Below are 144179 nucleotides of genomic sequence, written 5' to 3'. Positions count from 1 at the left end.
AAGGTGATAGGGAACAGCCAGCATGGATTTGTAAAGAACAAATCGTGTCAAACCAATCTGATAGCTTTCTTCGATAGGATAACGAGTCTTGTGGATAAGGGAGAAGCGGTGGATGTGGTATACCTAGACTTTAGTAAGGCATTTGATACGGTCTCGCATGATATTCTTATCGATAAACTAGGCAAATACAATTTAGATGGGGCTACTATAAGGTGGGTGCATAACTGGCTGGATAACCATACTCAGAGAGTTGTTATTAATGGTTCCCAATCCTGCTGGAAAGGCATAACGAGTGGGGTTCCGCAGGGGTCTGTTTTGGGACCGGCTCTGTTCAATATCTTCATTAACGACTTAGATATTGGCATAGAAAGTATGCTTATTAAGTTTGCGGATGATACCAAACTGGGAGGGATTGCAACTGCTTTGGAGGACAGGGTCATAATTCAAAATGATCTGGACAAATTGGAGAAATGGTCTGAGTTAAACAGGATGAAGTTTAACAATGACAAATGCAAAGTGCTCCACTTAGGAAGGAACAATCAGTTTCACACATACAGAATGGGAAGAGACTGTCTAGGAAGGAGTACGGCAGAAAGGGATCTTGGGGTTATAGTGGACCACAAGCTAAATATGAGTCAACAGTGTGATGCTGTTGCAAAAAAAGCAAACATGATTCTGGGATGTATTAACAGGTGTGTTGTGAGCAAGACACGAGAAGTCATTCTTTTGCTCTACTCTGCTCTGGTTAGGCCTCAGCTGGAGTATTGTGTCCAGTTCTGGGCACCGCATTTCAAGAAAGATGTGGAGAAATTGGAAAGGGTCCAGAGAAGAGCAACAAGAATGATTAAAGGTCTTGAGAACATGACCTATGAAGGAAGACTGAAGGAATTGGGTTTGTTTAGTTTGGAAAAGAGAAGACTGAGAGGGGACATGATAGCAGTTTTCAGGTATCTAAAAGGGTGTCATAAGGAGGAGGGAGAAAACTTGTTCACCTTAGCCTCTGAGGATAGAACAAGAAGCAATGGGCTTAAACTGCAGCAAGGGAGGTCTAGGTTGGACATTAGGAAAAAGTTCCTAACTGTCAGGGTGGTTAAACACTGGAATAAATTGCCTAGGGAGGTTGTGGAATCTCCATCTCTGGAGATATTTAAGAGTAGGTTAGATAAATGTCTATCAGGGATGGTCTAGACAGTATTTGGTCCTGCCATGCGGGCAGGGGACTGGACTCGATGACCTCTCGAGGTCCCTTCCAGTCCTAGAATCTATGAATCTATGAATAAGCCAGGGCAAGGTAGCTATTTAGGGTCACTTTTACTAGAAATGGGCTGATTTTGGGGCAGGGTAACAGCACACCTGGATTTCTCTCTGGGACTGGCAAGGAGAAGCTCTGAGCATTATGTGCTGTTCTGGTGCAAGAACAGAGAGAGAACAAAGAGGCAGGAGGAGTAGATAAGATCCAGGCCAAGATCCACAGCTTGTGTAAATGGGCATAGCTGCAACATTACCACAAACTGAGGATCTGGTCCCCAGGGGGTTAAAATCGTTATGCAGGGGCCTAGGTTTTGTAGGCCCCTATGTGAAGTAAGATGTACCAGGCTCATCCCAGTTCCTCCCAATCTGAGATACATTCTTCACCCTCCCCTCCACACTTCCTCCAAAGAAGCCACTGAGAACAGCTGGCACTTCATAGTGTATCTGCTCACAAACCAGCAACAGTTGAGAGAATTTTATAGTGGGATTATATTGAATTGTGTTGTCTCTAAGGACAGACTGTTGTAAGCAATTTTAGAATAGTTTGAGCCCCACAGGAGCCTATATCTGTAGTGCTTAGCAGGACCTTTCCAACCTGAAAGGAAGTGAAACATTTTCTTTTAATTGCACAAAAACTCCTCCTAGCCACTAGAAAGTGTTTTGCCAGATCAAGATATTTGTGCACTGACTGAGGCAGTAGGTGTTGGGATAGACAGGTCTGTAATTGACCAAGATCCACACCACCTCTTGGCTGAGGTGATAAACCTGTTACAAATCACTTTGTGAGGTTAGCAACAGTTTGTCCTTTCTGCTATGCTGTGCCTGTAGACAACACCAAATAACTTCAGGAGATTTACATTTTGCATTTTACTCCTTTTTTTCTTTTAAACTTAATATCCAAACATTTTCATTATTAATGAAACATGGGGAGAAGTCAGATCCGACCACTAGGCTTTATGTATCTGATCCAAATATTATACTTCACACTGTGCAGATTTGTTTTGGTTTAATGAATGAGAATCATATCCCAGAAAAATAATAGACATTTTCCTTTAGAAAATTCTGGTGGTTACATTAGCGCAAGTGCCATGGATTGCAATTCAGCTCATGTTACTTGCACAAAAGATTTTATGTGGATTACATGGACAATAAAAGATGCAGGACAGCACTTTTTAAAAAAAGAGATGATCTAATACTTACAATACATCCTCGCTTTCCTAACCCCTTTTAAACAATGATTTTGCTTTTCAAATTAATTTTGCACCTGCCTTGTTTATTTGGAAAAAACCCTCTAAAATACCTTGAATGTTACTTAATATTCTCCTTCCTCCACAGCTATGCCCGGTAATTAGAATTAGGATATTTATGTTTTGTAATTTGCAAAGTAACTTGCATGCTTTGTTCTCTGAATGCTTGGAGTTGCCTTTAGAGTTGCTTTAACAATCAGTTCTGAACCTAGAGGGCTGTGGGGTTGGAGGTTTTTCCCTCCCCCCCCCCTTTTTTTTCTTTTAAGTGTAAGATGATGGAGATGTTGGCCATCTCACTACAAGTAAACAGAGTGAAACAGAAATTCCAGCTGTCTGTGCACTCAGCTTCATTATTTAGCACTAAGGGCATATGTTTAAGTTAGTAGATAGCCCAAGATTGCGAGGAAGAATGACTAATGAAGACAATGCAGCCAGACAGTGATACTCATAAATCATGGATGAATCTGCACTAATACAATTTAATCACTCTCTCATGAGGAAACTGTTGCAGTAGGAGAGCCCATGGACCACAACAGAATGATAGGGTTGGTTATTGCGCCTGCTTATCCGAGCAGAGAATACCTACCTTGGAGAAATGCAGAGGCAGTACTCCCTCTGGAGAGGTGCTTTCCACCCACCCTTTCTGGGACCTCTCTGAGTGTCTCGCAGGATCATCCTCCCAAGGGCTCTGGGGCATGGAAGGAAGTAGGGAACCAGTTGTTTTCTGCAGCATAATCCCCTGCAAACCTGGCAGATTTCTAGATGGAACTCCCAGGGTTTATGTTTTAGCTCCTATGGGGGCTCCCCTCAGCAGTCTCTTAGGAGCACCCAGAGGGAGATTCACAGGATGAATTCTGAGCAGCATGCCATAGTGGGGCAGCTGTCCATGTTGGATGGTGATTGGGGCCTTCCCTTCACTGTAGATCTCGCAGCCCTCCAGGAAAGCCCTCTTGAGGGGATGCTTTCCAGGTCGCCCAACAAGGTTCACCATATGGTGGTTTGCCGGGTCTCTAAATTTGAACTTGAACCATGGACCTAGAGATGAAAGGCTCCTACATCCCATTACCGATCCCATCAGGCATCCACTTCCACTTTGTCCAGTCCAGTTTGAAATGACTCAAGCAATAGATTCATAGATTCCAAGGCCAGAAGGATCATCTAGTCTGACTTTCTGTATAACATAAGTCCTAGAACTTCCCCAAAATAATTCCTAGAGCAGAGCTTTTAGAAAACTTCCAAACTTGGTAGGAGTTGCAGCCCCTCCCTTGGGAGGTGGTTCCACAGTCTAATTGATGATGCTGTAATGACATTTTCTTCAATAGCCTAAACTTTCCTTTGCTCAGTATCATCTTGGCCTTTCAATGGATAACCAGAATGATTGATTACTTTTCTGAGTCATTTCAGTCTTCAGTGGCTGCAACTGCCTGCAACAAGAGCACCCTGCAGTGAACTTTTAGATCACATTTTAGTTTGTGAAATCCATTCTTCTAGGTGGCTGTATTTTCAGCAAGCTGTGTACTCCATGTGCTGTACCTCATCTGCTTTTCCAGGATTCTCATTTTTAAGCTATGCCTTGGGCTTTGCCCTCTGGTGGGGGCAAGTTGCATGCCCTTGCTTGTCTTTAAAACCTCTTGCAATTTTTATAATTGGGGTGTTGCTATTCAAAGAGGCCTGCAACATGTTAGCGATTGGTCAAATTCTTGATGATGGAATTTGGGTGAAGGTTTATTGAGTGAAGTGAACTGTTGTTTTTGTTTTTCCTGCTGTGCAACATGTTTGGATGTTTCTGTACTGGTATGTCAATAAAGGTAGGTGAAGCTATTCCAAAGTGTTCTAGAAGTAGAGGGAAAAATCCCCAACAAAAGTAGATAGGGTTTTTACAGGATAAATTTGATAAGCCAGGGACACATCTGGTCGCTCTGTTGCCAGGCCACAAACCTCTGACCGCAAAATATAGGGGTTTTTTTCCCCCACAGTAAAAACAATTTAGTCCTTGAAATAGCATGTCACGTTCCAGAACAGTAGGTTTTTTAAGTGAAAGATGATGGTTTCCCCCATCCACCTGCACCAGTGTAACTTTGGTGAAATCATTTTAGCTAGAAGTGGCTGTAACTTCAGAAATCACTTTTCCAGAAATGATTCTCCCACAGTTTGATGACACTTTTGTAACCATGAGTGAAGCATAACATGTGCTGTACATCTTCTACTCTTCCAGGATCCTCATTTGTAGGCTATCCCTTGGAATTTGCCGTCTACACAACAATTTTCCTTTTTATAATTAAGCTGTGGAAAGCAACAGAGAGTCCTGTGGCACCTTTAAGACTAACAGATGTATTGGAGCATAAGCTTTCGTGGGTGAATACCCACTTCGTCGGATGCATGCATCCGACGAAGTGGGTATTCACCCACGAAAGCTTATGCTCCAATACATCTGTTAGTCTTAAAGGTGCCACAGGACTCTCTGTTGCCTTTTACAGATCCAGACTAACCCAGCTACCCCTCTAATACTAAGCTGTGGAACTCTCTGCTGCAAGATTGGTTTGGATTGGATTAGACACGTAGACAGGTAACAGAACATCCAGAGTTAAAATAGAAAGTCTAAAACATGTATACAGGATGTGTAACCCTCATGCTCAGGCTAAAAGCCAACCACTAATTGACAAGTTTTAAAAATAAACTTTCATTATAGGCAGGTTATGCCATTCATGTCCCTTATGAAGATTGTTGCCGTTCCCCTTAGGATCTGGTACTGGCTGCTGAGATAGGATACTGGACTACATGGAGCTCTAGTCTGATGATTCCGGTTTCTAATTACAATTCTGTCATGGTACCAGATTAAAATCTGGTTGTTCTGTAATCTGACTACAAAACATGGTTCCGATTTGTAGTGTAGACTTGCCCTAAACCATGTTTCATAACCAGTCTGAAACCTTAATTTCTGGTTGGTCAGAATAATGCTTTAGCTTGTGTGTTAAATAAGTTTAAGGTCTACTTTGTACAGAGAATTGGAAGCACAGCTGTAACAGGTGAGGCGACAGCCTGGTTGTGATTAAGTTTCCTGATGTTGTAGTGTAGACAAAGCCCTATCACTTGTGGATCCCACTCCAGAGCTGCCTGCGTAGGATTATCTAAAATAACCCAAACCTGTTACTAGTTTGTAGATAACTGCGAGATTTTTAGCAGGGAAAGCCATTTCTATCAAGCGCTCTATAAAATGTATCTCTAGTGCCTTGTGTGTATATATTCTTTTAAACAATTTAAACAAATATAAATAAGACTATCCAGCTTAGACAAGTTATTTCATCTATAAGCCAAAAGCATTACTACCCTATGTGGTCCTGATCCTTTTCCCACTGAATCCAATGGGAATTTTGCTGTTGATTTCAGTGGGAGCAGTGTCAGGCCTTGAAATCTGTGCATCATCATAGAATATCAGAGTTAGAAGGGACCTCAGGAGGTCATCTAGTCCAACCCGCTGCTCAAAGGAGGACCAATCCCCAGATCCCTAAATGGCCCCCTCAAGGATTGAACTCACAACCCTGGGTTTAGTAGGCCAATGCTCAAACCACTGAGCTATCCTTCCCCCCAGAAAGTTCCCTTCTGTGAGTGAATGTCCTGGAGCACAAACATTGTAATGGCTGCTTTTCCTTATATCCAGGAGGTCTGGGTTACTACGTACTGGTGCTGTCTTGCCCATGCTGAAGGAATCAGCGGCAGAATGGAAGCGACTGAGGCAGGTGGGAAGGTATGATTCCTTTTTTAACCTCTGCTCTGAACACTGAGTCCCGTGAAAGGGCATGCATCCAGCCCCCACTGCTTTCCAGTGGTTCCTCTGAAGTGCTGGGGAGCATGGGGTATATGTAGAGGCCGCCACGACGAATAACTTTTAGAGGTTTTTTTAAGTGGTTTGAGGAAGAGAATAGTTGTGACTTCCTCTCGTTTTTTAATAAAGGAGACAAATGTGACTGGGACTTTCCAGGTACATTCAGTGATCACTTTATTGACTTCAGTGTATTGTACACTGCTGTCCTGGTTAGCTAAAGTTCTGTGGAAGCTGATCTGAAAAGTCTTATGTTCCTCTAATAAAATATAGGCCTCACAACCAGAGGATAGGGCTTTTTAATTTAGCTGGTGTTGGGCCAGTTGCCATATCTGTGCACATCAATTTGTTTGTTAAATGTTGATTTAACAAAGGGAGCTGCATTCCCCTTCCATTTGATTTCCAGCTGTAAACACAACATTATAAATGTCAGGAAAGTGGTTATTACAGTTTACTTTGATTTTGATGTAGAGATTGTGTAATATAGAGGAGCCACATAATGTGATTGTAATAGTGTTTAAACTTCAAATTAAAATTGAAAGGCTGATAATTTTATAGATCTCATTCCTAAACACACACATGCTCAGTTTTCCTTTTTAAATGTCACGCTATAATTACATCCCGGTTTAGTGGTACTCAATTGGCACTTTCTTTAAGCCTGACTGAAACTTTAGCAAAAAGTAAATATACCTAATGGGAGGGGCCTTGAGACACTAGCCCTTGTGGGTTTATAGCATGTTTTTACCTTTCCTTAAAACCTATTTGTAATCTCTATATTTCTCTGTAGACAGGAAGCTCATAGCTATCTTGTTCCAGGGTTTTTAGAATAGCCTTTGTTCTGATGAAGTAGTGCACTGTAGTTAGGTATCATTGGTCTACAGAAGTTTCTCTTGGCAAAGGCCCCCATGTGTCAGTTTTCTTTTGCGTTCTAGTGTCTACTGTGACCATATGGACACTCATTTGACAGGAGTCTGTGACCCTCAAAACAGCTCAGTGAGTCATGGAAAGAGTGAATTCACCCGTATAGAGTTTAATCTGTCCTTCTCTGATCCATTTAATTTCCACTTGACAGGTTCTACTCAGTTACATGGTATCTGACCTGGCCTTGGAAACCTAGCAACAGGCAGAACACTGCATTATGTAAAGAGTCATCCCTGCAGATAAAGGATGAACATTAATATGAATGAGGCTGTTACTCAGTTACGCTTGTGGCTATTAAAGCTGTTGTGTAACACACGGTTCGTCTCTCAGGAATAATTGCCTTTCCGTGGAAATGCAAACAGCAACATCCACTGTGCGCTTAGGAAAAGCTGCTCTTTCTAATACAACGTAATTTCCTTGGGGGAACAACATAGTTTTATGGGTCCAGGCTTCTATTTGTTAAGCATTTACTAATCTTACATTAGGAATCATTTTATAATCTGATGAACAAAATGATTATTTTAAGCAGAGATGCTCCAGTTCTGAAATTTCCTAGACTTGGGGTGGTGGTGGTGGTGCTGGGGGGTTAGATCTGTGGTTTTGGATCAGCACGTTATAACAGGAAAAGGACCAGCCTCAGATAAAATGTATTGCTGTTTAAAACAAATGACATGGAGCTATAAATGTACATGATACTTCTGCAAATATTAGCAGTGCTTGAATCCAGGATTTAGATGTGGACTCCCCTCTTATTTGAAGCATATCTAGTATTAAATAGAAATGTTAAGGTATGGGATGTAGAATATAGACCCTCCAAAAATTCATTCACCGATTTCTCATGAAGTGAATTAATATAGTTATATTACTATTAAGCATAGCTTCAGCAGAATAGGTTAAGATTAGCTCCTTAATCATGTGTGTTACATATATGACTTAATCTGCTGGTATCCCTCTAATTCAAGCTATTGCCATTGTTCCATGTTGCCCTTTGCAATCAGTGTGGAAAACATCCATAGTTCTGTGCTGTGATGTTTGTACTCAATTTCTGCCAAAGATCAGGTTTACACAAGTCCAGGATTTTGGTTTGGGGAATTCTCTAGTGAAGAAGGAACTGTTCTTATGCAGCTGTGCTGAGCTCTGATATACAGCTGTGACATCAGAGATCTGTGAAAGGACCAAGGAAAAATTAGAACACGGTTTTTATTCTCTCTCAGAAATATTGAGAGCTCTATTCCGTTCATTAGGTTTTTATACCAGTCCACACAATGTAATGGTATTTAGTTGATTCCACAAAAAGAGCAGAATCATTCCCTAGAAATGATCCTCAGCCCTCATCAGATGTGACCACCCGCTAAAGATGAAAGCAGTTAGGTCTCCATTTACATTCTTTGGTCCCTCCACTGTGATTGACAACAAAATGGCCACTCAGTGCCAATTTTTATATTGGTGATTTTTGTGACATCTACTCAAAGCTTGATTGAGCCTGTCAGCTCATTTCAGATGGGAGATGTGACAGCCAGTGCATTATCTCTGGTCACTATCATTAGTTGCTAAAGATTCAAACTAGCAGCCTAGAGATACAAGGCTCTGTATTTCCATTGCTAATCTGGAACCACCCAGTTCTTCACAGAACAACTTTCACAAACTGCAGCATGCAAATAAAAGAAGTGTTCTGAGGGGCTACAGTACCTCTGTGACTACACTCCTATCCATCCTCCCACTGTTCAGAATCAGCTTAAATCAAACTGTGAACTGAACCTTAAAATAAATGTCAGACAGGAAAAAAGAGAGTCATCTTGCATGGGATTTACAGAAAAACACTTTATTTTTTAAAATCTTGTGCTCACCTTTAACTATGTACAAATTGTTGTTAATCACAACACAGGAAAACTAGCTAAGGAACACACACCTCCAGGTTCTACAATCATACCTAGCCACTAGAGCTTCATTCTTGTAGATACCAGGATTCATCAAAATCTCTTGATGAGTGTCCAGCTCATATTTGTATGTTTTCTTCTAGCTAAGGCTTTGTCTACACTGGAAAGTGAACAACAAAACTTTTGTTGTTCAGAGGTGTTAAAAAAAAACCACACACACACGTGCCCCCAAAAGACACAAGTTTTGTCGAAGAAAAGTGCTGGTATGAACAGCACTTTGTTGGCAGGAGTGCTCTCCTGCCGACAAATCTACCACTGCTTGTTGAGGGTGGATGTTTTTTGTTGCTGGGAAGTAGGGTGACCAGATGTCCCGATTTTATAGGGACAGTCCCGATTTTGGAGTCTTTTTCTTATATAGGCTCCTATTACCCCCCACCCACTGTCCCGATTTTTCACACTTGCTGTCTGGTCACCCTACTGGGAAGAGCTCTCTCCTGCCGACAAACAGTGGCTACACTGCGTGCCTTTTAGCAGCATGGCTGTACGGGCACAGCCGGGTCGCTAAAAGCTGCGTAGTGTAGACATAGCCTAACATATGTACATCCCTTTCCTCACAGTCTTCAACAAAGGAAATCCTGCCAACCACTTTGGAATCTTTAACACAGAGATGGGGCTCAAAGAAGCCTTTGAATACTGAAGCAAAGCTTGTAAAGTGGCATCAATTCACACTTCCAATAGAATCAAAACATAGGTCCCCTAGGACAGTGCATTTCCTGCTGTTCTTTCCGTGGGACGGCCACACTCTGTATTTAACAACACAGTAAGTCCCGTACTATCTGCCATGCTATACATCCTAATCACCCAAAGGTTAGATTGTGTGCACTGTTTGGGGCGACATTTTCAAATGATGTAGAAATTGCAGGTAGTTCAGAATACAGTGACCTGCTTATGAGCTGGGCTTTCATGAAAAGAGCACAGACCAGTGCTTCATGATCTGCCCAGATGAAGTGTGTGGCGTTATTTATGACATTTAAAGCTCTTAAAGACTTCAGTCCCAGCCACTTGAGAGACTATCTCTTTCTCTTCGTATGTTGCCAGGACAGTTGTGGTCATCTGAGGTGCTGACTGGTCCCTCCTGGTATAAACCAAAGGCGGCGAGCGGCAGAGTGTCATTGGCTCTGGAGCTCTCTTTCTCCCTTGGTTCATGACATGCCCAAATTTGGAACCTTCAGGGCATGCTGCAAAACTTAAAGTAACCTTTTCTTTCGAGCTTTTCCAGGGGAATTGAGTGCTTTGGGAATGAGGTAGGGTGGAATGGGAGATGTTTATTGGAGCTGAGCAGCAGGAATACTAATATCCTGTATTCTATTCGAACGGGAGCAGTTTGCAGGGGAGGATGTTATAGTCTTATTTTGACTTGTTGAGTAGGTTTTTCATTGAATATTTTTACAGCAGGCACAGCACTGGATAGGCGCATTGTAACAATAAATAAGTAGGACAACTTAAAATAATGCCATTAAACCAGGAGATGACTGATTTGTAACTATATTCATTAATGAATGGCCGTGCAGGAATATCACAAATCAAGTGTTCTCTTGCCTGCTGCTGTGAGCAAACATTTTAATAAAGCTAGTGAGATAATGTTGCCTAGGTGTGATATGCTTTATATTTACAGTTCTCATACTAAAGATGCTGCTAATTAAATATATACAGGTTTCCCAAGAAAGCAATATAACCTATCCTGAAAAAAAAATGCACATTTGCCAATATGCTTGTTCTGTTCTGTTCTAGGCAAATCTATCTGTTGCTTTCAATAGCCCAAGTCCTGTCAGGATCTTCTTCTCTTCATCCAGAAAATCGACATAATTTATATTCATCTGCTCCTCCATTTGTTCTCTTGATTTCTGTCCACCAGCCACTTTCTGAGGAAAAAGTAACCAATAGTTCATTATTAGCTGCTGTTAGCTTTGAAACATTAATACGATTCCATTGCTTTGCAGTCAGTGATTGTCAATGCTGACTGCATCATTGAGAACCACATGCACAGATCTGCCATTTCATCAGCCAGGTAACATCATTTATTAGTCATGTCAACACAGAGCTATTGGATAGATTTAATTCTCCAAGCCCTTGCAATAGTACCTCCTACGGACAAGCCTCATTGTCTGTTCAAGGCTCACTTCCTTTCACATACCACACAGGACTCCAGGTATATAATGCTCTATATAAAGCTAATGTTAACATTATATAATACATAGGTGGAGAAAAGAGTGTCTGTACATCTGGGTATAGTGCTTAGATTATCCACAAATACCATGTTTGTTTTTAAAAGTCATATGATACATATAGTACATAATCAGCAATAACCCAAATTTAGGTGAATAAATTTAAGAATACTGTTTAGATATTAGCATCCAAGTATTCGGGTACATCACTCATGCAAAGCTGTACAGAGAGATGGTTGTGGAAAGCAAAATATATCAATGAGTGAAGATAGCCCCTCAGTAATTGAGGATTAGGGTAGGGTGTCCATCAGGGAACTATTTCAGTTACTTTCCTTAGTGCGCTTCTCATCATACTACACTTCCCTCTCTCTGCAAGGGGGAATTGTTGCATCTGGCATATCCCATAGTCCTCTACTACTGCCAATGGTAATAACAGTGTTGTATGTAACACACTCCCAACAAGATGATATGGAGGGCACACAAACGAGAAAAAACAAATCTGAGTAAAACATTAATTAAAATATCAAACTGGAAAAACATCTCTATCCGACTGTTATAATTTAATAGTTCTAGCTTTATGTATGTAGGACTCAGGCCTGCAACCCTCATTCATGCCAGTAATCATCACTTACATGAAGAGTCCTACTGAGTCCAATGACACTACGGCTGTATGTAACTAAGGGCTGAAGGTTTGGGGCCTCTGCCTGCTGACTTTAAAGAATAATACTTACAAAAATGGCACCTAAATTAAGATTTCAAGTGTACAGCTAGGGGAAAGGGGAAAGCAAATTAATAAGAGTTCTTAAACGGGGTCAAACTGATCTCCACTCTAACTCTATTGAAGTCAAAGGGAGTGCTGGCTGAGTAAGGACTGAAGGGTTAAGCATGACCTAGGACAGTATATTCTCTTCCCCAAATGATGGACTAGTCTATAAATTTGAAAGTGGTCAGTTGGATTTACTTAGAAAATGCTAAGCAAAAGCTATTTTTAATTTATAAAGCCTAACAGATGGAAATACCAGAGGAAATTTTACCTAGAGCAAAGAGAAAGGCATATTTTAAAAATCAAAATAATAAACTAGCTTTTCTACCTCCTAAACACAACTTACTGTCTTCTTCCTCTGTTTCTCCAGCTCCAATTCCTTTCTTTCTTTGGCTCGGAATTCTTGCCGCTGTTCAAAATAATCCAGATGTTTGACCTCTCTCTCAAAGTAATGAAGAACACTGGCACGCTATTAACACAAAGGCAATCATGGTTTGTGGTGATCACAGTGAATCTTAATTATTGCACTTTTCAGCACATAATCCATCTACAGTAATATTGCATTGCTTTAAAGCATCTTTTTTAAATTTGCAGAACTAAATAAGAAATTCTGTAATAATGTAATACATCGACCGTTTCCTGATGAACCTGATAATGCTGTTATCAGTTTTCCTATCCTAGTGTGGGTCTATGCACAGTCTTGCAGTAAAATAACAAAAGGCTTGGATTAAAACTGATTTTAGGTATTTTTGGTGCAAGTCTGTGCGCGGCCAAAGTCACTTTTATAGTCTCAATAACAAACTGACTTTATCCATTCACGTTGTGAAACAAGAGTGACACCTCACAGGTTTGCACCAAAATAACTAAATTGGTTTTACGATAATGATTTCAGTTAAATCAATCCAGGTCTGTGTGTAAACTGGCCCTGAGTTACCTTTTATGCACCAAGTCCCCCCACCCCACCTCTCCACTATCAGAGTTATTTGAGTCGTACTGTGCACCAATTTCCCTAACACGACTGTTCAAGATCCTAGAGTGTTTTAACAGAATGTAAAGATTTTACAGTAAGTAGATAAATATTCACAACTCTGTCCAGTAAAGCCCTCTACTCACAAAACAAATACAGTATGGGCAGAAGCAGCGCAAGTTTCCCCTCACTGGAAATGTGTCCGTAACCTGAACTGGAGAGGTTCTCTTTACTGAGCTCAGGGTGCCAGTTATCACCAGTATTCATAGTGTTTCATTTTGGTTACATACCATAACTTCATAGTAAGTTTACAATATACACGAGGACATAAATGGTAAGAGGAAGGTTTGGGATAGTGAGGAGGAGTGGTTTGGGGAAGGAAAGAGAATAGGGAGAACAGAATAAGCAGCAGAAAAAATTGTTAGAATGAGTTAGATGGGGCCCCTAACTTGTTTTCTGGTGGGGAGAAGGAGCTGGGAGAAACTGAATGAAAGCAGTAGAGAGAGAAGACATGCAAATTCAGCTCCTAATTTTGCAAATTATTATTGATGCAAATTATTTATTATTTGTAGTATTACAGCACCAGGCCCCCATTATGGTAGACATTGTACAAACACACAGAACAAGACAGTCTCTGCCCCAAAGAGCTTATAATTTAATCGTTTTTACTCAAATGAGCAGTCCCAATGAGTTTGTGAGGGCTAGTTATGTAAGAGTTTGCAGGAACATATCCTAAAAGATCTAAAGTCAGTTCCTCAGCTGGTGTAAATCATCATGGCTCAATTGAAGTCTCTGACATTCTTGGAGCTATGCAAAATGTATAGGAAAAAAATCAAGGCAAATGTATAGAATGTAGTTTATTAAACCTGGTGCCATTTTATGCACGTGGCAAAAAATGGTGTTTGTACAATTTAGACACTTTGTCTACATTTTTCCCATTGCCTGGTTATAATGATGGAGTTCTGCCAACTCTGCTTCTTGCAACAACTGGTTTTCCTCTGACGTCTCCCCTCTGAGGACTTACCAGGTCCAGCTTTGGTTTGTGAGATGTTATGAGATCGTGGCTGTGGATCATCTCGAACACAAGTTAATCACCTTTAATATGTAGAAATCCGATAACCTGAAAGGATGTGCCTGAAAAATAACTTCATGAAACCTCACAACATATGTAGTCACTTACAGGGTAAGTGGAAAATGTTACAAACCTCATTACTGGAAGGGTGACTTAATGTCCAAGAGATTTCTAAAACATGCAGTGTTCCAAAGTCGTCAGATATGGCTAAAAAGTGCTGCTTTGCTGTAAGATTATGAAAACAAAATAAACAATGATGCTATTACTAAGGATGCAGAAAGTAAATTAAAATGTTTGTGTGACCCCCACACTGCAGGACATAAGCCAGCCGCTAACTGATAGGCTAAGAAGAAAATTCCCTTATAAATTATTCTGTGATTGTTCACTGTGGGTATTTTTGCATCTTCCTCTGAAGCATGTGGTCCTGGTCATTGCCAGCTATTGGATTAGATGGGCCAGTGACCTGACCCAGTATGACAATTACTGTGTTGGCATCTTTTTAACCATAAATTCTAGTATTTACTGATTAACTTTTCAGCTAAGGCCTCTATTCATACAGAATTCCAAATATGGTTATTTAAGTCATTGGATATTAATTTTATTGTGGTTGTGCCCAGAGAACCTAATCACAGATTGGGACTCTACTGTGTTAGGCATTCTGCCCAAAGGAAAGATGGTTCCTGCCCCAAAGTGCTTACGATCTAGGAAGGGTCAAGGAGCTTGTCTGCAGTTTCCATGATTTCCCAGGGAATAGGCAAGTATAATTTGAAAACTCTTTTATGTAAAGTTTCAGGTGTTTCTCTGACTCTATTAAAAATAATGTGAAAGATATTTTATTTTATTTAAGATGCACAGTTTCAGCCATAAAATACTTAAACCGCATAAAGCTGTTGATAAAATGCTTAAGCAAGTGTGCACATCTATCTATCATTTTAAACAGAGAGAGTGAATAGCTCCCAAAGACTCATTTTTGTTACTTTTTTTAGGTTTTGGTTTTTGCAGCAAAAAATAGCTTTATTTTGTCTTGTTTTTCTAATAATTAAATGTCCCTTATTACATAGAAATATATTTTTACCTTTTCAAACTTGCTTAATAGAAACAATATTTTTGTAACAATATTAAAAAACAAAAGAAACTGTGCCTAGTTGCTTGTGTCATGATAAAAACATGAAGGCCCCAATGCTGAAAAGATTTATGCATGTGTTTTACTTTATTCACTGTGCATAGTTTCACTGACTTCAGTAGAACAATGCACAGTGTGTAAAGTTAAGGATATACATAAGCCTTTCCAGAATCATGGTATAATTTATTTTTAAGATACAGTGTAATGGAAAAGTGTAATCACGACAACATACAAGAGACAATCCAGGGTTTGATGCAGGTGATCATTGATATAGAGATGTTCTGGGTCTGGGATGGCTCATGTGTTTTCTCCAGTAGGTCCCAAATATCAATATTTCCATCTTCTCTACCAATGAAGAAAACTCCTGCTCTTGATAAGGACCAATGTCCTACAGTATATCTTTTTGATGAGCAGCATGATTGAAGGATTGGGCCGCTCTTAATTAAATAAAAAAAAAGTCAATGTAACAGAAACCAAAACAATCAAAACCAAAAAACCAACCCAGTCAGAACTCTTTCCAGACTCCTGCTTGTGTAATGTGAGAACCATTACCATTTCTGAGTGATCCCACTACACAAGTAATTATGGTGTCAAAACCAGCCTGTATATTGTTGACTGGTAAAGAGAAGTGTTGTAGGGAAGTGGAAAAGTTGATGCCCATTCCCTCAGTTGAGGGAGTCTACCAATTGACAAAAAAGACAAACAAAAAATCTGGGTTTTGCTAGATGCAACTAAAGTCCTGGATTCCCAGATGGCAGCAATAGTAAGAAACATATTTTTCAATATTTGGCTGGCCAAAAGACTGCACCCATTCCTCACTGGTATGGATGCTACCATAGCCATCCTTGCCTTTGCTATCTTTAGACTAGAATAGTGCATTTCCTTTTCCCTGTAACTAGCCACTTTGCCCTTTCTCCAAAGGGAAAAAAGAGATAATGAATTATTGTTTGCTGTCTCTTTTACTCTGTTGTTCAAATTACTTTTGTTTAATAGGGGTTCCTTAAGCCTGTAGTATTGTTTAGCACATCCTACCTCTACTCTCAGCTCCTCTGACTCACAACAGACTGCTTGAAATGTAAATAGCCTGGGCAGAAGCCACAACTGTCACAAAAGCTGGTATTAGAGAAAGTTGCTTCCTCCGTTGGAGCCAAGTTTACAACATTATTTTTAAAAGCTTCGCTCTGGCAGGAGAAAATAGCTTATGTTTTAACCCAATTTATTTTCAAACTGGCCAGCTCTGCCATCTACCATCATTTCCGTGAGTATTGTCCCTGAGGCTATATCCTGTAGTTACTCTATTCTTTTCTCCATCAACTATAGTTTGTCTGTTGCCAAAAGTAACTTACTGTAACACCTTCTTTCCATATGGCAAAATTCCAGCCTCCAACACTAAGAATGATGTCTTTGAAAAATGGAGATCTTTGTATAGTATGGACAATTCCATCATGGATGGTGTATTTGTTAGCTGGTTTCTGACCTAATGGAATGAAAAGGACAATTATTTACTTGTAGCTCTAGTTTTCTGAAGATAGTGAAATTGATCCTACAATCCTCAGCCTAGTAGGAGTTTTTCTGGAATAACTACTGCAGGATTGGATCCATTATCTTTATAGATTCCCTCTCCTGGGTTTTTGTGCCTCAGATCCATGTGCTCTGAAGCTGACTAGCACAGATAAAAGCGGCCTCAACCCAAATGTATGTCTGCAGTTTTGCCCAAGAAAATTGTGATATCAAACTTCCATAGTTGTGCCTGCCTGCCAATTGGTTAAAACACTTAAGTACCTGATTACAGGCCCTTGCATTTTGATTAGTTTAATACAATCTCTTCTCTTTAAGTCTCTGTTCTAATTTTCTAATAACTCTCAGGCATTCGTCCCCGAGGAAGGAGATCCTAGTGGGGCACTATAGAAGGCACTGTACTTGTCTTTAGAGAATTTTCATTAATTCAGATATTATTTGCTTTATTGTTCAGTGTACATTTCTGTGAGATACTGACCCATTTGAGAAGTTTTTAAAATATGCTTTTTATTTGTCTATAAATTGAATATCTTTAGTCATCATCCTATAAAACTGTTAGTTCAGCAAGCATTTCTTAGTTCATGATAGAAACAATAAGACATTAAAATGCAACTTAAAACTTCTAGCTTCTCACAACGTAACCCTCTTTATTGAATCTCTCAGTTACAAACACTGGAATATTTTTAGTATCCGTCAATTAAATGCAAAAGCTACACTAATGTAGTTAAAATTAAAAAGCCAGGAAATACAGAAGTTTGGATTCCTACAGCAACATTGTCAGCCAAGTTGCACGACATACATACTATGTATTTCCTTTGTTTTTATATTGTTAAATGAATGGTTTAATATTTAATATAGTATCATTTCAGTTTTTAATGTACTACTCAGAATGTACCATGTGGCTAAGCTAATGTCACTCGAAGGACCTATTGGATTTGCAGACATTTTCATTTTAACTGTGCAGCCAAATGATGTATTAATATAGGCTTTTCAATTAATTTTGTTGTGTTTTAGAAAAATGCAATTTCCTATTTTAAATAGTCACAATTAAGCTTTCAAGTGAAAAGACTTGGGAAGGAGGAGATTTCTACCACTGCTACGTTTGCTGCTATTCTGTGTCTGGAAATGGTCTTCTTCAAAACTGTTTACAGGGCATCAGCTTACATTTAAGCTCCATCTATACAAACAAATTGACCCATTGCTGGCAACAGTTGCAACAGGTCCCACTGAGCTGGTGTTAAAAACATTTTAATTACTAGTGTAAATGGGACAAAACTGTTTTCAGGATCACTGATCATGCATTCGGTAATGGTATTGAAAAGGGTTTTCTTCATTCCACAGTGGCAGTCAAATCATTTTCAACACCAGTTTGGAGGCTCTTTGCTGATGCCTGTTGTCAGCAATGAGTCAGATTCCTATTGGACAGGGCAAGAGTCCGTCCTACAAAGCTTACATCTCCGTGTAATAAAACAAGGCTTAAATCTATGTCTGTATCCTCTATATCCATCTGTCCGTCCATTAGCTTAAAAAGACAGTTTTAGTTGATGGTGGAAAAACTTGAACTTACTAATCAGCCTTCCTGAGTCGCTCTCTCTTTCCATCTTCCAGTCGGAATAAATAACTTCACCATCCTGTGATGCCAGAGAAATCAAATAAATGCAAATGGAGGCTGGGTGAAATATTGATAGCAAAAGCTTTAGTCAAAATGTGCCTATTTTTAGTTGGTAAAATTGGAGTCTCTTTACTAAATGTCAATTTTTAGATACATTTAATCTGAACATGTTTTAGCACGACTACAAAAATGGGGCAAATGTTCACATTACTTTATCAGTTGGGTTGTTTTAATTTTAAAAAAATTGCAGTCACCGATCAGCATTTATAGGGCATTCTTCATGTAGAGCTGGAATAGTTCACATTTATGGTATGGACCTTGCCCCACAATTTTAGGAAAAGGTGGCAGCAAGAGAGAAAAATGTTTTCAATGGGAACCCCAAAATGGAAGAAATGCAGGAAATTTTAAGAAGACACCCTTTTAAATTGTTCAATTTTGGCAGCTAGATCTAGTTTAAATGAGGTAGAAGCTGGAACATTAGGCTTATTTTTAATACAGGACTAAATTAGGGAAAAAATTGAAAATATGATAAAGCTTTCATGAGACCTTTAGGGGAAACCCTGCAATAAATATTACTGTCCTAATAGTTCTGGCAATGGGAATAAAGACATTTTCTGTGTTCCTGGGTTTAAGAATTAAGTTCAACACCTTTTGGCTGGGATTTCCAATGGAGCCTAAGGGAATTAGCCACCCCACTCCCACTGACTTTCAATCCCAGCCTTTAAGCATGAGTGTATGGCCCAGCAATCTTTTAAAGTAAAATATTTATATAAATGTGTCAAAATGGGGTACAAAGGCAAGGCAAATTCAGAGTGAAAAAACTACTGATTAACTCATAAAGAAAACATATGCATGCACCAGTCTGTGTAAATTGTCCAGCACACCCCCACTATTTTAAAAATTATCAGTCATAAATGATGATCAAAATGTTTAACTTACTTCAGTTCCAACAAAAAAGTTGGTGGCGATATTCTCCAGTATCTTAAGAGGTTTGGCTGAAGGGACCCTTAACTGCTTATAAGGATTTTCGTCTCCAAACATTTCTGGTTTGATTTGGTATTGCATCTTATCTTGAAAAGAGTATGAATATAATCATTTGGTGTTATAGGGAAATTTACTGGATCAGACATCTTATTTTCCTTACAGGTAATTCAAGGGTGAGGGATTAGAACTTTCAAGATGAGAAATAAAGAAGGGAAGAAAATTCCAGAGAAGAGTGAACCTAGTATGGCATGGAAGGAACGTTCCCTTAACTCTAGCTGGGGGAAAGAGGCTGAGCATATACAGATTGCTAGCAATAGAAGGCAGGCTAAGCAGTACTCTTGTGGTGCCTACACTTTAGATTTTTCATAAAATCTCCCACAGTTGCCCACCACTGATGCAGCTCCACTAGTGGCAGCCACAGCGGGAGCACTAGAGTAGGCCAGTTTACACAACGCAGTGATTAAAATGCCGATGACCAGTCTACACTAGTACTCCCAATGTTGCTACCCCGGCAGAGCTCTAACACTGTTGTAGCAATGGGAGAGGGTGATCACCCATCCTGAATTGGGTGGGACAATCCAAAATGCGGATTTCAAGACCCAGTCCCAGGCTGAATGACTCCGGGACGGCATTTGTCACAGATTCCCTGCAGCGCCCGCTCCGTGCCTTCCAAGGCTCAGGGGCAGCATCAGCCTGTTCCAGGGTGGGGAGGGCTGAGTTTCGCCTTATCCCCCCCCTTTGTCATGAGGCCTTGCCCCTTCTCCTCCTCTTACCCCGGAGTCCCTTCCCCCATGGCAAGGCCAGGAGCTGGAGCCAGGCCACGGTAAGAGCCGCCCGGAGCAGGTGGAGGACCCAGGGCTCCCCACAGCAGGCTGGCTCTTACCATGGCCTGGCTCTGGCTTTCGGCCTGGCCAGGGGACAGGGACTCAGGGATAAGAGGAGGAGCAGGGGTGGAGTCACAGAAGGGGCGGGGCTCCTGCATGTGTCCTGCTTTTGCCTTTTGAAAAGGTGGTGACCCTAAATGGGAGAGGCTAAGAAAAACTCACAAAACAGGATGTGCTTGTGGAGACAGCTCTGCTGCAGCCATGTAAATGGATAAGCAGGGTTGTGGGTCTGGGATGATAGACAGAAAAATCTGTCACTTGAGAATCCTAAGCACTGCTGGAAAAGATGTGATGGAAAACCCTGACTTCAGAGCATAACTGAGTCTGGGCCCAATTCTATGAACATTTATGCACCCAAGTGGTCTCATTGACTTCAGTGGGACTATACAAATGAGTAAAATTTCTCTGGTATAGATGTATTTGCTCTCTAGATGGAGCTTGTTGGCTGCTAACCGTGACTGTATATTGGAATTAAAAACTACAGCAATATTTCTCTTGGTCTTTCTTTCGTTTAGACCAAACTTGACTAGGCAATGTCCCTTTCAGCCTAAGGGGAAAAACATGATCACCAGTAATGAAATGTCTAATACTTGCTGGAGTCTGTGTTGTTCTAAAACGTGTTGTGTATCTTGAGAACTTGATAAAGACAATTGACAATGAATTCTGTTGTCCCAGAATTCTTACTGTCCTTCTTTGACGAGGGCTCAGTAGCAAGTTAGAACTAGACAGCTGAAAGATTAGTGTGTCTCTTGCATTCTCTCATTTTTGGGGGGCATTTTGGGGGAATTTGAAGTTTGCTATGTGAATATTTTAAGGTAGTGAGTTTGTAGAATTATTTATGAACTTTTTATTTACACCAACTGCAGTTAGTAGTGGGCAGTACATAAATCTGATCCAGCACATCTTAGTAACAGAGTTGTAGTGCTTCAGAGTCAGTGTGGTAATGATTTCCAAAAGTATTTTTAAGGACACATGCTGTCCCATTGATACTAATTTGCTCCAAACCTTATAAACCCACCTGATGATCTTTCACCCTTCCAAATCTGCCTCATCCCCCTTCTGTTGCCTTCCCCATTCTCCAAAGACTTTAATGATTTTTCAATATGTTCCTTTTGATTGTTACTTTACCAATGCAGGGAGGAAGGATGGTCCACACATTAGCATAGGACTCAGAAGAATTGGGTTCAATTACCTGATCAGTCAGTGACCTGTGTGACCTTGAGCAAATCACTTAGCCTTTCAGAGGGGTGCCTTAGTTTACCCCTCTGTAAAATGGGGGTAATAGCACTTCTCTACCTTTGATGGACATGTGAGGATAAATACATTAAAGATTGTGTGGCAGTAACACTCAAATACTATGGTAATGGGAGTTTACAAGTACCTAAGATAGCAAGATAGGTTTGCTCTCTGAATACTTTCTCTGAAAGTATTCTCGTACAGAGACTAATAATTTCTGCTGCAAAGTGAGCAAATAGAAGACTTGCCTAAGGAGTAGAAAATGAAGTAAGGAAAGGTTCATTTAAAATAAACCCCCAGATTAATACATTTCTAACAGTGGCTCTAAAGGAGGAAATCACATATAGTACTGACCAAGGCTCAATTCACTTTGATGGGAGTAAGTACTCCTGAGAAAAACAGCTTGCTAGTATAACTTCTAATGAGAGCTGATAACCTGTGACCCATTGGTAGAGATTCTGTTCTTCTCATATTGTATGTGCTCATTACCTTCAGTGCCATGATATACCAGTAAATTTAGGAAAACAGATCCATTCGTTACAGTATATTTATGTTGCTTATCTTTTATTCTATATACAGAGAAAAATCATCTTATGAAAATACTTATATCTCAAAAATATAAACTGAAAATATTACCTTGCATTTTGTAATGGAAATGCTCTTCCACTAGGCTAATTTTAGTAGGACTATAGTCTCCACTTGTTTCGCTCTTGGATAGGTTTGCCTGTTTAGTACAAAGGGAGTATTTGATAACTCATTTTGTCAAACACTCGAAGCATATGGCTAAATTGCTTTCTGTTGTAATGGTAAAGACCTGTCAGTCTGAAGTGCATTCTTCAGATTCCACAAACCCTGGCTTCCGCCCCCTTCTTTGCTAGCAGTAGTTAAGCTTTTCCCCCTAAAATTTCTCACTGTTGCCACTTCAATGTCAGCTCCACTGGTGGTAGCCCCAGTGGCCACTCGTGTTTTAACAAACATGTCTCTAGACCTGCTCTGACCAGAAGAGACAACCTGCTGGTAAAAATGCTCGTATACATTACTACTTCCACTGCAGCCTGCGTTTATTCAGAAATTCTTAGATCATTTTAAAGTTCTTGTAAGCTAAGTTTGGAAAGTATTTGTCCTATTCTGTTGATGTTATAGGGATAAAATATGGTCTTCCCCTACACGAATCACAACAAAATTAAAAGGAAAATCACAATACTGTGAACATTTACATGGTAAGTTTTGGGGTGAGGGGGTGGAGAGTGAGCCTGTATACAGTGGCTCCTATCCTGCAGGTCTGGACTTGGCTCCCCACTCCGGGCATTGTGACCTAGTGCACAGGGTCACAGTGCCACTCAGGTTTGACCAGTGGGATTAGGGTTGGGGTACTGGGGCAGAGGGTGCTTCTGTAGGTGGTTGGTGCCCTGTTGGCAGGGCAAAGAGGCAGCAGCAGTGAAGGGATTTAGGTATATTGTCTCTGAAGAGGTAGAACTGCATTTTCATACCTTTCCCCCTAAAACCATGACTATTTTTTTACTAAATTTAGCATGACTGCACTGTGATTTTTTTATTTAAAAATGCCATGACAACTCTGCAAGATTATACATTATATACAGTACCTTAATGAGAGGTCTCCAGGAGAGATCCAGATGTTTAAAAGTAGTCGGCACATCAGGGGGAGCCTCAATAGCCTTCTCATCTTTTGCCTTCTCAGTTGAATTCTGAATAGTAGTTTTGGGGGCTCGAAGATCCCAAAATAATAGGGAGCTCCACAAAACCAGAGATTGTAGATTATTGCTCTTCGTATGCTTAAAAATCATTTTAACTTTTCAATGAGCTTTTGTATAATATTTGTTTTTTATCTTCTATCTTCAAAATTAGTATAGGAATAGATGCAAGAGTTTGGGGAACAGAGAAATGGAGAACTAGTTTATAGCTACTTTTGTACACTAGGGCATATAGTTACTCCACATTTTGTCCTCACTCTGTTTTTAATCATATACTGTAGCTAAATAAGCATCATACAGTTTGTTTAAGAAAACTACATACTCAGTGGATGAAATGCACTCCCTTGCATAGAGCCTAATTACTTGGTCTGGGAATGGGTCTGCTGTGGAGGCCCACCACCCACAGCTGCTATTCCAACCTCTGGGTTGGAATTGCATCCACAGCCCTGCCAGCCAGTTGAGGAATATAAGAAATGTTATACTGGGTCAGACTCAAGATCCATTTAGTCCAGCATCCTGTCTCTGACAGTGGCCCGTAGTGGATGCTTCCTGAATGAAATGAGTTGTACTGGCAAAAGGACTATGTGCAGGTCTAACTGCATCTACACAAGGGCTTTTGCCAGTTTAGAAATGTCATTTAAAAACCCACACTAATTGACGTCACTATTTGAGCAAAAGTTTCCCGTGTAGACATGGCCTTAGGTTATTTAGCAGCCTTCTGTGCATAAATGCAGTTCTGTGGCCTTCCAGGACAAGCTACGTGGGGCCAGCCCAGACATTTTTTCTGTGGCACAGAGTGAGAATGAAAGCACCTCTGTAAGGCTGTCCAGCTAGTTGACCCCACACACTGCCCTTATGTGGGGCTTAAGTGATGTGGTGGTCTGTGTGCTGGCCCTCTGCAACAGGATGAATTTCATCTATTCCAGACAGCTTTGTAGGAATTCAGAACTTGGTCAGTTACACCATGGAATATATGCTGAAACATTTAGCAGACAGACGGAATAAGGTGTATTTAGAAGGATTTTCAAAGGAATTCGGGAGATGTTTTGTGACTGTTGGTGCCTATGAAAACATTTGTAGAATGCATTACCAATCAGGAGAGCAGGTTACAAGCTGCACACAAACTCCAGTTCTGTTTTCAAAAGCAATGCCCATTCTGTTAACCTAAAATAATAATAATAATTAATTAATAATACAGGGAGATGGGGATGACAAATGGCAACAAATTATTATCAACAAAGCTACTTCTTCACCGCCTCTACAACAGGCTTTAAGAAAGAGAGCCTCTCACTGTTGGCTGTACAAATACCCTGGTACAGCTGTGCAAGTCAGGGCTCACTAGCCCATTGATATGAAAATGAAATAAACATGTTTTACCAAAACAAACCTACTTCAAGCAAATCAGTAGTGCCTTGATATTCAGAAATGCCAAGCACATACAACTTGAAATGAGGTCAATGAGATCTTAAGTTGCTGGCACAACTGAAAATTTCATGTTATTGATTCCACTAATGTTTTCTGATCTTATTTTCAGACCTAATTCCCAATCTCAAAAAGATGAAAATGTACACACACAATGGAATCTTTGTCTAGAAAAAGAATTGACTACTTCCTGCTCATTGGCAAAACCTGCATTTATCAGCTACTCAGCAAAGTTGCACCCATCATTTATAAGCCAAATCCTACTAAATTTTCTCACACAAACATGGCCACTGAAGTCAAAGGGTTATTTGCATGAGTAAGGAAGGCTGGATTAGAATCCTAATGTAGCTTGTTTACTGTCTATCATGCAGTTTTGTAATACTGGATTTGCTGACCCTGTGCCACTGTAGCACTGATGCTGTAGACCAGGGGTGGCCAACCTGAGCCTGAGAAGGAGCCAGAATTTACCAGTGTGCATTGCCAGAGAGCCACAGTAACACATCAGCAGCCCCCCGTCAGCTCCCCCCTGCCTCTAGTGTCTCCCACCTAACAGCAGCACCACCGATCAGCACCTAACTCTCCATCCCTGCGCCTCCCGCCCGCTGCGATCAGCTGTTTTGTGGTGTGCAGGAGGCTCGGAGGTTGGGGGGCAGGAGGAGGAGCAAGGGCACGGCAGACTGAGGGGAAGGGGCAGGGTCCTTGGGGAAAGGGGTGGAGTGGGGCCGGGGCCTGGGGCAGAGCCAGAGGTTGAGCAGCGAGCACCCTGTAGCACATTAGAAAGTTGGCGCCTGTAGCTGCAGCCCCGGAGTTGGCGCCTATGCAAGGAGCTGCATATTAACCTCTGAAGAGCCGCATGTGGCTCCGGAGCCAAAGGTTGGCCACCCCTGCTGTAGACATACCCTGAGTTGAACCACTGGCAAATTTGTATGTACTCTTCTGGGGAGGCCTTGTCTTTATACATGTATGTACAGTACCAAGAGGGGGTTGTGGGTACTATCACAATATAATTATTAATGTGCAAATGTATCAATCTTCCTTCCAGTTATGTCTGTGCATTGTCTTCTCCACGGTCTTCACTTGACTGTTAATGCAGTAGCAACTGAGTCTTAAAAACTTAGTTACAAGAAATTCTCAAGATAACATCCACTTTGGGTTGTGGGTCTGATTTTTCAGCCTGGCCTCTTTTTTGCACACCTCACTAATCCTACCACTTAGACAGCAAATGATCACTTAGGGCTGACTCCTGGGAGCCCTCTTTGCCTCCCACACTAACTTGAAAGGGAGTTGAATGGGCCCTTAAGATACTATGGCTGGAGCACTATGAATAGGATAGAAAGAAAATGTAGGTGCAATTTTTGTGGGTGCAACTTCTATCTAGAAAAAGGAGATCTGTTAGTGAAGTCATTTCTGGCAACTAAGTTGTTTAGGTGACCTAAGAAGTTATTGCTTTAACTTCTCGGTGTCAGGCTAGGAATTCCCAAAGTAGAGTTAATATATTTTGAAATCCCATCTGTAGTTATCAAAACATCTTTAATGTAATTCTGAGTAAAGCTATAGAAATCTTATAATAAGGTCAGCTACATATCTGAGTCAGCTGTAATAAAAGGTGAAAGTGGAGTACCATCCTAAAGTACAGAGAGCATGAGAGGGACCGGATTGACATTGTTTGGCATTCTGGGATGCAGTCAGAAATACTGAGCCCAAGTACTACTGAGATTATTATAAATAATTTCATCTTGTAACACCTGATCTGCAGTTCACACACTGATTTTATTAGTGGTTTGTTAAAAATATAAAGAAAAAGTAATAAAATATCAATTGAAACTCACCTCAAAATAGTCTGGCAGCCAGTGTATATCTGTTATTACTGTTTTATGGCCAAATTCTATAGAAGAGACTGCACAATATCTCACAAAATGTGGTTCCTTACCACTTTGTTGTGCTTGTATAAACGTTGGCTAGAGAAGTTTTTAAAAGATACATTTTAAAAGGTATGTTTTGCAAAATACAACATTAGTTATCAAGAAAAAAAAAAAGGAAACTGCACATATTGTTAATGTCCCTTTACAGTATTTTAGTTCAATCTAGAAACGTTTCTAGGGGTCTGATCTAAAGCCCATCAAAGTCAATGGAAAGTCTCAGTCAGCTTTGAATCAGATCCTGGCATACCATACTGTAAAAATTATGTCCACAATTGCTCCAGCCACCTCCAATATAGCATTATTTCTTCCACTGTGCTCTCAGGCCTTCCTTCTAATTACCTACTTTGTATCCTTTTTCCATTCTCATCTTCATGCCTTCTTCCATACCACACACTCTGCCTGGAATTATCTCCCTTATTCCGTGAGCCAAACCACCTTCCCTCTATCCTTTAAATCTGTCCTTTAAAACACACTTCCATATACACGTTTAGCACTGGGGAAAATTTCTGTTCTGCTTTCAGTTTATACCATCATCCAATATATTATATTGATTTGATCTATTCGGTTGTGTAGCGGGGTGGTCATCTGCTCCTGCCTTAAAAGGCTTAAAACAACCCGGGGAGAGGGCTGTGACCGGGAAGGAAAAGCGGGGCTGAATGGGGAAAGCAGCCTCAGCTGGGGGGGCTACGCCCCAATCAGGCTGAGGCTGGCTTAATCAGGGCCCAGCTAGCCCTTATAAGAGGGCAATGGGCCAGGAGCACAGAGTCTCTCTCATGCGCTAGAGAGGGAAGGGCCTGGGGTTGCCTGGAACCTGAGAGGGTACCAAGACTGGAGCAGCAGGGCTGGGGGAAGGCCAGAGGAGCTGGGGAGCTCCGGCCTAGAAACCCCCCCAGGCTGCAGGCCTTGTTAAAGGCCAAAGAAGGTACTGGGGTTGCAGAGGGCAGCCCAAGGGCAGGCAGAGGCAGCAGGTCCAAAACGCCCCTTGCCTATGATGAGTGGCTTTTACACTGCAGTCCGCCCCAGTGAGCAGGGGCTAGATGGTGACTGGCAGTAGCCCAAGACTGAGGCGAGGTGGGGATAGAGGGTGGGGGTTCCCTGGGGAGGGGAGACCCAGATTTGTGGGGGTACTGCCAGGAGGCAGCACCCCGGCCTGAAAGGGGCACCGGGATCCAGGAGGGACTCGGGCCCAGCGGCAAACGGGACACCAGCCTGCAGAGGGTGCTCTGGAGGCTGGAAATGCTAATTCCCTGGACGACCAGCAGGAGGCGCCGCACCGGTGAGTCCCACCCCGTGACAGGTAGCTTCCTGGGGGTAGGGCTGAATACACTGTTGGTACTCAATAAATAACAATGCCCTATTGTATCTCTGGTCTGTGTCAATTACAGTAATATTATTTATCTGGGTTGGTGATGTAGATATGAGATTTTGATAAAGATTTATTTTGTTGCCTCGTGTATCGGAATACAAACAGTCTAGTTAGTACTTCATTGCCAGGCTGATATTTCCTTCATTTTAAGCCTGCATTCCCTTTCCCATATTTATTTCCTAACTTCCTCTCATTTTCCCTTTTTTTATTCACAGCAGGGCATACTCCAGCACTAAATACAGAACTCAAGTACTAACCATATTAACAGCAGTGTTCTTGCTTCCACCAGCACCAGTTTTAGCATTCTGCAGCTTTTCTTCATACTCAGAAATGTCCCACAGTACAACCTATGAGGAGAAATGAACGTCCTTACAAAGTATTTTTTCTGTTTAAACGATAGATTAAAACAGATTTCTGAACTGTAATATGAGCACTGTTTGAAAGTAGAAGGAGGAAGTCTACTTACGATGCCAGAACTGGAGGGTGGTGGGTTTTTTTAAGATATTGCCTCTGCAGACCCTCACTGTAGCAGTCTGGTGCAACAGACTGCAAATCCTAGAACCATCTGAGTCCGTTAACAATTAGCTGGTCTGTGCAGCCTGTCACACTGATCAAGCATTTCTAAGTGTCACCTTTAAAGTGATTGCTGAGGCTGTGGACTGAAAAACTGCTTCTATGCCATCACATCCTCAGGACTCAATAAAGGATTAGACATTTCTATGGATGATGAGAATGTTTACAGACAGGATAAAACATTTATATGGGATATAAACATTAATGTTTCATAAATCAACATTAACTAATGAAAGTTGGGAATAAAACTTCCCCTGTCCATAAAAATGTCTAATCCTCTTCTGAATTGTTTTAATTTCCTGGGGTCAGTAATATCTTGTGGCTCCACAAATTAATTATGTGTTGTGTAAAGAAGATATTTCTTTTATAACAGTTTAAATGCATTTCCTCTCAATTTCATCATCCTGCACTTAGGACGGAAGAATCCCATGCACTGCTACAGGCTGGACACCGACTGGCTAAGCAGCATTTCAGCAGAAAAGGACCTGGGGATTACAGTGGACGAGAAGCTGGATATGAGTCTACAGTGTGTCCTTGTTGCCAAGAAGGCTAACGGCATATTGGGCTGCATTAGTAGGAGCACTGCCAGCAGATCGAGGGAAGTGATTATTCACCTCTATTCGGCACTGGTGAGGCCACATCTGGAGTATTGTGTCCAGTTTTGGGGCCCCCACTACAGAAAGGATGTGGACCAGTTGGAGAGTCCAGCGGAGGGCAACAAAAATGATTAGGGGGATGGGGCACATGACTTATGAGAAAAGGCTGAGGGAACTGGGCTCATTTAGTCTGCAGAAAAGAAGACTGAGGGGGGATTTGATAGCAGCCTTCAACTACCTGAAGGGGGATTCCAAAGAGGATGGAGCTCGGCTGTTCTCAGTGGTGGCAGATGACAGAACAAGAAGCAATAGTCTCAAGTTGCAGTGGGGGAGGTCTAGATTGGATATTAGGAAAAACTATTTCACTAGATGGGTGATGAAGCACTGGAATGGGTTACCTAGGGAGGTGGTGAAATCTCCATCCTTAGAGGTTTTTAAGGCCCAGCTTGACAAAGCCCTGGCTGGGATGATTTAGTTGGGATTGGTCCTGATTTGAGCTGGGGGTTGGACTAGATGACCTCCTGAGGTCTCTTCCAACCCTAATCTTCTATGATTCTCCATCTCTTTGTTTTTGTATTATGGGAGAGGATAAATGGGGTGCCCAACTGTATCTTTTGTACCATTTATCATTTTATATATCCTCTATCATGTTCATATTTTATTGATTTCCCCTCTAGAACCAAAAAAGGAGGAGAACTCTAAAGATGGGAAGCGTTCGTATTCTAAAGCCACAATGAAGTACAAGCAGGGACGTGGATCTCGACATGGCCTGGTGCAACTGGTAACAGGCATTCAGGTACTCTTGGTCCAAGGAAAGGCCTACCGTTCTGCCATATTGGAGATGAAGGATAAAGGCAGCATAGCTCACCTAAAGACAAGCATCTACTGAAACCATGAAGCAGTTATGATCACAGACTCTCACAAGACCAAAACTTCTTTACATATTCTCCCTTCCTTTGATGTATCTGGTGCTGTCCCCTGGCAGACAGGATACTGCACTAGACAGACATCTGATCAAGCATGGTAATATCTATGTTTTTTTCTATGAACTGCTATCAATGGATGAAAATGCTCAGTTTCTGGAACCAAGAGGCCTGGATGGGTCTACAGCTTTCAGTTAGCTTAGCCACTTAGATACTAGAAGCTGAGGCAATTCTGTGGAGGAAAAACCTAAGATACTCATTCTGATAAATTACTTAACAAAACAGCAAAATGTATTAAAGAAAAAAAATGAGTCAATGAGGATCACTGTCTAAACAGTTGTCCACAGCATTATTCGGTGTGGAATACTCTCTTGTGCTGTCAGACCTCTCTCACAAGGGGGATTTAGATCCAGACATAGGTAGGGAGCCACTAGGAATGTGGTTCCTTAGGAAACTGAAAAGGAACAGGGGAGTAGGAAGTAAAGTGCAGGCAATGGGATTTCCTTGTATATACTTCATTATCCATGGGTTAAGAGACTTCATTGCCCATACCTGCACAATAAAGGTACAGACCCTGTTTCACTACCACAATGGGAGCTGAAACCCGGGAACTTATCCCACAAGTGGTATGATTTGGCCATGTGTATTTTGACTGTGCTTCACTAGTTTATACAAACTACCAAGTTTGCTGCCATACTGCATTTTCCATTTGTTCAAGAACACTGAATATTCACTATTTAGTGCAGATACACTAATGTAATAAATTAAAATTCAAAAATGAAGATTGACTAGAACAATCAATATAGAAAATAATAGAACTAAGAAGAAAGGAGCCAACACCTGTCCATTCATGCAGCCTCCAGCAATGATATTGGGATCAGATGGACAGAATTCAAAGCAGTAGATGTCTTCAGGGCACTCCAGCATTAACTAGAAAAAATAATAATCAATTGAGAAATACAGCCATGTTGGAAAGATTGTTCCTTTGTTGTCTGAATAATTTGAATATTTTAAAATCCTGTTTAAATACCTGAGGGTGAATAGGGTCAGAGAAACTCCAAAAAAGAATTGGTGACTTCTGCAACAACAGTTTACCAGATTGGGTAATGCGTTCTTCATAAGAAAGCCGCTCTGTTACTGACACTGCTATAATCCCTGATCGAGGGGAAAACAAACAACTTCATCGTCGATAAAGGGAAAATTTTAGCACTTCTACCAAAAAAAAAATGCCATGCCCACTTCAAGTGTTAATGGCTCTGTTAATTATTGCTTTATAGGTGACCAGTAAAGAGAAAAAATTGGCTATGTCTCCTTTTTATATACATAGCCAATTTCCCCCCCCACTGTAGGTCACCTTTAAAGCAATAATTTTAGTTAATGAATGATTAGGCACCTTAAAAATGAGTGATGGAAGCCCAAGACCAGAATATAACTCAATATTTTTGCTAAGAGTCGTTAAATTCTAATCTCAAAACTGGAATAACGTGACAGACATGGTTATGCTCTTGGGCACCCATTAAGAAACCAATTCCTTTGTCGTTATACTTAAAAAGAAGGCAGATTTCCTTTGCATCCTGCAGTGTTGGCTATTCAATGGAATGTGTGGAGCTGCAATACCCCAAAGGAAATATTGGGAAGCATTCAGAATGACTACTGGTGCTCCCTGCACTCAGGTGGAGCCACATAGGCAAGTGGTGAGGAGAAGTTGAAAGAGAAGCAGGGCTCCATGGAGCAGTGTGTGCTTCTGGGAGAGTATGAGAAAGAAATTAGGTCCAGCACAATTAGAGTCCCTTTAAATGGATCTCACAAGGGGAAAATTTCCTTCCTATGTATTCTCTACTATACACTTGCACAAGAAATCATCTGGCCTACAACATTACCTCTTTGAATTCTACACAATATCTGTCCATATCCCACTTTATCTCAAATCAGTGGTTTCCACATTTAAAAGCCAATAAAACCTTTATCAATTTAAACTTTAAAGCTCTCAAACTATTTCAGGCATGAACTATATATTTTATAAGCATTACCATAAATGGTTGGGTGCCAGCAAACACAGCTAACTGTTCTATGCTTCAGATAGTGCAGGTCTGTAAACGATTGGTATTCCTTAAGGTAAGCATCTGACTTGCCACCAAAGGCACTTTCATCTTCTGCTAATGCTTTCCAGTCATCAAAAAAGGCATTCATAATTTCATTTTGCTGCAATGCTATTTCCACTCTGTGTTATGAAAATAATAGTTAACATTTTCAAAAATGTCAGATGTGATTATTCAATGGGATAATTACCCATTAATTCAATAAAGAGACATCTTTCATTTAAAAATTATGATCACATCTCTCAAAGTGGTATGCACAATGGTTACCCAGTGCTGGTCACTACTCTCAAGAGAGCCCTTCACATTCAAATACACTTAATAAAAAATAGACATACTGTGCTATCACTTCACTTGTGTGTGCTCAGATAGATTTGATTTCAGTGGGCTTAGATTAGGCTCTTGAAGTTTACTACCCAACCCTGGAGCCCCAATGATTTCAGTGGACTCCTCAAGTGAGTAAGAGCTGTAGGACTGGGCCTTCACAGTTTACAGTTCCTCCTTCTACTTACTCCAGCAGAGGAGTCAGGGCCACATCCTCGGGTGGTATAAATAGATGTAGCTTCCTGACTTTAATAGAGCTATGTCCATTTACACCAGCTGAGGATCTGGCCCACAATTTTTTGTTTACCCATGAAAATGAATTTGTCATGAACTGTATTACTTGTTCCCATTGTAAATGAATGTGATGTCACAAACCTATTACAGTATCAAGTAAGAAGAAAAATAGGCTAGGAAGATGCAGAATATAGAAACATAGGGACTGCATTACTTGGACCAGACCACTGGTCCATCTAGAGCAGTATTCTGTCTCTGACAGTAGCCAATGTCTGATGCTTCAGAGGAAGATGTTAGTCACGTTACTGGACGGGTATGCAATAGCATTACTATGATGGAAGTACTTCAATAATTAGCAAAAGTGACAGTGTAGAGCAGTGGTGGGCAACCTGTGGCCACAGGTTGCCCACCACTGGTGTAGAGTATGGAAAAACACATGAAATGAGTGAGACATATACTTTAAAAACTTTCCTACTGACAGACACTTTGAACCATCTGAAATTTAATTGTGGCTTAACAGCTGACTAACTTCTTTTAGAAATTTGAAACCACCTTCCACAAAGCACATCAGAAGAGCATGGATTGGGAATGCATGCATCAGAGAATTCCGTTTTTTGTCTTGATTTTAAAACTAACAGTTATAAACCTAAGTATATCGTGACACCTGTTGTATAGTTCTGTGTACCATTTTACTGAAGGTAAACTTTAATGCATATTATTGCAACATTTTTACCTTAAAAACACTGAGATAATAAATTCTTTCAGATCCTCAGATGACAAACACAGCTCTTTTTCTTCACCTGAGAACTCTCTAGGAAAGTACTGTGTGGCTGCATTTCTTGGATAGGTCCTAAGCAAGTTGGAACAAATTTTAACACAGGTAAGTTTGAAAGATTTTTTTTTTTTAAAGAAGCCTTATGAAGTACAAAAAATGGAAAGCTAACTACACCTTTACCCCAATATAACGCGACCTGATATAACATGAATTTGGATATAACGTGGTAAAGCAGTGCTCCGGGGGGCGGGGCTGCACACTCCAGCGGATCAAAGCAAGTTCGATATAACGCGGTTTCACCTATAACGCGGTAAGATTTTTTGGTTCCCGAGGACAGTGTTATATCGAGGTAGAGGTGTATGTTAATTTTTGCTAATGTTGGTAAGATGATTTGGGTTGATCCAACTTCGGAAGTGAGGGAGAACTTAGCTGCACAGTATTTGAAAAGGTGCTCTCAGAGGACCTGATTCTGCTCTCACACTAGATTTACAACTGTGTAACCCCATTGACTCCAATGAGTTATTCCTGGTTTACATTACGGTTAGTGAGCTCAGAATCAGGACATAAATTAATAAATAATAATGAAGGGATTGTTTCCCTTTATAATTACTAAAAACTGGTAAATCCATTTCACACTTACCACTTTGTTTGAGTACTCATTTCCCTTACTTTTGGAACGACTTGTGCACCAACATCTTTTTCAAGTTTCATAATGCTGAAATTTTTATCCTGATAGGATGTACATTCAATGTAGCCATCTTTCACACTTGAAGCATTTCTATCAGTAAATTTGACCTTTGAACCAAACTCTCTGCGCACTCGAGAAATCATATATTTAATCTGCAATACACCCAAGATAAGAGATTTTCTGAAATAACCACAGGAAAACTATTCTTGAAAGTCAAGTCCTTTGAAACAGTGAGATTCAGAGATCTGCAAGGTCACTTCTGGTGGTCACTTGTTCACAAACATTTATAGATTTTGAAATTCTGTACCCCTCTCATGAGCCCAAATCACCAATAAGTGTATGTCATCATATATTTTTATCTTTCCAAACGGTACAGGACTTCTGAATATTTTTTAAATTACTCCTAGCACTGAAAGGGCTAATCCTGTTACTCTGAGATATCAAATTTGTCCCTTTGCCCAAGTAACTCATTCACTTCTCTCTGGATGAAATTTACCCCGCTTTGAGAGCCACCACAAAGCCTATACGCAACTTAAGCCCAATGCTATATCAGACAGCAGATTCCAGAACAAATGGAGGAGAATACTGCATCCCATTTAAACTACATGGAGAATTTGGACTTCCCAGAGGTTAATGGAAGTTTTTCCATTGACTTGTTTGGAGCAGGATTGGGATCTTAAGTAAGTAAAAAATAATTACAATTATCTAAATTGTAATTATTTGGCAAAGCTATCAAAACTACCACCTCAAACCTTACAAATGGTGATGGGGATGCTTAATGTCCACAAGTGGCCATGACTTCTGTTTTACATCTCCAGCAGCAGAGTGCCTTCATTACAGTCAGGGCATTGGATCATGTATGGACTTAAATGGAAAAGGAAAACATCAGAATCTCTTCCTACAGCACTTTCAGTTTTTCTTAGAGGTCTAGCTAGTTCCAACTCTCCTTTGCTGTGGTATCTGACAAGATCACAGTCAAAACTGGGATGGCCACAAGAATTTCAGGCATAACTCTAAATTTTCTGCCTTCTGTTCATTTAAAGAACTTCTTTAATTTTATTTTAACAGAGAATTTGTGTGAGAATATGACTTTGATTGAATGACATTTATAATTTCTGACCTTTCTAAGAGATTCATTAACTGATTCTTCTTCAATTTCCTTTTCACTGCCAAGGGAGACCCAAGGTTTGCGGACAGGAGGCTTATAAACGTATTCCTCTGTCGTTCCTTCTTTAGTCTCTCCTTCTTCTTCCACTGCCTCTGGAGGCTATAAGACAAAGTAATTGCAAAGAATTTATTTATAGTTTTTCATATATAAACATAAATATATTATTTAAATGTAGAAAAAAAATTCAGTGTTGCCAATTCTTATTCACACAAATAGTCTCAATGTAGTCAATCCGGCTACTCACAGGAGTAAGGATTTGGAGGATTAGGCCCTGTCCTTTTAGCAATGAATTTTCCAATAAATACTAAAGGGACACTGTCAATTTGAAAGGAAGTCAGTTTTTAAAAAGGAGTTTAAAGTAGTTTCATGTACTTCACCTGCTCCTGAGTCCCTTGTAACTAGCTAACAGAATGTTGGGAATCATTAGGAAAGGGATAGATAAGACAGAAAATATCATATTGCCTCTATATAAATCCATGGTATGCCCACATCTTGAATACTGTGTGCAGATGTGGTTGCCCTTCTCAAAAAAGATGTATTGGAATTGGAAAAGGTACAGAAAAGGGCAACAAAAATGATTAGGGGGATGGAACAGATTCCATATGAGGAGAGATTAATAAGACTGGAACTTTTCACCTTGGAAAAGAGACAACTAAGGGGCAATATGATAGAGATCTATTAAATCATGACTGGTGTGGAGAAAGTAAATAAGCAAGTGTCATTTACTCCTTATCATAACACAAGAACTAGGGGTCCACCAAATGAAATTAACAGGCAGCAGGTTTAAAACAAACAAAAGGAAGTATTTCTTCACACAACGCACAGTCAACATGTGGAACTCTTACCCAGAGGATGTTGTGAAGGCCAAGACTATAACAGGGTTCAAAAAATAACTAGATAAATTCATGGAGGATAGGTCCATCAATGGCTATTAGCCAGGATGGGCAGGAATGGTGTCTCTAGCCTCTGTTTGCCAGAAGCTGGTAATGGGCAACAGGGGATGAATCACTTGATGATACCTTTCAGAGTGGTAGTCGTGGTAGTCTGCATCAGCAAGAAGAACGAGGAGTACTTGTGGTACCTTAGAGACTAACAAATTTATTTGAGCATAAGCTTTCATGGGCTAAAACTCACTTCATCGGATGAATGCAGTGGAAAATACAGTAGGAAGATATATATACACAGAGGACATGAAAAAATGGGTGTTGCCATACTGACTATAACGAGGGTAATTAGTTAAGGTGGGCTATTATCAGCAGGAGAAAAACAAACCTTTGTAGTGATAATCAGGATGGCCCATTTCCAACAGTTGACAAGAAGGTGTGAGTAACAGTAGGGGGGAAAATTAGCATGGAGAAATAGGTTTTACTTTGTGTAAAGACCCATCCACTCCCTGTTCTGATACCTGTTCTGTTAATTCCCTCTAAAGCACCTGGCACTGGCCACTGTTGGAAGACAGGATACTGGGGTAGATGGACCTTTGGTCTGACACAGTATGGCTGTTCTTATGTACAATCACTATTTTATTTTCTATTAAAATGCTTTTCCCCCCTCCCCTGCTGCTGTGTGACAGACGCACAGGAACAAAAGGAGAAAATGACTAAGGCCCTCATCCTGCAGTGTACTGCACTTGGAAGGTCACAGGGGTCCAGACAGTGGTGCTCCAGTGCATTGCAGAATTGAGACCTAACTAATTAAGGTTCCAGTCCTGCAAACACTTAAGCATGTTAATAACCTCAAGCAAATAAATAGGCCTACTGAAATCACGTGTACAAATATTTGCAAAAGCAGAGTCTAAATGACTATATAAAAATGTTTGCAATGAAAATAAGCACAGTTTTCTCTAATCTTTCAGTTATAATAATTTTATGTGCTCCTTGTAATAACAGTAGGGAAAAAAATCAAAACCAAATGTGACTTTCAATTACAAGGTTAATGTTTTCCTTTAATGTTTTGCATTCAAAAATATATTTTCTAAGTACAATTTGTTGAATAGATATTCTTCCTTTGAAGAGTCTTTAGCTCATTAATTATAATCTCTTACTGAAATGTGTCTAATCTGGAAAACTAGAGATTTTGCACGTGTGATTACCAGTTTTATGAGAAATGGTAATCTTGACACCAATCAAGTCAATGCCAAAAATCCCATTGACAGTGGAGTTGGGATTTCACCCAAACTCTTTTTCAGTATAAATTGTAGGTATATTTTGCATGTTAAGACTAACTTAAAGTGTAAAATTCTTGCAATTAGAGTGCTTTATTTATAAGTGTGTTCAATACAGATCTTCTTTTCATGTAATTGAAGAAGATCTGTATCGATGACATAAAAAGAAGAATCAGACTAGTCACTATTGCATTCCTAAAACTCTGTAAGATCTGGAAGGCTAAGACATTTCAATAAAAATTAAAAGCAGTGTATATGAGACAATTGTGCTGATATTGCAGTATGGATCAGAATGTTGATGTCTGAGGAAAGCTGATGAACATAAGAGATTGACTGTAGAAATGAACTAGCAGAGGGGAATATTGAGAGATTCAAGACTGCAGAAAATAAAAAATTACATGCTAAGAACATGGCTAGGGCAAGAAATAATGCTGTTACAGAAGAGCCAAGAAAGACAACTATAATGGTTTGAACATGGGTCAAGAATGGACCCAGAAAGGATACCAAATGAGGTGATATGTACCAGAGTGCAAGCAACTAGCAAGAGAGGAAAACTGTGGATGTATTGGATAAACACAGTTATGAATGAGGCTGTGAAGCTGATACAAAGTGATGGAAAAACTTCCTTCGGCCCCATTGTTGCTGGTGAGCTGATGGATGGGAATCAAAGAGAAAGAGAAGAAGAGACAATACAGATAGGGTGACCAGATGTCCCGATTTTATAGGGACAGTCCTGATATTTGGGGCTTTTTCTTATATAGGCTCATATTACCACCCACCCTCTGTCCCAGTTTTTCACACTTGCTGTCTGGTCACCCTAAATACAGATCTCAAAGTGTGTGTGTGTGACTGTAGCACTGTGAGTTATTTTAAGTATGTGGAATAATGTGAAGGTGTGTTTGGATTTTCTTACATTTAAAAAGCTTTCCTTGGCCTCTTCGGTTGCAACAAGATAAAAGTTCTGTCCATATTTGAACTCTGTATCTAAAACTATCAGAAGTTCTTCCCCTGGATATTCCTGCATGAATAAGAACAGAAAGGTTTCATGCATTCAACTTCCAATTACAACTGATATATTAATCTAAGATCTGTAAAATTGTGAATTAGATATTTAAGTAATCAATACCAGAAAACACAATCCTGAAGAAAAAATAATTCTTAAATTCAAAGAACTGTAGCTATTTAGTGGAAAGTAGAAGCAAGTAATGTACAAAAAAAGCTTGATCCTATGCTCATTTAAGTCAATAGCAAAGTTATCATTAACTTTAGTGGTGGATGATCAGGGTCAGAATTTGTAAAAATTTACAAGTACAGAGGGCTGTTTTGCCCTCACATGTGTGTGTACAATTCTCATTGACTTCAATGAAAATTGCAAGGACATATCCAAAGGCATAACTAGACTTATTTCTATGTTGTATTATATTATTTATTCCCTTTTACATTTCTTTTTAAGGCTTATATATGAATATGAAAAATTGTAATGAAAATACGTTTTCCTAGAGTATTCACAGATGGACAGATGAGGATGGGCCTTACCACTGAAAGTACATGGTATGAGGGTTTTAAGTTTTAAAGCTAGAAAAAAAGGGGTTACGTACTAGGACTATTTTTTTGACTGGGTGGAAATCGGAGACTGCAGCTCTTGTCTTCATATCCTGAATTATGTCCTCTTTTTTCAGAAGTTTGTAAGGTTTTTCTTCTGTGATATCTTCATTAATTCGACAATTTAAAATTTCCTGTGTCTTTTCAGTGAAAACTAATGGAAAGATCTCTGGGTGGCCTAGAAAAGGTAAGGCAAAATTGGAGGGTGAACAAAAATTGTGTTTTCCTTGAAAGGTTGACAGTGTAGGAGATATGTCGTTAACAGTTCTAAATCTTTCTTACTGCTAGTAATACGACACCTTTGAACCGCTGTACTTATAGTTTTTGGTACATTTGGCGGCATAGATTGTAAATTCAATATGGAAAGATAACATTGTCTTCATGTTGTAAAAGTCAGCGCCTAACACATTTTGCATAATCAATATATGTTATTTAAAATAAAATCTTTCAAGAAAACAGAAGAATGAATTCACAATCATCCTATGCTAAGGCAGAAGTATTGTGCTAGGAGTTGGCTGTGTGGATGGCAAAGAAACATTTATTTGCTGCTAATCTAGCATTCACAAAATAACGATCAGCTGATTTCTTCAAGGTGGTGGATAGCCTGGTAAATCTAAGTTATGTCTATTCTTTGGCTGAAGAGAATTCTTCCTGGAATGTGGAAATCTTGCATCACTGTGGATAAAATTTACAGTATTCAGACCAAAACATCTGCATCTATAAAACCACAGTAATATATGGAGGGGACAAATGCTCAGTGTTTTCTGCTTGAGTTTTGTGCAGTGTTGCTCAGTAATATGCTGGGGAAACTGCATTCCACAACCTGCACTTTGGTCTTATTCCTAGCTAGTGACCGCCAGTAGGGAAATACTGGTCCTTTGCTAGAGGAGATGGCCAATGCTATCTTGAAGAGAACAGAGGACCAAATGCTCTTAAGGAAGCACGTGTATGTCCTCTGATCAAAATCCAGCTCTAGATGCTGATAATCTGTAATTAGTGACTGTATCTAATTGTTAATGTTTGTTTGAGATTATGGAAAAGGTTGCAGCAAGACAACTCATAGTATCTTGATGCCTCTGACTTCCTAAACCCTTGTCATTCTGGCTTTGACTATTATATTTACATTGGTCAATGGCCTTCAGGCAGTGGATAAGGACAGGGTCTCCATACTGATATTGTCAAATTTGCCAGCAGTCTTTGCTACAGTTAATTATGAGGTTTTGTTAACTCACGTGAAGACCAAACTGGGTTTAGACAGAGCTGCCCTGTGCTAGCTTCGTGCACTCACTGTTAGGCAATTGCTCTTCTGTCTCATGGGTTCTCTCACATGGGGTGGCGCAGGCTTCCTCTCTGTCACCTCATACATCTTGTTCAATGTGCATGAGGCCATTAGGAGGGTTAGTGAAGAGGCATGGACTGAAATGCTTTCAATATACTAATGATTTCCAGCTCTATGGCCCTGATTGAGGAAAGTCCAAGTCTATCCCTATTCAGGACAGCAATTAAGCCCATGCTTAACTTTAAGCACAGGTTTATGTACTGTCCTGAACAGGGATGCTTTTCTAAATCAGGACCCTCATCTCCATTTCATCCTGTCTAGGGTGCAGTTGAGTCTATTTCTCAGTTACTGGGTGAGATTGAAGCATGAATAAGAGCAAACTGATTGAGACTCAAACCAGATAAAACTGAGGTGGCAATGTCTGGCCAATGGAGACAACCAGAGCGTATAACAAAGATTATATCTGACCCTTTGATTGAGAGTATGTATCCATCATTTGTTACTAAAGTGTGACTCTTGTCAGGTTCCTATCTGCTTTTAGATCCAAAGAACATTGACTAGAACTCTGACTGTGTCTTCAAAGCCAGCCTTGGCACTATAATCTATGCCTTTGTCATTTCTAGATAGGATGACTGTAGTAAGTTCTATATGGGATGGGGCTACACCTTACATCCATTCAAAAGCTGAAGCTAATATAGAATATGGTGGATCCACTTGTTAAGTGATGTAGCTCACCATGAGTATGTGACACCAGGGGTGCCCCCAGAAATTGACATGGTATGCACCAGTAATCCCTGTGGAGCCATCCGCACTGCTGCCACTGGCCCCAGCATCTAGCCCACCAAGTCTGCATCATGCTCAGCTCCCACCTTCCAGCCCGGCCCACCAGGTGCAGTGTCATTCCCCATCCTTGAGAGGGAGGGGACACAGGCTTCTGGAAGTGGGACAAGGCTGGACAGGCCCCTGGGGGGAGCTCTGGTATAGGAGCCAGCCCCATGGAAGCAGCAAGAAGGAGCAGCACTGGCCGGCCCACTGCCCAGTGTGCTCACTCTGATTTGTGCCCCTGACCATGTGTGCCAATCACTCAGTTTTGGTCTCATCACTCCACATGTCATGAGGGAGGGCCAGAGGGGCCAAATCTGCTACTCCTTGCTGCTGCCAATGATATGCAAGGGCACTGTTGTGTGACACTGGTGCTTCCTGAATTGCATTGTCTGCTTGTTGGCTTTGGATGGAATGTAAATAGTTGGTTATAACTTATAAAGGCCTAATTGGGTTGAGCCTTGCCTATTTGAGAGACTTACTTTTTCCCCTTGCAATACTGCCATAGTTGCAGACTACAAAGGCATTCAAGCTGGATCTTTCCTAGCTTATTAGAATGGGACTGTTGAGAGGACATTCTTCGTAGAGGACCCCTAAGCTTTGATCTGAAATAGTTCGCATCTGCTGACCTTGAGGGCAAGCTGCAAAATGCTTCTTTTCAACTGGCTGCTTAGAGAATGGAGGTTTTTGGGGACCTGAAGGGTCAGGTGGGTTTTGTTATGTTCTCAGCGGCTGGGCGGGGTTTTTGTGAGATCTGCTGGTGTTTCAGAGTTTTTCTATTTCCTGTTGTTATAAGGTATATTTTGTCAGGATATCTAGAGCCTGGAGCAGGCATCTTTTTGTCTATTTTAAGCTGAAGTAGATAAATCTAAAATGGAGTATTGATCAGCTTGGTAAACATGCTTTGAGAAGTCAATTCAAACCTAATCCTTTTAAAATTGACAAAACAATAAATCCTTTTTAATCTCTATCATCCAGGAAGCTAAATTTCCCAATAGGCCTATCATTTAATAGGTAATATTTGATAAATCCCACATTTATCCTTTAAGCCCTTTCACTGCAGGTCCTCCACTGTATCTGCTCTGCTGCAGTCATCCACTGAAATCAATGGAATACTAAGCCATTCCTAGTATACTCTGCAATATGAAAGATGTGTTCTACCTGGACTTCCTGGCTATTACACAACATTGTGCAGTATGCATACAATACACACACATGACACACACAATTCCTGTGTCTATTTGCTTCACAAGTGCTAATTAACATTTCACTGCTTTCCTTTTCTATATCGCTTAGATTTTAAGGACTTATATTTGCGTGAGCTTCCAAGAGTCTCTGTGTTCTCCCTGTCAGGCACCTTATTCCAATGACCCCAGCTCCCCACCTTTGGGATGAGGAGGCCAGGCCATGAACCCTTCTTTGGCCTAGCATTTTGGCTATAGGAGTCAACTACGAAGAAACGACTTGAGGCGTTTACTCCTTCTAAAGAATCGAGCATGTTGTTCTGCAGCACTCCCAGCCCCTGCTGCCCCAGGGAGTGAAGGATGTGGTCAGGACACAGACCTGGAACCCTAGTACACAGCTGCAATGCTACAGATACAGCCAAGATTTCAATATGTCATGGTTGACAGGCCCAGGAAATTACGTTTCCTCTTGCAAAGCATCTCTCTGAGAAAGAAAATTACCACCCGTTCAGCATGAGGACTGCAACAGTAAAAACTCCCCAGTTGCTCTGCTGGGGAACTTTCCAACTAACAACATCATAGATAGGCACGTGCATGTCATGTCTTCCCTGCCGTCCCCTTGCCAGCTCTGTTCCTGTGAGCCAACAGGAGAAAACTCCAGATCTCTGTAGTGCACCGATAAGAGGATTTTCATTCATTTTAATCTCCAGTTGGCTCAAGAGAATGGAATGGACAGGGGGAGCAGAGGGACAGTACAACATGCATGTGTATCAGCCCTCGAGATTTGTTGCATGGGGTGTCCAGGACTGATGCCCAGGGTGCATCTAACTGGACTGGTACCCAGAGGAAAATCAATATAACTTTCCTATCCCTACCCATAATATTTTTGGAATCCCCTTATTGTGAAATTATCAGAAAGGAGGAGAAGATTCCCCCCATCTGACAGAAAAGTAAAAGGAAACCCAAGCAATTAGTCATATAATTCTCTTTGTATCAAAAGGTCCTAATCGAGAATAATGGTGATTTTCAAATAGCTCATATAATAAAACAGCTGTACTGCACTCCAGTGGTAGCAGATGATTTAAAAAAATGCTTGAACAAGCTGCATAGTATCTTTTCCTTCAATGTTAACATAAAAACATTTTCTTAACCTGATGCAGTTTCAGTGTCACATGGAACATAATGAATGCCCATTTAAAATTAATGAAAACTACTCTAGACAGAACACTAGGGAATATACTGTGGCAACTGTCCTGCATCAGCAGAGCAGGCTAGATGGCCTAAAATGTCTTTTTGACCACTTATTTCTATGAGACTAAATTAAAAGCAATAACCAGAATAATAGGTTATATCATAACATCTATTTGCCTGAAAGATTCCAGTACAAATCATAATACAAAACTAAGAGCTGATCCTGAAATTCTTCCTCATATCAGTAATTTTGCCAGATGATGCTTTTCTGAGTAAAAATTTTTTAGCATCAAGTCAACATTTTTCAATTAAAAGCTCTTCTGACTAGTGTCTTCCTATATGGCTGTAATATATACTATATATAATATGTACTTCCTATATACTGAAATATAAATAATAAATGAAATAATGTATCACAGACACATAAAATGGGTCATGGCAGTAAACAGGTACTATCAGCATGACTTTGGGATGGTGACATTACTCATGAGTAGTAAAGGTACAAATAAATTATGCAGGTCAACCCCAATGAGTGCCAATGAAACCCTTCTATTACCACACACCACAAATGTTGTACCATTTGTTTGGAATCACCTTGTATTTGTAGTGGTGGACTTTTAGAAGAGTGTTAGTTTTGGGGACATTGGTTCCTGTTTGTTTATTATACTATTATAATGTTTGTGCCCTGTGCCCACAGTTCACACTTTAACCTGCTACCACTATCCTCAGAGGCCAAAAATCCCTAAAAAGCAAAGGAAATTTTGCTAGTTTTATGCTAAGGAGCTAAGAACCAGGAATGAGACTCCCGCAGAGATAGTATCTTTAGCGAATAGGATCTTTGGCATTTCCAAATACTATAATTCTATATAAACTAACAGTCATACGGATATCAATTTTTTCTTCTATTGTTCGCCACTAGGCGGAGCTACAATCCTTATTTGTTTCTCTTGATGACTTTCCAGGAACATCATAAACATAACATTGATATCATCTGAAAGACTAGACATATTCTGTCTTTATTAAAAGCAGAGACAACTTACCCCAGCTTAGGTGAAACTTCTAAGACCACGTAATTTTACTCCCATCCATCAGCACATAGTACTGAATAATATGCTACTCAGGGGAAAGGAGTGATTTATGCCTTTTTTATAAAATCCTCTGGTGAGGATTGACTAAAATTGTTACTGTAAATACTGATCAATAATGGAACTTACCTATGCTAGCCATAGATATGTCCTCTTCCTCATCTTTTTTACCTGAAATACAATAACATGATGTTAAGTTGGCATTTAAAAAATTCTAATACATTAGTTATCCTTGTACAATCTTTAATTTGATAACATACACAAGTGGCAACACATTCTTTATAATGTATAAAATCTAACCTGTGCAGAGGCAGCACAATACACTTTCTATTCAACTTAGATTTTACGAAAGAAACTACCGAATCCTATTCGAATGAGTGTCCGAATGTGTTTTAAGGAGGCATTGGTATTTCTTTGAATTTTGAGAGAAATATAAAATTCATGTTTATTGTGAACAGGTGCTCAAGACACCAAAGAGGAAATCTCCCACCTTGTGGCACAAATGCAGTCACAGCACTCTACCTGTTAGCATCCCCTGGGTAACTTGCCACCCAGAAATGGTCATGACTGAATGGAATGGTAAATGGCCGGGTCCCCCTAAACACTTTGATCAGTAGAGCTGGCTGGTATTCAGAGGAGCAGATGTTGCATCTTTCTGAAGAGTGGTGGAGTGGGTATGGAGCTGCAGGAGTCATTGTGCATCCCTGAGCTTATGTGATGGTTACACACCCTACAATGGGTCAGGACAGGAAGGGATTAATGGTCTGGCGTTCAGTCTGCTCTGCTGCGTAGCACTCACTAGACATAGTGATTGGGAGGGTGTGACAGGGTGTGCATACCCCGCACTAGGCAAGAAAGGGTTAACCCCACATTATGGGCGGCCGAAGTCCTGCCCTCCAGACCATGATGGGCATGCTCCAACTGCTGCCTCAGTATAAAAGGGAGCAGCCCAGCTCGTTGTAGGCTGACCGCCGAGGAGAGAGGACACTTGGTGGAGGCTCCTGCGCAAGAGCCGCTTCAGCACTTGACTGCGGGAACCAGAGATCCCAAGGACCAGACCAGAGACCTGTAGACACAGCTATGTTGACAGAATAGTGCTTCTGCTGGTATAGCTAATGGCGTTTGGGGAGTGGTGTTCCTACTCCAGTTGGAAAACCCCTTTCTGTTGGTGTGTGCTGTGTCTACATTGGGGGCTAGGCCAGCATATGCTGATGTAGCTGTGCTGGCATAGGCTCTGAGGTGTAGACATAGCCCCAGGCAGATGGCCAGAAGAAGGACTGGGGAATAGCTTTGTTTAGTGTTACTTTGTGAGTTTTGTGTTTGAATAACAAGTGAAGCCCTGAGAAAAAGGCCCTGATCCAGACTCTGACTGTGGTTTCAGTCCTTCCTGGGCTGGGGACAGAGGCCTCCAGTCTACACTCATGAACTGACCCTGGTCCACACCTAGCCTGGGGTGCTGACCTGTTGTTGATAGTATTGATAATGTTTTAACTGAAGAGGTTTTTATTGATACCATTCACTAAGGTGTGTTTCCTTTCTGGTTTCTGCTGTAGTCAGCTGGCCCTCTCCAGATGTTGACTCCAGCCCAGCTCCCCTTAGAGCAGTGCAGCAGCACACAGAGTCCAATTTTGACACTCATCTTGATAGCACATTGTGACCTCTTGGGTGAATGTGCCTAGACCACTGAAGAAACTCTTTTCTTACAATATACAGAAGAGCCTCACTAACCTGCACTTTGCTAACTCTCGCTCCCCACTTCTCAGCTGAGATATAATACCAGAGCACTCCCGTAAAGTTACATATTATTACAGTGAGACTTCATAATATTTTTTTAAAATGATAGTACATTGATGGTGTTCACTATTAAATATTAAACACTGAACATTTTCTGCACAGTGGCACCTGAGATACCTTAGTATTTTCCTGTACTTAAACCTCTGTCTTCATTGTAAAGCAATAATAATCAATCATACTTAGCTCTCATAAGCTTTTTATTAGTTGATCTCAAAATGCATTACAAGGAGATAAGCATCATTATCCCCACATTATAGTTGGGGAAACTGAGTCACAGAGCAGTAATGCCCAAGGTCACCCATCAGCCCAGTGGCAGAGCTGGGAATAGAAAAAAGGTCTCCTAAGTCCCAGTCCAGTGCTCTATCCACTAGGCCACATAGTAAATCTAAACTATGTTTCTCTAAATGAATATAGTCAATTGTGTGATGTAATGTCCATGGTGCATGTGTTTTGCTAATTCACAAAGTTGTAATAATTCATAACAAGTCTCCCAATCATTGGTGCAAATTAGTGAGTTTTAATGTACTTAGTATATTTGTAACATTTTAGCCCAAGCAATGTAAATAGCTGCCATGTAAATCTAGGCAACATCTTTCTTTACCACTGTAGTATCATACATACCAAGCTGTTTTCGCTTGCCTTTGGCTGATCCTTTAGCTTTGGTTTCTCCTTTAAGTTTCTTTACTGAGCCTTTGGCACTTAGTGCAGAGGTCTTGCTGGATTTTGGACTTTCTAACATTTTTCAGATTTCTGTCTGGAAAGATGATATATATAGCATTAATATATTGTAATCAAAGGGTCAAGTTTGCCACTGGCCAAAATGAGAAGTTTGGCCAAGGCTTACATTTATACAGCTTATCACTAAAGTATTTTTCATCCATGTCTAAAGGAACTGTCTAAACGTTTATGCCCCAAACTTACTGTACTTTTGACAATGCATCTTATAGTTGGAAAATGCTGTTGCTTCTGTTTTAGGGCATGTCTACATAGCACAGCAATGTGCGCCAGAGGTGTGTGCTTTTTAAAGCACGCCAGTATGCTGCGCACTATCTGGCAGTAAAAATTCCATAGTGCGTTAATGTAGGGTGGTCACTAGGGAACTTTTAATGTGTGCCAGCAGTGTCTATATGGGCTAGTTGGCGTGCAATGCAGTACAGTTTAGAAATTACATCCTCTCGCGCACACTGCTGTGCCTTGTAGACAAGCCCTTCGTAGACTAGTTATAATGTTGATTGTTCCCGGGCTGAATAATTAAAAAGGTAAATAACATAGTGAGAGTAGGTTTCACGCACAAACAAAGCTGTGTACTTCTGCTACAGTCTTCATGGAACATGTGGAGTACCACAGATGTAATTATTTGTCCCAGTGTTTTTAAACCTAGGCAGGAGCATTTGTCAGAAGTAATGTACAGAGTATTACCAAAGAGATATTTATCTGTATTTTTATTCTAACTAGAATTTGTTGGTGCTACTATCTCAACACAGCTCAAAATGAATAAAACTGTGCTACCTACAGTTTTCAGTGTCTCACTCCTTCCTCTCACCTAAACTTCTTGAAGACAGGTAACTCCCATCTTTGGAGGATTCCAGTTCCACAGGAGCAAATTCCAGTACAGTGAAGATAATATCAGAGAAGATACAATGATCAGTTAAATGATATGCCATTCCCTGACCACAGTTTTCTTTATTACAGGGGAAAATTAGGGATTTGTAGATAGTTCAGTCAAGACTCACTGACTCAAGCAAACCATGCTGGTTTTGCTGTTCATCATTTTTTTCCTCATTGTCAATTAACAGTCCATAGCATTTCAATTGCTGGACATTGCCAGCACTATTTTTCTTCAGCCTAGCCTGGGACCTCAACCTAAAATATCCACAAATCACACATGAGGCTGAATGTGTGAAAAAGCTGTAGGCCCAGATTCTGTTCTCATTCCCACCACTGTAAATCCAGAATAACTGGCCACTTGTCTCAATTGACTTTTTAGTTTGACTCCATTAAGGGCAAACTTGAACAACTGTACAATTAGTTACAACATACAGTCACACACATTTCTTCTTTGACTTCATTATTCTCTACACACATCTGGAGGCTCAACCAGTGGCCGTCTGGCTTATTTCATTCTCCTTCTTCCCTCCCACTTCTCCGTCACAAAGGAGGGGAGAGGGTTTAGGAAAGAAGTATAGAGGCTCTTTTTTTCTGCTTCAGAGTGGTCACCATAGTCATAATACATAAAAGAATCACAAGAAAACAGCTTTCTGCTTCTGCCTTCTTTTCCATTGAAATAGTATACATGTATAATGAAAATTATTATAATATTAAAAAACAATTAGAATAGCAGAGATCACAGGTTGTAATAAGGGTCTATTCTGCCTGACATAAATATAGTATCCTACTAGCAGTATGGGCCAGGGAAGACCAGACAAAACAAAACAAAAAAACCATGAAACACAGTTGCAGCACCATCATGTGGAAAACATACACATAGCATCCAATTAACTAGCAGTTTTTACAACCAGATTGGTCCAGGCTTTCTTAGGTCAGATATTATTAGTGAACAACCAGAAGATTTAAGCATAAGTAATGAAGGCTGGAGTGGCAGTTGCATTGTGCCACAGGTCTCTATAACGTGGGCATATAAATTTGAAACTAGTTTTTAGAACTGTAAGATAATTGGGGCAAGGACCATATTGTCATAAGTGGTTGCACAGCACCTAGCATATTTTGGGTGCTACCACAATATTAATAGTAATAAAAGAAAGGCCCTGCACTCATATCATGGGGCAGAGGGAGGGCCATGATACAACACTGATGAGCCCTAAAGGGAGCTCCCTCCAGCGTTCTTTGGCCAGATAGCATATTCACCACAAAGGACCTGAGACTGAATGTAGGTGAGATTTAAATAAAATAAAACAATATCAGAGACTCCCCAGGGGAAAAATTTTAAAAAGGTATTTTAAGAAGCCTAAAATGGTTTGTACTAGGACTGTCAAGTGATTAAAAAAATTAATCGTGATTAATTACACTGTTAAACAATAATAGAATACCATTTATTTAAATATTTGTGGATGTTTTCCACATTTTCAAATATATTGATTTCAATTATAACACAGAATACAAAGTGTACAGTGCTCACTTTATATTTATTTTTATTACAAATATTTGTACTGTAAAAAACAAAAGAAATAGTTTTTTTTCAATTCACCTAATACAAGTACTGTAGTGCAATCTCTTTATCATGAAAGTTGAACTTACAAATGTAGAATTTATATACAAAAAATAACTGCATTCAAAAATAAAACAATGTAAAACTTGAGCGCCTACAAGTCCACTCAGTCCTATTTCTTGTTCAGCCAATCGCTCAGACAAACAAGTTTGTTTACATTTGCAGGAGATAATGCTGCCCGCTTCTTGTTCACAATGTCACCTGAAAGTGAGAACAGGTGTTTGCATGGTATTGTTGTAGCCAGCATCGTAAGATATTTACATGCCAGATGCGCTAAAGATTCATATGTCCCTTCATGCTTCAACCAACATTCCAGAGGACATGTGTCCATGCTGATGACGGGTTCTGCTCGATAACAATCCAAAGCAGTGCGGACCGACGCATGTTCGTTTTCATCATTTGAGTCAAATGCCACCAGCAGAACGTTGATTTTCTTTGTTGGTAGTTCGGGTTCTGTAGTTTCCACATCGGAGTGTTGCTCTTTTAAGACCTCTGAAGGCATGCTCCACACCTCATCCCTCTCAGATTTTGGATGGCACTTCAGATTCTTAAACCTTGGGGCAAGTTCTGTAGCTATCTTTAGAAATCTCACATTGGTACCTTCTTTGCGTTTGTCAAATCTGCAGTGAAAGTGTTCTTAAAATGAATATGTGCTGAGTCATCATCCAAGACTTCTATAACATGAAATATATGGCAGAATGCGGGTAAAATAGAGCCGGGGACATACAATTCTCCCCCAAGGAGTTCAATCACAAATTTAATTAACACATTATATTTTTAATGAGCATCATCAGCATGGAAGCATGTCCTCTGGAATGGTGGCTGACACCTGAAGGGGCATACGAATGTTTAGCATCTCTGGCATGTAAATACCTTGCCGTGCCGGACACAAAAGTCCAATGCGAATGCCTGTTCTCACTTTCTGGTCACATTGTAAATAAGAAGTAGGCAGCATTAGCTCCCATAAATGTAAACAAACTTATTTGTCTTAGCGATTGGCTGAACGATAAGTAGGAGTGAGTGGACTTGTAGGCTCTAAAGTTTTGCATTGTTTTGTTTTTGAGTGCAGTTATGTAACAAAAAAAATCTACGTTTGTAAGTTGCACTTTCATGATAGAGATTGCACTACAGTACTTGTATGAGGTGAACTGAAAAATACTGTTTCTTTTATCATTTTTACAGTGCAAATATTTGTAATAAAAATAATATAAAGTGATCAGTGTACACTTTGTATTCCGTGTTAATTGAAATCAATATATTTGAAAATGTAGAAAAATATCCAAAAATATTTAATAAATGTCAATTGGTATTCTGTTGCTTAACAGTGCGATTAAAACTGCGATTAATCACGATTAATTTTTTTAATTGCGATTAATATTTTTAGTTAATCACGTTAATTAACTGCGATTAATCAACAGCCCTAGTTCGTACATTAAAAGAAATAAGTCTAGATGTGTGTGTTTGTAACTTAAACTAAAAGTTAGGATGATCCTTTAATTATTTTCCTCCCCACATTGAGAAACTTAGTGCTTCTCTTTTTTATGCCACTACTCTTAAATCATTCTAGAAGGAATAAGAAATCAAATACCATATTCTGCTCTACACAGCCAGAACATGTAAAATTTTAATTTGGAGGCAGCTGCTAGCAAAGAGAAGTAGAACTGGTCATCTATTATTCTAGATTTGGGGCCCAATCCAGCTGCCACTGAAATCAATATATATTTTGTCATTGACTTCAATGGGAGTCAGGTCAGGCTTAACTGTAATTCTTTTTTTTTTTTTTTACAGTATTTGGGATTTCCCCCACCCCCACCCCCATTTTCTGTTTCACCATGAACAAACTAGAAAACTATAATCTAGAAATAATCTATTTTTCCTCTTTTATCAGAGCATGGGAATGATAGGTGATGGGCAACACCTGCATTTAAGAAATTGTTAATCATGACTGCTTAGTGCAAATATGGTCCCCTTGCTTAAATCCATTCATGAGTTGTATAAATATAAACCACCTACTTTTACCATTAGTCATAACCGCACTCGCACAAGATGGGTTAATGTTCCAGAACTCTGAAACCACTGCAGTTCTGGAGCTGCCATTTTATGAGAATTAACAAAGACTTACAATTGAATCACATTCTGAGAAGAAACATATTTACTAATTTTACATGGAATGACTCTAAAGTGAAGGATTCAAGGTTTTACCATATGTTTACTCAATCTTAATTTGATATCATGAAACTTGTCCATAATAATTTCTACTGAAGATTGCTAATGTACAACTAAACTCACTTTCCAACTGCTTTCCTAGAAATATATTTATGTTGTGCATAAAATGTACTCATTGATTCTTGCCTATCTATATTCTTGAACCCAAGCTTTGCATTGAGTAATGTGCTTATCTTACAGTTCTGAGACACATTTTAACCTTTGTGTTTTGAAAAATGTGTTGGGACTGTCTAATTAGAATGATTGCATGCTGCTCCAAAAGACAAGAAGAAAGGTAATCTATCTTTATGGGCATATTATGCTAAAGATTTGGCTAAAAAGATAGAGAAAATGTTGTCAAAACCTCCAAGCACAGCCCTACAAAAAAATCCTACATGGCACACCATAAAGGAAGGCGCAAGATTAACAAATGCAAGTATACAGATCAATTTTCCTACACACAGAAAGTCATTACTGATCCATACCATTGTAAATTTAAAACAACTGTTGCCCACTGGCACTGTCTGTGGTCCTGATCCCACAAAAAGATCCTGTCGCTGCTCTAACTTGAGCCAGAAGCTTGAAGCCCCTGGATGAAAGAGAGAATGTTTTCCAACACAAACAAAGCAGACAGTAATTCTGAAAATTAATTTGAGGGCAAGATGAACCACTGAATATTTAGTACAGTCACATTCCCTTACCTCACCACTTCCTTATTCAGTATTGAAAGAAATCCAGATTGGAAATTTTGATTTGTTTCTAGTGAGTAATCAAAACCATAAGTCACATGAATAGAGGAAACACTGAAATATCTGAGATTAATCACATGACTTATTTTAAGAAAACAATTTACAAAGCATAATAATGTATAAGACATCCCTACGTTCCATTCTTTTGCTTGACTTTAAAGCTACTGTGCTGAGAACAAGAGTTCACAAACAAAACTCTTTAAAATAAATTTTAAAAAAATCTCTCCAGTTTACTTAATTCTTCCCCCTTTATCCTCTGTACAACTGAGAGGTCATACAGACAAGGGAGGGGTTGGCAGGAAGATTGTGGGGGTGGGTGGGAATGTGAAATGTAACGGAGTTGAGTGATGGGGATCAAATCTGGAACCCACAGAGGCTGCTTAGGTACCAGCTGGGAGACAGATGGACATACATTTATTACAATATAGTTAGGGAAAAAAATCTAATTAGCCTTCCTTTATAATCTCAAAAACAATACATCCATTCTGACTCAATATTTGTCATTCTCTAGGCACATGTTTGTCTGTAGTTAGGACACTCTTAGGGCCTGATCTTATTCCTACTGAACTCAACAGCAAAACTTCTATAGATTTCACTGGAAACAGAACCAGGCCCCTACCATTTACATCTGTGCAAAGTGGATGTAAAATGCTACCATTTTGATTTGGCAACATATTACTCAGAGGTATGTGACTGTACAAAGTGCAATGCAGTGGAGAATCAAGGCCTTAACCTTTATGAGCCCCTGTGGGTAGCTGACATGAATCAAAGTCTCTAAAATATTATAACATTCACTTTGGTATTATGCTAGGGTCTCCTGTTGGTCCTTAGCGTATAAGCTAAAGCAAACATTTTCAGGACTTGCCTCTACTTTGGACATCTCCATATTTGGTTTCCTAAATTTAGATACAGTAGTGTCTTAGATAAAAAACTAAAAAAGCAAGGCACCCAAACTTAGAGGACACTTTTGAAAATCTGGCCCTCAGTGACTTGCCTCAGCTCACAAAGTTGAGCCAGAGACAGACTAAAAACTAAGAATGAGATCTCCTGATTCTCATTCCTGAACAGTAGCCACTAGACTATGCTGTCTTAGAAAAATGTAGCACGAACCATAATAGGTACTATCAACCTTGCCAAGTATTTATTCTGCCAGGTTAAGTACAACTTCCACTATTACTTGAATAACATTTTGTTAGTCACTTTTTGTTAAGCACTGACAGTATGGTCAACAATGTACAAAACACAGAAAAAGGAATGTCTCCTGCCCAGGGGAGCTTACAATCCAAATAAGAATCTTGCTCTGTGAATTTTTCAGAAGAGGCCAAGAGTTTAATTTTTAATGTCAAGCAGAAATGTTTTGTCCATGTTCAGTTCCTATCCTCACAGAGAGCTATCTCTGAGTTCTTATACTGCATAAGAGTAGGACTCCATTACATGTATTTCTCTATAAATACCCAAATGCAATATTTTCATAGTCATGTTCATTAACTAAATACCTGAACACTAAACTTGAAAAATAACAGCAGAGTGTACAAAACATCTATACAAAGAATAGTTATTGAAAACATAATATAATATACAAACCCCAGTATTAAATAAACCAGATATTTTATCTGTGGGCTGTTTATGTCCACAGATACATGTAATTTACTATCTAAAATCTTTCAGAAACTATGAGGAGTCCATTTTCAGCACAAATTGTCAGAACAAGATCATATATTAACTGGTAATGTCCAAGCAGATATCGTCTGACAACTTTGTGTTTGATATTTTACAGATTAATTGGCATCATGGAACCGATGTGCAGTCCTGAACCTTAGACGCTCAGAAGAAAAATGAAGATCAGAATGTTCTCCGAATTGTTTAATGGACCAAAAAAATTAGAGTTATGAAACAAATCCACAAAGTTGCTGGGTGCCACAGAAAGAGAAAGGTGATTAGTTATGAGCAATGCAAGGGATCCTGTCTAAACTGAGAAGGAAGAATGATTAATTAGTGGCCTAACTGAACCACTTAAGGTCATGTTTGTGTATATTACTAATTTAAAACTGATTTATTACAATTTAAAAAAACAGAATCATCAAATATACTTCTACAGAACAAAACAGTACCAGCAAAGTATCAAAAACATACTTCATTATTTTGTTGTCTGTGTCACCAGTTCTAAATTAAAGGAACACTGGCAACTTAAAAAGCACACTTCTGTCTGGGGGGGAGAGAAAGCTACAATTGTTAACAGTAACAGCTAAGAATGATCAAATCTGTACAGAAGCCCTTGTGTTATTTATTTTGATTAACTTGATGTAACCTACCTTACACAGTTTTTGATATGCCTCCAAATATATGAACTGACAATGTATAACTGCATTACAGAAGTTGTTTGGAATGAAACTAGAATTTTTGGCAATTGAGGCCCTGATCCAAGCAAGCATGTGAGTAGTTCCACAGCAGTCAAACATATGCTTAAATGCTTTCCTGAATCGGGGCCTCACTAGGTGCTTGATGGGCTTTGCCACCTGAGAGGACATAGGGAGGTAGTTAGAGACTGAGGAACATGAGTTAGATGTTTCTGCTAAAATTATCAGCAATGTAAAAATGTTGACATTTAAAATGTCATATTTAGGTCTCAATCATCTCACTGGGAAGCGGGATCAGTGTACACATCTCTGAGATATGGTTTCTGGGTGGCTATAGTCTCAGGAAGACTGCAATGCATCAGCTTACATCTGATTAACATTTTCAAGCTTTTCTTTGCAACCACCGGGACTAGAAACATAATATTTTTAAAATAAAATCTTAGATTCTAGAGCACAATCCTGCAGCACAGTGTGGATTCCAAGGTAAATTCCAGAGAATACAAGGAATCCTGACAACAGGTTTCAGCATGCCATGCTCCGTTTTGATCAGATTTTTCAGCCACCTTGTAGGTACTGTCTTTGCTAAGGCTACAGACCATGGCATGCAATACTCCATTTTATTCTGAGCACAGATGCTGATGGAAATCTACAGGTCCCAGCATGTTCATCTTGAGAAGTGTGGACAGTGCATTTTTGCCCTAAGTGGAGTCTGCAATGCACACAGGGCATCTCCCTGCATACACTGCAATTTTTCAAAAAGAAAAATGAGGGTGATCTGTACAACAGGCCTATGTTATAAATTCTATAGTGTCCAAGTGGAGGCTAGGTCTGGGTCCCAGGGTCAGGACCATTTTCACATTGTGGTGGTTGTTGCTAGAAACCACCAAAATGAGATTAAATCACAGGTTCAAAATATCGCCCAAAGCAAGCTTCCTGGTACCACCTTTTCCTTTCTCCTCTTTATCCTGATGTTTCTTTTCCACCCCCTTTTAACAGTATTTATGTTTTTCCTTAGGCTATACTTTGTCACTCATTTTAGATGCTAATTAAAATCTCCCCCTCCCCATCTCTCTCAAAGATGTTTTCTTTGCTGATTTGGCCTTTCTTCCTCTGTCTCCTTTTTGGCTTCACAGCTTTCTCTTGCCATCCCAATCACTCCTCACCATTTCTAAGCCCCTTGCTTCCCTACCCCTCCCCTTTCTCCCACGCCCTGCTGGGGCTGTGTGCTGCATACCGGGGTGGTGAGTGTTTTGGTGGGCGAGCGGCTGAGAGTGGGGTGTCTCTCACTGAGTCGGGATGGGGGTCACCCTGCCCCTGTGATTACCCCTCTGTGCTCCCAGATGGTCACCCTGAGCTCGGCTGCTACCTCCACGCCCAGAACCCCCGTCTGCCCCCGGCCCCCGTTACCTGCGCGCAGGCTCAGGGGTCCGCTCTGGGGTCTGTGCTAAGAGGGCCTCAGGCCACGCTGCAGGCGTCGTTAGGATGCTTCAGTTGCTAGGGCCGAGAGACAAGCGGGACTGACAATACTATCAGGCAATACGCGCCTTCGAGTTCAACCCGCCCCCTGCGAGGGGAGCCCCGATTGGCTGAGACAGACGAGTTCTGTTCTAAAAGCGATACCGAGAAGACTACAATTCCCAGCATGCTATGCGCTGCCATTCTCGTAGCCACTGGTGTGAGACGGCGAGCAGTGCATGCTGGGGATTGCGGTCTCTTCACTGGGGATGAAGAAAGAGTCTGTTCTGGGCGCATTGTGGGCTCCTCTGGCTATTCAGTGCAGTAAAGGAGAGGCCTGCGTGGGGTATAGGCACCTGGCTGCGAGGAGAAGGATGGTTATCAGATCCCTGCAATCTGTGTTTAAGGTGAAGGCAGGGGGAACGGACCTGCTGCCCCAAAGCTTATCCATAGAGAGGGAGACACTTCACACACACCCCAAAAAACCTTAACCACAAGCTGCTGCTGGAAGACCTTTGCTTTTGTGCTAGCTCTTCCGACATAGCCTCTACAACTGTGTCAAGATCCCCCCTCGGTTGCTAAAGCTGCCACCCTCCCCCGCAAGCGGCTCATGTCCCAGTTCCATTCCCCCCCTTCCAGGCCATGAAATTGAAAGTCCCCGGTGTTTGGGGGTTCTCCTTGATTTGGGGTCATTTTAAGGCTGTTGTGAGTCTCTCCAGATAGGGATGGGAATTTAGCTGCTTTGGTGAGATAGTTTGTTTTGGTTTTGTTTGTAAATCTCCCTCCTTCAGTGCTGGTCTTACATATTTTTAGGAGAAGCATAAGAATCATTTAGATTGAGTTACTTGATGGTAAGCTCTTTGGGGCTAAGGTTCATCTTCTTGTTCTGTGTACAGCATCCAGTTCAATGGGGCCCTTGATTGAGCCTTCTAGATGTTACTGCAATACAATAATAATTACCACCTAGGGGACAGGAGTGCCATTTTCTTCTGTTCCTTTCCACACAACCAGGAGAGTCCTAATCTCTCTTAAATCTGCTGATACTGCCTCTGACTCTCCCAGTCGTCCCCCCGTAATTATAAAGGAAAAGTTTTCTTGCCACTACAGAGTCTGCCACAGGTTGGGTAAGGGGGCAGCAGGTAGATCAGTACTATTCACACATTCTTAGGGCAGTTTCTATCTTTCTTGAAACTACCCTCACCGTAGGCAGCTGTACCAAAGTGATCTTTTGTATCTTAGTTCGGGAGTGACTGATCCTCAGGAAAGAGGCTTATTGTCTCTTTGAAGTCCAGCTAATAACTTTAATAGGTTAATTATATTTGATGTTTATGATGACTGCCTGTGCAGAGCTATAGTCAATAGAAGTCATTCAGCATAGCTCAACCCTCCCCCGCCCCACGCAAACTGCTCTTCGTAATTATGATTTTGTTACTGGAGGATGAAGATTTTATTAAAGATCCAGATGAAACTAATTACAGCATAGTGTATTCTTTCTTCCAAACCAGGAACACTGGGGGGTGGGGGGGAGAAATCCAGTCAGACACAGAACTACTATTACAGTACATACACAAGATGTTTTGGAATATTATGTAACAGTCTGTCTGTGACATTACATTCCAAGAAACAGCATATATATATAAAAAGTTCAGCGCTTCTTATAAGATTTTTCTTCCAACAATTTCAAAGCACTTTACAAACATTAGACAATAATCCTCACAATACCTATGTGGGATAGACCAGGATTATTAGTCCCATTTTCAGATGAGGAAACTAGAACACAGAGAGGGCAAGTGACTTATCCAAAGTCAAACAGGAAGTTAGTGGCAATATCAACAAAACAACCCACATCCCCTGTGTTTTAACCCCTTCTACTACAGCATGAAAAATGATATAATTACTATAGTAAACATTATTCTTTGTGCAAAGCATATTTAAAGTAACACTTCAGTTCAAATTTGGCCCAAAATTTAACTTGTATAAAAACAAGCTAAATCAATAGAAACATTCAATTTTATTTAAAATTATAGTGGGTGAATAATATCCAATTCCAATGCAAATTTTATACAAATAAACATTCCCCTGTAGTGTTTGCACCCCCAGACATTAGCTTACTGAGACTCTGAAAGGGAAGCGGATGATAAACAAAAATGACAATGACTTAACTCATTCTGAGTGTCTAGGCTGAACGACATGCAAAAAGTAAACAGCATAATAGTGACGAGAAAAACAGGTGTTTATTTAGAATCTTCCCTGTTGATTACCTACATGCTATTGGTAACGCAAGTACCGATATAGGTTTGTTTTCAGCGTATGATTTTTATGTCTGCATAGCGTTTTTGGACCAGAGCAAGAAGAGAAAGAAGGATTAAAATAGGCTCCTACTCTTCTAAAGTGACAGATAAGGAAGAGGACTGTAAGTGCTGCAGCAACTTGATCTATGGCTCGGATCATCACACAGTAGTTTTTAGGACTATTGTTTGCAGGTTGGGGGGATCTGGTATGATGTAGATGAAGACAGGAAAAATACCGAAGCGGGGAGGACTCGGACCTCAATGAAATTCAGCCTGCCAGTGGGAGGAGGCTGCTGGAGGAGCTGAGTGGCAGTCACGTGCCGCTAGTGGTGCTGCAGTATCAGTTAATCCCTGAGATGAGGTTCTGGGCTCTGCTGCTGTCAGACGCTAACGCTTCCTCGCTTCACTTGTCCCCTTCGGCCACAGGCCAGGAGAGGTGCGTATGCGGCTATGAAACCAACTCCCCACTGACGCCTTCTCACCAGAGCAATTTGCACCTTCCCAGCTGGCTGCTGTAGGTACGTGGGTTGACGCGCACGGGCTATTGGCATCAGGTGTCCTTGCACTTTGCAGAGATGCTAACAAGATCGCCCTGTGTAGTTTGCCGAGGGGCAGGTTATATAAATAATGTGCCAGGGCTACTGTTAAATAAGTAAATATATCAGTTTCTGTAGGTGGTGCTGCCCTGGGGAAATAGCTAAGCAGCCATGGAGGAGAAAGGCACAGGAGCAGACTGCGAAATGCAGTTTTTCTATTGTTATCCTCCAAAAGGTCAGTTTGTGCGCAGTCCCCCTTTGGCATCTCACTTCCCAGAAGGTTGGGGAAAACTCTGCAGTGAAGGGCTCTGTGAAGCTACCTTTAGGATGTAGAGATGGGGAACAATTTCCTTCCTTCATGTATCCATGACATTGTATAGTCTCTTTAGAGTGCCAGGCTGCCACACTTTGAGTGAAGCTTTGGGAAACATGAGTTGTTAACTTTGTAGATGTTTAATTATTTTAAACATGGATACTGAAGTGAGTGATTCCTTAAAATTACCTGCAAATAGATCAGACTTGACATGCTTCTTCTTCTTTTTTTTTTTTTCCCCCTTTAAGGAAAGGTTCCAGCTAACTAAGTAAAGCTGTTTCTATGTTAATGGAGTTGGTGCTGTTGAAACTGGGCCTAAAACCCTACAATATTTCCTAACTGTTACTTTCCTTACAACTTTTCATGGCTATAACGTTTTTTTAACCTTTAAGTGCTTTTCAGTGTGTTGGCACTTTTAGTCATCTATTGTAAGGCTACCTTGTTGGTGACTTGGAATAAAAATACTTGGCAGAGATCATCCTAGATGATAGGACTATGGACTTTGCTCTTAAAAGTTTTCAAGTACAAAGAATGAAAAAGTTACTATTTAAATACCCTAATACTTCATTAAAAAGAAACTGAAGTTGAGTTAACCCTATACAAAGAGATCCAAAGCTATGTCAGAGTTTTAATTCTAATTGCTCCTTGTGTCTCTGGGCATTGTAGTACTGACTAGCTAGTCCTGCTCTCTCTACCAATGTATCGTTCTCATTGAAGTCAATGGCAGTATGTGTGGAATACTTGATTTTTTTCAGACCTTATGTAAGATCTGCCCCCTGCTTGAAGACCCATGTAGCATTATCAAGAGAATTTCAGGCCCCAGTATGTATTCCCCTAACCATTATAGAATCCTTCCCAGGACTTTGGATGTGGTGGTTACGAGATGGAAGCCTGCAACATGTTCTTAAAACATCAACAATAAAATGACCTGTATTGCTGGAAGCAGACCTGTAACGTCTACGTGTTGAGAACTATTCCCACTCTGAGTCCTCATGGAGCCTTGAATATAACCAAGGGTGAATAAAAGTTACTCTTCTAGCCATGCTTCCTCCCCCCACCCCCTATAATTGGTTTATGACCTCCAAAATCATAAGTGGAGTTCTTAAAGTAACTTCCTTTACTACTTATGATAGTGTGGGAGATGGAGAGACTCTGGCAGTGCTTGTTTATGAAGGTGTGATTGTTTGATCTAAAATGTGTGTGGTGTCAATGCAACAAGCTCCTTGAGTGTCGGTACCACTGCTGGTTTGCATGCAAGTTAATAGAGTGAAAAATATTTGTTAGTAATTGAGTATGGCCTACTCTGTTGTAAAAATGTCGGTGGGGGAGAGGAGATGTATATATTTCAATTGGCCACAGAAACAGAAAATCCTGTATCACAAGGAGGATGTACTGCCTTTAAGCCAAGACGAGTAAGATTTAAGAACTGTCAAAACAAATTTTGTTAAAGGACATTGGAATCCATCATGTACACTAAAACCTGCAGCAATAAGAGCCCTCAAAATAGGAACTTATAATGAGAGGTTTTAAATATAGCTTTATTGTTGGTCGTAGTAATAATTTTCAACATTAAGAAACTATGATTTTCAGGCCTTTTTAAGTACTTTCATACTCTCTGGAGAATTAATACCATGCAGACCCTTGTATACAGCTGAGTACAATGACTTCGTGCAACAACTGAAGGAGAAATGAATTTTTAATAACTTATAGTTGGATATTGGATATAAATTGTGAATGAAGGAGAATTTTCTAGCACATGTAGCTTTAAAACTTGATTTGTCTATTTAAAATGTCTTTCCAGTATATTCAAAACTCAGATAAGAACAGGGGAAGCAAATCTAATTTCACAATTTAATGGAAAAAAAATTCTGTCCTTTTGTTGACCTATTTAAAACAAAAATGTTTTTGAGTGTAGCCTTACAAGCTCTTCACTTTGACTCCAAAATACCACAGTAAGAAGCTTTTGTGCTGAAGAACGTAATAGAGAATTTAATCTGTTCAATTCTTCTCTTCTCTCTAACATTTGCTTGATGCTCTTTACCATGTTTGGCTGCAGTCTTAGCAAGCTTAACAGAAAAAAGTCCTGTCACTGCATTTATGCTAGGTCCTATTATAGTACTGTCAACTCCAACCATTCAGAAATCATGAGTCAGGCCCTGCAAAATCATGAGATTAAAAACCTCACTAACCCCTCCACAACTTTGGGTCCTCCTTATTTGCTTTCTTTTTGATGAGCCATTAATATGCACATAATCAATGCTCTCAAGATTTTCTCTGCAACCATAAAGGCTAGACACTCTTTTAAAAACAAACAAAACTCTTTTTTTAAAATGTAATCTGACTCAGGATCTGGGGCTCTAGAACACTAAAGGTCAGACTCAAGATAAAACCATGAAAGTTGAAAATACAGTAGCAGTATCTTACTTTTGGACCAGTTGCTGCCTCTAAGTTATCTGTATTGTGTGAAAAGGAGAATTGACATTTGAAAATGCTATAGGTCATTTAAACTTGAAAGAATTAGTCCTGGCCTTTGGCCTGGTTCTACTTTTTAGACAGCAGGCTTGGAGATGTAGGGGTAGATAACAAGTACCCTTAAAAGCTGATGACATACTACAAATGTCCTTCTGATTGATTTTCCTCTGTGTCTAAAACTTATCTCATATTTGTGGTTTTGGTGAGGGAAGAATAGTTTTTTGGCAATTAATTCAGTAATCCAAAGGGACAAAAATGTCACTTGTAAATCATGGTCCTAATATTTTAATCTCCAAATTCAATGGCTTCTCAAAACTTTGTTAATTGAGCCTAGATATTGCTGTAGTTCTAAAGAATACATACGATATATGTCTTGCTATTTGTGCCATGTAGCGTGCAAATATCTTTAACCTGCTTGTATCAGTAGACTAAAATCTTAAGTATTGTGTGTAATAAAAGTGATCTGCTGTTTACTGTATTTTTCCAATTGACTTACACAATGGCTTTTTTTTCTTCCAGAAATGGAAAATGCTGAAGTGGTTGTAAGCAGCTGCAGTTCTCATGATGATGAAAATCTTTACAGCTACAAACGACACCCATCTGTTTCACAGGAGCTGCTTTTGGAAGACCAGCTTAGAAGGAAACTTAAATTTTTTTTCATGAACCCATGTGAGAAATTTTGGGCCCGGGGCAGAAAACCTTGGAAACTTGGGATTCAACTTCTAAAAATAGTGATGGTTACCATCCAGGTGAGTTACTTTGGGAGCTGGGGCTTTCTTTTTCACTCCATGGATACAAGATAGGAGGAAGGCAACTGATAAATATTCTACTTGCTGTGGCACAACATAACAGTATCAACTCAGGCTTCTCTTAATAAGCAACTTGGGAAGCCTTGGCAATATGGTAGACGTTGTGTGGTATGTTCACTGTGAATTTTGAATGAGGTATGCAAACATACATACAAACACACATTTAGGTAGAATTTAAGTACTCTCTCAATCTTTTCCTTCTCATCCAGCTTTAAAGTTTAGTTTGCTAGACCAAACATTTGTTGTTTGACTAAAATGTCATTATCTGACTCTCTCTCCTTTTTGTTGTGGAGAAAGCTTATGCGCTAATTCCTCTCCTATCTTAGTCTTCAATCAAAGATCTTCCATAATTTCTGCTTATGGAGTGCAGAACCTAGTGATTTTCTGCTGTGAAAGCAAGCATTGGTCCCACAGGCTGCAAGAGTGAATTCCAGGAATCTTAGTTTCCTTGATGAAAACCTGGTGTGCTCTGTGTGCATATATGCTCTACTTTATATTTTTTTATATTACTTTTACTGCTATGTGTTACATGGATTGTCTTCCTCTTGTCGTAGCTAGAAATTGGGAATGGGAGGACCTAAATTGGAAGTAAACTAATGTTGAGCCACTGTTTCCAGGGGAAACATGCCCATACATGAATAACTTGAAATCTTTATCATCTTCTCACTAGTGTATGTTTACATGTGTAGCCCTAGGGTGATATATTGAGATGATGCACTCTTAAATGCCAGAATTACTGGTAATCTAGTTATCCTCATGTAGAAATTTCACTTCTAGGGAACATCAGGGCTGCAAAACCCTCCTTTAGCCCAGTGACTGTCTGTTTTATTTCCTGGAAGTCTCTTCTCTATTAATCGGCAGTAAAACCACTAAAGGGAATTCTGGGCTCCTGTTAAGTCTATATAAAACTCTTCAAGTGTCTCTTCTTCCCCAGGGTAATACTTGTCAACAGGATCTTGTGCTAGCTAATCAAAACCTTTTTAATGAACAGTTAATTCACTTCTAATATCTCTTTAAAAGCTGCTTTGGGTAATTGCAGAATGCTGTGCTAATGTCGCTTTTACCTGAGTGCAAGAGGTTAGACAACTACATTTCCTCTTCTACATCATCCCAGGGTGATGACTTTTTTTTTTTTTTTTTTTTTGTTCTTCCCCCTCGCTTGAAAGCTCAATCTGGTTATACCTTGTAGCTGATTCTGAGTTGAGTCACTCTGGTATTTCTTGCTTTCCAAAATAACCTCAGACTATGACTGTCAAAACATGTGTAGTGACTCATTTGTAGCTTGGATAGGAGATGGGATGGCCCTTTTCCTCCCTCCCTCCCCCCCCCCCCCAAAAAAAAAGGCTGTTAGACCTGCCTCTATCTGGATGGGAAATGACTTTCCAAACACAGGAGGCGGTTGTACCTACACTGAAGGAATGATCTTCTAGGCTATGTATTCTTTAGAGAGGAGTTTGAATTTCCAACGTGTCTTCCCCCCCCCCCCCCAAACAAACAAACAAAAAAACAGCTGGCAGTGTGAGCTCCATTTCTAGTAATAGTCTAATCCAGCCATGGCTGTCCAGAGAAGGTTTCTGTGCAGAAGAGGGAAGGTAGTTTTACTGTAAGCCTTTGCAATTCCAAAGGAAAATTGGCTTTTAAACGTTTTTCTTTTTTTCTCCCCTCTTCCCCCCCCCCCAGTTAGTAGTTTTTGGGTTAAGCAATCAAATGGTGGTTGCCTTCAAGGAGGAGAACACTGTGGCATTCAAGCACCTCTTCTTGAAAGGATATACAGAGAGAATGGATGATACCTATGCTGTATACACACAAACAGATGTCTATGACCAGATCTTCTTTGCAATAAACCAGGTAAAAGTTTCCATTGCAATATGTCTAGTACATAAAAAGCGTAGGAAAGAACCTGTAAATGTAACTTAAATCAAGTAATCTCACAAAACTGCAAAATATCTAAAGCTGGTGTCTCAGAAAAAGTGAGACTGAAATAAAACTGGTCTCTTTAGAAAGAAATTGAGCTAAAAGCTGGAAGAATTTCCCATTTCCCAACTTCTTTGGGAGTGTTGGAAAAGCTACTCTGAAACCTGACAGGAGAGAACGCTGACGTTTTCTAAATTAAGAGGGCAGAGTATCAGTGAACAGAGACTCGTACTCTTAACTGTGGAGTCATTAACATAACTTAAGTATACTACTATTTGACGTTGTAAAATTACTAGAGACTTATTAAATAGTCAGTCTGTCATGACTCTGCATTATTGCCAAATCTTGAGCTCTTTATGAACAATGATATAGGATTGGTCAGATTGATATTCTACAAATGTAGAGTCATAACTGGAGTGTGCCACTTTAGAATTGTATGGTAGATTATGTCCTATATAGTAATACTACTGTCCTTCGTTGTAAATTCAACTAAATCCATTAGTCTATAGTTGGTGTTAAGATGACCTGGTCTCTCTCAGCTGACTCTTTCTTCAAGTTAGGGAATGATTTCATGCTGAAGTTGAATTAAAATGGGTATGAAGGAGGAGACTTCCTCAATTTAAAACTAGTGTCTCCTCACTATCCGAGCCAGAGGAGACCAAAGTTGAATTTCATGACTAGTCTCTGGCTTGCTGGGCAAAGTATGAGTACTGGGGGAAGTGGTAAACTCAGTCTGGGGGAAGGGAGTTTGTCATTCAGCTACAACCCATCTGGATGAATGTTGTCTCATTCTTTAGGGAGTCTTATCCAGCCATCTACAAAGCAAACAATGTGGGACTATATCTAGGAGAGAATCTGAATTTTGGTAGCAGGTCTCTAAGATTTTCTGGGCTGAATAAAGGATGATGGGGAGGGATTCAAATAATTCTTTCTCTGTGGAGACTAGAGGAAAAGCAATTGGTTTTTGTTTTTTAATTGGAGTAGTGAGCTGGGGAAGAGAGCCGCTATGTTCTCCAATCACTGGAGAGAACTCTCTGGCTCTACTTCTTACTGGCTGAGAGCCTCCACTTGTTTTTCCAAATACTAAGCAAATAGACCTATCACTTCTCTAACAGAGTCAATAACTTACATTTGACTATAGTGCTTTTTCATCATATTTAAATGCTACAAGGAATGCTTGTCACTAAACAATTTCTTTTGGCACAGTTGCCCTTTGGGATAACTAGATAGAATGGTCCACACTTTCAAACAGGAGGTTCCCCTTTATCACATTCAAATGTGTTTGCATTTTGGCACCCAGAAGTGAATTATGGGCCCAGATACATGTATCCGTCTCTCTAAAAACCTCACCTTGGTGGTGCTAAATGGGGATATATCAACACACATACTCTGAATTGCACCTGCAATTCATTTTAAAGGTGAAAATTGTGCCTGTAAAACACTCAGGCTGGGTCTCTCACCATCTCAAAAGTGAACTACCCCAAAGGGAGAGTGGGGGAAGAAAACAGGGTATTGGTCACAGTGTCTGTATGCTCTGAAGTTTCAGTATTGTGGATTTAATTTATATTTGACCATGCTCTCCAAAAGCAAATATTACAGTAAATATCTTTTTTTGCCCTGGTCTTCTGGTTCTTAATTATGTAGTAATACGTACCTCACCCCAATTCTGTTTATCCCTGTGATATAGGAATATATAGATATATCCCTGATATCTATAACTTACCTGGGGCCAGCCATTTCTGTAGGTCTAAAGAACAATACATAATCCAGTTCCTACACTGGATGATCAAGCATGATCAGGCTTTTCAATATGAACCAATATTAAAGCTTCCTGAGAGTCAGCTTGATGTTTGAGGCTTATGGCTAAAAGTATAGAATACATGGCAGTGACAGGAGGTGGATCAGGATTACCCAGTGCAAGGTTTTTCTGTGTCCACACTTAAGGCTAGAGTCACAAAGACACTTGGGTGTGGTGGTGCTCTGCATCACCATGCTTATCTTTTTAGATTCTTAGAAAAATCACTGGGATTCATAAAGCCTGGGTTAGGCACCTGGGGTCCTTATGCAATGAATGGAGGGTGATAGGTGTCTCAGAATGGGATTCACAAAAAGCCAGTGTGCCAGGAGGCTCATTGCCTAAAATAGCCAATGAGAGGTGCAAAGCTGAGGTGTGTGCTGAGCCCTGCCCCTCTCTTGGCAATAAGTGCCAAAATCTGGGCTGCAGGGAGATGCCTCCATCTGCTTGGGATTTTCAGCTGCAAACCATCTCTTGGTGTTAGGTGCCTGTGCTGTTTTGGCAAAGGGGTGGGGGCTAGTAGAGGAGAAGGAACAGGACCAGCTGCCTCCACTTTTAGTCCAGTGATTAGGGTACTCACCTGAGATGTGGGAGACTTAGTTAAAGCCCCCACTCCACCTGAAGGGGGGAGAGGATTTGAGCAGGGATGTATCCCCTCAGGTGACTGCTCTAACCACTGAACTATGGATATTCTGATGTGGGACTTTTCCACTCTGGATAAACTAATTTTAAAAAGTCAGTGGAGCAGGAGAATTAGACCCGGGTCTCCCACTTCTTAGGTGAGTGCTCTGACCACCAGGCTGCACAGTCATATTCTCTCTCTCTCTCTTTCTCCCCTCCCACCAATGATTCTGTCATTTATGTATCCAAACCAGTGGTCTCCAAACTTTTTCAGCACAAGATCACTTTTTGAATGTAAGTGCAACCCAGGATCTGCCTCCAAAGAAAACACAGAAATAACAGTAATCACACAAACCCAAACACCCCAAGGCCATGCCCCTGCCCCGCTCACACCATCCCCACTCACTTTCACTGGGCTGGGATAGGGGGTGGGTTGTGGGAGGGGGTGCAGGCTCTGGGCTGGGGCCGAGGGGTTCGGAGTGTGGGAGGAGCTCGGGGCTGAGCCTGGGGCTGGGGTACAGGAGGGGGCTCAGGGCTGGGGGTTGAGGTGCAGGAGGGGGTGCAGGCTCAGGGAGGGAGTGTGGGCTCTGGAGGGAGTTTGGGTGCAGGGGGGCTGGGGCAGCAGGTTGGGGTGCAGAAGGGGTCCAGTGTATGGGCTCCCGCTTGGTGCCCCTTACCTCAGGCAGGTCCTGGGCAGTGGGGCTCTGGCAGGCTCCCTGTCTGCCCTGGCCCTGCGCTGCTCCTGGAAGCAGCTGCTATGTCTGGCAGTAGCTTTGTGGGGGAGGGACAGGTGGCTCTACATGCTGCCCCTGTCCGCAGGCACCACCCCCACAGCTCCTATTGGCCGGGAATGGGAACTGTGGGGGTGGTGCCTGCATATGGGGGCAGCGCATGGAGCCACCTGCCCCTCCCGCCCCCAGAAGCTGATGGTGGTCGCTTCCAGAAGCGGCGCGCGGCTAGAGCAGGCAGGGAGTTGGCCTTAGCTCCGCTGTGCCACCAGACTGTTAGCGTCTGAACTCCATGTTTGGCTGCAGGAGGGTTGGCAACCCTATCATGATTGACTGGTTGATTGTGGAGCCTCTGATGGCCAGAGGCTCCGCGATCGACTGATAGGTGACCACTGATCCAAACTAATACAGCTTCAACAGGAGAGACTGAGGAAGCTCCACACTCGAATAGGCTGTAGCCCAGTGATTAGAGCACTCATATGAGAGGTGGCAGTTCAAATCCCTTCTCCCACTCAAATGAAAGGGAACTTGGGGGTCTCCCACATTGCAAGTGAGTACCTGAGCCACTGGGCTAAGTTATGAGGGAGGTCGTCTAGTCTAGTGTAAGTTCACCTATAGGGGTCTAGCTCTTAGCTGCCAAAGAACAACAATTCTCTCATTCCGAACTTCTGGGCAATTGTTTGAGGGATACAATCCTATTTCTTAAATATCTTACAAGACTGTCATTTTAAGATTCCAGGGGACAACTTATCATGGCACTGTCTGACTGGAAAAGTCAGGATAGTGCTGTGGTTGGGGAGCTAGCCTAGGACTTGAGTCGAGTTCAACTCTCTGCTCTGCCACAGACTTCCTGTGTGACCTGGGCAAGTAATTAAGCCTCTCTTTGCCTCTGTTCCCCATCCTATCTCATAGGAGGGGTGTGAGAGTATATACATTAGACTGTGAGGCGCTCTGATACTACAGTAATAAGGGCCATAGATTGGGGGGGGGAGAATCTAGACCGAGGAAAAGGGTTTAGGAAGAGAGAATATTTTCCTAGAGTTGCAAGAAACAGACCTGGAGAGACACTGTGTGTGTGAAGAGGGAACAATCTGGTCTGCTGTGTGGTGGGCTGGAGCCCCAGTAGAAATTTGAACTGCCAAGGAGCCAAAGTTGCAGCAGAGGATTGGTAGGACTATAGAAAAACCCCAGCCACACCTTCCTATGCTGGAAGCAGGGAAAAGCATGGCATAAGAACTGCTCTGTCCGCTCTAGGGCATCCCAGGGTCCTGTATGCTGAATAACTCTCCTGGAGTCAGATGTGCTAGTGTGGCTGCTTTTTGTAGCATCACCACATCACGCGAGAGGATCTGTCCACTGTACCTCTAGGATCAAATGAAATACTACTGTCAAACCAAATAGCTCATTTGTGTGTAAATTTTGACTAAGTAACAAACTACAATATTGCCATATCCCTGGGATAAAACCAGTCCTGAATCAGATTGACAGATGAAGGCCTTCAGTGACTACTTGGAAAAAGCTGGTACTAGTGATCTTCATGCCCCAGTGTTAAACCTGGGAGGCTATTGCCTCCCAAGTCTTATCCGTATGCTTTTCATGTCTAATGGATTTAATCCAAGGATCTCCAAGTAAAAATTAATGAATTAGCCTCATCCTAGGAGACCTTTAATAGAAAATACTGCTTGTTTAGGATCTAATCCGGAACTTTTTGCCCAGGCAAAACTCTCTTGAAGTTAGTGGACAAGTCCAGCTGAGGAGTGTGGTGTAGGCCTTCTGAATTATTTAGGTGACCTTTTAAACAATGAGATGGTTCTAGTATACATTCAAACAAATATTGACTAGCTTTTTCAGATGTAGCAGCCTAGGCATGACCTCTAATTCAGTTTGACGCTTATTGTTTTGACTTAGTACTTACAGCTGCGCAACATATCTGTTGGAAATCATGCTTATGAGAGGAGAGGAGCAGAACAAACAGCTATGGCAATCTGTCAACAGTTCTACAAGCGAGGAAGCATCTGTCCTGGAAATGACACCTTTGATATCGACCCCAACATTGAAACTGGTGACACTCCTACCTTATCTTGTCTGAACTTTCTTTATACTCAGTAAACTTTTGTTTTCAATTTTCCCCAAACATAATCGGTATTTTATAGTTGTATTAAACTGTCATGGAATCTACAAATTTCTCTTCCAGCATAATCTGTTCTAGATTTTGTGATCACATAGTCTGTCTTTAAACTTTTATTGTAACCTAACATTTGTGAAATGTGTAAAGCTTTGTAACTTTTTAAAAATTAATTGCGATTCTAATGCCGTTATGTTGAGGGAAGTAGCACTAGCTTTAGCCAATGCTATTGGTATTTTGACTGACTTATAGGCTTTTCTATGGCATCCATCACCATATTATGAAGCCTCTTGCATTTACTAATGCATTTACCATCACAACATCCCTGTGAGGTAAGGAAGTAAATAACTAATGTTAATTCTTTAAGTGTGCCTTAGGTCAAGAATGAATTGAGTTGGAGTGCAAGGAAGTCCATACACTTGCAAACTGATCTCTAAAATGACTGACCCATTTGAGATGTATTGCTATTTTGACTTCTTTAGTAAATAGCTCTTATGCCCACTGGGGGGGTTGGTGGTTTAATTTGTTTTAAACCGACACTGAATCCAACTGTTGTTTGTGCCTCTTTCTTCATGGCAGAATGTTTCTATGTTGAGCCAATGATGCCTTTGGAAAACAGAACACTGGGAAAGCACAAGTTCAATTTCACTCTGGACTTCCATAGGTGAGGGGTGTGTGTGTGATTCTAGTACAGTGGTTCTCAGACTTTTGTACTGGTGACCCCTTTCACATACCAAGCCTCTGAGTGCGACCCTCTCCCATAAGTGAAAAACACTTTTTAAAATATATTTAACACCATCATAAATGCTGGAGGCAAAGTGGGGTTTGGGGTGGAGGCTGACAGCTCACGACCCCCATGTAATAACCTTGCGACCCCCTGAGGGGTCCCGACCCCCAGCTTGAGAATCCCTGGTCTAATACTATGAAAAGCTAATTCAAACTTGCCTTCCAGACTTGTAACAGTACAGCTTACCTTTAAACTGAAAGCAATCAATCTCCAGACAGTTCGTCACCATGAACTCCCGGACTGTTATGATTTTACTTTGACAGTAAGTGAATACTTTAATATATTTTGTATTCACCATAGTAATAATTCTTATTGCATATGCTGATATCTTCGTAGGGGGTGTACTATACATACCATACATTTAACCATGGTTGGGCACCAGGGCTCAGTTATGGTGAGTGGGTCGAGGGGGCTGCTATAGCTTACAGTAGCCTATAAATAGTTGAAGGTTGGTGTTGTGGGAGCCACAAGACATTTTGCCAACCTTTGTTGATAGGCTCTCCTGTTAAACCATTAACCAAATGCTACCAGACAGCAAGTATAAGAAATTAAACCTCCGTCTTTGAGCACACTACAAGTATATTTAAAAAAACCTCCTCTCTTCTCTCTCTCAAGAGACCCTTCTAAGAATGGTTATGTGCAGTTCAGACTAGAATGGGATTGTAACTTAAATTAATGACTTAATTTATATTCCAACAAATAGAACATAGTAATTATAGCAAATAACTAATCAATCAGACTTTACCTTTTTTCTGTTACATATTTACATACATAAATTTGAAGATTCTTAGTTTCCTAATTTTCCTCCTAAGAATATTATGGGTCATTGTTATGAAATGTATATAAAATTTCTAAGCTTTATGTAAGCACCTGTAACTTTATACAAAATGTCTCTCTGTTCTTCACACAGGTAGTGTTTGATAACAAAGCACATAGTGGAAGAATTAAAATAAGTCTGGACAATGATATTGCCATCAGGGAATGTAAAGACTGGCATGTTTCTGGATCAAGTAAGTAACAATTAAGTTAAAATACTTTAAGGCATCCATAAATGTGTTTAACTCTTGTCATGTTAATACAGAATTCATCCACTCTGGATGGGGTTGTGTTCCATCTTCTTATCCTCTTTCATTTTCACCTTGCCAACTAATAGGGGGAATTATGAAAAGGGGTGCTGTCCACAGAGTTGGTCTCAAATTTAGGTTTTATAAAGAATCTTTCTGCTCATAACTCTCAAACATTTTGAACTTTCACCTGAAAATCTTGAGAACACAAACACATAGTTGATCTACTTGACGATTGAGGTGCTAAAGGAGCACTCAAGGAAGCCAAGGCCATTGTGGAGAAGCTAAATGAATTCTTTGCATTGGTCTTCAGTGCAGAGGATGTGAGGGAGATTCCCTCACTTGAGCTGGTCATTTTAGGTGACAAATCTGAGGAACTGTCCCAGATTGAGTTGTCATTAGAGACTGTTTTGGAACAAACCTGATAAATTAAACAGTAAGTCACCAGCAGAGATACCCTGGTCCATCCTATGGATAGGACAACTGCCCTGGGCCCCCCGCTTTGGGACACAGGGTCCAGGATGGGCTGGGGGATTAGTGGGGGGGCCTGGCGCCAGCAGCAACAAGCTTAGATTGTGTCTAATTCTTAATATACACTTTTTATTAAAAGCAACATTGGTGACTGAGTAACTGATGTTCAGCACAACTTGTACTACTTGGGTCTTGACTGCCTGTGCAGCTGTGTAAGTTACCTGCATTGCTCTGGGAGAGGAAGGATGGTTCAGTGGATAAGACACTGGACTGGAACTGAGAAGATCTGGGACCAATTTCTGACTTTGCCACTGAATGTCTATTATTAATAATAATTATTTATTTATTTATTTATTTATTTTTAAGGCTTCCATTCCTGTTGCTGTAAAATTGGGAACAGTATCTCGTGCTCTCATGGGACACTGGAGATGCCTCTAATATTATGACATGGGGTTATTTTAAGACAACTGCTCATTTTCAAGAAGATACTGTAAAATCATGTTGGCTTGTGATCTAGGAAACCCTTGAAGTGGTTACAGGAATTCTAAATGAGAAGCACTAGTCAAAGTTTAATACTGTTAATATTTGCAGTCAATGTAATGCATGACTGTCTATACAGCTGTCTTTTATATCTGTACAAATCTAAGTTGCAAATGCACAACAGAAAAATGTAATTCTACCATGTTAGCAACTATGTATTTGCTCCAAGATACAAATAGTATTCACATGACTGTCTCATGCCTTCAAGCACTGACAAGGTCAGTGCAACGTGCTATCTGTACAACTTGCTCAAGAATGCCAGTAAAAAACTAAATATATTCTAAACAAAGCTGAAAGCTGTTTCCTCTTGAATATGAGGGAGGCAGGAGATACATTAATACTGAAATAACTTGCCAGATGGCTTGCCTTGAGCATAAGTGCAATATACTTGTATGTTTAAGCCTACAACTTGGTGAGTGTTGATCTATCGTACTGAGACACTCATCAACTTCATGCTCCTACATCTCTGATAAGCTTTAATGGGTGAAACTCTAAATTTATCTTAATCCAAATAGGGAGAGGGAGAGATTCAGACTTGAGTTAAATGGATACTCTTAGATAGGCAAAATCCATTGTGTTTGTGCACAATTATAAACATATTTTGGGGTTTTTTTTGTTTTTTTTTCTGCAGTACAAAAGAATACTCATTACATGATGATCTTTGATGCCTTTGTCATATTGACTTGTTTAGCCTCATTGATCCTCTGCACACGATCAGTGGTTAAAGGATTTCGGCTCCAAAGGGTGGGTATAACTTATCCTAAGGAATGCTTTTGAGCCGTTTAAACTTAGTTTGATTGTAGCTGCTTTTCTTTTTTCCCTCTAGGAATTTGTAAGTTTTTTCCTACATCATTATAAGAAAGAAGTATCTTTCACAGATCAAATGGAATTTGTCAATGGGTGGTACATCCTGATTATTGTTAGTGATGTCTTAACTATTGTTGGCTCAACACTAAAAATGGAAATACAAGCTAAGGTAAGACCTTCACCTACTAGGTAGAAGCAAAACTGTTCTTGAAATTCCATCCCAGTCTGACTTCTCGAGTATAGCCAAGCAATACCCGCTTAGAGGTTTCCAACTAGTGGGGACCAAAAATAAACTTTCTTTGTTAGGCGTTTCATTTCAGGTGAGCAGTGACTGGTCATTAGACTTTAGAACCCTGAATATCCTTGGACACCCATCTGCCTATTCTCTTCACTCTTAAGAAATTTAACCCTCAAAATAAAATTTTATATTCACTATCTGCTTTCCCTTTTCCTCCTCCCATGTAGCTGTACTTGAGATATCTGGCTTTTCAGTTTAGAAGTGTATGTGTAACTTTCCGTGCACCATTGTACAGTACCTACAACGGTCTTGAGGAAATGAGGTACTTCTCAAACACCTCTTCACCACAACTCCAGCTCCCAATCTCCAGCAACTAAGCAGGCATCAGCCTGGCAACCTTCAGTCTGCAAGAGTTCTGAATATATCTCCAGGAATGAGAACATCTCTGCTACAGTACATGATGACAAAATAGACTTGCACCCTCCCACATTCAGAGTTAGATGTGTACAGTCTCTGCTACTTTGATATCTTCTCTAACCAGTTCTGGTGCTACCACTTAAGGTTTTGGACCATGGTATTTCTAGTTATATCTGAAACTACTTGCTTCCATATTAAAAATAATTCTAACAAGTTAGAGACACAAGGTGGGTGAGGTTATATCTTTATGGACCAGCCAAAGTTGATTTACTTTTTAATATTTCTTTTGCTCTTACAGAAGTGCCTATCCCAGGGTCTAGGTGCTCAATTTCTTAGTCACACAAAAATGCACAGTGATTTTTTTTTTTTTTATAACCCATGTCCAATAAGACTCAACCAAGAACTGCAAAAATATTCCATCCTGAAATACCCTAACATTAACCTAATGCTACTTGCCCTCAAAACTCCAGCAGATTAGCTTTGCAGCATGCCTGTAAGCTTTAGTCTAAGTTGACCAAAGAATAATTCTGAAAAACCAGTTGGTGCTGATTACTGTTTTAAATTATCCTTGCAAAGTACCCAACTACCAATTATAGGAGCTATATGCTCCATTCTTAGAAATAAAAGGAAGATAAGTAAATGCAAAAATGAGTAATTGATTTATGGTCTGGGGAAATCCAGGTGTGAGAGCAAGAAGTATATCTGATTGCAAGATTTCATCCAATGTGCTGTTTTCTTATTAAATGGTTGGGTAAAAATTGGGATTGTGGGGTTCATCTTCTTTCTAAGACTCCATATCCTATGTAATCAGCTCACAAGTAAAGCAGAGGCATCTCATTGCAAGTCCTGCAAATTTAACCTGAGATCTTAATAAACATCTCTTCCTTGTTGTACACTACTGTCTGAAAGTTCTGCCAGCCAAATTACACTTTGTGCAACCCTTAGCTACATTTATGCAAACTTGCTGAAGATGAGTGCAGCTTAACAAATGAAGCAGCTGATAGATAACACAAGAAGGAATGGAGTCCACCCAACTGTTTGCTGTATTGGTTCTGCGGGTCTAACAGGAATAAAATTAATGACAAAATGTTTTCAGTTTTTTTTTTTTTAAAGTGAGCTGTTGTTCTTACTCAGATCTGATGCTTAAACATATTTTTGCATAGTTGCCTTTCAAAGTAGAACTGCAGTTAAAAACAGGATAGTGAATGTATTAAGTTGGATGAAAGTAGACCAATGCGTGTAGGTGTTGACAGAATGGAAAACCATTGGAACACAAATGAAATCTAGTTCTGTGATCATTACTTCAGTTTTTAGAAGCTATCTTTCTCCTTGGTAACTTCCTAGAACTGTGGCACTTGTCTGAGCTACTTGTTGGTTAGACCTGATTCTTCCTCTTACATAAAGATCTATTTTGCTTGGGCAGAAAAATACATTTCTTGGACATGATGGCTATACTGTATATATTAGTCACACATGTGAGAGATGCACAAAATTTATTTAAATACTTTCTCATTTCTTGCCTGCATCTATATAATCTAGTAGAGTTTTGCCCACTAAACAGAATTGGTTTTGGTCAGTATTGGAATGGGAGATGGAGGCTTTCAAGGAAAATAAAGTGTTTCTTGGCAAATTGTTGTAGCAATGACCAAATCATAGGCTAGCACAAAAAGGGAGACTTCTAGTCCACTGTATGGTTTTAACACTTTGTTCTTTCCTGTTTGTTTTATATATAGAGTCTGACAAGTTATGATGTCTGTAGTATCCTCCTAGGAACCTCCACCATGCTTGTGTGGCTTGGAGTTATTCGATACCTAGGTTTCTTTCAGAAGTATAATGTAAGGATCTCCTGGGATCTCCATGCTGTTGGTATTTATTTTATTTGTTGTTATCACACAACTGTAACAAATACCTGGCTGGATTCTAACTGTTAATATTGGTTTCTGCAGCTGCTTATTCTGACACTACGGTCAGCATTGCCCAATGTCATTAGATTCTGCTGTTGTGCTGCTATGATCTATCTGGGCTATTGTTTCTGTGGATGGATTGTACTGGGGCCATATCATGTTAAGGTAATGTAATATTTGAGTTTTTTAAACTGAACAAATTAAACCAGGGGTTCTCAAACTGGGGGTTGTGATCCCTTGGGGTTGCAATGTGGTTACATGGGGGTTGCAAGCTGGCAGCTCTGTGGGGCTGACAACCCAAGCTCCCATTAAATTACCCCCCCCATTTTTAATTTATAAGGGAGGGGTCACACTCAGAGGCTAGCTGTGTGAAAGGGATCATGAATACAAAGTTTGAAAGCCACTTATTAAACTGAATGAATAGACTTCATTCCAAATAAGTTTCTAAATTATAAGAGTTACCGCTAGCCTTCAAAATTTCAAGGCTTTCTCTAAAATGAAAGTCTTTTAAGAATCTAAAGCCTTACCTATCATAGTTTTGAAGGTTGAAAAAGTACAACGTCAACTTGATCAGACTTCTCTCTCCACCATTATGAGAGTCCTGAGTCAGAAGTATGGCCAGATTGATTCCTAATCAAAAGCTGGGGCTTTCTATGCAATGTTTTGAGAAATAACTTAGTCCTGTGCAAGACCAACTTCTATTTTCAAATTAAGATTTTTTTTCTTAAAGGGATAAGAACTAAGGCACCAAGGTCAGCATGTCTTGCTATTCGTTCACAGCTGAACCAATCTAAATCTGTGTTGAAGACAACTAATCTATTGCCTGGATATATTCTACCAATGCATGTTGTCATATCTGTTTGCAATGCTGTATCCTGCATTCTCTCCCTGCTATGCCAGGACCTGCCTGTAGCCACCTTTTGCTCTGCAGGTCTCTAAACAAGGGAGAGTTGATTGGGTTACAGGGTTGATTGGGTACAGTGCCTCATGCTTCTTGTAAAGAGTCTAGGACAGCTGAGGCAGCAACATTCAACAGCTCTTCACTTATTTTAAGACCAAGACTGCAGCAAACAGTAATTTGATGGTACTAGGGTTACCATATTTCAACATTGAAAAAAGAAGACACTCCATGGGGGCCCCGGCCCCGCCCCAACTCCGCCCCTTCCCCAAAGTCCCCACCCCAACTCCGCCCCCTCCCCTGAGCACCCTGCATTCCCCCTCCTCCCTCCCGCCCCCCCAGGCTCCAGCTGCTGCTGCACTGGGGAAGTTGCTTCGGCCCCAGCGCACGGTGGAGAGTGGCGGGAGCCGGGAAAGTTGGAGCCCGGGGAGGAGGCGGCTGCGTGCTCGGATGCCGCCCGCCACCTCGGTGCCCCGGCAGATCGCGGGAGTTGTAAGTTTTGCTGCAGCCACTTGCACTCTGAGTCCCCTTACCATGCCTCCCTATTTTCCTGGACATGTTCGGCTTTTTGGAAATTCCTCCTGGACAGGGATTTGAGGACCAAAAAACCGGACATGTTCGGGAAAATCTGGACGTATGGTAACCCTAATGGTACTAAATAATGTTTGTTTTTTGGTTTCCCCTTCTCCTCTAGTTCCGTTCTCTGAACATGGTTTCAGAATGCCTTTTCTCACTGATAAATGGAGATGATATGTTTGCCACATTTGCAAAAATGCAGCAGAAAAGTTACTTGGTTTGGTTATTTAGTCGGCTTTACCTCTACTCCTTCATCAGCCTGTTCATCTATATGGTGCTAAGTCTTTTCATTGCACTGATCACAGATACATATGAAACAATTAAGGTAGGCATGATATTTTTTTATTCTCTGGTTCAGAAGAAAAATGCAAGAATGGTTTGCATATTCAACTGTGATATTAATACAAAATCAGTGATTCAGTGCTGTTGCCAGTACATGTACCTATCTGGTAATTAAAGTTGAAATATGAATACAAATTTACAGAAACTTTTCTACTGAAAACCCTAACTTTCAGCAGCTACAGTATTGCTAGTTGATCTCACTGGCTAGGGAACAAGCATAATGGTTTAGTCAGTGTGCATCCAGACTTTACAATGTATTACAAAGCACTGAGGTAGATGAGGTAATGTACATGAATTTAGAGCATAAGTTTATAACTCTCTTCTGAAATGTTAATCTCCAGAAATCTTTGATCACTAACTTAAGGAAGAGTGACTAAAATATTAATGAGAATTGTTGAACAGATTCTCTTCCCACCTTGCCCTAGTTTTGACAAAACCAAATCTGCCTTCCTATCCCAAACGTTCACTTTAAAGGATAAAAATATATCAGAATATTTCTGTACAGTGTCGACTGCACATTCTGAAGTGCAGTATTCTAAATCCAGTTTTTACACAATTGTGTGGTTAGTGTTGAGGGAAAGGAGTTAAATCTTAGCAAGACTATACACATAAGAATTCAGCTTTGTATTGTAACGAAGAATGACTAATCTTCAGCATTACCAGCAAGATGGCTTTCCAGAGACGGAACTCCATGACTTTATATCACAGTGTAAAGACCTACCAAACTCAGGCAGATACAGATTAGAAGAGGAGAGTCCTGTGTCGATCTTCTGTTGCTGTAAACGGTAGGCATCTGGCTTAATTTGCCTGCCTCTTATTAAGTAGCTATAGAACATGAAATCTTGGTGAGATATGGTATATCAGAAATACTTTCTCAGTTAAGAACTATGTGGATTTCTAATGCTTTAGGAGTCCTGCACTACCGGCTATCCCCTTATTCAACTGGATTATGTTATGAAATACTGCAAAAGATAAGATGTCTAATTTATACTATTCCAGGCCCCAAATTTTGGACTCAAAGCAGCTATTTAAGCTACTGCAATAGACAACTGTCCTGCTCTAGTGGTCAGACCAGACTTTTGAGTTGGCTATTGCCTCTAACTAATGGGCCTGGCTCTTTAGTTCAAATAAGGGTTCCTGCTGTTTGGATCCAGAGATTACAGGTTCTCTACAGATGCCCTATCCAATGGAGGTGTTAAAGTTAGTCCAAATCCCCAGATGGGCCACTATTAAAATCTGTAGCTTCAGCTTAGGAATATTCATAGAATCTTGCCTGTTTTGTGCCAAGGACTTCGTATTTGTCTGTACCACCTTAGCTTGGGGGGGGAGAGAGAGAGCTCAGTGGGTTGAGCACTGGCCTGCTAAACCCAGCATTGTGAGTTCAGTCCTTGAGGGGGCCACTTAGGGATCTGGGGCAAAAATCAGTACTTGGTCCTGCTAGTGAAGGCAGGGGGCTGGACTCAATGACCTTTCAGGGTCCCTTCCAGTTCTATGAGATCGGTCGGTCTCTCTCTCTCTCTCTCTCTCTCTCTCTCTCTCTCTCTCTCATATAATTCAGTCACCTTGTATTGTATGTGATCTTTCTGTTTCCAGTAGTGGTATCAGCCATTAAGGAATGGGTCTGAGTTATTTTGATTTAGTTAATTTGGAGTCTTCAAGTTAAAATTGTTACTTTCCTGCAACTAGCTGATAACTTTCTTTCTTGAAGGTCCTAATGAAGATATTTACAAGAATGTGGGAATGAATTCTGGAGACTTTTTTTTTAAAACAGCACACTAATCACAAGAACTGGATAGAAAAAGTGGCTGGAAAATTCCTGAACTTAAAGCTGAAACTCTTTTTCTTTAAAATAGTACAAACTTGTTACAGAAGCTTTGTGAAACTTGAACCTCCAACTGACCATTATCTCTAGTTTAGATTGTATTTTTCTAAGCACATGGCTCTAATTGTATCATCTAGTTAGAATTGATGCAAAGGGCATTATGAAACTGGCTATGCGTAGTGATCTGGCTAGACTAGACTATCCAACAATATTTCTCCAATAGATCCAAAAGTTAAACAGTTGGACAATGGTAACATCAAACAAAAACTGGTCTTCAACACTACAGGCATAATGAATGCTAATCCATATATATACTGAGTTACAGCACTACTTACCAAAGGGCTTTGGTTTCTTCAGATTTTCTATTTACCTACAGTAATAGTAAAAACATCAACCAAAACTGAGTTTTAGTAAAACACATTAGATAAACTGCCCCTGGAAACAGTGTAGTGGATTAACGTAAATGTTCAAATCTGGCTCAGGGCATAAATTAGCAGCCATTTAGGCAAACAAGCCATACCACCTGACATGACTGGCAGTCTCTTCTCAGAGAGGCCAGAGTATATAGCCAGGAAGAGGGCAGGTTGGGTTGAAGTGTGGTGGCAGAGCTGAGTGGGGAACTTTACATAGCTTATTACAGACACCACTGGGTAGGACCAGGCACGTAGCCTTTCACTTCTCTTAACAGAATGCTGACCTACATTTTTAAAGAATTGAAGAGAAAATAAACATAACAGCAACAAAAGTACTTCCAAAATATCTATTTTTATTTAAATGTTTCCTCTAGTACACAAGACGTTAGACTATTTTTGGAGTCTAAATTAGATGTATGGAGGTTGTGACTTCCAACTATTGGAAAGTGGATATTTGACAGAGTTATTATCTGCTGCAGTCAGAAAGGTGGTCTGTGGAATTTTGTTATGATACAGTACTTTAAACATTACAATTCTGAGCTATTAAGCAGTCAGTCTTGCTTTGGAACCACATTTTTATGGAAGCTTTATTCTCCATAATCTGTTCACTTGGGAAGCAGAATAGAAAAACAGAGGAGCATATTTTAGATGATTGCACGTGTAAGAGCAAAACTCCTATAGGTGTAGTAAAATGTACAGTGAAATGTTTATGTACTATGTACAAACTTGGAAGACGTTAAACATGTTCTGTCTGAATGTTTATATTTTGTAGGAAAGTGCTGAAATAAACATTTGCAATTGAAGTAAATCTTGAGTGAACCAGGAGTAACTTTAAGATGTCAGTTTTTAATTCAGCTTTTTCATGACCAGTATCCTTATACTTCGGGTAAGGATTAAATATTGGACTGATTTGAGATGAATACCTAAACTTTAGCTTGATGCTAGCTCTGGGTCTGTACTAGATTAGCTCTTACTTTTATTGTTTTTCTCATTGAATTATTGCATCTTAATCTTTCATTGGTTTTCTTGTGTAAAACAGTCTTGCAGAAGTGGTACATCTATCATAATAGGTTCTAACTCAGCACAGAGGCCAACCAAATGCAATAGGGAGCAGAACTGGGACAGACGGAACAAATTCCCCCTAAAAAACTAAATTTCTAGCAAGTCATTTTAACCAAGATGCTGGTGAAATAAGCCTTATTATCTTGAGAAGCCGTTTGGGGAAAAAAGTTGATTAGCATATAAGCCGTGATTGCAATTCTTTGCCTACCAAAAGGGGCTAAGCATAATGTAGACACCACTTAAAAAGCACTATCGCAGCTGCAAGGAAATCTGAAAGGAATGGCATCTGCCACTATAAATCATTGAAAGGGCATCACCTCTCTCACCTGATTATCTCCTACCTAGTTCATCATAAACTTTCTCTTGATTTTTAAACCAGTCTATGACTTACACAATTCAGCAAAACCCAAATCTGATTACAATGCAGAGCAGTGTTGCTGCCCTAATACAATGGAACACCTGTAAATAATTAGGGATACATAAAGACTAAAGGAGAGCTAGGGCCCATTGCACAACTTAGCCCCTCCCATGCAATCTTCTCGCAATTTCTAATACCTTCATATTGCCATATGGGGCAGAACAGGCTTACCCTAGCCACAAGCCAGCGGCAAGGTACTCTCCACCTTTGACTCGTTTTTATAGCCAGACTTCTCAGTTCTTGGAGCCAGTGATCCTGTATTTGATGTGCTGTTGGAAATAGCCTGTATTGACAATCCTGAATCTTAATTAATACATGTTCTCCTTGTCCTCCTCTAATGCTGAAGCCAAATTTCCTCAAGTATTCTGACTAGTTGGAGAATGAAGGTTGAAGATGACTTATTTTGAGCAACAACCATGCAGGTTAAGTACAAGCAACACCGGGCTCCAAAGCTGGCGTTGGATGATATGCATACTAAAAGAGGCCAAACGTAGAAACAACTCAAACACCTTTCCTGTGCCTTACATAAGATTTTTCTAATTAGAATTACATTTTAACTATAGTGTCTGGCACGTCTAAACCAGGAAAGAACATAGACATTGCCATATAGCATCAAAACAGTGATGCATCTATTACAACTTCCTGTCTCAGACAGTGGCCAATACCATATGCTTCACTGGAAGGCTTGGGACTGTTTTGTTGTGGCAGAGCTGGCCCCTAGGTGAGGCTTCTTCCTAACTCCTGTTAATTAGTGGTTGGCCTATGCCCTGAAGCATAAAGATTTGTACCTTGTCTATTTTGTTAATGAAGTTACGGAAGTCTATACATATATAAATCTTATTCGTTTATGGGATCTTATTAGGCTGTTTGGTCTCAATGGTGTCTTGTGATAACAAATTCGGCAGCTTCACTACCCACTGTGAGGAAATGTTTCCTTCAAGCGGTAGTAACTTTGCCTTTTAAGTATCAGAGGGGTAGCTGTGTTAGTCTGGATCTGTAAAAAGCAACAGAGAGTCCTGTGGCACCTTTAAGACTAACAGATGTATTGGAGCATAAGCTTTCGTGGGTGAATGCCCACTTCGTCAGATGCATGTGATCCGACGAAGTGGGCATTCACCCACGAAAGCTTATGCTCCAATACATCTGTTAGTCTTAAAGGTGCCACAGGACTCTCTGTTGCTTTTTGCCTTTTATTACTTTCACTACTGAATTCTCCTTTATTAGAACCCAACTTCCCCTTTGCTATACCACTATTTGTATAACTATCACTTCCCTTATTCATCTCTCCTCCAAATAGTCCCAATCTTTTTCTTCAGTCACCCCACCATCACCACCTTTTATGTCTTATCAGTTTAGGCCCTTGTCTCTAGACACTCCTTTTTTTTTTTTTTTTTTAAATGTCTCATCCTTTCTGAGAGAGGGTGAACTGAAGACACTCAGGTGAGGGCACATTATCTAATTCCATAATGGCATAACTCAATATTCTCAATCCTGTTCTTTCTACATGCTAACATTGTTGCCTTGCTCCCCTTACAGCTAGGACAGAACTTCTAACATCTATACTCTGTAACAAGAGGCTTAATCAAACTCTGTAAAGCTATTCAGAATGAGCTAGTTTAATCCTATCCTCTTCCACCCTCCAGCTTGCTGGAGTAATCTGACACCATCTCACAGCTTCCAGCTCCCAACTGAAAATTGGGAACAGCTCTGTAGGATAAACTCTGCAAAGTTTTGGTATGGAGGTGCTCTGTAGGCATCTTAAAATTCTGTAGCAGCTGCCTCGACCTCTTCTGTAAAACACTCCACCTAAAAGTTATGAACACTTTATTCCAAAATAAAATAAATCCTGATTTTCAATATTGCCTTTAAAGGAGGCACGGTTTATTAATCCTTATCCAAAGCCTTTAATGAAGCAGAGATTGCAGGAGGAGTGAGCTGGATGTTTTGGTTTACTTTGGAACCTCTTTAAGAGTTTTACCTACCACGCTCTTTGCCTCTATCCATAACTCAACTCTGTTTAAAATAGGGAGGAGACAATAAACTCAATCCCATGCCTCTGGAAGAAGTGTGAAAATATTAAAAATTGAAGGGTTAGAGGCCAGAACCTTAGAGGTATTTAAGTGCCTAAATCTTGTTGATTTCAATGTAAGTTAGGGAACTAAGTAGGTTTGAAGATCTGGCCCTGTATGTGCACTTCAAAATGTTCCCTTTAAAAAGCTGAGATATAAGCTTAGAGCCCTTCTGAAGTAGTTTTAAAAACTCTGAATTGAAAAGGAATGGGGGGGGAGGGCTGCTCCTGGCCCCATCAGAAAGGCCCATCTAGCCCTAAATTTGTTTCCTACTCTTCCCCCACCCTTGGCCTAAGTTTGTGTAATCAATATTTACTTATTTCTTGGTGGCTGGTCAACTTCAACCTGGACAAACCAAACTGAACTGGTCACTTCTTTTTCCTTTGAGGTATTTGTATAAGTTGTTGTGTGGTGTTTAGAACAGTGGTCTCCAAACTTTTTTGATCGCGCACCCCTATCAGAAATTTTTTTTTGAGCATGCACCCCCCTGACGCGCCAGTTCTACTGCCCAAATTGCCGAAGCAAAAAAAAAAAAAAAAAAAGATGCTCGGCCTCCCGCCTGACAAAGGGGGAAAGAAAAAAAAAAAGCGCTCCTCCTGCTGTGCACCCCAAGGATCCTCTTGTGCACCCATTGGGGTGCACGCACCACACTTTGGAGACCACTAGTTTAGAGTACTGTAATAGAAAACTGTCATCAAACAAAAATTAATGGAGCTTGTACTGTTCCAGCTGCTGGAATCATTAAATACATTGTGAAATACTGTCTGCACTTTTTTCCTTTAAATTTTTGTCAAGATTTATCAAAAAACAACTTTAGGATAAGTAATGTTTAGATGTTCAAAAAGCTTGGGCCTAAACTTCTCCCACAGAAAGCATGAGGGACTTTGAAGTCCAGGGAGGAACATGGTCAGAACAATATTTAGAGTATTTTAATTGTACCAGTCTCAACCAGAAAGAGCTCTTCTGTCTGCTAAAACTAAGCTTGATGATTACCTGCATTTTTGTTTTTTTGGACACATGTAGCATCTGCCTAAATCCTGCTTTAATCTGACAAAAATTTAAATCATAAAATGGTTTTTTACCTGTGAATTTTCTTTTTGGTATAACAAAGAGTTGGCCTTGGAATTCACAACTGTCAATAAGAAAAATGTCAAACCAAGTTCCAGAATTTGTGGTCCTGTTTTTCTTATTGGTTTAAAGAATGAGCCATTATACATTCAATTTAACAGAGGAAATAGCTCAAAAATGAGCTTCCACACTAGAGAAAACTATCACACTTGGAGCTTGCCGAGGCTAAACAGTTAGATCATGGCAGAAGAGGGATTATACCTGAATTCGAATCCTGCTACTAACGATATGTTAAACCCAACCATTGTGCTTATTTAATATCAACAAAATGATAATGGAACCACAGAGTTATCCACAACTACCTGACAAAATTAACTATGACATATCACCATCTCCATCGACTGCAAAACTGTTAGTTAAGAGGACTCCTCAAAGTCCTGTTTTAATGCAACCTTTATTGAGATGTTGTAGTAGAGTCTCGGACCCCCAATCAGGGATGAGCACCCCACAGTGCTAGGCACTACACCAGGGGTGGGCAAATTACAGCCCATGGGCCGCTTTCAGCCCGCCTGCTGTTTTAATGCGGCCCTCGAGCTCCCGTTGGGATCTGTGGCTTGCCCCGCTCCAGTTGGGGAGTAGGGTCAGGAGCTGCTTCACGCGGCTCCCAGAAGCAGCGGCATGTCCCCCCTCCGGCTCCTATGCATAGGTGCAGCCAGGGGCTCCACTCACTGCCGCCGCTCCCATTAGCCAGGAATCCTGGCCAATGGGAACTGCAGGGGCCGTTCCTGCAGACTGGGCAGCATGCAGCAGAGCTGGCTGGCCGCGCCTCCGCATAGGAGGCGGAGGGTGGACATGCCGCTGCTTCTGAGAGCTGCTTGAGGTAAGCGCCGTCCAGAGCCTGCACCCCTGAGACGCCCCACCCCTGATCCCCCTCCCACTCTCCGAACCTCTCGGTCCCAGCCTGGAGCACCCTTCTGAACCCCAAACCCCTCATCCCCAGCCCCACCCAAGAGCCTGCACCCCCAGCCGGAGCCCAACCCCAATTTCATGAGCATGCATGGCCTGCCATACAATTTCCATACCCAGATGTAGCCCTCGGGCCAAAAAGTTTGCCCACCCCTGCACTACACCAACACAGAACAAAACACGGCCTCTGCCCCGAAGAGATCGCAGTCCAGCTATTTGTCTTTGTTGAAGTACTAGCTCATGGGTTTCCCAGAAACCTGATTCCTATCCACACACACATTTCTAGCTCAAAGTAAGTGGGTCTTTAAACTGGAGCTAGTTAGCCCAGCTCAACACTAAAAAGTTAAGTTGACCTCGGGTTGCCAACTTTCTAATCACACAAAACCGAACACCCTTACCCTGCCCTTAGGGTGACCAGACGGCCCGATAAAATTGGGACTGTCCCGATATTTAGGCATTTGTCCCGCGTCCCGATCAATGTTTGGTCGGGACACAATTTGTCCCGATATTTCGCGGCACTCCGTTTTTTTGCTCCGCCGGCGACCACCCCCCCATGTGTCCCGATATTTTCTCATCTGGTCACCCTACCTGCCCCTTCTCTGAGGCCCCATGCCCACTCAGTCCATCGCTTGCTCTCCCCCACACTCACTTTCACCAGGCTGGGGCAAGGTATTGGGGTATGGAAGGGGGTGAGGGCTCCAGGGTGGGGCAAGAAATGAAAAGTTTGGCGTGCAGGAGGGGGCTCAGGTGCAGGAGGGGGTACAGGCTCTGGGAGAGAGTTTGGGTGCAGGAGGGGGCTCAGGGTTGGGGTGTAGGAGGGGGTGAGGGATGTGGGTTCCGGGAGGGGGCTGAGGAGCAGGCAGCACTTACCTTGGGCGGCTCCCAGAAGCAACTGGCGTGTCCCTCTGGCTCCTAGGCTCAGGGGCAGCTAAGTGGCTTCATGTGCTGCCCCTGTAATGCCGACAGACCCCAGTCATCAGCGGGCGGGATCGAACCTCGGGCCTCTGGAGCTTAGTGCATGAGCCTCTACTGCATGAACTAAAAGCCATACGGCTGTTAGCTAAGGCTGTAGAGCAGCAGTTCTCAAACTGGGTCAAGACCCCAAAGTGGGTCACAACCCCATTTTAATGGTGTTGCCAGGACTGAAGCCTAAGACTCAGCCCCACTGCCTGGGGACAAAGCCCAAGGGCTTCAGCCCTGGCTGGCAGAGCTCAGGCCTTGGCTTCAGCCCTGGGGAGTGGGGCTCAGGTTAGTCCCCCTTCCCCAGGGCTGAAGCCCTTGGGGTTTGTCTTTGGCCCCCTGGCCCGGGGTGGCGGGGCTCGGGCAGGCTCAGGTTCAGTCCCTCCTCCTGGGGTCTTTTTTTGTTGTCAGAAGGGGGTCACGGTGCAATTAAGTTCGAGAACCCCTGCTGTAGAGCAAACTCATTAATCTCTCTCTCTAATTCAGGGGTGGGCAAACTTTTTGGCCCGAGGGCCACATCTGGGTGGGGAAATTGTATGCAGGGCCATGAATATAGGGCTGGGGCAGGGGGTTGGGGTGCAGCAAGGGGCTCAGGGCAGGGGGTTGGGGTGCAGGAGGGGTGCGGGGTCTGGCCCGGCGCCACTTACCTCGAGCCGCTCCGGTGTGGGAGCGGTGCGCAGCGGGGCTAAGGCAGGCAGGGCCGGCTCCAGGCACCAGCCTGGCAAGCAGGTGCTTGGGGCGGCTGCTCTGGAGAGGGGCGGCAGGTCCAGCTATTAGGCGGCAATTCAGTGGACGGTCCCTCACTCCTGCTCGGAGCGAAGGACCTCCCGCTGAATTGCTGCCACAGATCGCAATCGTGGCTTTTTTTTTTTTTTTTTTGGCTGCTTGGGGCAGCCAAAACCCTGGAGCCGGGCCTGAAGGCAGGCTCCCTGCCTGCCCTGGCCCCGCACTGCTCCCAGAAGTGGCCAGCATGTCCAGCAGTGGATCCTGGGTACCCTCCCAGAAGCTCCCATTGGCTGCGGTTCCCTGTTCCTGGCCAATGGGATCTGTGGGGGGCGGTGCAGGGCCAGAGTAGGCAGGGAGCCTGCCTTAGACCTGCTGTGCCACGGAGCTGGCAATCCCACAGGCCAGATCGAAAGCCCTGATGGGCCGGATCTGGCCCATGGGCTGTAAGTTTGCCCTCCCTTGCTCTAACTGGTCTTGGTGCCACTAGATGGGATAGAACACCACACCTAGGAGGTGTGTGGGTTAACCCCTGTTTGCAGGCACCACCCCTGCTGCTCCGGTTCCTGGCCAATTGGAGTTGCGGAGTCGGTGCTCGTGGCAGGGGGAATGTGTGGAGATCCCCTGGCCTCCCCTGCGCCTAGGAGCTGCATATGCCGGCCACTTCCAGGAGCTACGTGGAGGCAGGGCAGGTAGGGAGCCTGCCTTAGCCCTGCTGTGCCGCCAACCGGACTTTCAGCGACCTATTAAAATCTCCCGGATTGCTTTCAGTAGTCATCGGGAGATCGATGCCAATTCCGGCAGACTCCCGGTCAATCCAGAGAAGTTGGCAACCGTAGGCTGACCCAGCTATGTTGCTCAGGAGGGTGAAAAATCCACACCCCTGAGAGAGGTATTTAAGACCACCTACCCCTGGTCATGACAATGCTAGGTCAACAGAAAAAGGCTTCCCTCAATGTAGCTACCGCCTCTTGGGGAGGTGCTATAGCAGTACAGCTGCAACATTTGCTAGTGAAGACATAACCTTAGCCAGCTAGTGCCCCCCCCCCGGGGACAGAGCCAGTCTCCAGCTGCAGCCTGAGTTACCAATTGCTAATGCAAACGCTCTGTGTAACCGGGAGTGTTGGTTGCAGGTGTGGTTACTCCCTGTGCTCTCCCAGGGCACGCACTTAGCTTGGCTGCTACGTGCAAATGTTGTGACTGAAAGTTGGCGGCCCCAGGCTAGCGGGACTGGAACACTCTGGGTCCTGCCTGTTGCAGGGGAGCCAAGCCCTAGTATTAGTAGCTCTGACTGACATGTGCTAGTGAAGGCCAGCCCCTAGCGCTGCTAACAGGCGCGGATTTGCGCCCGTTCAAGGTGCAGCGCGGGGGTCTGGGGAAGGCGACCTGGGGATCGGAAATGAACGCCTGGGCGCTGGGCGAGGCTGCCGCTCACGGCGCAGGCAGCAGGTTTGAGGGGCAAGCAAGCAGCACGTGGGAAGCAACGGACCCCGGCAGCCGCAAACCGCGTCCCAACCCTGCAGAGCGCTGCGAGCCCCAGCTCAAGGCTCCTGCTTTAAAACCAAGGCGCGCACCCCTTGCTGCGGGGGGTGGGCGTCTGGGGGATTCTCCGGCCCCTCGGAAGCCCCGAGCGCTGCCGCTGCCCTGCCAATGCCTAGGGCTGCAGGCGCCTCCGCCCCGTCACTCTCCGTTCCGGACTCGCTTGGGGCGCCACGTGACCGCGGATCCGGCTGCGGTGGCTTAGCTCGGCTGCCCCGGCTCGCCTGCTTCCCGCCCGGGAGTTGCATGGGTCCCGCGCCCCGCTGCGAGCGCGCCGCTCCGGGCAGCAGTGGCCACGGCGGGGCCCCGCGGCCGGCGTGCGCCATGGACCTGTCGGTGGGGTATGTGGCCAGGGGCCGGACGCTGGTGACCAGGTGAGCGGGCGGCTGGGGGCTGCCTGGGAGCGTGGCGCTTCGGTGGCCACGGGTGGGCTGGGGATCAGGCGCGAGCTAGGCAGTTCTTCAGGGGGCTGGGGACCCGTCACCCCCTTGGCTGTCACTGAGGGGCCCTCGGGGAGCCTCCCCGTCGCTCTTCCCACTGAAGCTGCCCAAGCGGAGTGACTTGACTTTTACATCAGTGAGAGTTCAGAGGTTTGGGTTTTAAAATCCCGCCTGCCCCCCACCAGTGCCTGGGACTTGGGGCGCAAACCTGAGCAGCCGATGTTATTTATCATAACGCTGCTCTCCAGTGCATGGGCAGGAGGGTCCCTTGCAATGTCCTAAGCTTTGCTGTCCCCAGCTGAGCGTGATGCAACTAGTAAATGACACCCCACCAAAAAGGAGGAGAAACAAGACTTTTAAATGCTCCTTAAAGCTTGTGCAGCTTTTAGGATGGAAAGTATTGCTAGTAATAGGGTAAGGACATTTATTTTTTTAAAGTGGATTTTTTTGGGTGGTGGTGGTGGTAGATATATTTTACTTGGCACTTGGAAGGACTCTGGGCCTGACTTTTCTCTCACTTGCGCTGATACAAGGCAGGAGTAGTTCCAGTGAAGTCCATGGAGTTGGAACCAGCATAAGAATTATGTATAGAGAGATCAGAATCAAGCCCTCACTGTGCAGATGCCAAGGTTCCCCTGAAACTGGTTAGATGCTCTTACATTTCTCTGAGCAGCCCAAGGCATTTGAAATTTGCTGAAATGGAGGAGACAGAAAATTAGAGGCAATGCAAAGGGGTTTTAATGGTCTAGGAATTGCATCTGAACAGCGGCAGCAACCACAACAACAAAAGCTTTCACCCAGTGTATTTTTAACCGTGTGTGTTACATTTCCTTCCTGAAACAATTTGTTTCTACTAGAGCAGCTCTGCCCATTGGGCCTGTTTCCTTCCACATACTGCATCCATCCATGCTCATCCCCATGCCCCTCACCCATGGCTGTATTGCTGCAGGATTCAGCTCAAAGCAGCTTCTTGTGTGGGGCTGAGGAGAGGAGCCAGTGCTGTGTTAACACTTATTTGGGGGTTGGCGGAAACCACTGTTTTCTCTAACACCAGAGAACAGAGTTGTCTCTTTCAGTGTAATATTTTCAGTCATGAGATAGGTGGCCACCTCTGTTTGTGTTGCTAATGCACAACCATGGAGACCTTTGGATCCAGTAATTCCTCTTCCAGGAGGATGTTCATAGTAGTTCAGTTTATTGACTATTTATAGTCAAATGTACTGTGAGAGAGGATTAAAGCAAACTAATTAAAGAGTGACAATATATCTCGACTTGCATCTGAAGAAGTGAGGTTCTTACCCATGAAAGCTTATGCTCCCAATACTTCTGTTAGTCTTAAAGGTGCCACAGGACCCTCTGTTGCTTTTTACAGATTCAGACTAACACGGCTACCCCTCTGATACTTAACATTCCTTGTGTTCATGCAACACCATTACAGACCCTATTACAATTGTGTCTGAAAACCAGGCTTGAATCCTGCCAAAGGTGGTCTCAGACGGCCACAGTTGATGCTGCAACAGCTCTACACTGACCTTGTCTACCCTGTAACATGTTATGTTCAAACAGCACTGAGAAAAGTTGAATTATTTGATACAACATGACTATGACTGAGCGGTCTTCATAGATGAGGGCAAACAGTGACTAGCTGCATTTAATCACTATTAGCTGACATTGAACGTGATTTACTCAGGGCTATGCTAACTGTCAGTCATGGACACTTCATCTCTATGTGTGTCAATTTCTCTGTATAGCGCTTTGAGATCTACTGATGAAAAGTGCTGTATAAGAGCTAGGTGTCATCACTATTATTATGGTTAGCATTCTGTAAGCTTATCTAAATTCTTCATAATTGTGTTTGAACATGATAAAATTTTGTAATGTAAACAAATCCATTTGTGCTAGATTGGCGTCTGTGGGGGGAGGGTGTATATGTTAGTTAAAGTCATTAAGCACAGAATTTCTTATCATGGCAGTATTTAATAACAAGAGGACAGTCCTGTTGAAGCATAAGACTAGAAAAGAGGAGACATGCATTTTATTCCTGACTGACACAGAATTACCTGTGAGACTTTGGGCAAAATTTCTTTGTATCTAGATATATGACCTTGATTTTGGCTGTATTAAAATGCATGTTCAAATGAGACCACCTTAGCAAGCGATTGAGGCCAGTCTATATATCTGAGCTGTCCCCATCATTATTTACTACTCTAGCAAGTTTTGTGTCATATACAGACTTCACCAGCAATGATTTAATGTTGTCTCCAAAATAATTGATAAAGACATTGGATAATATTGGGCCAAGAATAGGGATCCCTCTGGAACCCCACTAGAAGCACCCTCTTCCCTGATTTTTGCATAGTGCTAATTTTTTCTAATCAATCATCATGCAGGACTAAGTCAAATGCCTTACAGAAATCTGTTATGTCAACATGGCTACCTTTGTCAACCAAATTTGTGATCTTAAAAAAAAAATGTAATTCTTTATTAATTGCATTCTGTATCTGTCTTTCCAATATTTTGCCTTTGTCAGTTTCCTTTTTAAATATTGGTATGAGATTAGTTTTTTCCAGTTCTCTGGAATTTCCTTACTCCTACAACACTCATTAAAAAATTAACATTAATGGTTCAGAGAGCTCCTTGACCTATTCTTATAATTCTCTTGTGTGCTAGTTATCCAGTCGTGAAAATTTAAAAATATGCAATTGTAACAGCTGCTGTGTAACATCCTCCCTAGTAAGTATTTTACTAACACTGTAAAATATTAATACTTCATCCTGCTTCTTTCAAAATACAGAATAGAAATGTGTATTGAATAGGTCTGCCTTTTCTTCATCATGATAGACAATTTTACCATCTTTATCTAGTATTGGACCAGTGCCATTGGTAGGATTTCATATGTTCCATAGGTTTCATATGTTTCAAAGACTTCCTTGTTATTTTCCTTAACCTTACAAACCAGCAGTGAGAAAATGCAGACAATTAATAAGGGAAGCTGATGGTATCAGTAAAAATCTGTGGCGATTAGGGCTAAGGATTATTGGATGGAAAGAGCTACAAAAGAGTGAAAGTGCTATTATTATTATTATTTATTAATCAACTTGATGTTTTTTAGATAGGTGAACATAAAACAAAACAAAAAGAAGAACCTCTCTCCAAATACTATGTCCTGAGGTTTTAAAGAAATATTCATTTAAAAAAACCTTGTTGATGTTTATAAAGCTCTTTTCAGTATCTTACTAGACACAGAGTGCTGTCAAATGCCCAAAGGATGCAAACTGAAAAAACAATTTTGTTCTGCTAATTACGATATCTAAAAAGCAATCTTTAAATGTTTCTGGTAGCTACACTAGGTATACATTTTTCAGGCAGAAATGTGTGTTTTCATGTTGATATCCCTTTAACCACTTTCCTAACATGGTTAAAACTAGCCCAGCTTGGTGCCTTGTTTTTCGTAGGGAAACTTTAAAATTAGTTTTTCTGATTTCGCCCTCCCCCCGATGTTTCTGAAGCTCTCTTAGCATCTTTGTAATTCTACTGGACTGAACTCCTCACCTCTCCTTTTTTTTAATTGAACCATAAAATCAGTCACTGTGTAATAAACGTAACCTTTGGGCTTCAGTGATAAAATCTGTTTTTACTTGCTTACCTGGGAATGGTACTGTACTGCTCCTCTAGACTTGAAAATTACTTCTACACTCTTGCTGTTTGAGAAGAGGGTTGGTTCTGCAAATCACATGACTTTTGTGGGGGTATACTTCATGCAACATACAGTACGTTATAGAATTCAGAACTGTAAGTACACTATACATTGCATATAGACCAGATCAAACGAAGATCAGATATGAATGAATGCATGTTTGAAAACTTTAAATATGTATTTTTCAAGTGTCAACCAACACTGGGAAATTGCTATCCTAATATATAACTTTGGATATTGGAAATATTTTTCTGAAAGTCTAACGGGAGCAAGAGAACATGTTACTTTTTTGTACTTACAAATGAAATTGTCTTTAATTAGAAAAAATTTACAAGTTGAGTTCAGATCTTTAAGACTTAAACAGGAAGTCAGCACTTGCTGCATTTGAAATAAAGGTGAGGAAGTGTGAGAAGAGAAGGGGAAAGAAAAGTTTCTCACTTTTTCACTCTACATCAGTTTCTACAAGTGAATTGAATGTGCTACTATATATGACACCAAATAATGTGTACATCTTGTTTGTTTATATTTAAAACATGATGTTTTGGTGTGTTTGGAGATGTTTGGTTTTACAGTGAACTTAGTGCTTGTAAAAAGTGTCCAACTGATGGGCCCGTAAACTAAAAATATACTTATGCACAGGAAGTGAAAGTGCAGGTTTTCCCACGCTGCTTTGTCAGTGTGCTTCAAAGCCTAGACCTTTGGTCTCTGAGTACTTTTCTATAGGGGTTTAAAGGTTAAAGGAAGATTGTGGTTTATATAAACAAAATGCTTCAAAATGTTTAGATTTAATGAATAGATTTTTTTAAAAAACCATTTACTAATCTGTATAATGAATATAAAATCACTTTATTGGGCGGAGGTATTTTGGAGAATAGTCATTTAAATGCTGTGTTGAGATGTGCAGTTGGGATAGCATAGTGTGATGAAATAAGTTTGGTAACTACACTGTAATAGGAGAATGTCTCTTCAATTTTACTATTAAAAACTTCATTCCAGTTTGTACAGACCTCTAAGTCAAACAGAGATCTGTGAGATGAATCCGTAATATATGCAAAGTGTCTGCCAAGACATTCTGTGGGTTTCTAATTAACATATTATTTATGGCAGACGTATGATGCCTCAACCAGACTCCGATCTAGAAGAGGATGCTCTAAAGGAGGATTTGAAGTTTTACTTCATGAACCCATGTGAAAAATACAGAGCCAGACGTCAAATCCCATGGAAACTAGGTTTGCAGATTCTAAAGATAGTTATGGTTACCACACAGGTAAAATATATATATTTATTTATGTTCTTACAAAAACATGTAGGTGGAGCAACAAATCAATGGTCTTGGAGTATTGCTTCCTTTGGTTACTCTTTAATTATCTAAACTTCCTTCCTGGAAAAAAATCCAAGATCAGAGGTGAGGAAAGAATACTCTTAAAGGAGTAGGAGTGGATGTGGTGGGAGGAAACAATAATATAAACTAAACTCCTAAATGTTCTTTGGTCACCACCTTGGTGCTAACTGGAGCAATTTCAGTGAGGGGTTAACTGAAATAGTAGGTCAGATACTGCCAAAGACATTCGTTTCAAAACAATCTTTTCCCTCTAAATCAAGCACCTCATTGTGGATCATATGGTTCTGAATTGTTTGGCTTCATTGGCAGTGCTGTGGCATGCTCTTTGCGCCTTCTGCTCTTCACTGCACATAACCCCCACATCCCCTGAGGCCAATGTATTGGTATTGTCACCAGAGTTCCAATCCAGCAACCGTAGAGCCTGCATTATTAATGTAACCAACAACTCTGAATGTTTGATTTGTATTTGCAAATGCTCTTCTGATTGGCAAGAGCAGATTGTTGACTAGGCAGTTAATCACTTGGGGAGAGTGGCTCAGGATTTTGATTACAGACAGTGCATTAATTTGGATACAGAGTCAAATCCGTGATTTGTTTTGATCTCTAAAATGCAGGAATCTCAAGTGTGAGATTTAACAAAGTGGCATTAAATATATAGCTCTGAAATACAGTAACTCCTCACTTAACGTCCTCCCGCTTAATGTTGTTTCAAAGTTATGTTGTTGCTCAATTAGGGAAATGCTCGTTTAAAGTTGTGCAATGCTCCCTTATAATGTTGTTTGACTGCCTGCTCTGTCCACTGCTTGTAAGATTCTGTGGAAGAGCAGCGACTTTACAAGGGAGCATTGTACAAGTTCCTCTTCTCCGCCGCCTCTCCCTGCCTCCCAGCGCTTCCCCGTGCTTAGGACTTTCTGGAAGGGAAGGGGAGGAGCTGGGAAGCGCTGCGTCTCCACTCCCCCCCCCCCCCTTCCCTCCCTCCCTCCGAGAAAGTCCTAAGCATGAAGTGCTGGGAGGGAGGGGGAGGAGCGGGGAAGCGTCACGTCTCCGCTCCTGCCCCTCCCTCCCAGAAAGTCCTAAGCAGTTAGGACTTTCTGGGGTGGGGGGAAGGACCGGGGATGTGACGTGCTCCGGAGAGGAGGTGGCGCGGGGGGTGGGAAGAGGTGGGCCTGGAGTGGAGCGGGGGGTGGGAAGAGAGGGGCCCGGAGCATCTCCTGGTGCCTGTTCTTCTCCGGGGAAGCTGCTGCTGTGAAGGTGCTTCCTAGCGTCCTTGCCTGCAGTGGGCTGTGCCTGTATGAGGTAAGCCAGGGGCACTTCCCAGCCACAGTACAGTACTGTACAATATATAATGCCTTTTGTCTGCCCCCCAAAAATGTCCTTGGAACCTAACCCCCAGCAAATACATTAAATCTTATGGGAAAATTGGATTCGTTTAACATCGTTTCACTTAAAGTTGAATTTTTCAGGAACATAATTACAACGTTAAGTGAGGAGTTACTGTATACACTGAGCTTCAGGTGTCAATGTCTGAAATTAACAGACTTGCCGGAATCAAGCAACACCTTCAGATATTACCTCTGGCTAATATCCTCCAGACCCCTTCTAGCCAGAGAGGGTGATCTCAGCCTTTCTTTAAAAAAAAAAAAATTCTCCACCATTGCGAACATCAGTGCAGGAGTAGCAGCAGAGGAAGCACTAATGTAGACAGAGCTCCAGGCAATGATTGGTATTCTAACTATGCTGTCTAGACAAGACAGACTAAAATGACACTGGTAACTGAAGTCCTGTATACACTAGTGCTCCCGCAATTGCTAGTGGAGCTTTGCTGCTGTTGAGAGCAGTGGGCAGGACTTCTTTGGGTGAGGTGGCGTGGAGAAGACTAGTATGGGCACAGCCATGATGATACCAATTCCTCCAGGGTTTTTTCAGAATATTATCAGAAGCTAAGAGGTAATATTGTCTTGCTTGATTCTACTGAGCTTTTAGTCAAAGCCTTTTCCCATTGTCCAGGTCAGGGAGACACCGGTTATTACACTACCTTCTAGCTCTTATACACAGGGGCTTAATCATGAGTGGAATGAGGCAACACACAGCTTTAAAGCCCATCCTAATCCATCCCATACCCTTCACCACCACTCAAAGTCCATCCTAACCCACAAGCATTAGTGCCTGTGCTGGCGATTAAACTTCTGGATTGCCATGCTTGCTGTCCTAGTCTGTCCTCTGCTTGGTCTCTGTGTTGGGCCTGACTCTCCTGGGGCGGAAGAGATGCAGTGCTGATTTGCTTTCTGAGGCCACTGCCAATTCAGGTACCTGGGCTTTTTTTGGCACCTTTTAGCGGTGCAGTGAAGTGGTGGCTGTCACTTCTGGTCCATGTTCAGCAGCTGATTGGGTAGCCAGGGTGAGGAAGCAACAGAATCTGAAGGGAACTACATTGCTACTTAAAGGGGGCAGTCTTGCACACTTGTAGCAGGCATATGGGCAGGTCCTAATGAGCATGCTTGAGTTTTGGAATGAGGCCAAGCTCCCTAGGGGTGACTTTGGTGTACTTTATGCTTATTCTTACAAGAGTGTCCCTGTCACTAGCTGTCTGACTCTGAGAAACCACTGAGTTTCAGTATGTTAAGCCGGTTAATTGGAGTGACTCCTTCCGTATGGTAAGATGAAGGCAATTTGTCCTTTCTCTGCTGCATTGCAGAAGTGACTTTTGGCCAAGTATCAGTATATTTTAGTGCAAAGTTGTGTTAGGGCCCCCTAAGGATTCCACATGCCCCCCAAATCAAGATTGACAGCCTTTTTTTCCCTTTTTCTTTTCTTTCTTACAGTACTCGGGGGGGGGGGGGGAAGGCTCTAATTTACTGATATTAGCTAGAAATTGCCATAAATTCATTCATAGAACTTATGTTAACAGCTTTGCAATCCAAAGAGCATCTAAGTAGAACTCCTGCTAAATCCCCTGAAGAATCTTGCAAACTTTTTGGCCAGAATTCAACACTTGTTCTAAAGGCTGTGTGGCTATAGCCAGGCACCGATGACCTGGAATCCCCTGTTCTAGTCATCCTGGCTGCAACCTGCCACATTACATAAATAGTTCACTGTGAATAGCATTGCTTTGTGTACTCATTTAGCCCATAGCTAACCAGTTACCATCTAGGAGAGACAAAAAAGTACTCACTGGAGGGAAAAAAATAGATTTTATTTTTCTATTTAAAGAGAGCCTGTCAGACAATAAATTCAGATTTCATATACTGTTAATGCTGGGAACAAGAATAGGGGCTTGCTTACCTTTTAGTGGGGATTTCTTTGTACTCTCCCTCTCCTCCCTCGTTCAGTTGGTTTCTTGTAGATCTTGAAAAATTATACATGGCCTAGCCAAAGAACTAAACCTTTTAATCAGAGGCTGAGATGAAAACTAGGGAGGAAGAGACAATGCTCTGGTGGGACCCTGGGTCCCTTACACCCTTGCTGTGGGGTTTGGGGAGAGTGCTAGGATTCCTATCACTTGGGATCTCTGTTCAGAGGGTCCATTTATGTATTGGCCTTTGACTTATGGAAGGGATATGGGAAATCTCTGCTAGTCTACATAAATCTCCATGAACAACTTCAGCCCCTGCCTCTGCTGCTAATTATAGCTTCTCCAAGCAGCACCTTTATGCAATTAACTTCATTTTTGTCCCTTTCAGTGGTGCCCATGGGGTTCTGAATAGTTTTGTTTCATTCTGGTGCAGTGCTTAGCAGCAAACAAATGAGAGATGTCTGCAGGCTTAGGAAGACAGCCTCCTTAATGCAGTTCTGTCTTCAGGCTAGTACTCTGTTTCTTCAGTGAAAGGTTAGATTATGCAGAAACAGCTGGGTCCAAACACTTCATATTTGCCACTAACAAGTAAGAGAGTTTATTTTTCAAGCTCTGGGTTCCTTCCTTTGCTCTCTCCTTTTTCTGCTCTTCCACTGTGAGATTCCAATTACCTTACACTGTTCTTCTTTCATGCCAAAATATATGTGGAGTAAACCACTTACATTTTTCGTATGAAAATTGTTTTTAAAAGGGGTGTTAGTGTGATGATAGGAAACTGGCTCAGTAAAAATAGCAAGTTTTTGATCAATAGCTCTGTCCCCATGTGTATTCAGATTCTTATCGCATTACAGACAAAAACCATTTTTTTAAATACTGTTATCTATAAAAGCTCTGCATTGCTATGGATTAGTGGACTGGATTCTATTCTGTGTCCTGCATCATCAACAAAACTGTCAGCTAAATTCTAATTACAGAAACCTTATTACTGATGATGTAAGTGACAGAACACAGCTTGACATTCAGATCTCAGGGTGAGTTAGAAAAAACGAAGTAGATTTCATAAGGAAGTGTTTGTGTGATAAACTTGAAACCACATTGTTATTTGTTGTCAACTTGATTTACTATAATTGTACTTTTAATCATCAAAGCTCTTCAAATTCAAAGTGATTTCTTAGATTTGAATGACTTATCTCCTACTCAGGGAGGGCATGAGGTGAATGAATTGCTTTTGCGTTTTCCACAGAAAACTCTTAGCTTTGCCGATTCAAATAGTTTCAAGCGCTTGCACTATGAACACATTACTGTGTATGTAGTTAAAAGAAGTGAAAATGCATCTCCTGGCCTGTACTCGATAATGATTATGCATTAAGTGGCTAAGCTCCAAAATAAAGTAGTAGGAGTTTCAGTATTTCATGGCATGCATGTCAGTGAAGTAAACGGTATTTTTCATTCCCTTGTTTTCAGCTTGCATCAGCTTATGCAAAGTGGGATTTTGTTTTCTAGGCTTTGGCAAAAGAGACCCTTTACTATTCTTTTGTGATCTTATATTGTAATTAGGGCTGTCAATTAATCGCAGTTAACTCATTAGCAGTATTTTGTGTTGTAATTGAAATCAAAGTGTATATAATTTTTTTTATTACAAATTATTATTGCACTGTAAAAATGATAGAAATAGTATTTTTTCAGTTCACCTCATACAAATACTGTAGTGCAATTTCTTTGTCATGAAAGTGCAACTTACAAATGTAGTTTTTTTTGTCTTGTTTTGTTACACAATTGCACTCAAAAACAAAACAATGTAAAACTTCAGAGCCTACAAGTCCACTCAGTCCTACTTCTTGTTCTGCCAATCCATAAGGCAAACAAATCTGTTTACATTTACAGGAGATAATTCCACCCTCTTCTTATTTACAATGTCAACAGAAAGTGAGAACAGGCATTTTGCATGGCACTTTTGTAGCAGGCATTGCAAGGTATTTATGTGCCAGATACACTAAACATTCGTATGCCCCTTCATGTGTCAGCCACCATTCCAGCGGACATGCTTCCATGCTGATGATGCTTGTTAAAAATTAGTGCGTTAATTAAATTTGTGACTGAACTTCTTGGGGGAGAATTGTATGTCCCTTGCTCTGTTTTACCTGCATTCTGCCATATATTTCATGTTATAGTAGTCAATAAGATGATGACCCAGCACATGTTGTTCATTTTAAGAAGACTTTCACAGCAGATTTCACAAAACACAAAGACGGTACCAATGTGAGATTTCTAAAGATAGCTACAGCACTTGACCCAAGGTTTAAAATCTGAAGTGCCTTCCAAAATCTGAGAGGGACAAGGTGTGGAGTATGCTTTCAGAAGTTTTAAAAGAGCAACACTCCGATGTGGAAACTACAGAACCCGAACCACCAAAAAAGAAAATCAACCTTCTGCTGGTGGCATCTGACTCGGATAATGAAAATGAACATGCGTCAGTCTGCACTGCTTTGGATTGCTATAGAGCAGAACCCATCATCAGCATGGACGCATGTCCCCTGGAATGGTGGTTGAAGCATGAAGGGACATATGAATCTTTAGCGCATCCGGCACATAAATACCTTGCAATGCCGGCTACAACAGTGCCACTAAAATGCCTGTTCTCATTTTCAGGTGACATTGTAAACAAGAAGTGGGCAGCGTTATCTCCTGCACATGTAAATAAACTTATTTGTCTGAGCGATTGGCAGAACAAGAAGTAGGAATGAGTGGACTTGCAGGCTCTAAAATTTTACATTGTTTTATTTTTGAATGAATTTTTTTTTTTTTTTACATCGACATTTGTAAGTTTAAACTTTCATGATAAAGACATTGCACTACAGTACTTGTGTGAGGTGAATTGAAAAATACTATTTCTTTTGATTTTTTTTTACAGTGCAAATACTTGTAATAAAAAATAAATGTAAAGTGAGCACTGTACACTTTGTATTCTGTGTTGTAATTGAAATCAATATATTTGAAAATGTAGAAAACACCCAAAAATATTTAAATAAATGGTATTCTATTATTGTTTAACAGTGCGATTAATCGCGTGATTAATTTTTTAATCGCGCAGCAGCCCTAATTGTAATGTTAACTTGCTTTTTTTTTTTTTTAGGAGTCTGGTATTGACACAATATAGAAACTTCTTACTTTCCAATTTGTGCTAATTACAACTTGAAGATGTTAATTGCTGTGTTACTATCATTAGTATGTTAATGATGGGATTGTATTCTAACTTGAATTTTTAATTTTTTTTTAGCTTATTCTTTTTGGTTTGAGTAACCAGTTGGTGGTTTCCTTCAAAGAGGAGAACACTATTGCCTTTAAGCATCTGTTTCTGAAAGGCTACTCCGGGGTTGATGAAGATGATTATAGTTGCAGTGTATACACACAGCAGGATGTTTATGACAGCATTTTTTTTGCTATTAATCAGGTAAGTGTTTTGTGTGTTTCTGTGTATAATAAACAGCATGAGTACTGCTTAAAAGTCACAGCCAATAAGATGTTGCTCAGTTTCCATTTTCTGTTCTGGTTAATTTCATACAGCTTGCAAATATCCTAACTGGTCATCTGATTAAAATAAACAGTCAAAGTTAAGTTTCACTCAGTGTTTATTTTCAAGTGTATGCTTAATCTTCATTTTTTGACTTAGTCACAACACAAACACTGAAGTTGTTCATATTAGATTATTAATTTCCAAACTTGCTGTGGCAGATGATTTGGGTTTTACTTTAAGTAGAAATGGAACTGAATATAGATACATTCCAAAAATTCATGCTTACAGCTATAGTGAATCACAGCTTTGTAGCATCATTGCCAGAAGTCTCAACATGGGAATGTAGTACTTCCAGGAATATCAGGACAGAGCCTTAAGTTTAGTATGGTATTTTAAAAGGAATTTGGATGATCTGATAAACAACTCCCTTAAATAATTGTTTAAAAATTTTAAAATAAAAAAAGGATAAAATTCCAGCAAACAGTTTAACATGCACATAAAATAGAAAATGATGGGAAAACAAAAGGTTATGCTTCTGTAGAAAATAAAAAAATGGAAGTCCTATCTTGTTTAAAAAAAAAAAAAAAAATCACATGAGGGCCAGGTCTCTTCTGTGGTCCAGTACAGTTCAGAAGTGTGGGGCTTTAAGTCACCCTTACTTGAGCCTGCCCAGTTCGAAGACCTATGGGCACTTGTCCAATTGAGGCTCAATTTAGAGCAGCTTTAGGGCTGCTCATCATTTTGCAGACTGGTAATGGTCCCCATGCAGCCACTATAGCAGTCAGGAATTGGTGGAATGCAAAGGCCATACTCCTCCTCCTTTGGCCATGCCCCCACCTCAGGGCTCTTTGCCTCCTGGCAACCCCCACAAACAATGGGAACTCCTCAGCAGAGCAAATCCACTGTTTCTGCTCAGATAGGCAGAATGAGGCAGAGGATCTGGCCTGTGTTGTGTAAAATGGTGACTGATTTGTACGTCTCTTCTCGGTTCTCCTTCAGAATTTTCTTCAATTGTGCTGCTGTTTTACTTTTAATCTGTTATTTCTTTGCTTTTTATCTCTCCTTCTTGGTTTACTACTTCCTTCCTTTCTTCCTTCTTTTGTAGGCACTAAGGCTGATTTGAAGCCCCAGCTAGAAGACTAGTGAAAGGATAGATTTATTTCATCGAGCAGGAGTCAAGTATGCGATACAGGCATCAGATATAAAGGTCTCTTTGTATGACGTCTATATTCTATAAATGTCTACATTTATAGAGGAGTTTTTTCCAGTCACTTTAGCTTAGGTTTGCTAGGGCTTTGCAGGTTTCCAGACTTTAACCCCTTTGGTTGAGTGACTTCAACTTGTTGTTTGGCACATATATATTGCTGAGATTATCAAAAAAGAGGCCAGTGATTGTGGGTGCCCAAACTCAGACTTTGAAAGAGCTTGGCTTTGCTATTTTTTTTTTTTCTTCCCAGAGGTTGTGTTCTGCACTTCCTGAAAATCAGGCCCCTTGTAGGTGTCTCAATTTGGGCACCCAAAATCACTAGCTTCTTCCTGAAAACCTTGACCATGTGTATCCAGTAACTCCAAGGCAACAGCATGCAGCCTTCCTATAGTTGAAAAGTAATAATTAAGTCTTGCATAATTGTGGAGGACTAAATGTGTAATGGACAATCCCCATGACATCTGAATGTTTTTTGCAACTAAATTAACTACTAGATCATTGGTTCTCTCCACATTTCTGAGAATATGTATTAGACAGAACATACCCTCTCTGCTGATTTTCTTACATTTTCTGTCTAATATGGGTATTTTTATTATGGGGAAATTATGTCAAAAAGATGTTCTATTATCAAATGTAACAAGTGTAGTTTCATGGAGCACCAAAATGATATGTTTGCCTTCAAAGCAACGCAGAGTGCTGCAGACTGCTCATTCTCAACATGCTGGACATTTTTTTTTTTTTTTTTTTTTTTTTTTTTAAGGGACCTTGCTTTAACTTCCTGTTCTAGTGATCTAGTCTGTAGGTGATGAATTCATGGGGAATGGCTGGGTGATTCATCCATAAGGAGGATAGCTAACTGTAGGAGAGTGTGTGTGAGGGGAAACCACTGCTAGAGATGGTATCCAGGTACAATGAGGTGTTCAGAGGACCCCTAATTTGCATACCATCTTGACAATTGGAGGACTGATTCCTTCGATAGATGGAGACGTAATGGTTTTGATTAATTTCTCGTATTTTTCTCTTCCACTAACTTGGTTTTGTTACCTAGACTTACCTTCCTTCATCTTCATTTAATCCAGGCATTGTTCTCACATGGGTACTGAGACTGCTGGCAAATGGTACTGTCTGCATTTGACATAAAGAAGATGTGGAGCTGAGTAGTGTTGGCATGTTACTGAGTTTGAGTCCATGATCTCTTCTGGTGGCTTTAGTGGACATTGAATAGCAGGATGGAAAGAACCTTGTGGAGCACATTAAAGGAGAGCCCTGCATGTAAATATGCAGTTGTCCATAACAACCATTTTGAGGACTAATTTATGCTGCAGCTGACACTTATTAGACCTTCCAAGTGTCTCAGCAGTGTTCCATGATAACCTGTGTGGAATGTTGTCCATGGCAAGTAGGAGACTTGGACTTTCTGTGATAGTTCTAACACCAGGTTGGGATGTGTCTGGGGTGTTGTCAAAAGTAAGCTGAAATCTAAGGGTATGTCTACACTGGCAGAGTTACAGCGCTGCTCAGAGAGTGCTGAAGGGAAACCACTGTTGTGTGTTCACACTATCAGGTGCCTGCACAATAGCGTGTTCACACTTGGGGCACTTGCAGTGGTATTCGGAGTGGTGCACTCTGGGCAGCTATCCCACAGAGCATCTCTTCCTCTTCTGCCGCTAAGAGTTGTGGGAAGACAGAGGAGGTTGCGGGGCATCCTGGGTCCTGTCCCAATGCCCTGTGATGCATTGCTTCGCATCCCAGCAATCCCTGTGCTTCTGTCTGCATTTGGTGCCATCTTTCAACATACATGTTCGTATACTGCGTGCTCTGCCTCTTCGGTCTGCAGGACTGGATCCTGAACTGTTGACTAGTATGCTGCTCGCTCTGACCAACACGTCACAAGTGGCAGTGGAGTTATTCCTTAAACTACAAAGGCAAGAAGAGTGCGACATTGATCTCGCCACGCGTACTAGCTACAACACGAGATTGATTGATTGATTGATTAACATTCACGGAGGTGCTGACCACAGTGGAACGCTGCTTTTGGGCTAGGGAAACAAGCAGAGTGGTGGGATCACATAGTCCTGCAAGTCTGGGATGACAAGCAGTGGCTGCAAAACTTTCAGATGAGGAAAGCCACATTCATGGGACTGTATGATGAGCTCACCCCAGCCCTGCGGTGCAAGGACACAAGAATGAGAGCTGCCCTGCCGGTGGAGAAGCCCGTGGCTATTGCAGTCTGGAAGCTGGCTACTCCAGACTGCTATCAGTTGGTCACTAACCAGTTCAGAGCGGGAAAGTCGACCGTTGGATTCCTGTTGATGGAAGTGTGCAGGGCCATTAATCGCATCCTGCTCTGAAAGACCGTGACTCTGGGCAATGTGCATGACATTGTGGATGGCTTTGCACAAATGGGCTTCCCTAACTACAGAGGGGCGATAGATGGCATGCATATTCCAATTCTGGCACCAGACCACCTAGCTACCGAGTACATTAATTGGAAAGGGTATTTCTCAATGGTTCTTCAGGTGCTTGTGGATCATCGTGGGCGTTTCACAGACATTAACGCAGGCTGATCCGGAAAGGTGCATGACGCACGCATCTTTCGGAACATTGGCCTGTTCAGGAAGCTGCAAACAGGGACTTTCTTCCCGGACCAGAAGATCGTAGAGGAAGTCAAAATGCCCATTGTGATCCTGGGAGACCCCGCCTACCCCTTAATGCCGTGGCTTATGAAGCCATACACGGGGCAACTTGACAGCAGCAAGGAGCAGTTCAACAACAGGCTAAGCAAGTGCAGAATGACTGTTGAGTGTGCTTTTGGCCGTTTAAAGGCCCACTGGTGCTGCCTCTATGGGAAGCTGGACCTGGCCGATGACAATATTCCAATGCTTATAGCCATGTGTTGTACGCTGTAATATTTGTGAAGGGAAGGGTGAAAGCTTCACTCAGGGCTGGACTACTGAGACTCAGTGCCTGGAGGCTGAGATTGAACAGCCAGAGACCAGGGCTATTAGAGGGGTGCAGCGCGGGGCATAAGGATCGGGGATGCCTTGAGGCAGCAATTTGAAGTTGAAGGCCACTAATATTTGTTGCTATGCTCGGGAGTTCAGTGCTTGTAATGCTAGGAGGTATTTGTGATTGGGGCAGACGATGCAATATGAAGGTTTAACATAACTGTCTGTTGCTTTGCAGGATTCTGTTTGCTTTCAATTAATAGAATAAAGATTGCTTTCAAACTAACAATTCTTTTATTAAAAAACAACAACCGGAGGAGAGAGTAAAAAAAAAACACACACCAGCACTGAGGTGGTTGGGTGGAAGGGAAGGTCGCAGGAGGAGGAGGGGTTCTGGGACAGCTAAAGATTTGTGTATGTCCAGGGATCATATCCAGCCTTCTTCTTCGGAGTACAATGCAGCGGGTACTGTACTTCATCAGGGCTAAACTGCAGAGGGATGGGTGTTGAGTGCAGTGGGTACTGTGAGTCTGCAGTGCTGGACTGTGACAGGGGAGGAGTGGAATGCTGTGGGTTCACACTGGAGCCAGGAGGTTGATAAGTGTGTTGGTGGTGTCTGGGGGGAGCATGGGAAAGAGCTTTGCGACAGTGGCTGCAGGGGAAGGCGGGCGTGGAACTACTTGGTTTGCAGTGCTAATATTGCCTGGAGCGCGTCCGCTTGGCGCTCCATAACGTTTCAGAGCCGCTCCATGGCTTCATTCTGGTACGCTGCATTCTCCTTTCGGTCCTTCTCGCTGTCCCGCCACTCCTTCAGTTCTTGTTTTTTCAGCTGCGGAGTGCATCTTAATGTCACACAGAAAGTCCTCCTTAGTTCTTTGTGGACGCTTTCTAATTCTGCGCAGCCGTTCAACTGGCAATAACAAAGAGGGAGGCTGTGCTCCCAAGGGCATCTCGGTGAAGTTTAAAGGCAACATTTTACAGAAGCAATATTGTTTGCAACATACAGAACAGTGATTTAAAACACAGCCAGTATTCACATACCTGTCACTTGCCTGGGGTCAACTGGCTGACCCCAGGCAAGCGCACATGAGCCACAAGACCCCCAGAATGGTGAGTAACTGCAGGGGCAGGGGAAATCAGTGTTCCAGGACCGTACTGTACACTGGGCACATGGCTCTTGGGGAGAGCCAGCACTGTAGGGGGGGCTGATTATCATTCCTGTCCCCACATTTTCCACAGATTGTGATCATTATGGAAGATATCTCGCTGCTGAGGATGAGCAGGGAATCAAGGGAGGGTCTTCTCCAAGACTGCGGCTTCCGCCCTGGGCCTTATGTGGCTCGCCTGTGTGCAGCAATGGTTCTTCTCCGCCCTCCCCCCTGTGACGGCACATTGGCGCGGGAAAGTTACCGTTAATGGGGCAAGAAACAAAGCAGCTCTGCCAAAGAACCTGCAGCAGCGGATTGCCCAGTATCTCCATGAGAGTTTCCTGGAGATCTCGGAGGCAGATTCCCATGAAGTGAGGGAGTCAATCAACACCCTGTTCCGCCGCTCAGACTAGGCATGTGGTGGTATGTGCAACATACAGACACAAGCCTGCTTTCAGCAACCCTCCTGCCCCCAACAACTCGCCTCAGCGATTCCCAAAATCAAAGCCACTTACCAGGGGCCTCCTCTCCTGTTTGCGCTTCGCCAAGCTCCGACAGCTGTGACTGGCTAGCCTCCTCCGGGGTAGAAAAGAGCTCCTGGCTGCATGCATCTCTGACCTCCGAGTCATCCTCTGCCTCTGGGTCCCTCTCCCCCTCCACATCCTCATCCAAGACTTCCTCTTCCTGGCTCGGTCCACTCTCAACTGGCATGCGAGCCACCGAAGTATCAGTGTCCTTTGCAGTGGAGGTGGGGTCACCACCGAGTATCGTGTCCAGCTCTTTGTAGAACCAGCAGCTTGTGGGCGCAGCACTGGAGCGGCGGTTTGCCTCCCGCAACTTGTAGTAGGCGTTCTGCAGCTCCTTCACTTTGACCTTGAATTGCAATGTGTCCCAGTCATGGCCCCTTTCTGTCATGCATCGTGAAATCTGTCCATAAGTATCATAATTCCTATTGCTGGAGCGTAGCTGGGACTGGACAGCCTCCTCTTCCCAAATGCTGATGAGGTCCAGCAGCTCGGCATTGTTCCAAGCAGGGTATCACCTGGTGCATGGAGCAGGCATGGCCACCTAGAAAGATGCCCTGAGACCACTGCACGCATCACAAAGCAAACAGGAAGGGGACTTTCAAAATTCCAAAAGAATTTATGGGGTGGGGATGACGGTTGGTCACCTGAGGGCAGGGCAGTAGAGTTCAAACCGATGACCAGAGCGGCAAGAACAGGTATTGTGGGACACCTCGCGGAGGCCAATCGCAGCGCTGTGATCGACCACGGTGTCTGCACTGGCACCGCGGTGCTGTACTCCTGGCGCAGAAAGCTGTACGCTTCTTGTCGGGGTGTTTTTTTTTTTTTTTTTTTTTTTAACAGCGCTGCAATTGCACGGTTTCTGCGTACTAAGTGACTCAGCAGTGTGTACACCTTGGGAGTTACAATGCAGAAAGCTGCTTTACTGTGCAGAAACTTGCCAGTGTAGACAAGGCCTCAGTTGGTTATTTAACTTCTCAATTATCTTTTTCAGGAAGGGGAGGTTAGATAGTGATGAAAATTATTAGATGGGGCGGGGTTGTTCGTTTTATTTTAGCTTTGGTTTGACCACTGCGTGTTTACAGGAAGGAAGACTTTTCAAAGGATGTTGGCTATTGCATTGGCTTATTGGCCAGGGGCTCAGGAGCTCTTTATTGTGTTTTGCCACCCATGATGGACATGAATCAGTGTTATATGGGGGCTTGGGTTTCCTCTACCATTTAAGGGACTTCTTGCCCATTGGAAGTCTCTTGAGCAATGACTATTGACATTTAAGTTGAGTTGGCAAACAGCTGCTTTCATAGGTGTTCAATAGTCAGTTCAGCTGTATGGATATTAAAGAATTCTATGAAGTGCTGTGTCCCCAGTTACTTATCTCAGCAATGTTCTAGCTCCCTTACCAGCCTAGAAAGCATGACTCCAGACTCCTTTAGTGTTGAACCCAGCAACAACAACAATACTTAGCTCTTACATAGCACTTTTTATCAGTAGGTCTCAAAGGAGCTCAGTATCGTTACCCCCATTTTACAGATGGGGGAAACTGAGTCACAGAGGTGAAGTGACTTCTGCAAGGTTACTTAGCAAGCCAGTGGTACAGCCAGAAATAGAACCCAGATCTTCTGACTCCCAGTCCCATGGTCCTTTAGGCTGTACTTCTCTGTATTTCATCTCCTCTACCAGTATAGATCTCTTTGCTGTGTTAGTATTGAAAATTAAGGTGAACATAAAGACAAGAAAACTAAGGACCTTGATATTGCAATGAAGCATACTTTAAAAGGACTAAATTCTGCCTGAACTTACTTCCTATGCAACCCTCTTGGGGAGTATGGGAGGTAAGTCAGAACAAAATTTGACCCTGAGAGTGGGATTTTCAATCATGCTCTGTTGTGGCCTAAGAGTTTATCAGGGAGAGCTTGACTTTTATCGTAGCCTAGTAAACGAATCTTAAATTCTAAATGAGATATTTTTAGTTTTAAAAAATTATATTGGAACTCACCAGTGGCTGAATACAAGTCAAAAGCTGTTTTCCCTTTTAATGTACAATTTTTCAGTTCCATCTCTGAGTGCCTGACGAGATCAGCTCCCCTGCACTTGGTTTCTTTGTGGCAGGAATCTTCCCAAGCTCTGTGTGTGCTCCATGGATGCATATTGTCTAGTATATATGTGGTTTTGTTACCTTGCAGTCAAAGCAGCAACTCCTCTCCACCTTGTCCAGCGAATGGGCAGTAAAGCTGTTTGCCCTAGATCTTGTGGGGGTGAGGGGAAATCTTAAAACTTGCTAAAATTTCTATTTTTTTCAGGACTTAAAATCTTTTAAAAATAAAAATGTAAAGGCCTTACAAATTCTGTTGAATATCCTGCCTTTTTTTTTTTTTTTTTTTTTTTTTCCTGGTCATCCTATGAAAGTTCTTAAAACTTGGTGGTGAGGGGGGTTGTACTAACTTTCTTTTAAATTTATGTTTATAATCTTTTACATTCCCCTTTTTCTGTAGTTGCATCTTTCCATCAAAGTATCTTGAAGCTCTTCTCTGAACACCCCTTTAAGGCAGGCACATAATATGCACCTGGGGAGAGTGTTGTTTAAGTAGCTGGAGCACAGGGAACTGTGAGCCTGGGCTCCTGGAATATGTTCCAGGCCCTGTTACTGATTGCACTGCTCTACAGCCACAATGCTTCTGAAATAAATGTAGTCAAACTTTACTAATTCTGGGTCACTGAGAACGAAAATGATGCTTAAAATTGTTGATTGGCTCTAGTTTTCAAGATATGCTATTGGGTCAGTATATACGACCCTTGACTTGGGAATGGCGGAGGATAAGTGAGTTATAAAGGGAAGGGATCTCAATTTAAACCAGAAATGACTAAAATACATCTTTGACTGGATCTATGAATAAATCTATGACTGGGTTTGGACAGTACTTGCTTTTTAGGCAAAACAATGAGTGATGCAATCTGAAGCTGGTATTGCGTCATACATGATATTGCATCATGTTATTCCTAGAAGTCATGGATGATGCAATCATAACGAAGCTTACATCACTCTGCTGAACAAATTGCCCTATATCAGCTCTAGAAATCATACAGTGTCGTGCTCTCTTATTTGTCAGTGTTTGATTTTGCAAAGGGACACATTTCTGTTTAGCCAAAGTGAGCAGAGATGCCTCGTACTTGTGTGAACAGTGCAGATAACTTCTGCTATGTTTGTGGTGAAGTGACTTTTGCCTCACAAAAGTGCAGTATAACCACTATGGTTAAGAAAGCCTATCACCTTTATTTTGGCTGCAAAATTGGAGATCAGGACAAGAGGTGGGCCCCACACATATGCTGCAACACTTGTGCAACAAATCTTCGCCAGTGGTTGAACAGGAAAAGGAAATCTATGCCTTTTGCAGTGCCAAGGATTTGGAGAGAGCCAACAGATCATACCAGCAATTGTTACTTCTGCATGGTGCCTCCAGTTGGGAAAGGTGTGTCAAAGAAGAAAAAGTGGACTGTGCATTATCCAAACATTCCATCAGCTATACGCCCAGTACCCCACGGAGAAGGACTGCCGGTTCCTGATGCACCAGAATCATTCTCACTTGAGTCAGACGAGGAAGAGGATGAAACTTCTGGTCCTGAACCATCAATGTCACAGGACCCACATTTTCTCCCATCCTCCTCCTCTGAACCACACCTCATAACACAAGGTGAACTGAATGACCTTGTCAGGGATTTGGAACTACCCAAGAGTGAGGCAGAGCTGTTGGGCTCCAGACTACAGCAGTGGAATCTCCTGGCAGGTGATGTTAGAGTTTCCATGTTCCGTGACCGTCAAAAGGATCGTGTCCCATTCTTCTTCATGGAAGGTGATCTTGTAGCCTGCAACAACATCGATGGTGTGATGGCAGCCCTCAACATCGTTCACGATCCAGATGAGTGGAGACTGTTCATTGATTCATCGAAGACGAGTCTTAAAGCTGTTTTACTGCATAATGGCAATGTTTTGCCATCAATTCCAGTTGGTCATGCAGTCCATATGAAGGAAACCTATGACAACATGAAACAACTTTTGAGGTGCATAAACTATGACCAACATCAGTGGCAGCTTTGTGGCGATTTGAAGGTTGTTGCTCTCTTGCTTGGTCTGCAGACTGGATACACAAAGTACTGCTGTTTTCTCTGCGAATGGGATAGTCGTGCAAGAGATTGCCACTCCATCAAGAAAAATTGGCCACTCCGACAGTCATTGGAGCCTGGGAGGAAAAGTGTTCAGCATCCACCACTTGTTGAATCAAGGAAGATTTTGTTACCACCCTTACACATCAAGCTGGGTCTGATGAAGAACTTTGTCAAGGCCATTGACAAAACACAAGCAGCTTTCAAGTATCTCCGCGGAAAATTTCCAAGGTTAAGATAAAGGAAGGTGTCTTTGTTGGTCCTCAGATTCGTGAACTTCTTCGAGATGATGCATTTGACCATGCACTGCGTGGCAAGGAAAAGACGGCATGGAAAGCCTTCCAGTTAGTGGCAATAAATTTTCTCGGAAACAACAAGGCAGACAACTACAGGTTGTTGGTGGAAAACCTCCTCAAGGCATACAAAAGCCTTGGTTGCAACATGTCACCAAAGATACATTTTTTGCACTCTCACTTAGATTTTTTTCCACCGAACTGCGGAGCAGCGAGCGACGAGCACGGTGAGCGATTTCACCAGGACATTGCAACAATGGAGAAACGCTATCAGGGCAAATGGAGCCCGTCAATGCTTGCAGACTATTGTTGGACAGTGACAAGAGATGCTCCATTTAATGAATACAAGAGACAAGCCAAGAAGCGCTGAGTAGACACTGAATAGGACTAAACTATGTACATAATAGTTTTTTGCCTTTTGTTTCATAATAAATTTTATTTATATAACCCTTTTGCTGATTTTTAAAGTGTTACATAAACAGGACAGGTGAAATATTCTCATGTAAAGCAACCATAAACACATGAAAAGACCTAGGTTTACAATTTATGATTAAAACTCTACTATCTACACAATATACATAGACCTAAAATGTAAAAACTTAAATATCTTAGAAACAGTAGCTAATCAGTTGTTTTAATTGTCATATTTGAATTCAGCACATCAAAATACATAATAAATAGCACATTTTATCTCTGAAGCAGACTTCTCAAAAATTGTAGACCAGTGTTACCAGTGTGACCTTTGACATGTCTGTGATGTTGCACTCCATATGATTTTATGAAAATATGCTAATGAGTGTGAGTATAATGTAACTGAAATATGCTTCATGCAAAAGGTCTCTTGTAAGGTATCATTACAAAGCTTATAATCTACTGAGTGTGTTCATTCTATTTGTATGCATGTATCATTCTTATATCTGAAACTAGAAATATGAAATATAACTCTGAGGTCCTATTGTAATTAAGCAAAGTGTGGGCCATTAATGGTGGTTTGGAATCTTGATGGCTCCCATCAACTAGGACAATTGGTTATAAATGGCTCTATTTACTTGCAAGCCTTCCTGTGAGTCAGGCCAGGAAGAATGAAGGCTTGGGGTCTCCCAGGACATGTGACCATGTCACCTGGTACTGGAATCCATCTTAAACCTGGTGCTTTTCATTTAGAAGGAGGGGTGGGGACCCAGAGAGACAAAAGATTCCGGCCTTGTGCCAAAGCTATATAAGGGGGTGGAACAGAACAAAAGGGCTGCAGTCATGAGAAATCCCCTAGCTACCACCTGAGCTGGAACAAGGACTGTACCAGGTGAAAGGATTGGGCCCAGACTAGAAAGGAGTCTAGTCTGTGAAAGAAGCTTATTGGAACATCTCTGAGGGTGAGATTTATCTGTATTCAATTTCTTAACGTATTAGGCTTAGACTTGCATGTTTTTGTTTTATTTTGCTTGGTAACTTACTTTGTTCTGTCTGTTATTACTTGGAACCACTTAAATCCTACTTTTTATATTTATTAAAATCACTTTTGCTTGTTAATTAACCCAGAGTAAGTAATTAACACCTGGGAGAGTAAACAGCTGTGCATATCTTTCTATCAGTGTTATAGAGGGCAGATAATTTATGAGTTTAACCTGTATAAGCTTTATACAGAGTAAAACAGATTTATTTGGGGTTTGGATCCCATTGGGAACTGGGTATTTGGGTGCTGGAGACAGGAGCACTTCTTAAGCCATTTTTAGTTAAGTCTGCAGCTCTGGGGGACATGGTTCAGACCTGGGTCTTTGTTTGCAGCAGACTGGCGTGTCTAGCTCAACATGACAGGGTTCTGAAATCCCAAGCTGGCAGGAAAAACGGGCTCCGAGGTAGTTTCAGTACATCAGGTGGCAGTCCCAAAGAGGTCTCTGTGACCGAACCTGTCACAATGTCCTTGTAGAGTATAATTATATTCACCTGCTTTGTTGAGGCTTGATTAATTTTGAGATCCTTGAATCAAACTTGTTATGCAAATACAAAGTGTGTATGAAAAGCTGATACTGTGGACCATTAAATTTGTTAATGGGGAAAAAAAGCAAATTTGAATGAGTGTGGGCAAAGAAAACATATTTATCGGCATCAGTAATTTTTTGTGAATAGGCTGATGTGAGGATAATTAAGATAACTGAAAAAGTGTGTTTTATTTTTAAATTAGTACTGCCAATTAAAGAATATATCCCTGGGCACACTTGGTTACGAACAAGATGAAGACGATGTGTCAGGCTTACAGATCTGTAAACAACAGTACAAGAAAGACACAATGCTTCCTTCCAATGATACGCTGAACATAGACATTGCCATTGAAACAGGTACAGTACTGCTGTAAATTAAAAAAAAAAAAAAAAAAAAGTGTTGCCATGGACATTTTATGTATTGTAATGGCAAATCATCAACAGTAAGTTAGTATTTTATTTGTGTGGCAATCCTACTTTAACTTAGGAAAGTTAACCCACTTCTCCCCTATTTTATTCTTTAATATCCACCTAGAAAATACTACTTTACAGCATAAGCATTGTAGGTCATCACAGTAAGACTTTTTCTCTGAAGGTTTTTCAGCTGTTGACCTTCTGTATGAGAGAAGCTGCTGATCAGAGGCCAGATATTGAGCGTTGTTGAATGCTGTCAAGCACCATTAACTTCAGTGGGAACATTTAGCACCTTTCAGTATTGGGGCCCTACAGAAGATGCCTGCACCTTCTCATGGCCCCAATAACTTGAGTGGGGCTCCACACTGAGCAGCTTGCAAGATCAGGACCTACATCTGTGTCCACCAGTATCCAGTTACCTTAGTTTTCTCCCTTACTTTATTTGTAAAATAGTCATTTTGAATGAAACTTGTAAAAATCTTTTTTTCCCCCCATAGACTGTATTCACCTAGAGCCACAGATGCTAGCCACTAAGAGGTCTGGTGATTTGAAGATGATAAATTCATCATTTTTCAACTTTGAATTTTATAGGTAAAGTGAGTTTTGAAAACCCATCCATTCATATGAAAATAGTGGAATCTATTGTATGCAATTCACTGCATTTATTTTTACTCTTCAGGCTTATACAGGTTGAAATCTCCTTTCAACTTAAAGGTATTGATCTACAAACAATTCATGCCAGAGAATTGCCTGACTGCTACGCCTTTCAGAATACTGTAAGTGCCTTTCAGATGTATACACATGGAAACAAGTGTTCCAGAGTCCAGGACATTTCTTATTGGTGTCCTGACTGCAAAATGGAAAAAATTCAGTGTGCACTCTCTCCATTGACACCTGTGCAAAATGATGTGATTGCTTTGGTGTCAATGGGACAGACCTCTTATAACAGCAAGTAACTATTTATTTTCCTCAAACATGGTTCTCCTCTTCAATTTTTTAAATGTTTTGTTCTTCATGAGAAGTAAAATCATTGATTGCTTTTGCACTTGCATATTGTTTCAGATGTATTTTTCCATGTATATTAATCTATGATGATAGCTTTATTTACAGATTACCTAGATTAAGCAGTACCAGTGGGTATCAATCTAGTCTTTGACTCTGCATTTTTTGACAGTGTTAATTTTGCTAGTTTTGCTTTCATCAAATGATAAATCTTTACACTTGTGTTTGCAGATTACTTTCAACAACAGAGCCCACAGTGGTAAAGTAAAAATTTATTTTGATAGTGATGCTGATATTCAAGAATGCAAAGACTGGCATATATCTGGATCTAGTAAGTATGGTGCATATGTGTTCTGCATGGTGAAAATCTGATGGTTTCCAGTAAATCTATATCATTGTTCCACTTCTGAATATATATGATAACTACAGACAAAAATACAAATGTGAACTGTGGCTATATTCAGAAATAAATGGCTAACATGTCAACATTTTTAGAAACGTTACTGAAATGCGTGGACACTAGGGCAGCATTAACCAGTGGATAATATAAGCTACAGATGGAAATGATGCATAGGAGTAGTCCTTGCAGCACACTGTCTACTGTGTTATCTAATGTCCTTTTTAAATGGTTCAAGCTTGGGGCCTACATCCCTGCCTGTGTATTACTGCCTTTGCATTACTTTTTCTGACTCCGCTAGTGTTCGCACCATGTCCCAATTCACTCTCCTGTTTCTACTTGTGATATTGATGTTTGCTCTTTATTCCCTCTTCCATGTCAGTAACAAAATGTTAGACCCACTTTTATTTAACATCAGTATAGTGAGAAGTAGTAGCCTAATAACCAGAGACCAGATCCTCCCATCTAGCTGAGCTTTAAGTCATTTTTATGGACCCTTTATCCTGAGAGTGATCTGAACAAGTTCACAGCTCTAGGAAGTAGAGCAGCTTGCCTATGACCCCAAGGTGCTGTTCCTGCATATGGGCATCACGGGTGTAGGAACACCGAGGCCACCCCCCTGCACTCCGAGGACATTAGTCTGACAGTGCAGTGAAAATCCTTAAGGGACAGGTTTATGCTATTTTAGAGATGGATTGCTTAATCAGAGTGAGCCTGAGGAACTGTTTCAGAACAGGAGTAAAGAATCATAGGACTGGAAGGGATCTTGAGAGGTCATCTAGTCTAGTCCCCCTGCACTCATGGCAGGACTAAGTATTATCTAGACCATCCCTGACAGGTGTTTGTCTAACCTGCACTTAAAAATCTCCAATGATGGAGATTCTACAACCTCTCTAGGCAATTTATTCCAGTGCTTAATCACTCTGACAGTTAGGAAGGTTTTCCTAATGTACAGCTTAAACCAGGGGTCTCAAACTCAAATGACCACGAGGGCCACATGAGGACTAGTGCGTTGGCCCGAGGGCTGCATCACTGACACCCCCCCCTCGCTGCCCCTGGCCCAGCCCCCACTCCACCCCTTCCATGAGGCCTTGCCCCTGCCCCGTCTCTTCTCCACCTCCTCCCCTGAGCGCGCGGCTCCCTGCTCCTCCCCACCCCCCCCCGGAAAGTGCTAAGTGCCACCAACAGTAATGCACCTCACTCAAAGGACAAAACACGCACTTAGTTAGATTTACTTCTGTTAAAGCCCCCCCACTGCACTGGGCTGCACCACCACCACTCCACTCCTGCTCTGTCTCTTCCAGGGGTGGCAGGTTTGTAGAAATTTTGGTGGTGCCCAGAACCTGCCCCCCCCCCCAAACTCCACCCCCACCTGCCTAAGGCTCTGGGAGGGAGTTCGGGTGGGGGAGGGGGTCTGGGGTGCGGGTGCTGGGTGCAGGCTCCGGGCTGGGGCAGGGGGTGGGGGGTGCAGGCTCTGGGATGGAGTTTGGGGATAGGAGGGGGTGCAAGGATGAGGGCTGTGGGGCTGGAGATGAGGGGTTTGGGGCATTGGAGAGGCTCGGGGCATTGGAGAGGCTCAGAACTAGGGCAGAAGGGAAGGGGAAGGGCAGCCTGCCCTGGCCATAGTAGTGGAGGGGGGCACTAGGACCCTGCGGCAGCAGGTGATGCTGGAAGCCGACAGAGTGGAGTGGAGTCAGCATGAGCTGCAAGCTCCGGGGCAGTGAGGGGGCAGCAAGTGAGCCCAGGGGACACTCGGGGGAGACGCGTGGGGGTGGCAGGCGGGGCCGGGGGAGAGGCCTGGCCCCAAACATTGGGGAGCAGTGAGCAGGGAGCTTAGCTGCCACATAAAATAACTGGGGGGGGCGGGGAGCTTGGTGGGCCGCAGGGCCGCGTGTTTGAGACCCCTGGCTTAAAACGTCCTTGCTGCAATTTAAGCCCATTGTTTCTTGTCCTGTCGTCAGAGGTTAAGGAGAACAATTTTTCTCCCTCCGCCTTGGAACAACCTTTTGCATACTTGAAAACTGTTATCATGTTCCCTCTCAGTCTTCTCTTCTCCAGACTAAACAAATCCAGTTTTTTTCATTCTTCCTTCATAAGTCATGTTTTCTAGACCTTTAATAATTTTTGTTGCTCTTCTCTGGACTTTTTCCAATTTGGCCACATCTTTCCTGAAATGTGGTGTCCAGAACTGGACACAGTACTCCAGTGGAGGCCTAATCAGTGTAGAGTAGAGCGGAAGAATTACTTCTTGTGTCTTGCTTACAACTATACAGGGCTGCCCAGAGGGGCGGGGGAGCAAGTGGCCCTGGGCTCCCCCACAGGGGCCCCCACGAGAATATAGTATTCTATAGTATTGCAACTTTTTTTTAATGGAAGGGGCCCCCAAAATTGCTTTGCCCCAAGCCCCCTGAATCCTCTGGGCGGCCCTGCAACTATCCTGCTAATACATCCCAGAATGATGTTTGCTGCTTTTTTTTTTTTTTTTTTTTTTTTTTTTTTGCAACAGTGTTACTGTTGACTCACACTTAGCTTGCAATCCATTATGAACTCAGATCCCTTTTTGCAGTACTCCTTCCTAGGCAGTCATTTGCCACTTCGTATGGGTGCAACTGATTGTTTCTTCCTAAGTGGAATACTGTGCATTTGTCCTTATTGAATTTCATCCTATTTACTTCAGAACATTTCTCTAGTTTGTCCAAATCATTTTGAACTTTAATCCTATCCTCCAAAGCACTTGCAATCCTTCCCAGCCTGGTATTGTCTGCAAACTTTATAAGTGTACTCTCTATGCCATTGTCTAAATTGTTGATGAAGATACTGAAAAGAACCGGACCCAGAACTGATCCATGCAGGACCCCACTTGATATGCCCTTCTAACTTGATTGTGAACCACTGATAACTACTCTCTGGCAAGATATACCATATCTACCAGTTCCCTCCTATCCACAGGGCTTGTTAGAAAGCTATTAGATTTGTTTGACATGATTTTTTTTTGATAAATCCATGCTGACTGTTACTTATCAGAACTATATTTGGAAATACTGTCTTTATTTGACATTTAAATAAGTATGTGATTCTGTCTTAGATATTTCTAAGGTCTAGGTCGATGGACTTGGGATCTTGTATAAGATTTTTATTCCATCAGTTATTTTTGTCATTTCACTACTTCAGACGAGTAGTTGAGGCATGTAGGTTAACTGTTATTAATCTACCCTGTTTGTCCTGCTGTGTCCACATGATGCAATAAGCAATTGGCCCTGCTTGCTGATGTAGTGATCTTGAGACACATGCGGACGGATTGCATAAAAGGGGTTATGCCATGGTCTGTTGCTTCTCTGACAATAACAGCCATGTTGGTGACTGCTTACTCATTTTAACCAGCGTGTCATGTCACTGGGTTCAGGAAGTCTTCTACATAGCAATGTACATATTTTTCAAACAGTCAGTAAACATTACTGTGTCTTCAGATCCCAAGATCTTGAGAGTCTGTTTTTGTTCATATTTTTCTGAAGCTCATCAACTTCCTATCTGGAGGGGTGAAAAGAGTTTAGAGGAGGAAGGCACAGATGTTTGCTAATATCTAGTGGATACCGAGACTTGCAACTTGTGTGCTTTTATTATTAATGTCTAAGCAAATCATTGCTGCCTTCTAATGAAGAAACAGATCTGCTTAACTCCCTTCTGTAAAAGTATCAAGATGACATAAATATCCCTTGCTATAACCTACTTAGTGATGGATTTAACAAGACTCTGCCTGGAAGGGAAATTCAAATTTTTAAAATAGGTTTTGACCATTCTGTTGCTCTGAATGAGCTTAATACATTAAATTGAAATTCTAGCCTGGTCTTTTAACCAATAATAAATACCCAGACTCAAACACCTATGACACCTTTATTCCTATACTTCAAAATAATTCCTCTTTGACTACTTGAAGCCTGTTACGTCTTTAAAGACTTTATTAGAAGCAGTGAATGTTCCCTGCTTGTTCTTTTGATGAGCCTTACAAATAAAGAATGGCATCCACATTATATTTCTATCATTAAGCTTTTGTCTGATCACTTTAGAAAGTGACAATAGTACTGAAGGTTCCACTTCAGAGCGAGATTCAGTATGACAAATAATATAAACACATTCATTAATGGTGAAGAAACAGGGCCATCACAATTACTATACAGGGCCGTGGTATAGTCGATAGAACTTTGTGGGGATCCTGGATAAGGAACAATGTGTTCTCCTTCTTGCCAAATCTTCGCTATATTTGTATACTGTTATATAGGAACCCAGATAATTTTGTGTGTGTGAGATCAGTTCTTACAATGGTGTCTCAATTGGCCACGTTTTGTACTCTACCTGCATATTAAGTAGTTGATCAAAGAACATTGAGTTAAAATACTCCTGCATTATAAATAACTGACTTGTTTTGCTCTGAACTAACTTTTATTTATTTATTTATTTATTTATTTATTTACAAAAGCTGTTTAAGACCCTGGATCTACCAGAATACATAGATTTTTACAAAATCTATTTTTAATTCTATATATGTGTACAGAAATTGAAAATCCATCCCTCCTTTGCTTACCTGTAAAGAACTAAGTTCAAAGAGCTGCATATCTCCTTGGATAAGATATAGTTTGTCGCTTACTTCTAGTGCTGTGCGTGGAATACTGTTTGCTTACCACTAACTGCTACAGCAGCTCTCAGTTGCAACTGGTGAAATGGAGGCTTCTAATTGCAGGTCTTCATTGGTGAAAAGCCTTTTGGTAAACCGTGTCAACGGGCCAAATTCTGCCCTTGCTTATGCAACTTCAATGAAGTCAATAAGATAGCGAGATTTCTCTTGGTCTGTGAGCAGAATTTGGCCTGTACATGAATTATTAATTTCAAATAGTTTAAAAAGAAGAAAAAATTCATTTCACTTTCGGGGCACAGTCCCACAAACCCTCTGCATGTAATACCCCAGTGATCTGAGTTACAGACCTACATGCAGGAGGCTTCTAATGTACTCAATATGTATTGATTGTATTTTATATACCTTATTTCTCTAGTGATATGACAGTATACCAAGTGTTATAAAATTTGTCATAATAAATTTGCAGAGAGCTTTTATTATATAGTTAGTTTTCAAATGCTTATGAAAAGAATTCTGTGCCAGAAGGAATATGTAAAGATCTAACTGTTTCCTATTGTACTTTTTTATTAGCAGTTCAGAAAAACAGTCAATATATTCTGGTTTTTGATGGATTTGTCATCGTAAGCTGTTTTGCTTCCCTTATACTCTGCACACGATCCATTATTCTTGCTCTGAAATTGCAAAAAGTAAGTATAACCTTGTCTGCCTTTTCTCTCTGCTTATGTTTCCATTCGCTTTCCATATTTTAGTTCCACTAAGCAGTGCTATGTTTTGGATTATCAAGTATATCGAGTGAATCTGTTCTAGGAAAATATCTCTGCAAGAGTATATTGCATCTGTATTATATCCAATCTGATATTTCTAAATTCAAGGAGATATCTCCTAGAACTGGAAAGGACCTTGAAAGGTCATCGAGTCCAGCCCCCTGCCTTCACTAGCAGGCCCAAGTACTGATTTTGCCCCAGATCCCTAAGTGGCCCCCTCAAGGATTGAACTCACAACCCTGGGTTTAGCAGGTCAATGCTCAAACCACTGAGCTATCCCTCCCCCTCTTTTAGGAAAGAGGCTAAGTTTACTCTATGCTTGTACAGTACACAATGAAGTCTCAGTCCTGATTGGAGTATCTGCATGGTACTGTAATACAAATACGTTCATTTCAGATCCATAGGTTAAAATTCTGGCCCCACTGAAGTCAATGTAGTTTTGCCATTGACTTCATTTGTGCCGGATTTCACCCCAAATCTTCAAGTCCTTGTTTGTTTGAAGTTGGCAAATCATACACCCTCAAAATCCAAATATGACTGACTTTTTTCCCTATAAGGCTAAAAAAGCCAGATATTTAAATGTTCACTGGGTACATTCCTGAGCGCAAAGGGCCTCATGCTTTTTGTGTCATGTTGTTGCCCCACCCTTCCCTGACACACATGTGAGACACTGATATGTTCCGTACATCAGGGAATCTCTTCCTAAATGTGTACACGGGAGGGGAGAAGAGAGCACAGGATACATGATATCCAGTTATCTTAATGAACATACTGTCTTTGTAACTGTCAAAAAGGTAATGGGACCTAGTTCAGCAAAGGGTTTGTCAGACTTTGAGGGATTGAGAGAGCAGTGCTGACCCATCAGTAGGGGGACAGGAGAGAGTCTGTGGATTGGCATGCAGGATGCAGAAAGTAAAGTTAGTAATAATGCAGTAATGATAGCAGTCACCCTTTACAGAGTTGTATATGAATGTCCCATAATTCTTTTCTGTTGATATTGCTAATACTGCCCATCCATTATTTCTACAGTAGTTGCTAGGGCATATTCTTCCAACAGACCCAACTTAAGTACTCTACTTGAGCAGTACTCAAGAACTGCAGCACCTGTGTGAGCTTCCTTTTTTCTGGAGAAAAGTAGGTTCTGTAACCAAATCTCTAAATGTTTACTACAGAGATTTGTGAATTTCTTCCTGGAAAAGTACAAACGCCATGTCTGTCCTGCTGATCGTCTGGAGTTTATAAATGGATGGTATGTCCTGGTGATTATCAGTGATGTGATGACAATCATTGGATCTATAATGAAAATGGAAATAAAAGCCAAGGTGAGAGTTAACCCATCTTAATATTTTCTTCACTCTATTTAAGCATGCTTTTAATTAGACTAATGCAAGGAAAACCAAAGTTGTGACCAATTAACTCTTTTGCCACAGCGATTTGGTTCGGTCTCTCTTCTTTTGGTAGTATATTCCTCTCCATCTGTACCTGTCTTTTGTTGTCTGTTATCACCGGAATACGAGTTTTCTCTCTGTCAGTGGCACCAACTCAGTTCAGTCAAACTCTGGAGCGTCTTCTGCCCCTTCAGTCTTGGAACTCACGTTTTCCTCTTGAGTACCAAACCGCTTTTTTTATGGCCAAAACAGTGGTGCTCAACAGCCAAAAAGGGAAGGTCCATGAGCAGCATCCTTTGAGTCAAATGCCACTGGCAGGAAGGCACCTACTGTATGTTATGTTTAGGACCCTACGAAATTCACGGTTGATTTTGGTCTTTTTCATGGTCACAGGATTTTAAAAATAGTCAATTTCACAGTGTTAGTTGTTTACATCTGAAATTTCACACTGTTGTAACTGTGAGGGTCCCGACCTAAAAGGGAGTCCTGGGGGGTTGTGGGATTGCCACCCGTACTTCTGTGCTTCCTTCAGAGCTGGACTCCTAGCCAACAGGCACAGAGCTTCCTGCAGCTGGAGGAGGTTCCCAGAGGTGGTCTGGCCCCTACAGGGGAAGAGGAAGTCCTGTCCCTCCCCAGCCTGACCAGGGCTAGCAGCTGCAGCCCGGCACACGATAGAAGCCCCCTTCCCTTACAATAGCTAGATTTCACTGGGGAGATCAGATTTCATGGTCTGTGACCCATTTTTCATAGCCGTGAATTTGGTAGGATGCTAGTTATGTTGAGTGGCCATCATAGGCATAACTCCCCCCCCACACAAGTGCACAATACTGACACTGAGCACTTCTTTCAATAAGTTTTCTTCTGCAATCCCTATTTCTGTAAAACAGTTTACAAATTAAAACAAAAACCCATAGTATTTTTCTTACATTATTTACATCCTCAGTGTTAACAGGAAACAAAATACGTCTTTTATAATGAATGCAATATAGGTCATAGTCTTCTAAAAGGACATCCCTATATAATTTTAAGGAAAGCGAATTTACAAAACTTATATGTGTATATTGCATCTGTAAAACTACATTTAAAAAATGCAGAAGCTATAATATTTATAAATGGTGTGTGTGTGTGTGTGTGTGTGTGTGTGTGTGTATAGCAAGCTATGCTCTATATAATATAAGTACACAAAAAGAATCTGTCATTAAATTATAGAATCATGGACAAACAAAACTTGCCGGATGGCAATGCAGAACACCTCTAAGTGCAAGACGCAGCAACTTAGGCCATGTAATGTTAAGTACCAAACATGCACAACAGACCTTCCTACCAAAGCTGAAGGAAAGAGCTATATGAATGGAGGAGTGGGGGGAAACAGCAGTCACTTGTGTTCTTTAAAAAGTGCTTAATCCAACCAAGGTGCTATAGTAGCCATAGAATAGAGTCTAGTCAGTAATCTTGCCTTAATTCCGCGTGTGTGTATGTGGAATTGGTTCACGCAGATAAGAGAAACACTTTAAAGCTGCAGTTCAGCAGCAGCCTTCAGATAGGGAGGAAGAGGAAGAAATGGAGAGACGTGGCTCTGCTCCAGGAGAGTCCTAAGGTGAGGCTTGGGGGAAACAGGAAGGGTAAACCTGGGTAGAGGAGATTCTCAAAAGGGTGGAGCTGCTTTTTCAGGGAGAGGGATGGTTCAGCATCTCTCATTTGGGGTGAGAGAAGTGTTGCTCTTTGAGCAGAGAGTGGGGCTCCAGTAGCATTCACCCAAAAGATCCCAGGATCTCTTGAGAAGAACTGATCCCAGTCTGCCTCTCCATAAAATTCTTGCTACAGTAGAATCTGGAAGTTCATTCCATTCCATTCCATCTCATTTATTTGGCTTCTGTTCCTGAAACTGTTGCTGTAAATAGCATTTTTTTTTTTTTTGCAGTCACATCTACAGGTCCAGATCATTGCCTGCATGTGGTAGGCACTGCACCACGCACATAATAAAAAGGTGGCTCCTGCCCGAGAGGGCTTAGCTAATGAATGCTGCCCGTTATTCTTTCCTTTAAAAACTGATGGTAACACACTGCCTAGATTGTGCTCTGAAGAAGAAAATCAAGAAACATTCAACAAACAGGAGTCTCCTCTAAACTGTCCCCAAACAGCAGCTTGTGGGAATGGGAACATCTCTGCTGTAATCCACTTTCTTAATGGACTATCAAATCTACAAGTATAGCAGTGTCTGTCGCCACACACTGATCAATCTGTCTCGGTTACAATAAATATGGATTTATGTTCCCAGCAGTTTTTTTCCCCACAGCCCAACCATATTTTGTGACAAAATTTGTGTAATCACATGTACCGGTGTGTGTGTGTGTGTGTGTGTGTGTGTGTGTGTGTGTGGTGTGTGTGTGTGTTGGGGCAATCTGGGAAAATGTGGGCCAATAGATCATGCTTCCCACACTGTAGAATGTCCTACTGCACAAGTAGCTGGGAGGAATAAGCATTGGCCAAATCAATTACACAGGCACAGTAAGGCAAGAATAAGTTTTACAAACTTGCTACCAACATGTCAGCCTTGGCCAGAAGAAGCTGTTGTGATTATGAACAGTATTAACTAAGTGTGTGGGCAGAAAGCCCGTGAGAGTTGACCATGCCAGCAGCTGGTTACAAATTCTGTTTAAGGTTGTAGTATAGACAGGGCCTTAGTCATGAAGTCTCCCTCTTATTAATTGTGAACCAGTGCTTAAGTAGTGAATGAAAATTAGTTTGCCATATGATTAAAAATAGGAAACAATGAACTTCCTTGAGAACTTAATTTTGAAACTGTCTATTGTAACCAAAGTGAAATCCACACAGCGCTTACAGGCTTCATGCAAATTTCTTTATGCCATTGTGCACCTTTGCCCATCTCCACAATACCACTGCCTCTCTGTATAAGGCATCTCTCCTGAGCAACCATATTGGCTTGGTGTTATGTGGCTATGTCCGTTTGGCACTAGAATTCAACTGAAGCCACTGAAATTTTAAAATCTGACCTAAAAAATTTCCATGTGCCATCCTTTACCTGCATAGTCTTAAACTGCAATACCTATCAACAGGTGTTACTTCACTCACCTGCCCCTTTTTTTTTCTTTTCTTTTTTTTTTGCATTCCTCAGAACCTCACAAGTTATGATGTTTGCAGCATCTTACTTGGAACATCGACTTTGTTTGTTTGGGTTGGAGTCATCAGATACTTAGGATATTTCCAGACATACAATGTAAGCCTAGAATCAAATATTCAGTAGTTGAAACTTATTTTAGTTCTGTTGTTTTTATTCTAATTTCTTTAATGTGTATATTGTCCTCTTTCTCCTCCTCTCCCCTGACCCTTTGCAGGTGCTCATTTTAACAATGCAAGCATCATTGCCCAAAGTTCTAAGATTTTGTTGTTGTGCTGGGATGATATATCTTGGCTATACATTCTGTGGCTGGATTGTATTAGGGCCTTATCATGAAAAGGTATGTAAGCTCTTCTAAATGTGCATATATAATCATTCCATACTCAGAGTAAGCGCTATCATTTGGGGGAGGATATTCCTGCTTCTTAAGTTTAAAACCTAACTCAGCCTTCGTTATGAAGCCATAACAACAGCTTTAAGTTTTATATGTTAAACTCTCACTGCCTTTCCAAACACTACACTGAGGATTTTCAGAAATTCCCCCACTGTTGTTCTAGTGCTGGTGTGGCTCCAGCTCTGCTGTCAATGGTGGGCACTCTAACATAGCCTGGGCACTGATACTTTTCACCCCCATGTTGCCTCAGCAGGGTTTTGTATTACTCATAGCTTTCTCCAAACCGTCCCCTCTGGGTGAAACTTGGCACAGTTGGTCTTGGTCCAAATATAGGGTGATTTGGAAAGTTTTTAATCAAAATCATTTGTATTTTTTCTTTTTCAGTGTAGATGCAAAATATTACATATACTTTTTTCCTGTATTCCAAACCAAATTTTTGTGCCTGCATAACTCAAAAATGTGGGAAGCTAAAGGCTTTAGCGTGTTTTATAAAGTTCTCTGCAAAGGAAAGAACCACAGTTCAAGTTTAGAGAAGAGACTGCTGTTATGAACATTTAGAATTTGCATATTTACTAATTCTCATTAGTAATAAGATGCATTTATTTATCCTTTGCTCTTAATGCATTTTAATTGATGACCAAATACTTCCTAAAAGCTTCTAGAATTTTCTGCAGAAATCCCATAATACCCTACGCATCCGTCAGATTATACCCTGGGGACCTGTCCCTTTTAGCTGACACGTTTGTAAATATCACTTTTACCCGAACTGTCAAGTAGCAAGCATCTAACGATCTGAGTAAGTGAAAGAATAGTCAATGAGATGGTTGACTATTTATGTTGTCAAAACTTGATCTTGTATGATTTTCTTGTCATTAAATGTTATGGCTCAGCTCATTTTGTTTAAGGCTCTAGCAACTTGTCCCAAATCTCACTAGATGGCAGTATTGTACTGCATAGAACAGCCTATTCTAGGTTTCAGAGTAGCAGCCGTGTTAGTCTGTATCCGCAAAAATAACAGGAGTACTTGTGGCACCTTAGAGACTAACAAATTTATTAGAGCATAAGCTTTCGTGGGCTTATGCATCCGAAGAAGTGGGTTGTAGCCCACGAAAGCTTATGCTCTAATAAATTTGTTAGTCTCTAAGGTGCCACAAGTACTCCTGTTATTTTTGCAGCCTATTCTAGTCACTTGCTTTACCGTGTGTTTTTGTGGCAGCTGACTGGCTGCACACTCAGTCTGCTGTACAGAATTAAAAGGAGGATACTCTCATTCTGTTCTGAATGCTCCAAACTGCAGCCCAAAATAGGAATGACTTGATTCTCATACATACTAACTAACCAAGATGGCCACTGCAAGCGTTGTGCACAAAATCCCGTAATGCTATCTAGTGGTTGTACTGGTTTGATGTCCCACCAACTTGACACTCCCAGAAGCAGCACTCCCTGCTTCTCAGTGAAATTTGCTGTCTCCTGAAGTGTAGTGCAAAGGTAGGACATGCAGGCAAGCAACTTCATGTGAAGCAGTGAGTAGCAGAAGATTACTACTTATCTGTCCTTCCTTATTTTAAAAATAAAGAAGTAAGAGAAACAGGACAGTCCTCCCACAAGTCATCTTGAATCAACTACCATCTATTACATCAGCTACAGACCTTGCCACTTGGAATTGGGTGGGGAAAAGTACTCTACAGATTCCCTCTTAATTTTTTCATGAAGAGTTTCAGAATCCCTTATATTTCCACCCAGCCTCTCTCGGGCCGCATGTAGTAGAGAATCTCTGCTCATCAGAGAAGAGCTGGATTCTGCTCTTTCCATGTGACAACTACAAGGAGTGACAGTGAGCAAGGTGAAGCCTTCCTAGCTGTTTCTTTTGCTAGATGGCTCACTGAGCAGCCCTGCCAGCTCAGAATCAAGAGAGCTGAACTCGGATCTCTAGATGGCACTCGTGGACCACTTCATGTTCTAAAATCACCCTTTCCTAATATCCCTTAGAGCAAATTTGTCTTACTCCTTCCCCACACGTCATAGAATACATAATCATAGATATGTAGGACTGGAAGAGACCTCAAGAGGTCATCTAGTCTTCCTCTTGCCTCCACTGCGCTGAGGCAGGGCCAGATATACTTAGAACATTCCTGGCACATGTTTGTCTAACCTGTTCTTAAAAACCTCCAGTGACCGGGATTCCACAACCTCCCTAGATAACTTGTTAAAGTGATTAACTATCCTTCATCGTTAGAAAGATTTTCCTAATATCCAACCTAAATATCCCCTGCTGCAAACTAACCAGATTATTTCTTGTCTTACCTTCAGTGGACCTGGGGAACAATTGCTCACTATATAACAACGTTTTATATATTTGAAGACAGTTACGTCCCCTTCAGCCTTCTTTTCTCTATACTAAACATGCTCAATTCTTTCAACCATTCCTCATAGGTCATTTAAGTGGGAATTGCCCATATTTAGCATTTAATCTTCTCTGAAGACATGTTTGACACGGCATCAGCCAGCTACTCTGAATGCCTGACATAAATGCTATTTACTTTGGGTTTCTGGACTATCCAGCATTCTTTTTGGACCCAGAAAATGTAAAACTGTGGGGAGGTTTTGAGAGTAGGTAGAGTTGGTTAAGGCAAAGTGAAAAGGCAAAATAGGAGATTGCCTAGTGGAGCTTGATATAAGGCCTGAACCTGCTCGCACTGTCCCTTGGTCTTTAGCTATTGCTGTGGAGGTCCGTTGGCACCCAACCCACTGAATAAAATCTTTATAATTTGCCATACCTATTTTTCTTGCTGCTATATTGGGATTAAGAAAACCTTTTATCATTCAAACCTAAACTTGGGTTCAAATGTACCTGATAATTTGCAAGATGACCCCCAACTCCTTCACCAAATAATGGAATGAGAAAATATAGCTGGAAGATATTCTTTCAATCTCAGTATTTTTGTTAAAGAGAAGTATGGTCTATAATTTCGGCACAGAAAGGTTAGAGGAACTGTAGTGGCTCCACTTGTGTCCTATTTCCCCCAAGTGCAGAAAAAATTAAACAGATCTTTACCAATGTGCTGCTGGAAGGGGATTTTAAAAAATGTTATTGAAAGAGTAATAAGAGACTGGGGGATCAGAAGACCTAGATTCTGTTCCCAGCTCTGTCACTACTCATTGTGTGACCTTGGTCACTTAATCTCTCTATGCCTTAATTTTCTTATCTCTAAATTGGGGATACTTTCCCGCATGCATAATGCAATTTGAGACCCTCTGATGAAAGCATTAAACATTAGTGGTGGTTGTTTGTTAGATGCTTTAACCCGTTGGCACCTTTCCTACAACTGATGTCAATGCAAAACACTCAGGTACATATGGAAAAGGAATTATCTCTGCCTCCCAAGCCAAATGATCATGCCAGTCTTAAATGTATGAAATACACAAAAGAGAGAGATTGTGGTTGTGGGAGGTTTTTTGGGGTTTTTGGGGGGGTAGAGGGGCGCAGGAGAATAGTGGCTGTGTTTAAAAAAAATTGTGGGAAAACTGTTAGTGAAAATGTCTGTCTTTATCTCCTTTAACCTGACTGTATGTGGTGTTCAGGTTCTAATGTCAGTCTCTTTCAATATTGTCTAGTTTGAAGATCTGAACACAGTTGCTGAATGTCTGTTTTCTTTGGTCAATGGTGATGACATGTTTGCAACATTTGCTCAAATCCAGCAGAAGAGCACCTTGGTGTGGCTGTTCAGTCGATTATATCTGTATTCCTTCATTAGTCTATTTATATACATGATCCTCAGCCTTTTTATTGCACTCATTACAGACTCTTATGACACCATAAAGGTAAATCATTTTGTCTTTAGTGGAATTTTTTCTTCTAATCAATTATTTAGCATTCTTTCATGTTAGTTAAACCATAAAGGTGGACAAATGGAAGCTCTCTTGAGATGTTGACTGATTATGATGTATGGTAAAGATATTCAAAGCTTTTAGCTTAAGATCTGGTAAAAAAATGGAAGAGAGAATTTCCCTTAAGTGATCTCCACCCAGGCATTAGTTTGGAAAACTTACTTAAGGTATCACACCTCCCTCCCCCTGACCCCCAATTTCCCCCAATTTATTCTACTGGCTGTATTACATTTGGGTCAGAATAGTGACTTGAGTGGGAAGTGGGGAAATATATTAAGCTTAAAATCATTGAATGCAGTTGCTTACAGCTAGAGAATTCTTTCACGGAGTGCAAGAGTGTAATTGCAGTATCAAAAAGTCTTGCTGAGGCCGGGAGAGAGTGATGTTTGAAAGATGTCTGGGGGAGAAGGAGGCAAGGGGGTAACCCATTCAGTTAAAATTGCTTAGCAGTACAGATTTGAATACCTCTGCTCCCTGTGCTTCACAGAAATTACTGGCTCAATAATTAGTAGGGTGCGTGGTATGGAGGAGACCCACTGAGTCTAGTACTAATGAACTGCTAGCTAGAACCACTCTATCCAGTTCCAGTGAAAAATGGAGTGGAATTAAAAATATCCCCTTCTCTAGATCTCTTCCCTGCATTCTTGCCCCCCATCAGTATTTTCTGTACATTTCTAGTCACTTGTATTTCTACATACTTAAGTCCTGGTGGTTAGGGTGACCAGTGAGAAGGCTGCATCCAGTAACTGGCCTTTGGCTGTTGTCTTTTTGTTTTAGTTCTCATGTAAATACGTGTGCAGCATAGTGGTAAATTGTTAGTGGCAGTACACCTCTACCCCGATACAACGCTGTCCTCAGGAGCCAAAAAATCGTACTGCGTTATAGGTGAAACCGCGTTATGTCAAACTTGCTTTGATCCGCCAGAGTGCGCAGCCCCCCTCCCCCCAGAGCGCTGCTTACCGCGTTATATCCGAATTCATGTTATATTGGGTCGCGTTAGATTGGGATAGAGGTGTATGTGGACCACAACTTCCTAGGACTCTGTTTTGCAAGTTTCTCTGTATAGGATTGCAGTAATTTTGTTGATATTCAAAGTGAGATGGGATCGCTTCTGTTTTTTCTCTCTCTCCCCTTGCCTCTAATCCTCTCATGTGGATCCAGTGGTTTAAAGGAGAAGCCGCTCCGTATTCAAAGATTCCAAGGCCAGAAGGGACCATTGTGATCATCTAGTCTGACCTCCTTTATAACACAGGCCATATAACTTCCCCAAAATTCCCAGAGAAGAATCGGTTGATTTTCTGTTTTATATAGCACTTCCTCTGAATGAAAAGGTTGACTAAACTTCTAAGTGGCTGCTGTCTATCTCTGCTTCAAAGCTGTTGGTCTTTAGAGCTTGGGATTTTTAATTTATGGAGAACTCACTTATTTATGGTGAATATGTAGGAGAAAAAAATCAACATAAAAACGGTGAAATAGAACCACGCAGGAATGAACTGGATAGTTATGCAAGTAACATGCGAAAAGGAATAACTGAATAGTGTCTTTTCTTTTTTCAATATGTTTCCTTTAGCTCATTCTTCTGTTCCCACGACCACATTCTCCTAGCCTTGCTTTGTTTGCTGCAGTAGTGACAGTTTGATTCATCTATTAATCTAGATGTTAGAGCTGATAAAAGTGTGGGAGAGCAGTGTAAAATGGAGGAAGGTTTAGAGCAATGACACAAGGAATGATTTCTCATGCACTGTAAATGAGGGGTCCTGTTTTTCAGAAATACCAGCAAAACGGCTTTCCAGTAACAGATCTTCATGAATTCCTTAAAGAATGCAGTAGCACAGACTATAGCAAAGAACCACAGGCTTCCATGCCTTTCATCTGCTGTTGTAGGAGGTCAGTATGGCAGTGCGATTCCGTGAGCTATGTAATTCTCATAAGTACCCATGAGGTTAGCTGTCTGTTGGAAAGTATGGGTTTCACTATGGTAGGCACGCCCAGAAATCTAACTATAGCATGTTCAGACTCTTAAATATATTTATCCCTTTCTGTTGTATTTAGCATTAGAAAATAGCTAATTTGTTAAGGGGAGAGGGCAGGGAAAGATACCTTTTGAGTTTCACTGTAATCATTGTAAAGCCCTCGGAGACCTACAGATGAAAAAAAAACTATAGATATAGATATATATGAGAGAGAGAGAGAGAGAGAGAGAGCATCATTAATATTTCTAAAGGGAAGAGTTGTGCTGATCAGCTCAGGGAAGCACAGAGCACTGAAAACTGTTAGAGCAAAGCTAGGCTCCAAGACCATCTTGACTTCCAGGTAGGAGATCTGTTGGCAGGTAGCAGTAGAAGGGCACAAGAGAGAACTTGTTCTTTCATTTTAAGTGACCCATCCCTCATCCCAAACCTTGAGATTTGTCTGATTAAACCATTCCCAGCAATCTCCCCTCTAGTTTAATGGGAGCATTTCCCTGAGAACCGTGGTCATTTCCACTGAGCTGCCTGGAAGTGCCCATCATTATGAGCAGGGCCTGTATTTGGACCATGTGGATGGGACTGGAAGGCATTTCATCTGGTTCAGACCCCTATAGGGGTTAAGGGGCCAGTAGCAGGCTGTCATGTTCTTTCTCCTGGGGGAAGAAAAGGCGTAGGGACCATTCATCCTATAGTACCAAGCTCACTCCCACCTCTTAATCCCTGCTAAAGTGGTAGGTAGATGGCTGTGGATTCTGCCTGCTGGCATTGACAACAGTAGCAAGGCCCTGGTGGCAATGGCATTGAGGTTTATGCACAGCAGAGTTGGAGGCAGATGGAGCCTGAGGGAGTGATGTCATGTGAGGAGTGTAGCAGAACTGGGTGATCAACTGACCCGAACTAGTGTGGCAAATCTTGTGTTCCTAAATGATCTATAACAATGGATCTTACACAGTAAGGTTCTTGTGAACCACAGCTTTCTGCTTTTGATGTGCCCCTGGCTGAGGCTTAAGTGTCTTTTAGTTGAGAAAAATTGCTGGCTTGAGGGGGGGGAGAATAAAAGAACATCTAAATCTCCAGATAGCTGCTGTGGACACTTCAAAGGTAGGAGGTACGGTGAACTTAAGTGCAGCTTCAAACCTACTCTCTAAGGCTGCAAGCAGACTTATAGATCCTTTTCTCCTTAACTGACTTCACTGAAAGAAGGAAACAAGTTCAGCTTCCACGGCAGGGGACCTGCAGCTGGCTTGAAACCTGGAACTTCTTTTGGGCTCAGGGACTTGGGTTCTTTGGCTTCCCAGCATTTCCAGTGCACTTGTTCGCTATTGGTTAGCAGAAACTAGTTGGAGCTGGGCATTGAGGCACTGAAGTAGGAAATTACAAAACACAACAGGGAACGAGGGGGATTATCTCCTGCCCCGGAGGTAGGGAGCAAGGCATGTTGCTGCGTTTACCAGGATGGGCAGGCTTGCAGTACTGCTGCCCAGTGAAGGGCATATTTTCTTAAACTACACGCCTCCACATGTCTTTAGTTGAGCATGTCAGTCAGGGGAGCCCTAAATGGTATAACAAGTTCTGACTGGTGGATCTGTTGTCTCAGTTGTGCGGCTTAGTCATTTTTAGCTCTTTCTGTCTTCCTGAACATCTGTCTGGCTGATAGATGAAAAAATAAGTTGCTTCGACTTCAGTCTAATCAGAGATTGCTAGTGACCACGGTAAATTACAGGAACCTAATTGATTTCATGATTACATAGCATATTAGGTTTTCTTGCAAAAGGTCAATCCATAAAAAACCTGTTTGCTTTTTCTGAGAGCATAATTAAAGGCAAGGGGTATAGGTAGATCCTTCTTAATTATCTAAGAGATATATAGGAAATTCAGCATGGTTAACTTTAAATATACCAAGGATTTTATGTTGCCCTTAAGTACAGAATTTAAAAATACCAACTTTTTTTTCTCTCTGACCCCTTTTTACAGACGAGGAAGTGATGACAACTTGATACTTATTAACTGACAACCTACTGCTGAAAGTCACTGCTCAAGAATGTTCAGAAGGAACAAACTGCTGTGGAAAAACAACCCCCCAAATTTCAAGAAGATCTGTCATTTGGGGCTATTTCCTTGTAAACATTATGACCCTATTTAATTAGGTAGTTTGGGGAGGCGAGCAGGGCAAAAAGCTGCTAATGGCTGGTGTTAGCTGGCTGACCACGTTGGAAGCTCAAAAGCTACCTTTATTTGGACTAGAATTATGAAGAACTGATGACGATTCCCACTCTGTGTTCTACTGTCTTAGTCCTGAACCTGAGAGACACTGTCTGTGGGAGCTCAGCACCTTCTTCAGATCAGGCCCCAAACTAACCATCTGGTTCTTAAATATTTATATTAAGGAACATATTTAAAAAGAATTAAACACACTTGTTTTTAAGTAGAATGTTGAATATTGCAATTATTGGTAAGGAGTGTTTCAGGTCATTCATTTAAAGTGATGTATTGGAAATGGAGATTGTAATTCTTATTTGGCATAAAACATGATTCAGTTGCTTGAAATAAATTTGTGTAATGCAGAGCTGCACAAAAATGCAAAATAATTTATGTCTTCATGTGCGTTAAATTGATTTAAAACTGTTAAGCCATTTATATATCACTAAGCTTATGTACCAGATCTTGTACGAAACAAAAGCAATTTGTAGTTGCCCACTTCCTTTTGTCTTCTGGCGGTGGGCTTACTCCATTATATCAAAAATCTTCAGTGTGTATGATAGGCACATAGTATATTCGTTTGGGCACTTCATCACATTACTTATTGGTAAATCAGTCACATATGGTGTGAATGGAAGCTTTCACCACAAATATCACACGAGATAACTTTTTAATGAAAACCCAGCTAAGTTCTGCCTGGTTTACCCTTCAGGTTTGACATGGTAGTTCCGTACTGAATAAATTCCTTTTAAAAGTACATTACTTGGGGCACTGACTTACTGATGTTTCTGTTCCAATCACATGTTGAAAGAAGGAGAATATATAGTGGCAGATTCAAAGACGGTTCATACAGGCCAAGATTTTCAAATGGTTAGTGATTTTGTGTTTATATGAGTGCCCATCCTGAGACACCTTAAAGCAGCCTGATTTTTCCGAGGGGAGGGTTCTCAGCACTTTCTGCAAATCAGGTTTCTTAAGGTGTTTCAAGTTTGGTACCCAAAAATTGAGGCATTCAGAATCACTACTCACTTCTGAAAATCTTGGCTGTAACAGCTGTCCCCAGATGAGATGGATTACTGCTTCAAGCATCTTGATTAATCTGAGCAAGCATACACTGCCTAATGGCAAAGGTGGTTAGTCACCAGTTAGGAAGACAGTATGTTCTGATGATCAGAGCAACAAACTGGGACTTGAGTTTTCTGCATTCTGTTCTTGGCTCTGCTATTGAGCTTAGGTCCTCTTTCCCAGTGGGAAGGAAAGTGCTTACATCTGATACAACGGGAGTATTGAGACCCCCAAAAGCATTTGTAAAGCACTCTTTGAGAGCCTTGGATAAAAGATGCTATTAAAAAATGAAATGTTTTATAGGCAATGGGCACTTTACTATGAAGCTGTCTCCCGCCAGTTAGACATACCATCCTCTTTGCATTAAAAAGCTTTGTTACTAAAATAGCTTCATAAAGAAGTGCTAAAATCAGTATTCAGTGTATGGAACTTCTAGTTACTGTTAAAGTTCTCAAAAACAATGTTTATCCATATTTTGTTTGACTATAACTCATGTCTTGGTGAGAGCCTTTAAATATGGTCTAGCGAGTTAAGAGGAAATTTTGGCTGTGATTTATTTACAAATAGTTGTCAGACGAAGGGTGAAACTCTGCTGAGACTGTTAAATGGTGAATACATTAATTCTGGGGCTGGGCAGCCTAGACACCACATTTTCCATCAGAAGCACCTTGATTAAATAATCCCTGAAAATATGTGTTCCTTTGTACAAAGATGGTGTTACTGCAGGATGTGTTGCCAAAAAATCAAACCAAACCTGTTTTTTTTTATTTTTTGAATTACTGGTAACTTGCACAGCACTTTATGAACATACCAGGTGAGGCAATACAGGATAAATTCTGTGCTCAGTTATGCTGTGTAACTGGAGTGAACTCCCTTGATGTCAACGGAGTTGCACTGGATTTACTCCTGTAAACTGGATTTGAGCTACTGCCCCTCCTGGAAATAGCTTACAATCTACTGTTGGTAGAAAATGAATGGTAGCCGTGATGGTCTGAACCCAGGTCCTAACCGACGGATGCTCCTACGGCAAACCCATTACGGGAATTAGAAAAATAGATTGATTTATTAACTTTACTCCTCACTCTGCAGAGCACCTTATGGAAATAGTGAATATGGAATGTGCTACATCAAGCTAAGTTCTGTTCCTCCTAAACTGCAGGCTGGCACTCTGATCACAGCCCTGAAAGAATTCCTCTCAGGTTGTGGGAGCTAACCCTGTTGCTGCAGCATTTGCAGCTGGACCTTCCACTGAGCTACATTATCCATAAGTGCTGTGGATTCTGGTTGTGGGGAGGAAGGAGAGAGAGAGGCAAGGAGGGTTTGAAAATGAGCATAACCAAAATCCTGAATACTTTGCTGGCCTATTCCCTATAGGCTCTTATACCATGCTCATCACCATAGAACAGAGAACTTCATTGCACCACGACCCCCTTTTGATAACAAAAATTACTACATGGCCCCAGGAGGAGGGACCGAAGCCTAAGCCTGCCTGCACCCTGCCACCCTGGGCAGGGGAGCAAAGCCCAAGGGCTTCAGCCCCGAGTGGGAGGCCTGTAACCTGAGCCCCACCACCCAGGGCCAAAGCCGAAGCTCTAGCCCTGCTGCCCGGGGCTGAAGCCCTTGGGCTTCAGCTTTAGCTCTGGGCCTCAGCAAGTCTATCACCAGCCTTGGCGACCCCATTAAAACTGGGTTGCAACCCACTTTGGAGTCCCGACCCACAGTTTGAGAACCACTGCCATAGAATGAGGGCATTGCAGTAGAGCATTAAGTAACATGCCAAGTGTCTGTCATGTAGTGGTGGTGGTTTTCTCATCCTTTCCTAATGGGGAGCAGAATGTGTGGTGGAGTTTTTTGTTTTTGTAGGGTTTTTGGTTTTTTAAATATATATGTTGCTATGAATTTGTTAGGGAAGGCAAGGTCAAATTATATATAACTTTCTAATATATGTCTTCGGCATTTAAAGACTGAATTTAAAAAAAAAACTGATCCATTTGTTGTGCTACTGATGACAGTTGTTGCCATATAAAGTGGGTAAAATGATCCTAATATGTGATAGTTCTGGCCTCCAAGCCCCATTTTATCACTCCTGCTACTTACCTGCTTGTGCTCCTCAACTCATCTGCCACACCAGACCCTTCTCGTATTCCTGACTCTAGACCTTTTCCCACCATGCTCCTGATACTTGGATTGCCCTGGGTGATTGGCTGCCTTCTGTGCATCTCTTGTAAGTACAGAAATATAACAAACAAACAGGTGTGTGGTTTTTTTTTGTTTTTTTGTTTTTTGGCTCTGTCATGCTGGATTGGGAAGACACGTAGGCTGGTTCTGGACATATTCCTGCCTTTGAGAGAGAAATTATCCAAATTAATAGGATTTCATACCTTACTTTTAAAGTGTCCTGAAAAGGAACAAAAAAACTGGGCTTGTGCCTGATTGCTGTACGTCTTAAGGCATCAAGAAGTAGCAAAAGGGTGAGTTTTTAAAAAATAAATCCTTTTTTCTGCTTGCTTTTTATATTAGAAGTTCAGATCCTGGCTTTGGCAGACTCTGATGGCTAGAACAGTAGTGCAAGAGTTGCAGCACAAGAGCCACGAGAGTGTAAACTAAATTACTTGGGGGGGGCGGGGGATTATTAGCCATACCGTGTCAAACTTCATTTTAACACCTATTTGCCATGATTAGCACATTAAATATAGGAAGCGTTACACGTGCAGCCCTTCAATGACAGCATTCCGAGCCCTCAATAAACATCGTTTCTACCTTCCAGTGGTCTGCCAGCAAAGACCAGACTTCACATTCCTGAGTTTAAGGTAAGAAAGCCACACAGAATCATAATTTTGTTGTTTTGTTATTGGGCCTTCTTTATACATCAGAAAGATGTATACAAACGCCACAAGGCCAATATTTAAAGCAGTCCTTTACAGGCTCTGTGTGTGTTACACCACTACCGTTAATTGCAGGACAGTAGCCCTCATGATAATCTTACCAAGGCCAGCCCTATGCTTAGAAGGCTTTGCCTGGATTCGGATATTGGTGTACTATGCCAGCAAAGTGCTTCCAGTGTAGACCTGGCCTAAGGGTGTCAACAGAGGGTTATACCAGAATAACTGTCGGTTTAAATTCAAACCTTTAGAGTATACTGAAAAATTTTCCTTTGCAGACAAGGTCTTATTCTCCAGCAATGGTGGGGTAAATATTGAAGAGATGTTAACAGTAACTTCTGCAGTCTCCAGTGGCCTTGGCTGGCAGGTGAGTACAATGATGGTTGCGAAGCAGGATGAAGTGATGGGTTTCTCTAGATGTCTGTGGGTGGGGTGACAAGGTGTAGGTATCCATATTTAATTGTTCCTAGTTGGGGAGGGGGTGCAGGGCAGTGTATAGCTAAGAAGAACGGCAGCTTTCTAAATTCCTGGTTTAGTAAGAGTCTGCATTTGACATTTGATGATGTGGTTTAGCATTATTGGGGCTTTTTTTTGTTTTGTTTTTTAAGTGTACTTCTAGGATTAAAATATAATGGATGAAGTCATCATAATGTAGAAGTAAAATGCCGATGATCCTGAAACAGCAAGCAAGTTACTCTCATCCATTACCAAGCAAGGTAACATTATCCCAAAGCTACTTAGGATGTTACTTAGAAAAACAATAAATAATTAAAGTTAAAGAAATGCATAGGGTTTGGCGCACACTCCAAAGCAAGGAAGGGCAGTGGTAGGACTGAAAGCTAGCACCTAGATATCATGGTGATTGGTGATCTACAAATATTAGCAAGAGATAAACTTTTTAGCTCACTGCATCATGCCCAGGTATTACACTATCTACAATGAAGTGTTACATTGACCTGGTGGACAAGGAATCCATGTGCTCAGATTTAGAGTCTTTATGTGGTGTTTGCTGTATTACCTCATGTTCTATGCTGATGGCACAGGTGTAAATGGGACCTTTTATTTAGAATTAACCTATATTCATGTCTCAGTGGTGGTCGGTCATGAATCATGACATTTTTGGAAGCAGAGCACAATTTATATGGGCTGTAAACAATCTTTTTCATGAAAATCTCCCTATTCCTCACCTTTCTGGGAAGGAAGATGCCTTCATGCTGCAAATGAATGGTCTGCTCTTTTGTTTTGGCTTCAGCAGGGTGGACTATAGAACTGGCAGCTTTTGTGTAAACTTCCCCATTCATCTTACGTCTTGCATTAGCAAACTCCCAGATTTCTTTGGCCCCCAAGCCTCTGCTTGCTGTGCAAAGGGGGGAAGAGGGGTGCTAATGTCAGGGTGCTCCCTCCCCCCGCTTCTTTACCCCATCTCCACAGAGCAAGGGGGGATATGACACGACAGGGCTCAGGACGGAGGGCGCTTGCTGGCAACAGCTGCTGTCTCAACTTGCTGAGCTACTTAAAAAGTCAGTGTACTTAGAGTGGGGTCAGCATACTTAAAGGGGCAATGCGCGTCTCTCTCACACACACACTGTGTGTGTGTGAGTGTGTGTGTGTGTCTCTCTCTCTCTCTCACACACAGTGTGTGTGTGTGTGTGTGTCTCTCTCACACACATGCACCACTCCCCCTGGCACTTTGGAAAGTATAGGGAATGGTGCGCGACAGTGGGATGGCGTGGATTCATCATGTTCAGTTTCCACAGGGAATGTTTGCAGCCACTGCCATGCTGTGTCTCCTCCCTCCATTCTTGCTGCCCTGTAGAGTGTGAGGTTACATTAACAACAATGTGTTAACTCTTGAGGACTCAGCTGAGTGCTAGTTCATCATTTAGCAGTAAGGCATTCCCGGGAAATATCCCACCCTCTAACTTCACCATCTCAACCAAGCTTCACAATCGCTGTGTACAGTATTAAATTGTTTGTTTAAAACTTATTGTGTATGTGTATGTAGAGAGAGAGAGGGGTGTGTGTGTGTGTGTGTGTGTGTGTCTGGCAAAAAAAAAATTCCCTGGAACCTAAATCCCCATCCCCCCCATTTACATTAATTCTTATGGGAAAATTGGATTCGCTTAACATCATTTCGCTTAAAGTAGCATTTTTCAGGAACGTAACTACAATGTTACGCGAGGAGTTCCTGTAATTCAAGGCCAGAAGGGACTGTTAGATCATCTAATCTGACCTCCTGTATATCACAGGCTATTACATTTCACCCAGTTACCCCTGTATGGAGCCCAATAACTTGTCTGGCTAAAGCATATTTTCCAGAAAAGCATTCAGTCTTGATGTGAAGACATCAAGAGACAGATAGTCCACCACTTCCCTTGGTAGTTTGAAGGCGATTAAACATAGAAACAATATTAATTATTTGTGCCAGTGAATTTGTCTGGCTTCAGCTTCCAGCCATTGGTATTTGTTAGGCCTTTAACTGATAGTACTAAAGGCTCTTTAGTCTTGGTATTTTTTCCCCCTGAAGGTACTTGTACATGGTAATCTAGTCACCTCTCAATTTTCTGTTTGATAGACTAAGCATATCGATCTCTTTATGTCTTTACTGTAAGACATTTTTCTCCAGGCCTTGAAACATTTTTGTGGCTCCATGCTGCACCCTCTCCAATTTTTTCAACATCCTTTTTAGTGTGTGGACACGAGCACTGTACATAGTACTCCGGCATCAGTCTCACCAGTGCCCATATATGGAGGGAAGGTCTACACTTAAAACCTGTAGCTGCGCCAATGCTCTTCTTGCCCATTTTATTCCCAAAAGCCAACAGCTAGTGTCTGGCATGAGATCTGCTGCCAGGATGATAATTTATCAGTTATGCTGGACTATGCTGTGACTAAATGAATTGGGCAGAAAGAGGGAGGATAACTCTGAGAGAAAGCAGTTTGTTGCTGTGCGTGGGGTCAGGAATGAAAGATTTTCCCAATTTTCTATCTTGTGTGTGGATTTTAAAACTTACTCTTTGTCAAGTCTCTTTTTAATATATTCTTTTACTCATTAAAAATAAAACTCTGGAGAAGCAATGGCAAAAAAGGGGATGAGAAACAAAGTTTGTGGTTCCCAGTATAAATTTAGTCAGTGAGAAAAGGAAGACTAGGCACTTATAAAACAAATACCCTTCTCAGTGTCAACAAACATGCTTATTATTTTATGGCATTTGATCTGCCAGCTATGTACCAGGGAGGAGTTTTTATACCTGTGGCATGAGCATACAAAACCCTTTGCAAACAGATAATTGGCCAAGGTGGTTTAAGGTGGACCGAAATAGTCATGCTCACGGTTCTATGAAAATGTGAAGATGTGGTTTTCAAAGCTAACAACTAATGGAGATTTTGGTTTCTCATAACTGTAGCTGATATCCTTGTGAAAAATGTCTGCATCACAGGAGTTTTTTGGGAACCAGAGTGATGCTTCTGTGCATTTCATATTACCTCCGCTTCCTGTATGGGTTTCTGCTGCTTCCTCTTCTGTGTTGTGCAGATATTTTCTGTTGCTGGAGTTATTTTCTTCTGCATCGTTCCTGTGTGCACTGCTTTGGAGAACCTCTCTGCTCCATTACTGGTAAGTTTAACATTCACCATCTTTAGTGTTCCTGATAATTTTGGCTTGATGCATTGTCACTAACTGCCATATGGAATCAGACCAGTGGTTTGGTAACTTGTCTTTGACAGAGATCAGTACCAGATGGCTTCAGTAGTGTATTGTGGCAATGAGTTCCACAGGTTAATTATAAGCCAGGTCTAAATAATGACTTCTTAATCTTGAAGTACCCACATCCAAAGTGTCTCAGGCCTCAAAACTTAAAGAAGGCAGCATTTTTGAAAGTATTCCTGCAATTCAGCCACTACCCCACACTTCACAATTCATAAACCATGCTGCCTCCTCTGAGCAGGCAGAGCCGCCTCCTGTTTTGAATCAAATACGTTCTGATCATTACCTGCTGCTGTAAACTGGCTCAGAGTGCACACCTAAGTGTCAGTTTCACCGAACAATTCAGATCACTTTAGCCTCCACTGCACATACACAATAGCAAATGGAACAGAAAAGAAACTCAGTAAAATAGAAACCTACCTCCTCATGCCCCAATGTGCCTCCATTTGGGGAATTACACAACATTTTAGGGGGAAAAAAGCCATGTACTTTGTTGCCAGAGTGAAGCCAACGTTTATCAGATGTTTGAGAAATTGGGCAGGGGGAGGGACAATCAAGCTTCTCACATTTTTTTTTTTTTTTTTTATTATTCCGTATTCTTTTGAAATTACAAGTATAGGCAGAAAGGGTTGAAGTTCTAACAAAGAGCTCCCCTGCGCACACTCCACCAGGCTGTACTGTTACGCTGGGTGATGCACAGGGAATTCAGACAGACAGGAGCCCTTTAATAATAATAATATTTTGGAAAAAATATAAGATGCCCTTATGTCCACTTTCAGAATGGTCATCTGATGTCACAAGAAGGTCACTTACACTTCTAAATGCAAACACTTAACAACAGTAGGCGCATCACAGATCCTTTGGCTGGATTAATTTTTGCCTTGTCCTCTGAAAGCATGAAAACAGCACAGTTTTAAACATACCATTTAGCTGCTGCCTTCCTTAGTCAAGTCAGTTTATGCCTGAAGTGTTTGTTTAAGTCAAGGAGAAATGATTAGAGAACAATGAATTACCTAATATTGTGGGTAAAGTTAAGTAGATAACATGATAAATGTGATTCAACAACTACAATAAGTGGCTACTTAAAGATTTACTTTCCCACTTACACATACTGCCACTGTGTTCTGGGAGATAGGCAATGGCACCACCATTTATCAGCAGTCCCTTAATTTGGGCTCTGTGATTCTGACCTCTCTTGTGCTCAATCCCATTGATATTAATGGCTGTTCCAAGCAAACGTCCAAAAGCAGAATGTGGCCCTCAGTGTTATTTTCCATAAGCCAAATTCTGGAGTCTTTACTGAGGCAAATGTCAATTGACTTCAGTGGGATTTTGCTTGAGAAAGGTCCTGGGACATTGACTCCTTTTGCAATTTGGCCAGAGTTAGTAGCTGTAGAATCAATTGCTGTTTTTGTGGCGAGTCTATTTAAAGAGACACTTTGAGGTCAATTTCAGGTTTCTACACACGAGTGCATTCTTTTTTGCAAAACCCAAGGACAAGTGAAAAGTTTCCATTAAATTGTATGTACATATTTTTTTTTTTAAGAGACACTGCCAGCTCCATCTAGTTTTAAACAGACTGATGTTCTGAGGCCACTTGGAAAACCAGCCTATCATGCACGTACACATGAAACATGGTCCACTGGAATGCTCCAGACTTGGACTGTTGCTCCTGCTGGATTTCCCACTGTGAACAAGAGAAGCAGCTCCAGCAGAAGCCAGGAGGATTAGGACACCACCTGATCTGAAGTAACCCCCAAGGATAACCTCTGTGTCTGTGGCATCTTTGCTACTTTGACTTTTGGACCTGAGTGAGGGGAGAAATCCAAGGTTTGGATTTGGAAGGGGGTCTTGAGCTGACTTTTCCCCCAAATGGCCACCATCTAGAGTTTAGATGATTACTCAAACATTGGGTACAAATAGGCAGTTGTAGGATTTTCATCCTCCTCTTGTATTGTATGAGTAGACACTTTTTTCTTTGCATATACCCTACTCTGTGTGCTTTAGCAGCAGCCACCACACCACTCATCAACATTTGAGGCCTAGAAAGGTGATAGCATCTGTTGATTCTGTAGACAATAGAAGACACACAATGAAAAACTGTAATCCAGTATGTTGTGTGCCATGGCGAGAGAACCTGAGGTCTGCCTCAATCTCCATTTTCCATGTTGTAGCACATTGATTGCTACCTGCCAAATCTTTGGCCTAGATAAATATTTATTTCCTTTTAAAGGTCAAGAAATGTGGGACTGGATTGACCTAAGGAATGCAGAACATTCTAATGGTTCTTTTCAGAACTTGATTTCTATAATGTGGTAATAAAGCTTTTTCCTCCAGTATTGATTTTTTTTATTGTATTTGTTACTAGCTAGATTACTGTTTGACCCATAACACATTAGAGCAGGTCACTAATGTATTGCAGAAACCAATTTGTGCCTTTTACCACCTGCCCTTTTTTGTTTTAAGGAAAATATGGAATAGTCCTTTATCAATTGAGCTACATTACTGAAGCTCATCATCAGCTTTTTCATTTTGTGAAGTTAGAAACTAAACTCAGAACTTGGCACATGCCAGCTCTTAATTCTATACTTGAATATTAAAACTTTAAATCAGAAGCTGTACTATAAGTGAGTGCTCAGGCTGAGTGCTGCGGAGGTGCTGCACAGTATTGGTGGAGGGTGGGTGGGGCGACATTGATA

At 41.4% G+C, this 144179-nt stretch overlaps 3 protein-coding genes across 4 annotated transcripts; 2 read left to right on the top strand and 1 right to left on the bottom strand.

The window, feature by feature from the left end:
* Positions 1-10903: 10903 nt before the first annotated feature.
* Positions 10904-47159, bottom strand: DNAI3 (dynein axonemal intermediate chain 3). The gene is made up of 22 exons (XM_065409847.1): positions 47042-47159; positions 44756-44797; positions 39062-39243; positions 38377-38481; positions 35252-35398; positions 34084-34283; positions 33402-33518; positions 32045-32235; positions 31045-31169; positions 30855-30944; positions 28180-28269; positions 26464-26592; positions 24303-24376; positions 23105-23252; positions 22137-22224; positions 19336-19466; positions 18352-18415; positions 16613-16743; positions 15499-15703; positions 14277-14368; positions 12451-12573; positions 10904-11038 (listed from the first exon to the last, which is right to left on the bottom strand). Exons 1-22 carry the CDS (start codon positions 47157-47159, stop codon positions 10904-10906), a joined length of 2727 nt encoding a protein of 908 aa, XP_065265919.1.
* Positions 47160-62543: 15384 nt separating this feature from the next.
* On the top strand, positions 62544-78849 carry MCOLN3 (mucolipin TRP cation channel 3). 2 transcript variants are annotated; one of them, XM_065409408.1, is made up of 12 exons: positions 62544-62773; positions 64514-64681; positions 69800-69953; positions 70596-70680; positions 70969-71065; positions 71714-71813; positions 73510-73622; positions 73705-73854; positions 76074-76175; positions 76287-76409; positions 77837-78043; positions 78715-78849. In XM_065409408.1, the coding sequence occupies exons 1-12, from the start codon at positions 62546-62548 to the stop codon at positions 78847-78849; spliced, it is 1662 nt and encodes a 553-aa protein (XP_065265480.1). In that variant the 5' UTR covers positions 62544-62545. The 2 variants fall into 2 exon arrangements, with proteins under 2 accessions (XP_065265480.1, XP_065265481.1); XM_065409409.1 differs by lacking the exon at positions 64514-64681 and having other exon boundaries at positions 62546-62773.
* A 15502-nt stretch (positions 78850-94351) lies between these two features.
* On the top strand, positions 94352-134200 carry MCOLN2 (mucolipin TRP cation channel 2). Its single transcript, XM_065409053.1, has 13 exons — positions 94352-94504; positions 101149-101322; positions 113846-113999; positions 114554-114647; positions 114736-114832; positions 115290-115389; positions 120659-120771; positions 122022-122171; positions 125374-125475; positions 125594-125716; positions 129386-129592; positions 131427-131545; positions 133603-134200. Exons 1-13 carry the CDS (start codon positions 94352-94354, stop codon positions 133637-133639), a joined length of 1623 nt encoding a protein of 540 aa, XP_065265125.1. The 3' UTR covers positions 133640-134200.
* Positions 134201-144179: the final 9979 nt, after the last annotated feature.

Source organism: Emys orbicularis, chromosome 8 (genome assembly GCF_028017835.1).
Source record: "Emys orbicularis isolate rEmyOrb1 chromosome 8, rEmyOrb1.hap1, whole genome shotgun sequence".
Taxonomy (NCBI): domain Eukaryota; kingdom Metazoa; phylum Chordata; order Testudines; family Emydidae; genus Emys; species Emys orbicularis.
This window is presented reverse-complemented; position numbering and strand designations above follow the sequence as displayed.

Excerpts from the sequence above, each read along its gene's own strand:
- MCOLN2 (XM_065409053.1), top strand. The coding sequence starts at position 94,352 with ATGCCTCAACCAGACTCCGATCTAGAAGAGGATGCTCTAAAGGAGGAT. Across the intron at positions 114,000-114,553 it reads AGACATTGCCATTGAAACAG|ACTGTATTCACCTAGAGCCA; the intron begins GTACAGTACTGC and ends TTCCCCCCATAG. Across the intron at positions 114,833-115,289 it reads GCTACGCCTTTCAGAATACT|ATTACTTTCAACAACAGAGC; the intron begins GTAAGTGCCTTT and ends TTGTGTTTGCAG.
- MCOLN3 (XM_065409408.1), top strand. The coding sequence starts at position 62,546 with ATGGAAAATGCTGAAGTGGTTGTAAGCAGCTGCAGTTCTCATGATGAT. Across the intron at positions 71,814-73,509 it reads CTGGCATGTTTCTGGATCAA|TACAAAAGAATACTCATTAC; the intron begins GTAAGTAACAAT and ends TTTTTTCTGCAG. Across the intron at positions 76,410-77,836 it reads TGGGGCCATATCATGTTAAG|TTCCGTTCTCTGAACATGGT; the intron begins GTAATGTAATAT and ends CTTCTCCTCTAG.
- DNAI3 (XM_065409847.1), bottom strand. The coding sequence starts at position 47,159 with ATGTTAGAAAGTCCAAAATCCAGCAAGACCTCTGCACTAAGTGCCAAA. Across the intron at positions 38,482-39,061 it reads CAGTCAAAAAAATAGTCCTA|GAATATCCAGGGGAAGAACT; the intron begins GTACGTAACCCC and ends TTATTCATGCAG. Across the intron at positions 30,945-31,044 it reads CTGACCCTATTCACCCTCAG|TTAATGCTGGAGTGCCCTGA; the intron begins GTATTTAAACAG and ends TATTTTTTCTAG.